This window comes from Adiantum capillus-veneris, chromosome 20, assembly GCF_014529385.1.
Source record: "Adiantum capillus-veneris isolate H3 chromosome 20, ASM1452938v2, whole genome shotgun sequence".
NCBI classification, from domain to species: domain Eukaryota; kingdom Viridiplantae; phylum Streptophyta; class Polypodiopsida; order Polypodiales; family Pteridaceae; genus Adiantum; species Adiantum capillus-veneris.
The window spans coordinates 31,821,696-31,965,874 of record NC_140950.1 but is presented as its reverse complement, the minus strand read 5'-3'; the positions used below and the strand labels follow the sequence as shown (position 1 = coordinate 31,965,874).

General features: G+C 44.0%; 3 protein-coding genes across 4 annotated transcripts; 2 read left to right on the top strand and 1 right to left on the bottom strand.

Moving 5' to 3' along the window:
- The first annotated feature begins 32,843 nt into the window (after positions 1 to 32,843).
- On the top strand, positions 32,844 to 33,481 carry LOC147432327 (uncharacterized). Its single transcript, XM_086491559.1, has one exon. The coding sequence runs from the start codon at positions 32,987 to 32,989 to the stop codon at positions 33,317 to 33,319; it is 333 nt and encodes a 110-aa protein (XP_086347685.1). The 5' UTR covers positions 32,844 to 32,986; the 3' UTR covers positions 33,320 to 33,481.
- A 9,778-nt stretch (positions 33,482 to 43,259) lies between these two features.
- LOC147432325 (uncharacterized) lies at positions 43,260 to 123,353 on the bottom strand. 2 transcript variants are annotated; one of them, XR_015185551.1, is made up of 8 exons: positions 123,025 to 123,353; positions 122,868 to 122,926; positions 87,186 to 87,245; positions 87,006 to 87,075; positions 67,685 to 67,754; positions 44,317 to 44,343; positions 43,623 to 43,779; positions 43,260 to 43,512 (listed from the first exon to the last, which is right to left on the bottom strand). XR_015185551.1 is itself a non-coding variant. In XM_086492309.1 (7 exons), the coding sequence occupies exons 1-7, from the start codon at positions 123,214 to 123,216 to the stop codon at positions 43,730 to 43,732; spliced, it is 528 nt and encodes a 175-aa protein (XP_086348435.1). In that variant the 5' UTR covers positions 123,217 to 123,353; the 3' UTR covers positions 43,260 to 43,729. The 2 variants fall into 2 exon arrangements, 1 of the variants encoding a protein (XP_086348435.1); XM_086492309.1 differs by having other exon boundaries at positions 43,260 to 43,779.
- On the top strand, positions 120,999 to 122,711 carry LOC147432326 (uncharacterized). Its single transcript, XM_086491485.1, has 2 exons — positions 120,999 to 121,818; positions 122,707 to 122,711. Exons 1-2 carry the CDS (start codon positions 120,999 to 121,001, stop codon positions 122,709 to 122,711), a joined length of 825 nt encoding a protein of 274 aa, XP_086347611.1.
- Positions 123,354 to 144,179: the final 20,826 nt, after the last annotated feature.

Sequence of the window (144,179 nt, the reverse complement as noted above, 5' to 3'; positions counted from 1 at the left end):
GGCCATCAAAAGTATTATGCTAAGCTACGGGCCATCAAAAGTATTATGCTAAGCTAGCAAAAGGATACTATGTTCCTTTCCAAATTTTGAAGCCTATCAATGAGACGGCCTACCAACTTAAGTTGCCCAACCATGGACTCATACACAATGCTTTTCATGTGAGCCTACTCAAGCCCTACAAAGGAGAGCCCCCAAGTGAACCAATTATTGAAGACCCTCCCGAAGTTGAAGACCAAGAAGAGGTGCTACAACCCGAAGCTATCCTTTGGCATGAAGACAAGGTACTACGACATGGTAAGATTATCCGGCGGTATCTTATTAAATTCAAAAATTATCCTTTTGAAGATGCTAGATGGATGCAAGGAATACAGCTTAAGGATAGTCTGAACCTTGTCAATGCTTACAATGCTACATTAGAGTAAGCAAATGTACAAATTTCTTTTCAATGACCCATGTTTTTGTCTTATAAAACTAGTTATCTTTTTAATTGAGCACAAATTTAAATAGTATGCATGCTTCGAATCATGTTTGTGATGACAACGTCTCTCAAACACCAAATAGAATTTGTCACTCTACTTTGGGAGAATGAAATGGACTAAAGAGCATACATGCTTGCGGCCCGGGGCAGTCACTTATCAAAAGACCCCTATATCACGTGCGTTCAAGAGGTAATTAATAATAACCACCCCCCAATATACATACTATACTTACACTGTGAGCCTATTTAAAAAACCCCCACCCCCCTCTGTATGTATACATTTTTATACATTTTGGTCTTTTAATAATCCTCTCCGGTTAACTCACGTGATATCATACACATTCTAAAAAGTGACCGCCCCGGGGCTTGCGGCAACTAGGTCTCCCAAGCATCAAATGGATTAGTCATCCATCTTGGAAAGATGTCGTAGACTAAAAAGGGATCCTCTACCTGCTAAGTAAGATTGACTAATGACTAAGGCTCTATCTCTTCTACCTCATAGTCGAGGACGACTATGATTTCAAGAGAGAAATAATGTCATACAATATAATATCTAACCAACCCAAATGATTTTCTCATATTAAACTGATCATTTACTGTGGGAGAATAAACGAGAAGAAGGGTTAAGATATAGACATGTGCTTATAGATATATCTCAACACGGGGCCAATGGTAAAGGGGCCCAAATGAGAAGATGGTGTATCAAAGAGCAAGGCTAACCAATGGAGCATAATACCTTAGGGTTAGCTTCATTGAAGACCCCCAATAATGAGTGTAAAAGTCCTTTGACCTTAAGTAAGCTAGGACTGAGCTTAAGGTGGGAACCCAGCCCAAGCTGTCGTGCTTGATGAATAAGGTGCTTGAGGTTCCTAATTAGTGAGGTGCTTGAGATGCTTGTCATGCTTGAGATGCTAGGGTTGTACTTGAGGTGGGAACCCAACCCAAGCTTGAGGTGCTTAAGGGCCAAGCTTGTGGTGGGAATTGGGCCTAATCTTGAGGGGCTTGAGATGTCAAAAAGTCAAGATTCAATCCCTAGAAGGAGGGGACAAGCCCTACATGAGGGGGGATGACACACAAGGCATGCCTAGTACAAAGAAAGCAAAAAGGACACTTGTCAAGTTCCTCCTCATGTTGCCCTCCTGGTGTGCATGAAGCCTATTGGTTGGCCACCCAAGGGGTCCAATGATAATTTAGGAGATTTAACTAATTAAATTTTTCATTTATTAAGTTCTCTCTCTCTCAAAGGGGAAAGGGGGACACGTGTCACAAAGCTACCCTTGTTGCTTGGTATGAATCTTGCTTATGATTGGCTAGGCCTAGAGGGGTCCAATGAGCTTCAAGCATGAGCTACAAGGGGGGGTCGACCAAAGCAAGCTAGGGGGTTTCTTAGGGGGTATACTCTCCCACACACACTCTCATTGTGCACTGTGCAAAGTGCAAGATCTCCCTCTCCTTCTCCAAGCAACTCGAGGCTGAGAGTGTGCACCAACACTCTTGCTATGGAGTGCAAATCCAACCAAGAGCCATGCTTCAATGCTTAAGCTTGTCATCTTCTCCATCTTCATTACTATGCTATTATGTATGCTAGCAAGAAGAGTGATGATAATTGAGGAACTAATTCTTTCTCCTATGAAATGTTTCTTCTTTCTCTTCCCTACCCTCATTCCCTGCTAGCTCTCTCCACCTTCGAAGGTGTTTGAGGTCTTGGGACTGAGGCTTGGGATAGTTAATTCTTTCCACAATGTTTATGTTATGCTTGTGATGCATGAAGATTTCCATCTTCATTGCATCACCTAGGTCATAAGGAACTCAGAGATTGTATTGTAACAAGTCTCTCCTGATGGGAGAAATCATAATACAAATGACTATTGGAGGGGGGACTTTCTATACATAAATCCGGTCCTCAACTATTGTCATGTTCTCTAAATTCTCTCTATTGCAAAAGTATTGTTCATTCCAAGTTAACTAAATGCTATGTTTATGTTGCAAACTTCAATTATGCTCACCCGTTATGCTCACAAAGTAACTTCTCAAAAGTACTCTCTTTAATTTCCACTACTCTCAAGATAATAGGCCAATTCCATTACATTTATGAGCTTTGGCCATTTATGACCGCCGGTCAGTTTGTACTCACTTTGACCATTCAAGAAATCTATAAAGTAAATACGTGCAAAAGGAAAATGGCCACTCTTGCACGGGGGGAGATTGCACCCAGTGTCTGCCTTATTCTTCTCTCCTCTCATCTCTTCTCTCTCGTCATGCCGACATACCACTCCGCTCTAGGAGGTGCTCCTCCACGTGTTTTCCTACTCTTTGTCGCTCTCTGCCTCTCTCCTCTTGTGTATAGCTCCGATTATGTGCAAGTACGATTATCAGGTATGCAATTTTATCAGTTTTATGGCTTGCATCATTGCAGAGGGGGAATGGGGGAACACACCCGGCACAAACACAAGGTCCCCTCTAGAGCTCAGGGTATCCACAACACCCCTATCCTCTCAGAAAACACCTTCAAAGAAACACTTTACACTAGCAGACCACCGCCTGCTCAATTCCTACTGCACACACACTCCACAAATCCACCACACCACGCACACCTACTGCCATGGCCTGTCTCCACCCTTACACACGCACACAAGCACTCAATCTCACTCTCTCACACAACACACCGTCGGTCCGGGGGGGCACACACTTTCACACAACCGGCACCGAGGGGAAACACTAGAGCAAGAGAAAGAGAAAAGGGAAGGGGAAACAACAGCCAGAGGGGCAACGGTGGCTTAATTGCACTTCAAAAAGCATATATACTGGCTTGCACTGCCATCACTATGGCCATTTTCAAGAAAAAGTTACAAAGGGGCTAGCTTGTCAGAGAACTCCACTTTGCAGGCTTCAAACAACACCAAAAAATCCAGGAAAAAAGCCCCTAATTTGATCCAATTTTGACTTTTACATGGGGGCCCTTAATTTTGGAATTTTCATTTTCATTGGTCCATCTGGCATCTTGATTTGGCATTTTTGGAGGGGGGAAACCGCTTTACTTCATCTGCTCTCTTCCTCTCTCGTTTGCACTTGGGGGGGGCATTAGCGATGTCGCTATTGCCCCTAGGTATTTTTTCTTTTTTCTTTTTTCTTTTTTATCTTTATCTTCATTTTTACACCCCTTATGGGGAGATTTGCACTGCTCTATGGCCTAACTTTGACTCTTTCTCTCTCTATCCAACTCCTCCTCCACGACTTTCTCTATTTCTCTCTCCCTCTACTTCTCTTTGGTCCAACTTTCACCTCGTCCGGCCTTGGCTTGTCCGGCCCTTGCTTTTTGCTTTGTACACTCTTGCGGCCTCCGGGCTCCTTCTCTCTCTCCCCTGCTCATTGTCCGCGGGACCCTCCCCTTTCTCTAGCAATAGCGAGGTCGCTATTGGGTGGGGGGGTTCCCTTCAAAAGCTTTGGGGCCCTATGGCCACAGGAAAAACCCCCTCGGGACCGCCACATCATCATCAATGGCTGACATCCCACTCTCCTCACGCGGGCACCACCGGCGCAAAGCCACCGCCTCTGGCCAAAATCCACCATAATGCGCCCAGGGCGCCGCTCGAGCAGGGCCCGCACTCATCCGCCATCACTCGCAGCAAGGAAGAGTTCCCTCTCTCGCTTCCATACTCTCTAATGACTCCGGCCCAACTCGTATACGCCATCTCGAACTTCTTCTTCATTGCCTATGGGTTATAGGCTTGCCATGTGGCAGCTCGTAGGGCATTTGCCTTTGAATGACCCTCCAAGCTCCTCAAAAGACCTCCCAAAAAAACCTTTTTTTTTTCCTTTTTCTCCAGGCTCCCCTTTACTGTCCCGGAGTCCGATCTTCAAGCGGTAAAGGCCTATTGAGACTCCGCATTCCAGGCTCCGTCTGCACTTGTTGTTTTGGTACTTCGGTCCCTCGGCGCCCTCGAACCAAGGCCTCCAAAACGGAAAAAAATATCTGCAGTTGCTTTTGCACTATCCACTGCCAACTTTGATCGATCTCTTTCCTGTGCTCCGACCTCGGAATAGCATGCCGTCGACTCTGAATAGCTCCACATAGCGCACCTATCACTGAGAACTCTAGCGAGACCAAAAAGATGCCAGATGGCACATCCTCCAATGCGGGCAAGTGGGCTCATAACTGGCCCCCGAAAAAATTTCAACTGACCATAACTTGCTATTCTGAGCTCCAATTCACAATCCGAGAAGACAGGCATGCTCCGTAACTTGAGCACTACACATGTATCCACTGACACCTGCCTGGGTCACCTGTCCCCAGCTGCCCTATTCGTCGGGGATCTGCTACACACTCTACCTTTAAACTTTAGTATCTTACACATCGGGGCTCCGTCTGATGAGCCGTCTGGACCAGCTTCTAGAGCACGTTGAGTACTACATTCTAGAGCATTGACTTTTCATTTCGAACACCTTCATCTTCCATTCCATCTGGACCATCCCCTAGCACTTTTGGCCTAAAAAACCGCTTTAGCCATACCTTCCCGCTACCCTATGGCTGCCTAGGGCCTTGGCACCTGCCCTAGCCTTCTGCACTACACTTTCCTGTTGCCTCTGTGTGGCATAGACCACCTCCTAGCTTCGACCAACTTTGGCTGCACCATCATTGCCTAGCCCCCTCGTCGAACATTTATGTTCGACCAAAAGCATATGTATAGAACTTTAAAACTAGCACACCAAACTGACGATTAAAAGCACTCACAAAACCATAGCTGTATGTACAAGCTATGTACAAAAGCTTCATCTCCTTTCTCTCGCACATTGCATGCTCTAGGTGGGTTGCCCACCCCCCTTGACTACAATTTGCTACACTTTAGGCATTAAATCCCTCTCGAAATACAATTTGAGCCGCACACCATGCACCCTGTTTTTGAGAAGCTTGCCATCTTCTCTTACCAGCTGATAGGTCCCATTCGGAAAGGCCTTCCGCACTTGATGTTTGATGACTAGCAACGCATCTCCTTTCACCACCAATCTTGAAATGCCGAACTCTATACACTATTTTAGCCCCAATGCAGAGTGAAATACTCCGCCTCATTATTGGTGTGGACATCCTCTAGATCATACGCCTTCGAGAACATAGTTTTATCATGTGGTTCGTGTATCACCACACCTCCTCCTGCTTTTTGTACTACCCTTCGATACACTCCATCGAACCACATTGTAAAACCATCCTCCAAGTCAAGCTCCTCCTTAGCTTCATCTCGCATCACCCTTGGATATGCCGGAAAATCAAAGGCCTTGCTGATAAGAATGTCTGTCAGGTGAGACCGACTCGTGTGATCTACCTTGAACTCGAATTCGAACTCTTGCAACTCCAACACCCACTTCATAATCCTCCTTCTTGGCTTCAAATGTAGCACTACCTCCAGCAATAGATTATTAGCTGTCAACACAAAAAACTTGCGCACAATCAAATGCACCTTGAATTTACTGCAAGCGAAGACCCGAGCCATCACCCATTGCTCCGCCTCAGTGTAGGTGGCCTCTCCTGGGCTAATCACCCTGCTCTGCAAGTATATCGGCTTGTAGCTTCTCCCTACCTTTTGCAGTAGAGCCGCTCCAATAGCAACTGTGCCCACTGTCATAGACACATAGAAGTTGTCCTCTATTGGGACGACACACCGCTAGCAACTGACACAAAATCTCCTTGACCCTATCAAAATCCTCCTGAGCGTCTCCATCCCACTCATAACCATGCACCTGTTGAGCCCTCTTTTGAAGAGGATGCACATATTGCGACAGCATCCAAAATAAACGTGATAGATACTTCAGCTTATGAAAAAATGAAGCCAAACCTTGAGCATCTGATGGTGGCTCCATCAACACCAACGCCTTTACCTTTTCGGGATCAGCCTCTATACCGTTTTGCGACACCACATGACCTAATAGCTGTGCTCGAGGTTGTGCCAGCTTGCACTTCTTGGGGTTTAACTGACCTCCTTCTTCATTTAGACTTTGAAAGCATAATTGTAGCTTCAATAGGTGCTCCAATCTTGAAATGTAGCAGCCTATATCATCCATGAAGACCCTGATAAATCGGCCCATGTATGGACCAAATACCATGTTCATCCAATCTTGGAAGGTGGCATATGCATTCACCAATCCAAATAGCATCCTGCAGTAAGCGAAACAACCCCATGGAGGTATGAATGTGGTCTTCAACTGGTCTTCAAGTGCAATCCCTATCTAAAAATACCCCGAAAATCCATCCATAATTGAGTATCTCTCATGTCCAGCCACCTCGTTTAGGATTTCGTTTTGAAATGGCAATGGATAGTGATTCCTCTTGGTCGCGGCATTCAGTGGCTTGTAGTCGACATACACTCTCCATTTCCCATTCTTCTTAGGGGTTATGACCACTTGCGAGACCCACTCTTACTCTTTCACAGGGAATATGATGCCAGCATCCAGTAACTTATTGATCTCCTGCCAAAGGGCCTCCTTTTGGATTTCCCCTAATCTTCTCAGCTTATGTTCTTTAGGCTTATGCCCTTCCTTAAGAACAATCTTGTGCTCCACCCCCTTTGCACCTCGCAAATGCTTGTACTCCGTCGCAAATAGATTGGGATAGGACTCACACAGTTGAATATAACCTTCCTTTTCACCTTTCATTAAATCTTCACTCAACATGCTTGAAACTTCCTCTATGCTTACACCATGAGCTTGAGGCTGCATACCTTCTTCTTTAGGTGGGAGTTCATCTATGGTGACCCCAAATAAGTCTGCATCTATCTTCAACATGTCGTCCTCGCTCTCCTCTTCCTCTATGCTAGTATAGCCTTCATCATAGCCCGTTTCTGTCTCGTACTTGTAGCTTGTCGTGTCACCCTCATCTTTAACTGCCATAGGACGAGAACTGCTCTCCTTGGTCTTCAAATCAAGCACAACCTGCCTTCCCCTCTTTTTGTCAGGCAAGGTAAACACTTTGCTCTCCCAATCTTGCTTTGCTCTCCCAATCCTACTTTGCTCCTATCGCTAAAATCCATGGCCTACCCAATATGATCGGATAGGAATTATCTCATGCCTTCATCACAAAGAAGTCTATTAGGCACTCTATGCCCATCACTTTGACCTTTACATCCTGAGCTACACCCAGACATCTGGCCTTAGTATGGTTAGCCATCCTCACGCGCACATTCGACTTAACTACTGCCGTGACTACCGTCTCTTTCATGGCTGCTTCCGTCATGGCATAAACCTGTGCTCCACCGTCTATGTAGGCTTGTACCTGCATCCTCTTTTCTATAATCACATCCACAAGTGGAAGAACATCCATGGGGCTACCTCCCTCAAAGCCATGTTTTGCACCGCTTGCACATTTCCCTTAGCTCTCGGTAGCCTGGTGCTACCACTTGTGGACCACTGCCTTCTTAACTTTGGATTTAAAGTTAGCAGCTGACCAAAAGTAATAATTGCTTTCTGATTTTGAACATCGCTTAACAGATTGTACTCGAGATAGCCACGTCGTCGTGTTGTGGCACGTATATAGTGGAAACGGGCATTAAACGATTTATCTTGTGACTTTTTGACGCATAAGTATACTTCATATAATACTCATATGCATAAATGAAAGTTTTCTAACATACCTTAGTATTTACCTTTGAAGTAATATAAATGTACATTACTATTAGAAAGTACTGCAAGAGAAGTATCAATGATTGTGCCTCTTTTTGTCTGGGGAAAAGCATTTGTATATTTTTTCTAATATCTAAGATATACCCTACCATATATAAATTATTTTCTTCTTTTCACATTTATTTAATAATATAACCCTTCAATAATGCATACCTTCTTGGATACATACAAGAGGGAAGGGCATACTAGAAGACTTTATGAAAAGGAACATCCTAAGCTTCTTGGACCATCCCAATTTGAAAATCCCAACCTAAGGGCATGGAGAAAAGGCCAAAAACAAGTCAAGCACTTTTAGTAGGCCAATTTTTCCTTTTGAAGCATGTCAATCCGAGTTACAGGTCAAAAGCTACAGGGAAAACAGTGAAAAATCCTCTCAGAACTACACTGCAAGAAGAGATGGTAAATAGGTGAATCAAGTGAAAAGAGGTAATCTTGGTCTTTTTTCATAAAATAATATATTTGGAGGATAAAAGACACAAGCATGTGAATATGACACATCAAAGATGCCTTGAAGGACAAGACACACAAGTTGGAACCCCCTGCTGGAGCCACACAGAAGATGCTTACGTGGGGCCCACATACATCATGCACCCACATGGAGCTTCAACGACCACAAATGCTGAATTTCATGATATTTTGAGTCCTAATATTGCCCATTTTAAGAAATATCCAAAGAACATTTGATTTGGGCTGATTCTTTAGCCTAATCAAGTGATTATGTAAAACATGGCTCCCTCACCTATAAAAAGGGCAACCTTCTCTTCATTGTGGACAAGTTACGAGTGAGTGAGAATAGCTCAATTCCACAGTGACACACTCATCTTAGTGCCACACTTTCTCTTGAAGAAAGGCTGAAGTCTTGCCTCATCTTCTCTCTCCATTAAGATGGTGGGGATTGCTCTCATGTAAGATATATGTTGCTAGTTTTTCTTTCATTTGCATATCTAGTCCAATACTTGTCTCTAACTCTATCTCCATCTCTCATTATCTATCGTTAATACCACCACCACACTTAGATCTATCTCTAATTCTATATTTACTCCTCCTTTCATCTCTCTTGTTGTGTCCTAATTGTTTCATTGGAAGGTATTCAAGCAGCAATCTTGTCAATGTAACGGGCACAACTTCTTGCGGGAAACAATTATGTGCACAAGGTTAGTAACCATATCTTCATCTTTCACAAGCATCTCTCTCTCTTAAGGTTCTCATTCTCTTCCACAAACTCTAGAATCTCCTTGCTACAGGTACTTCTCTCCCCGCAGTATCCTTATTGCCTAAGAGCAACAATAGGGCTTGGGAGAGAAACTCTCTTCTTCTTCTCCTTTCACTTCTTTCACACCTTTATCTTTGAACATACTAAGTATATCATTGATGAATAACCATAATCAACATGGAGGCAATTTCTTTCATTTCCATTCTGTGCAATATATTAGGGTCAACATTTGGATTAGTCGAAAGATTCACTTTCAGCAACGCATAGTGTTTCTATTTGGTCCTGAAAGGCTCAACGAAATACTTCTCTCACCAGATCCCATCATACTACCTATTATTGACTATAACTTCTCTTTTGATGTGAATGTGGTTATTTTATTATGAATCAAGAGGATTTGTACTCACAACTAATCCCTATCGCTAGACAAAACATATACATTATAGTAAGCACAAAGCTACAGTTTCAAAGAGAAATCCGTAGCTTATTTGGACAACAAAGATTAAATATCATTAACTCATCCATTAACCCTTTTATCCTACTCACCATACGATATGATCGTAATCTCAATGTTTTCATTTTTGTTTTGTTTTGACTATCTTTCATGAGTTCTCTCCATCACGTGTGTGTTTGTAAGGGGAAGTGAGCGGCTTCTTTGGCTACATTTCTTCTTTTAGCTCTAAAAGCTATGATTACCTACATCTTAGCTCCTTCTCATAACTCTTGAGCTTCCTCACAAAATCTCACAGCAAGAGGCCCGGTGCCTTCCTGGCAAGACCGCCAACTTCTTGACATATTTTTGGTGAACCCGACGCAAATCTGCCAGGGTGAGAGTTTTTGGGTAACCATGGGTGATCACGTTGAGCAACAGGGTATGCATTTTGACCCGACAACAATGCAAATGTTTCAAGCATTTGCAATGTTCATGCAACAACAACATGCTACTGAAAGAAGGGAGATTTCAGCAAAGAAGGCCATACAAGCGGTCGTCAACAGAATGGATCAGTTCGATGGCAAAGATGTAACCAAGTACTTACGCGAGTATGTGAAGGAGATGGAGCTGCATCGCGTGTCAGAAGGTGAGATGATTCAAAGCTTTGAGCTATTTGTTGCTCCAGAAATTAGGGAGCATGTTAGGGCAATTAAAGATGGGCATGGGAGAAATTGGGAAGAACTCAAAGTAGCTTTAAAGGAGGAATATTTCATGGAGGACTCGGAGAGAGTGACCAAAAGGACATTCTTAGAATGGGTAGTCAAGCCAAAGCAAGGACTATCAATAACAAAGATACTTAGGGAATTTGAGTGGCGCTATGCACAACTCACCAGGACAGAAAGGGCCACACTAGATGCAGAGAAGACAGATCTTTTTTTACAATCCGTAGGTAAAGAGTTTCAAGAAAATTTGGAGCTTCTTCTTGAAGATAAAGATGTTGAGCAAGGACTAAAGACCGACTGGAATGAAGTTGAAGGTGTTGTCTCATTGCTTGCCAAACGACAAAGAAGAAAGGACAAGATGAAACACTACAAGTCCTTCAATCTCAACTTCTGACAAAATGGTAAAGCCTACTTTTATCGCTCTTAAGTTTGATGAGTCCATGCTAGATGAGCTTGTGAAGGGAATGCGTGACTTGAAGGTGAAGCTTGCAAAGCTTGAAGAAAAAGGCCAACCATCAGGGCCACTTCCTAGGCAAAAACAACAGCCCAAAGAAGGGTTTGTTAATAGATGTATTTGGTGTGATAGTACAGACCATGTAAGAAGGGATTGTGATGATTTTAGTGATGCTTTGTCAAAAGATGTTGTCTTTTTTAAGGATGGTAAAATCCACTTAAGAGAGACATGTCTACCCTTGAGAACTAACTTTGGGAAGGGGGGGATGCAAACCTTAGTTGAAGATATGGAAACTAGCCGTGTTAGCTCTTCAGTTGAGGCAGCTACTTATGGGGTAAAAATTGAGCATCTTAGTGATGAAGAGGTGAATGACCATCATGGTCAAATTTGGCCAAATGTCGTGCAATTAGCTAAAAAGGGTAAGCTTACAAAAGAGATTCTACATGAATCAGGTGATTGCATACGTCTTAGAAACAGGATGGAATGATCCAGTGGACTCATTGTCAGTGCATGCCTACATTACAAAATGCCAACAAAATGAGGCTATTGTAGAAGAAAAGCGCAGGCATGAGAATGCTGATGAAGGACCATCAAAAAGAGCTTCTAGAAGTGGGGGAAGAAGTGACTCAAGGCCTTCCCAAACAACCCCGACACAAGGAGCGTCTCCACCTGAAGTACTCATGGAGGAGTCTACAAACAGGAAAGAAGAAAGAGCCAACAAAAGGTAAGACAAAAGGTCCAACTTATAAACTACAATCTGATATTGAGGTTGCTACAGATTTAAAGAAAGTCTTGGAGGAAAGGATCTTGAATAGCAAGATTGAGTTTACTCTGGGAGAAGTTCTTGGCATTGCAAAGTGTGAATTCCATGAGGAGATCATTGACATCATCAAGAGGAAGAGGCAAACTCTTGCTGAAGTTTCTCGTCCATAGGTTGAAGGGGAAACCTTGAAGACACAAGGGATACAGCTGCAAAATAAGGAGGAGGATGATGGAACTATGGTAGGATGCTATCAATCTACTGGGAGAGTGAAGCAAGTGCATTTCTCAAATGATGATGAAGAAGTTGAAGATATTCCTAGGAGTTACTATTCACGAAGTCACTAGGCAAGGGCTACTACAGAAACTTTGGTCAAGGTAGGTGATCTTGAAGAGCCATTTGTTGCCTTGATTGACCATGGTTCAGAAATAAACATAATGTCAAAGAGTCTCTACAACAAGTGCAAATGGCCGATGGACACAGATCATGGTTGGATGGTGAAAGTGGCAAACAATTCATCCGGTGAATTGTATGCAGCATGTCCAGGTGTGAAGGTGACAATAGGTGATGTAAAGATTGACCAAAACTTCTTTGTACAAGATACATCTTCATATAATCTCATCCTTGGACAACCCTACATGGTGGGAGTTCGAATGGAAACAAAGGTAATGGATGATGGTTCAGCATATGCTAGGATACGTAGCAAAGATGGTAAACGTGCTGTCCAATTTCTCACAGTTTGTGTAAACCATGAAAGAAATCGTGACAACCTCAGAGAACATCCTCTCCCAAAGGTGAGCAAAGAGTTTCATGACCATAGGGAAATGATGGGTTTTGGCCAAGTACCATTGTAAAGCGGGATTGCAGTGGTACATAAAGAAAAAGGATCTCGCCTGATCCAAAAATAGGTGAAACTTTCTCAACGGGCTCCTTGGTAACAAGGAATGGATCAGTATGTTCTACAAAACTTGAAGATTTGAAGAGATGTGAGAGGCAATATGTACATAATGTACAAATGGGCATGAAAGAAAGTGGGTTGCTAGAGCCTACTGAAAATGTTTTGGGTTTGTGTGAACAAGTTTCTTTTGTAGATACTATGGGTGAGCTTGATGCTATAATGGGGTCTAGTTTGCATCTGGAAAATGAAGTTGTGGAAGTTTGCTCTATGGAAATGTATCAAGTAATAGAAGCCTTTAAAGAAAACCAAACAGTTGGCCCAGAAGTCCATGTTGAAACTAAATACAAGAGTGTAGCAAAGAAGGTGAAACAAGTAGCTTCACCCTTACCACCCAACAATAGGGAAAAGATTGAGCAGGCTTCTTTACAACCAAGTTTGAGGAATCCTAAAAAGATTGGACATACCTTCACAAAGGAGTCTTTCCAAGAGTTGCAGATTGGTCGTTCGGAGTTTCTAACACGGGAGGAGACAAAGTGCTTCAAAGAAATGCTTTCAAAGCATGGTAAGGCTTTTGCATTTGAGTCACATGAGATAGGATGTGTTGATCCTTCTATTGTAGCTCCTATGGTAATTTTCACAATACCTCATGTACCTTGGAATTTGCGGCCTATTCCGGTTCCAAAGGCTCATTTGCCAAAGTTAGTAGAGCTAATGAATGAGAAAATCAAAATGGGAATCTTGGAGCCTTCTTGTGCTCCATACTCAAACAGGTGATTCACAGTTCCAAAGAAGAACGGTTCTCTACACTTCATCCAAGATATGCAACCAGTGAACAATTTGACAATTAGAAATGTAGGTACAGGTCCAATTGTGGATGAGTTTGCAGAGGCATTTGCAAGGAGGGGAATCTACTCAATGGGGGATCTCTACTCAGGGTATGATTAATTTCAGCTTGCAATCGAAATCAGAGACTTGACAACCATGAGGACACCTTTGGGTTTGGTAAGGATGTGTACCTTGCCGCAGGGAGCAACCAACTCGGTTGCACATATGATAAATGGAATGAATAAGGTCTTACGTGACTTTATTCCTCAAATCACAATGCCTTTCATTGATGATTTGCCTATCAAAGGATGTGAAGAAAGAGACAAAGATGAAGCTTTGGATCTCAAGGGATGTCGCAGGTTTATGGTAAATCACATAAATGATTGTGATAAATTTTTGTCTAGGTTGGAAGAAGTGAATCTTACATTGTCAGGGAAAAAGTCTATGTTTGGTGTCAATGAAGTGCTCATTGTGGGGCACATGTGCGGGCCATATGGTAGGAAACCTTGTCCAGCAAAGGTAGATGCCATCCAAAGAATGAAAGAAACATACACTAGCATCACTGAGGTTAGAAGGTTTCTGGGAGCATGTGTCTTCTATGTTATTTGGATTCCACATTATGCACATGTAGTTGATCCTCTTTATCAGTTGCTTAGAAAGAATCAAAAGTTTAAATGGGCAGAAGCACATATAAAATCAATAAAAGTCTAAAGGAGTTGCTCCAGTCAGCACCAACTTTAAGAAACATAGACTATGAGTGTCAAAGGCCAGTAATTGTGACAATAGACACCAGTCCTATAGGGATTGGATGGGCAATAGGGCAAGATGACGAAGAAGGACGCAGGTATGTGGTAAGATTTGGAGCAAAGGTACTAAGTGCTCGCCAAAGAAACTATCCACAAATAAAGAGAGAGCTATAGGGTATGGTTACAGCCTTGAAAAATGGGAAAGAGTACCTAATTGGTGCATGTGTGGTTGTAGAAACAGATTGTCTACCACTTCTTGGGATGATTACAAGCTGCTCAACACCAGACATTGCCATGTTGTGGTGGATTGCCTACATTAAGTCCTTAAATCCCAAGTTTAAGCACATTGCAGGTAAAGACAATACAGTGGCAGATATGCTATCAAGGGCAAGGTATGAAGATGAGTCACAAATTATTGATGAGGGAGATGATGTAGGCACAAAGTTCTACTCTATCTCTCATGTCAAGGGTAACAATGTCTGCATGACTAATTCACTTGAATTGTTCTTGAAAGATCTGTATGAAGGTGATTGGCTTCTTATTGGAAGCTACTTGAGTACTCTAACAAAACAGGATGATTGGTCTGAACAAGAATTCAAGAGGATACGCAGGAAAGCATATGGGTACTTTTTGAGGGATGGTTACTTGTGGAAGCATCCTAAACAAAAGGGTGCTACACCACAACGGGTTATATGTAAAAAAGAGACTCAAGTAAAGCTCATGCAAGAGTTTCATGAGAGTCTATGGGCTGGACACAGAGGTGTGTGGGAAACCTTCTCCAAGTTGAAAGAAAAATACTGGTGGAAGGGTATGTATAAAGATGTATCTCAGTTTGTAGAGTCGTGTGTAACTTGTCAAATGTATTCAAATGTCCGACACCGTGATGGATTGCACCCTACATATCCACTAGCCATGCACTATAAATGGGTTGTGGATCTAGTCACAATGCCTTTAGGACTCTGGTAGATGAGATACTTGGTTCTTGCACGAGAGGACCTAACTAACCATGTTGAAGGAAGAGCATTAAGAGCTAAAACCACAGAAGCTATGTGCAAATTCCTTCTTGATGAGGTGATTTGCCGTTATGGTTGTGTGGGAAAAATCACTGCAGATCGAGGTGAACTGGATGCCGAAGAAGCAAGGGAGTTCTTTTCTAGATTAGGAATCAAGATTTCTCTTACTACAGCTTACAACCCTGAAGGCAATGGAAAGAGTGAAAGAGGGCATCCTCCTATCATCAAAGCTTTGTCCAAGGCTTGCGAAGGAAGAGTTGGTGAGTGGCCAAAACTGTTACCATATGCTGTATGGGTTGATCGTACAACACATAGCTGAGTAACTGGCTACATGCCTACGGAGCTAATGTATGGTCAAAAGCCAGTGATGCCGATTGAAGATATAATGTCCACATGGAATGTACTATCTTGGCAAGAGGGGCTTAGCAGGGAAGATCTCCTTTCACTGTGTATAAGGCAACTAGAGAGAAGACCTGGGAACATTGAAGTTGCAAAAGAACGATCAAAAATGCAAGGTTGAAAAACAAGGATTACTTTGATAAGCGATATCAACTCTGGAGCAAACCAATTGACAAAGGTGACTGGGTTTTAGTGTATGATAGTAGCCTTGATAACCAGCACACAGTCATGCGCAAGTTCTCAAAAAGATGGTTTGGACCATATGTTGTAAAGCATGTGCATGAAAATGCTACTTACAGCTTGTCTGAACTAGATGGTACATAAGTAAAGATTCCCGTTGTAGGAAAAAGGATCAAAATGTTTAAGAGAAAAGGAGACAATGATCTAGAAGATGTTGATGAAGAAGAACAGCAAAACACAGGTGAAGATCAAAGTGAATATGAAGCTCTGGAATCATACAGTGAAGAAGAAAGCAAGGAAGATGTAAAAGACGGATGATCTTACAAAGAGACAATGTGGCACATACCGGCGGATGTGCAGGTTTAGAGGGGGTGGAAGTCAAGCAGTGGCACGTATATAGTGGGAACGGCATTAAACGATTTATCTTATGACTTTTTGACGCATAAGTATACTTCATATAATACTCATATGCATAAATGAAAGTTTTCCAACATACCTTAGTATTTACCTTTGAAGTAATATAAATGTACATTACTATTAGAAAGTACTGCAAGAGAAGTATCAATGATTGTGCCTCTTTTTGTCTGGGGAAAAGCATTTGTATATTTTTTCTAATATCTCAGATATATCCTACCATATATAAATTATTTTCTTCTTTTCACATTTATTTAATAATATAACCCTTCAATAATGCATACCTTCTTGGATACATACAAGAGGGAAGGGCCTACTAGAAGACTTTATGAAAAGGAACATCCTAAGCTTCTTGGACCATCCCAATTTGAAAATCCGAACCTAAGGGCATGGAGAAAAGGCCAAAAACAAGTCAAGCTCTTTTAGTAGGCCAATTTTTCCTTTTGAAGCATGTCAATCCGAGTTACAGGTCAAAAGCTACAGGGAAAACAGTGAAAAATCCTCTCAGAACTACACTGCAAGAAGAGATGGTAAATAGGTGAATCAAGTGAAAAGAGGTAATCTTGGTCTTTTTTCATAAAATAATATATTTGGAGGATAAAAGACACAAGCATGTGAATATGACACATCAAAGATGCCTTGAAGGACAAGACACACAAGTTGGAACCCCCTGCTGGAGCCACACAGAAGATGCTTACGTGGGGCCCACATACATCATGCACCCACATGGAGCTTCAACGACCACAAATGCTGAATTTCATGATATTTTGAGTCCTAATATTGCCCATTTTAAGAAATATCCAAAGAACATTTGATTTGGGCTGATTCTTTAGCCTAATCAAGTGATTATGTAAAACATGGCTCCCTCACCTATAAAAAGGGCAACCTTCTCTTCATTGTGGACAAGTTACGAGTGAGTGAGAATAGCTCAATTCCATAGTGACACACTCATCTTAGTGCCACACTTTCTCTTGAAGAAAGGCTGAAGTCTTGCCTCATCTTCTCTCTCCATTAAGATGGTGGGGATTGCTCTCATGTAAGATATATGTTGCTAGTTTTTCTTTCATTTGCATATCTAGTCCAATACTTGTCTCTAACTCTATCTCCATCTCTCATTATCTATCGTTAATACCACCACCACACTTAGATCTATCTCTAATTCTATATTTACTCCTCCTTTCATCTCTCTTGTTGTGTCCTAATTGTTTCATTGGAAGGTATTCAAGCAGCAATCTTGTCAATGTAACGGGCACAACTTCTTGCGGGAAACAATTATGTGCACAAGGTTAGTAACCATATCTTCATCTTTCACAAGCATCTCTCTCTCTTAAGGTTCTCATTCTCTTCCACAAACTCTAGAATCTCCTTGCTACAGGTACTTCTCTCCCCGCAGTATCCTTATTGCCTAAGAGCAACAATAGGGCTTGGGAGAGAAACTCTCTTCTTCTTCTCCTTTCACTTCTTTCACACCTTTATCTTTGAACATACTAAGTATATCATTGATGAATAACCATAATCAACATGGAGGCAATTTCTTTCATTTCCATTCTGTGCAATATATTAGGGTCAACATTTGGATTAGTCGAAAGATTCACTTTCAGCAACGCATAGTGTTTATATTTGGTCCTGAAAGGCTCAACGAAATACTTCTCTCACCAGATCCCATCATACTACCTATTATTGACTATAACTTCTCTTTTGATGTGAATGTGGTTATTTTATTATGAATCAAGAGGATTTGTACTCACAACTAATCCCTATCGCTAGACAAAACATATACATTATAGTAAGCACAAAGCTACAGTTTCAAAGAGAAATCCGTAGCTTATTTGGACAACAAAGATTAAATATCATTAACTCATCCATTAACCCTTTTATCCTACTCACCATACGATATGATCGTAATCTCAATGTTTTCATTTTTGTTTTGTTTTGACTATCTTTCATGAGTTCTCTCCATCACGTGTGTGTTTGTAAGGGGAAGTGAGCGGCTTCTTTGGTTACATTTCTTCTTTTAGCTCTAGAAGCTATGATTACCTACATCTTAGCTCCTTCTCATAACCCTTGAGCTTCCTCACAAAATCTCACAGCAAGAGGCCCGGTGCCTTCTTGGCAAGACCGCCAACTTCTTGACATATTTTTGGTGAACCCGACGCAAATCTGCCAGGGTGAGAGTTTTTGGGTAACCATGGGTGATCACGTTGAGCAACAGGGTATGCATTTTGACCCGACAACAATGCAAATGTTTCAAGCATTTGCAATGTTCATGCAAAAACAACATGCTACTGAAAGAAGGGAGATTTCAGCAACGAAGGCCATACAAGCGGTCGTCAACAGAATGGATCAGTTCGATGGCAAAGATGTAACCAAGTACTTACGCCAGTATGTGAAGGAGATGGAGCTGCATCGCGTGTCAGAAGGTGAGATGATTCAAAGCTTTGAGCTAGTTGTTGCTCCAGAAATTAGGGAGCATGTTAGGGCAATTAAAGATGGGCATGGGAGAACTTGGGAAGAACTCAAAGTAGCTTTAAAGAAGGAATATTTCATGGAGGACTCGGAGAGAGTGACCAAAAGGACATTCTTAGAATGGGTAGTCAAGCCAAAGCAAGGACTATCAATAACAAAGATACTTAGGGAATTTGAGTGGCGCTATGCACAACTCACCAGGACAGAAAGGGCCACACTAGATGCAGAGAAGACAGATCTTTTTTTACAATCCGTAGGTAAAGAGTTTCAAGAAAATTTGGAGCTTCTTCTTGAAGATAAAGATGTTGAGCAAGGACTAAAGACCGACTGGAATGAAGTTGAAGGTGTTGTCTCATTACTTGCCAAACGACAAAGAAGAAAGGACAAGATGAAACACTACAAGTCCTTCAATCTCAACTTCTGACAAAATGGTAAAGCCTACTTTTATCGCTCTTAAGTTTGATGAGTCCATGCTAGATGAGCTTGTGAAGGGAATGCGTGACTTGAAGGTGAAGCTTGCAAAGCTTGAAGAAAAAGGCCAACCATCAGGGCCACTTCCTAGGCAAAGACAACAGCCCAAAGAAGGGTTTGTTAATAGATGTATTTGGTGTGATAGTACATATCATGTAAGAAGGGATTGTGATGATTTTAGTGATGCTTTGTCAAAAGATGTTGTCTTTTTTAAGGATGGTAAAATCCACTGAATTGTCCTTGGACAATTGTCCTTGACCTCGACCTCGACCTCTACCAAAAAGCGGGTAAATGCCTCCTCTTTCTCTCTGTGGTTGAGGACAATCGGGTGCATAGTGCCCTTCTTCTCCGCAATTGTAACACCTACCTGGCAGCGGCCTTGCCCTGCCCCTTGCTCCTCTTGGCTATCCTCTATCCATGACACTGAGCCGAAGCTCCTGCATTTTCTCGAACAAATCTTGCACCGTGTGCATCCAATTTTGTGGCACAATAGCTACACCTCGATTTCCATGATTTTCTTCGTGCATAGCCTCTCTCGGACTCTGCGGTTGAACATGGGCCATGGTGTCGTAGCCTAACACGCCCTGCTCTATCTTCTTCTTTATCTTTCTGCTCTTTGATCGTGCAATGGCTACCGCACCATTCTAATTCTCTGGACTCTCAAAATCGACTTTCTCTTTCACTTGGGAAGCAGACATGCCATGAACTTATCCAGCTTGAAGTAGTCTCCATTAGCCAACTGCATGGCTGTCGCTAGCTCTGCCCAAGGCTCTTCCAAATGACCTAAAAACAGATTGAATTCTTCACTTACATTTTGCTTAAGCGCCTTGAGCTTTACATCCATCTCGACTCGGGATGCCTCCTTGCGAAAGTCGTGAAGAAACCTCGCCTGTAGATCCGGCCATGCTTGCTTCGGCTCGCCTTCCAACGCTTCGTACCATGCTTTAGCTTTACCACGCATTACCAAAGGAAAAGTCTGCATTTTTCTATTCTCATTCGGAATACACAACGATAGCATATACAGCTCGAAATCCGACATCCACTCGTCAGGGGCTCTCTTCGCCTGTGAAAATTGGCCCATGGCTTCTAGCTGCCATGACTTCCAACGCGAAAAACTGCTTCTTTTCGATTAACTAGGAGCAATCAACGTGCTCCTCCATGGGGGCACCAGAAGATGGAGAGGGCGAATGGGGGAACACGCCCGGCACAAACACAAGGGCCTCTCTATAGCTCAGGGTATCCACAGCACCCCTATCCTCTCGGAACACACTTTCAAAGAAACACTTTACACTAGCAGACCACCGCCTGCTCAATTTCCACTGCACACACACTCCACAAATCCACCACACCACGCACACCTACTGCCACGGCCTGTCTCCACCCTTACACACGTACACAGCCACTCAATCTCACTCTCTCACACAACACACTGTCAGTCCGAGGGGGCACACACTTTCACACAACCAGCATCAAGGGGAAACACTAGAGCAGGAGAAAGAGAAAAGGAAAGGGGTAACAACAGTCAGAGGGGCAACTGTGGCTTAATTGCACTTCAAAAATCATATATACTGGCTTGAACTGCCATCACTATGGCCATTTTCAAGAAAAAGTTACAAAGGGGCTAGCTTGTCAGAGAACTCCACTTTGCAGGCTTCAAACGACACCAAAAAAGCCAAGAAAAAAGCCCCTAATTTGATCCAATTTTGACTTTTATAGGGGGGCCCTTAATTTTGGAATTTGCATTTTCATTAGTCCATCTGGCATCTTGATTTGGCATTTTTGGAGGGGGGAAACCGCTTTACTTCATCTGCTCTCTTCCTCTCTCTTTTGCACTTGGGGGAGGGGGAGCATGAGCGATGTCTCTATTGCCCCATAGGCATTTTTTATTTTTTATTTTTAATCTTTATCTTCATTTATTTACCCCTTCTGGGGAGCTTTGCACTGCTCTATGGCCTAACTTTGACTCTTTCTCTCTCTATCCGACTCCTCCTCCACTTCTTTCTCTATTTCTCTCTCCCTCAGCTTCTCTTTGGTCCAACTTTCACCTCGTCCGGCCTTGGCTTGTCCGGCCCTTGCTTTTTGCTTTGTACACTCTGGCGGCCTCCAGGATCCTTCTCTCTCTCCCTTGCTCATTGTCCGCCGTAGGACCCTCCCCTTTCGCTAGCAATAGCGAGGTCGCTATTGGGTGGGGGGGTTCCCTTCGAAAGCTTTGGGGCCCTATGGCCGTGGGAACGACCCCCTCGAGACCGCCACATCATCATCAATGGGTACCGGCCCACCCTCTCACGCGGGCGCCAAAGCCGCTGCCTCTGGCCAAAATCCACCATAATGCGCCCAGGGTGCCGCTCGCGCAGGGCCCGCGCTCATCCACCATCGCTCGCAGCAAGGGAGAGTTTCCTCTCTCGCTTCCATACTCTCTAATGACTCCGGCCCAGCTCATATATGCCATCTCGGACTTCTTCTTCATTGCCTATGGGTTATAGGCTTGCCACGTGGCAGCTCGTAGGGCATTTGCCTTTGAATGACCCTCCAAGCTCCTTAAAAGTCCTCCCAAAAAAACCTTTTGTTTTTGCCTTTTTCTCCAGGCTCCCCTTTACTCTCCCAGAGTCAGATCTTCAAGCAGTAAAGGCCTATTGAGACTCCGCATTCCAGGCTCTATCTACACTTGCTGTTGCTATACTTCGGTCCCTCGGCACCCTCGAACCAAGGCCTCCAAAACGGAAAAAAATCATCTGCAGTTGCTTTTGCACTATCCACTTCCAACTTTGATCAATCTTTTTCCCGTGCTCTGACCTCGGAATGGCATGCCGTCGACTCTAACTAGCTCCACATAGCACACCCTATCATCGAGAACTCTGGCGAGACCAAAAAGATGCCAGATGGCACATCCTCCAATGCGGGCAAGTGGGCTCATAACTGGCCCCCTGAAAAATTTCAACGGACCATAACTTGCTATTCCGAGCTCCGATTCACAATCCGAGAAGACAGGCATGCTCCGTAACTCGAGCACTACACATGTATCCACTGACACTTGCCTGGGTCACCTGTCCCAAGCTGCCTTGTCCGTCGGGGATCTGCTACACACTCTACCTTTAAATTTTAGTATCTTACACACCGAGGCTCCGTCTGATGAGCCGTCTGGACCAGCTTCTAGAGCACGCTGAACACTACATTCTAGCGCATTGACTTGGCATTTCGGACACCTTCATCTGCCATCCCATCTGGACCATCCCCTAGTACTTTTGGCCTAAAAAACCGCTTTAGCCATACCTTCCCGCTACCCTCTGGCTGCCTAGGGCCTTGGCACCTGCCCTAGCCTTCTACATTGCACTTGCCTGCTGCCTCTGCCTGGCATAGACCACCTCCTAGCTTCGACCAACTTTGGCTACATCAGCGTGTTGTTTTGGTACTTTGCAAGGCCACCACGTTCTCCGTTTGTAGCAGTGATATTAGAGCAGTGGTGACGCTCCAAAAATTGAAGATTTTTCTTTTTTACAAGCAACAGCTAAGTATTTTGTTTTTTTATGCTTATAGGTGTTGTCATTTGCTTCAACTTGTAGTAATTAGTGTTGATTGTGTTTTTTTATGCTTATAGGTGTTGTCATTTGCTTCAACTTGTAGTAATTAGTGTTGATTGCACAAGTTAAAGAGAGTCTCTTTCTTGTTATAATGATATAGTGATTATTAGTATAATTATGCTAATTAATTATATTAATTGAATAGATTAAACTTAAGCTTATGGTGATACTCAGTAACGATAAAGGAATAGTATGCATCGCTAGATAGGATGTCACGAAAATCGAATCTCTTTCATGAAACTTAGAATAAAAGGTGAGAGAAGTTCAAAAATGAGCGAGCGAGATCTTAATTAGAGGATTTTGGTACAGTATTGTTAGGCTTCCATTACTTGTTACCTAATAATTAACCCACCTAAGAATTCGGCAAAGGGGGAGTAAGAAGGGGAAGAAGTTTGCTTCGAGGTGGTAGCGATTTTTTTTACACAGGAATGGGCCCATAACAACCTTTAAATAAATATATATATATGGATAGATCGATAGGTACATTCAAACACCTTAATGACTAAATTTCTGACGGGCCGCTTCGACCAAAGCAACTAGGAATTGTCGTCACAAGCCGAGGCAATAACGCTTGTACTGGATGGCAGTAGTGTCGCCCCTCAGCTACAACCAAGCGACCACTAACAACCAATTGCCTTGCCAGTGGGAATAGATTCAACAGCAATAAGGGCCATATTGCAATGAATTAGAGGCGCCACTCTAGTTCATGGCAACTTTTTGCATGCACGTTACGTTAATGCGCACTGCATACACCAACACACATACCCGTTCCCATCATCTCGCATCCTTATCGGTTGTCCATAGGCATCAACTAACCACTGTCCGTCAACTCTAGCATGCATGGTGGACGTCAGCTTCAATAGTCACGAGTAACTAACCAGTGTAGTACTCTCGACAACGCCATTCTTTGTTTTCCTTTCTCCACTGAAAGCAAGCTCTCTGCGTGTGTGCACCCACCACGTCATATCTCTCTTCCTCTCCCTCACTTCATACTGATGCCATGCAGTGGCTACAACCCCCTCCTCCCGTTCTCAATCACCCCCACTTATAGCCACCATGCAATTTCATTATAGCCAATTGCAGGTGGTTTCAACTCCCGATCCTCCGTGAACTCCTCACCTTTGCAACTCTCCCCACCCTCCTCATTGGTCGAAGTCCTCACATTCGCTTTTGTACGCAGTTGTTGGCAGACTCTCTCTCTCTCTCCCCCCCCCTCCCCCCAAATGCGTTCGCATGCAACCATCCATCTCTCTCCCTCTCGTCTTCAACCACCCCACCCCACTTCTCACCCCGTGGGCGTAGGCGACTGCTGATTTGATCTGGCTCCAACTACTGCAAGTTGCAATCCAGCAAACTCGCTCTCTCTCACCCTCACCCTCTACTCTCACTTAACAAAAGACTCCAGCTCTGCGGCCGCCAAACCAACCATGCATGCAGTGGCCTTCTGATATCTTTCTCTCTCTCACTAACCCATACACACACTCACACAGCTACCTCTCACCAGTTGGCTTTCTCTCTCTCAACTCTACCCTGCCCATGGTGGCCAACCATCGAAATTCTTCAACCTCTCCCAATTGAACTTGGCCTTTGTCCCTCTCTGCCAGTAGTCCAAGTATTCTCATGGTTTTTCTCCCTGATCATGTGCAACACAAAAACGACCTAACCAGAATCAAACTCTGATCTCTCTTACTTTCTCCTCAGCTGCCAGATAATAACTCTCTCTCTCCATTCCAGCGGAGAACTGCAGGCTCTATCCAGGAGGAGAGATCCAAGAAATCTACAAAATCGCTAGTAGTCATGCCTGTCCTGCCAAGCCCATTAGGAGAGCTCTGCCACCTCTTCTGTTGCGCGATTTTCAGCCTCACAAGGATGGCATCCGTGCCAATGAGGAGGATGGAATGTAAGAAAAAGGTCTCCCTGTCGAGCTTCATGCTCGTCATAATATGATGATGGAGCTCCTAGCACGACTATGTACATTGACAAATCCCTGCAGTGCGCTGCAATACTTTCTCAGAGAAACGACCGACGCCATATTGCATCCATGAGCATTGACGATGCTGACGATGACTTTCATTTTTTATTTTTCAATTCTTTCACGTTACTTCATTTTCCTTTGGTACCCAAACATTGTATTAGAACCATAAGGATTGTATCTGTTTGGTCCCATAGGCCTTTGGAAGACTAATAATATAGCATTTTATTTTGCTCTCTCTCTTTCTCCTCCCAATATACTACTTACAACGGTGGACATTGATGAAGCTCATCAATGACTGATGCACTACTTTTTGCAACGACGCCCAATGTTGGGCATCCACTGGATCTGGAGACAACGATGATAATTTTAATCTATTTTCGTACCTAGACATTGTATTAGATCCACAAAGATTTTCTCACTTTGTTTTCGTAGGTAATTTTTGCATTTTAAAGATAATTACTTTAACATTTCATTTCATTTCTCTCTCTCTCTTTTCACAACCCCCCGCCACCCCCTATTGTTATGTTTTGATAATCGACGTCAATCATGTTATATTTTTTACAATTATGCATGCATAATAATCCATTAATTGCATTAATATATATATATGTGTGTGTGTATATATATATATATAAGTTTAATAAATAAAAAATACATCAGAGAACACGCATCTACCTGGTACCTGAACCATGCAGTAGGCAGGGCTCGTTCTAGTTGAACATGGTCACTGAGTTGAACGCAGTTTTTTTATTGAAACTTTTAACCAAAATTAAGTGCTTCAAAACTGTTTGAGCACAAGTTGCCCTGCAACTATTCATACACTCGATAAGTTCTTGCTATTGCTATTAAAATGTTCATAATTGTGTTCTATGTTTATTTAGCATTCTTTTCAAACGAGTCTACCTAAATTTTAAATTACAAAAACTCTTTGTGCATTATATTTTCACTTTTAATGCCAATGGTAAGAAGATATATCACATATTCATGTTGACTTCTCACTATTAACATGGCATGTCCCCTATATGTTTATCACTATGATTGTTATCATTTCATACAAATTCTCTCCCGAAGTATAATTTTTAAAATCAATAGACTTAAGATAGTCCACCTTTAGATTGCTGTTGAATTTAACGCAAAGTCCTTTTCAGTGCTTTGTTTTTTAGAAAAGTTTTGCAGATAAATCTAAATACAATGTTCTCATATCAAGCTCCAGGTATGACATTTCTTAATGCATTCTGATAATACCCCTCTTGAATCATCATTTCAAGAGGGCTTAGAGGACTCCGTAAAGCCCTCATCTCCGAACGCCGCATCAAATTGTTGGATAAAGGCCAAGACTTTGTCCGTAGCACCAAAAGTGCCATCATAGGTAAGGAAAGAGATGCTCTTCCCTCCCTCTTTGAACTTCTTGAGCTTGGATGACCTCTTCCACGCGGCGTAGGATTTCCTATGGCCTCTTCTTTTTTATGGTTCAAAGGTTGCACCATCACTTTCTTCAGAAGATGAATAAATTGAGGAAGATGGAGAAGAGGGTGACCTCTTTCTCGCCTTTTTCTTGCCTTGATCTTCGTTGTCTTCCCCATCACTTTCATAAGAGGAAGAGGATGAAGAAGATGGAGAAGAGGGTATCCTCTTTCTCACCTTTTTCTTCTCTTGCTTTTTGTCATCCCTCTTTGAAGTATGTGATGGAATCTCCGTTTTGGAGGCGATGGAGAGCGTTTAGCCCGTCATCTTCGTGGAGCCATCTCCACCGAGGTGACGGGAGACTCACTTCTTTCTCGTTCCTTCGGTGGAGGCTCTTGAATTCTCCTTTGAGAAGGAGATGCATCATCAAGGAGAAAATTTCTGAGCCCTTCATAGGGATCCTCTTCTTCTTCCCGAATCGGAGAGAGACCTCTTTTGGAAGTCTCACAAGGAGGCTTCCTAGGTGTTCTCTCGTCATGGTGGGGAGCTTGAAGAATCCCATGAGCACGAAGCTGCCGTTGCACTTCACTTTGGACGGATGGATTGCCCATGGCTTGTTGAAGCGTAGAAACAAGATAGTTAACAAGCATCGGGGAATCATTAGTAGCTTGCTCATTAGCAAAATCAAAGTTATCAACATTAATTTCACTCTCTTTACTATTGTCAGCCATTCTAACAACTTTTAGGTGTAAACTTTTTAGGTGTACTTTGGCACTTCAAGCCCTAGTTGCTACTCCTCTTTACCCCTTTAGAAAAATCACTCAAGCTACTGTACCCGTGGCTCGAATACTATTAATTGCAAGGAATAGAAGAAAGGGTCATTCAACACCAAAACAGCACCGGCTCCTGTCAAGCTTCTAATAGCTCAATAGTGGTTAAGCCGTAGGCAAGCCCCGTAGGACTCCACCATTAAGACCATAGCTCTCGACGATGATGCCATGTTAACTGCACAAAGGCAGGTGCACTGCAAAGCTGAAAAATCCCTATTCTACTTACTCACATGCAATTAATAGTACCAACCGTTTATAGCTAGCTTGAGGACCTCCCTTCTTGAGAAAGAAAAGAGAAACCTTGTGCTCTGATACCAATGTCACATTCAATGGCCTAGTAACTTGTGTGTAGCTGAAAATAGCATGAACATAGTGAGCATTTCATTAGAATAGATTCCTAATGAGATTAACAAGAGTGCTTGGGTGGAGAAAGCAACAAAAAGCATAACACCTAGTTAGATAGCATGAACAATACTTCAAAAGAGAGAGAAATTAAGCAATTGACAACAGTTGAGGACCGGATTTGCATGGAGCCGGTCCCCCCTCCAAAAGGCTTTGTATTATGGTTTCTCCCATCAAGAGAGACATTTTACAATACAATTTCTTGTGTTCCTTCAATACTAGCTAGTGTAATGAAGATGGAAACTTCATGCACTATGAAAAACACTTATCAAACACAACATCAATTTCCTCACGGTCTCAGACCCAAGACCTCACACACCTTCAAAGATGGTGAGAGCTAGCGGGGTATGAGAGTAGATTGAGAGGAAGGAGTATTCTTATGAGAAAGATGTACATCTCCTCACATAATCACTTGTATTAGCATAGCTTAGCTTAGTAATTAGCATGGTAGAGGAGATGAGCATGCATTGAAGCTTGGCTCTTCGTTGGATTTGCATCACAAAGCCAAGAGTTGTTGGTGTAGGCCTCCCTTCTCACAAGTTTGGAGTAGGTGATAAGCTTTCCATTAAAGCTTGAGAAGGAGAGAGAGTCTTCTTTACTTCACACATGAGCTTGTGTGAGTGTATAAGTGATAATGCCTTTGAAAAATCAGTCCCCCCTCTCTCTTGGTCGACCCCTCTTGCTATTTGCTCTTGCTAGCATCCTATTGGACCTCCCCAGGCTTAGCCAATGGTAATTAATTAGCATAATTGATAGCCTTCTGACATGTGTCCCCCTTTCCCCTTTTGTGAGAGCTTTACATAATTATTTAATTCAAATAAACTCTCATTGGACCCCTTTGCCTCCTGGAGAATAGGAATCAGGCAAGCCATTGGGCTGTTGAATGCTCATTGGTCCCCTTGGGAGACTGTCCAATAGTCTTCTAGAGAGCTTAATTCTTATTTCTTCTTTTATTAAGTGTTTTTAAATTAATTAAACTAAATTTACTCTAGCCTAATTCTCATTGGTCCACCTCCGAGGCCATCCAATAGGAATTGGGTACACCTTGTGGGCATCTGGGCCAGGGAGCTGACATGTGTCCCTCATTCCCTTTGTGTAAAGGGAGCTTGTGTGTGTGTGTGTGTGTGTGTGTGTGTGTGTGTGTGTGTGTGTGTGTGTGTGTGTGTGTGTGTGTGTGTGTGTGTGTGTGAGTTTCTCTCGCATCCCCTACTTGCAAGGCTCGCCCCCTCCTATGTAGGGATTGCTAAAGACTTTTGGGACACACACAAAGCATCCAATTCCCCAAATGTTTGACCTTTGGACACAACCTTTGAATTTTGGAACCTTAGCATTTTGGAAGTCCTAATGGGCTGAACCTTAGGGTCTTTTAAGCCCATTGTTGCACATGGCTCTTTTATAGATGGGCCCCCCTTTGGATCCCTATTTTCCCTCTTTTGGATCCCTATTGTGGTCGGTCTGCTAGCTTAACCAATATTCTAGCTTTTTCTCCCCTGGCACTTCCCCGTATTAAATGATCAGTTTAACATGAGAAAATCATTTAGAAGAATTAGATATTGATTATTATGACATATTTAATATATATATATATATATATAAGATTAATAATTAAAAAAATACATCAGAGAACACGCATCTACCTGGTACCTGAACCATGCAGCAGGCAGGGCTCATTTTAGTTGAACATGGTCACTAAGTTGAACGCAGCTTTTTTAATGAAACTTTTAACCAAAATTAAGTGCTTCAAAACTGTTTGAGCACAAGTTGCCCTGCAACTATACACTCGATAAGTTCTTGTTATTGCTATTAAATGTTCATAATTGTGTTCTATGTTTATTTAGCATTCTTTTCAAACAAGTCTACCTAAAGTTTAAATTACACAAACTCTTTGTGCTTTATATTTCCACTTTTAATGCCAATGGTAAACAAATATATCACACATTCATGTCGACTTCTCACTATTAACATGGCATGTCCCCTGTATGCTTATCACTATGATTGTTCCCATTTCGTACAAATTCTCTCCCAAAGTATAAGTTTTAAAATCAATAGACTTAAGATATTCCGCCTTTGGCCACATAAATTTAGTGTATGATTAGATTGTTGTTGAATTTAACGCAAAGTCCTTTTTAGTGCTTTGTTTTTTAGAAAAGTTGTGCAGATAAATCTAAATACAATGTTCTCATATCAAGCTCCAGGTATGACATTTCTTAATGCATTCTGAGAATACCTCTCATGAAACATCATTTCAATTATTCATGATAAGTAAGATCTATCTATGACCTCAAAGTAACATTATTTAATTCACCACAAGTGCCTATCCCATCTCTTCTCTTATCTTGGCCCCTCCAAATTCCCCCACTCTTCACCACATCTCCTTATGCGTGAACCCTCTAGCTTAATAGTAGTATAATAATTTAATGTTTATTCTATTTGATTTCTTTTAAGTGAGTCTTTTTGCAGATATTCTCACACCCCTATAAATATCCAAGCACCTTTGCAACAGGCAAGAATTTTTCCAGATGCTTTAATACGACATAAGTTCCTTTCGTTTTTACGTTATGTTGCAAAATCGATTGTTTCTAATGTCATGACTTCTACTTTCTTTGATTGGACTCTTTCCTGAGATGACTTGTCATACCACTACTTACATGAGCTCAGTTGGTGTCCGATGATCGCTAAGAGTCGATACATGCTTCCATATTCCAGTCTATTCCAATTACATATCAAACAGGTCATTTATTTTTTCAATTTTTATGCCATGTCTAGTCCATTGGTCACATGCACACAGATTCACCGATTTAGATAGTGTGTCAAGTAGATTCACCGATTTAGGCAACACCACTTGTCAGTGCAAATTCGTCGGTTTAAACAACACATTGCTAAATAAGACATTTCCTGTTTCCAACAATTTTAAGTGCAGATCCGCCGGTTTAGGCAGCACAAGTGTCGATTTGCCGATTTAGGCGACACGTCGGGTGTAGATTCGCCGATTTAGGCAACACCAATCACAAAATCATTCTGCAGTGGTTGGCCACCACTGTAAGTGGTATGATTTTGTTAACCCAAGTATATAGTGACAGTGATGTGAATTTGGATTTGAAACGGGTATATGTTGGCTAATATTTGGATTTGGATTTAGAATTGGATTGAAATTGTTATATGATGATTTTCTGTTACGACATTATTTATGAAAGTGAACTTGAGATTGATCAGCATAGACCATTGAATGTGAACTTGAGATTGATGAGCATAGATCATTGAATGATGAGCTATGTAACCAATGATATCTTGATTCATTAGGGTATGATATATACTGCTTATTGTAGTGGTATGGGACACTAGAATAGGTAGTATATGGATGACGGCAGGCATAAACAATGTTGTTTAATTTACGAATTTCTTCCTTTAATTATGACATGTTCCTAACACAGAATACTAATCATTGTTTTAATAAGTATTGTTTGTAGATTCTTATCTTTGCAACTGAGGTCAGTTGCTTTCTAACGGAGAGGTATGTAATGGAATTGATATTTTGGGAATTTACTGTAGCTAACATGTGGAAAAGGCTTGACCGATCTAAGCCTATTATCCACATAGATATATATTTTTTATTTACATTTTATTCTAGTGCTCTTTTATGAGCTTTGGCGATTTATGACCGGCCGGTCAGTTTGTACTCACTTTGACCATTCAAGAAATCTATAAAGTAAATACGTGCAAGAGGAGAATGGTCACTCTTGCACAGGGGGAGATTGCGCCCAGTGTTTGTCTTATTCTTCTCTCCTTTCATCTCTTCTCTCTCTCTCTCTCTCTCTCTCTCTCACCGTGCCGACGTAGCACTCTGCTCTAGGAGGTGCACATGCACGTGTTTTCCTACCCTTTGTCGCTCTATACTTCTCTCCTCTTGCGTATATCTTGGATTATGTGCAAGTATGATTATCAGGTATGCAATTTTATCAATTTTATGGCTTGCAACGTGTCATTTTGGTATTTTGCAGGGCCACAGCGTTCTCCGTTTGTAGCAAAGCAAGCCCATGAATAAGAAAAGCCTAAAAAATTCTCACATCCAGATATTTGTGTGTGTGTGTGTGTGTGTGTGTGTGTGTGTGTGTGTGTGTGTGTGAGAGAGAGAGAGAGAGAGAGAGAGAGAGAGAGAGAGAGGATAATTAAGGTTCCTACAACAAGGAGGAAGGTAGAAAAGTTGTCACAAGCATGGCAACTCAACACTCAAATGGATTGTGGGTCATCTCTGAGTGGGTTTAGACTCGAAGGGTGGAAGAAAAGCACCCTTCCACCACTTCCAGGTTGAACACAGGGGAGCTCATCTCTTCTGCCTCCCCTAGTATTCACACCAGGCCTTAGCCAAGTGTGCTCCCTTTGCTTGCATGGCAATGCTCCATAGGCTTGAAAAGAAAGCTATCACGGCAGAAGTGCTGACAGGTGAGGGGGTTTTTTTTTTGGGACAGGGTGGAGGGGTTTTTTGTTTGGAGGCAGGGGGGGGGGGGGGGGGGGGGGGGGGGGGGGGGGGGGGGGGGGGGGGGGGGGGGGGGGGGTTAAACATGGCAGCGTGGAAGAGAAAAAGCTTTTCTCTTCCTTGACGTCGTTGCCTCGTTAGCAGCTTCCACCACCCTATGTGAGCAGGGCAGAGAGAGAGAGAGAGAGAGAAAGTTTTTTATTGGCTCAAAGCAAAATCTCAACTCTTTCGCCACGCGATGTGAACCCAACCCGAGTCTCGAAATAAAGCCCACGAAAAGTGGCATTGAAACAGGTTGGTGGCCTTTGAGTTAGAGGCTACTCGTCACCAATTATTTTAGGGAAACTTACCAAAATACCCATCTAATTTGAGGAAATTCCCAAAATACCCCTCAAATTTCAAAAATTCCCAAAATACCCTTGAAACTATTTTGGTTGGATTGTTCAAGATTTTCTAATCTTCATTCGTTTTTGACAATTGAGATCCGTTTTTGAGTGCTCAGCATGTAATGTGTCACCAGTTACCATCGCAAAAACGGCAATTATGTCTAAAAATAATGAAGCAATTCATCTCCAAAGCTTACATAACCAACTCAAATTGTAGTTTTAGCATCTTGTACAATAGACAATTACTCTTCTTGTGAAGACCTACAGAAAAGTTTATTTTTGGAGAAATTTACTCTAACAACCCGGGGTATTTTGGGAATTTTGGAAAGTTTGAAGGGCATTTTGAGAATTTATGGCAAAATGTCGGGGGTATGTTGGGAATTTCCACAAATTAGAGGGGTATTTTGGTAATATTTTATGGAGGGCCATCCGGAAAATGAAGGCCACCTTGTGCTCACGAAAAGGCCTGAGGAGGGGCTAAAAAGGCTTTAAAATGTGTCATTCTGTTGTGAGGATGAGCATGAGATTTTAAGGCTCAAAGGTGACACGATGCAAACAATGAAAGAAAGACATGTGGCAAGATCAGACGCCTGTACAGGTGGCTAGAAGAGAGGGGCTTTAGGGCGTCTTTAAAATTGCAGATGATCTTGCAGCGCTTCAAGCTCTCTCTCTCTCTCACACACACACACACACACACACACACACACACACACACACCACACGGCCGCACTTACAGAAGAAGACATACCTACAAGCCTTCAGTTCTTTAAGCTTTAAGCAGGGAGACAGCAGCAGCTGCAATGGCACGCCATCGGCATCACGTAGCTGCAGGCGGCCCTCTGGCAGGCCATCATCACCATCGCCCGCATCACCACAGCACCGTCGCTACCGCCGCGCCTGTTGGATATAGCCCTGGCGTCCCTCTATGTTGGCAATGCGGAACTCGACAGAATCCCTGCGGATGCAAGGTGGTCGGCCCCACCTTAGGCTTCCTCGCCTTCTGCGTTGCTGCAGCAATTGAATGGCCCATTGGTAGCGTCGTCTACTGCTTCCGCCGCATCAAAGGGCGCCGCATTCTCACCCACCCCAACCGCGTCGTCTACCCTCGCGTGCGCAGTGCCATCCCCATCTAGAGGTTGCCATAGCCCAACTATCATCTACATAAGAGCCATGCTTGTACACTTCCCCACAACACACAGCTGCCGTCAACTATAGGCCTACAAACACTTTTGTCTCATGATTTGCCCTTCAAAACTCACATTGTTCAATCAATCTCACACATTCACTTTTGTTTCTTCTCATTTTCATTTTTCTCCAGGAACAGGTCCTGAGTTCAAAACTCTTCCATGTTTTTAATGCATCTCTCTCTCTCTCTCTCTCACTCTGTCAACAATTATCTACAATTATCTGTACATGTCTTTTTGCTGAAGGGCAGAGTTTAAAATAAAAAACCTCATCAGCAAAGTTTAAAATAAAAACCCTTTCTAACAATTTATATCTCAAATTTGTGTTGCTATTTTCTTAGCGTCCATGAAGATATCTCTCAAGTGATGGTTTTGACAATTTATGTGCGAGCCACTGCTAACAACCAAACCCCCCACACTAAAAACCCAAAAAAACTTTTCAAACCGAAAAATCGTTGGCTCGGATATGCGCAAGAAGGTTCTCAAGCCGGTTTAAATTATGAAATATGTAGTTAGAATACGAGATTTTTGATGTGATTTTCCCTCTCAAATTAGAGAGAGCTTGCTCTTACACGTGTAAAAAGGTCCCCCCCCCCCCCCCCCCCCCCCCCAAAAAACCCCCTTACTAATTGACACCTTCATTTAGAGGTGGGATCAATAGCTCACGATCATCGATCGTGATCGTTTGATTGCCTACAGAATGCTAAAGATTCTCACTTTTTCGGATCCGAAACTTGAACCCACTACCCCCCCCCCTCCCTTTTTCGGGCCCCAACCAAAACCAAAAAACATAAGAAGACAAACAATCGTTTTTAACGATGAATAAAGAACGTTCTTTCTTTGTTCCTACTTTTTTATAAACCATGAAACCATGAATAAAACAATCCCTCTTTCTTCATAAAACCATCTTCTTCGAGCATTGAATTAAAAAATCATTTACAATTGTAACTTTTGTACCTAAATAAGACCTTAAAAACACACCCTCTAAAGATCTATTTGTTTTCACTAATCATGGATAGCCTTTGTACTATTTAGTAAAGTTTTGTTCAGACGAGGTGCTTTGTACACGATACCTCCATGGTAATACTAGGTCCATGGAGATATGGATGTCTCACCTTGTCATACCTTTCACATATCCACGTTTTTTGAGAGGGGGGCTTCATGGCATATTTGATTAAGAGAATATTAGCACTTTTTTCCACTAAACCTACAAGAAGACATTAAGGACGTTATATATGTGTGCGCACGTGCGTGAGAAGAAGAAGAAGAGAAAAGACGACTCATAAGAAGCTCCCTATCTCAAGTGCATTCAAGAAATTTTTAATCAAATCATTACATGCATGTTATATTTACACTTTGTGGCTAATTTTAAAGTACCCCACCCCCATATAATGTATACATAAAAGTATACCTTTTTTAGGTATACCTTAATTTTGAATATTAATAATCTTAATTGATGAATATGATCTGCTGAAAAAATGATCGTCCAAAGTATATAGCTAGATATAGATAAAGAGAAGAATAGAGGTAAAGAAAGATATAAGTGGAGGTGCAAGCGAAGAATAGAAGTTGGTAGAGGTGCAAAGGAAGAAAGATAAAAGACGTTGGTAGCCAATGTATACAAAGGTGCAAGTAGAGGAAGAAAGCTACTTGTAGCTAAGGAGGTGGAGAGGTAGATTGCTCAACACAACTTCTTACGCACAATTCGAAGAGAAAATTAGATTAAATAGATGCATCATCGATATAATTGAACAACTTGTTGCCTCTCAGATGTGTATCTAACTACTTGTTATTTATCACTTGATTAATAAACTAAGCAAAAAACTAGATTATTGGTTTTCTTTTTTAAAGAAAATAATAGGGTGGCATGATGGATGTTCTATCCGTCTTTTTTGGTTAACGCTTGTGTTTTTGGCTTACTATGAGTGATTTCCTCCCTTGTACTATAGTTTTATGCTACTCGGTGTGGTTTCTCTCTCCTATCTTCGGGTTCATCTCTAAACTGATTAAATAGTTGCATTTGTAGTTTCATGCCTATGCTGAAATGTGTAGCATTAGGCTACTGATATTGTTTCAGGCGGTTAAAAGAAAAGGGGGATTGCCTGTATTAGTTTACATTCCTCTCATAAATTAATCAACCAAAGTATATTTTACATGGGGTACATTAAACAAAAAGATTCAAATTTACAAGGTGATATACTTACCTACCAAAGCTGGTGGATCCTTGCCGTATTGGTTGATTCATATTTACAAGGTGTCATACTTACCTACCAAAGCTGGTGGATCCTTGTCATATTGGTTGTCATACTAGTCTTTTTTATCTGTAAGCAGGTACACACTACAAAGGTTGCCTAAAAGATTTTCCTAATATTACTTAGATATCTATGCGTTTTATAAGAAAATTGTTTTAGTTCCTCTGGTCCGTACCTCTCAATTGGCCATGACTTAAATTTATTGTTTTGATTTTATTTTTCTAAAAAAAACAGAGAATAAAACTATGAACTGATCGAAAATGGATTTTTGGGTGCTTTTTTAAAAGATTTGGCTTTTAAATTTTTTAGCTTTCTTAGTTTAATCAGCTCATAGCATGGGTTTTCACTTGTTGAAGGTGATAAGCACAGTTTTTGGAGTGAAAAGCTAAATACATCACTTGCTTTGGGAACTTAATACACACACACACACACACACTTGGTCACCATCTGCATGTGATTGCTTCATCTAGCTACACACACACTTACACTTGAACTATTGATATAGCTAATGGTTTTGTTGTCTTATGGGTGATTACCTTGGGTCGTTACTTTGCACTTCCCTCTATGGGTGATTCTGGCTTATGATATGCATAATGGAACTGATGAATATAGTGCTTGTGTGTGATTACCTTGGGTCCTTACTTTGCACTTCCCTCTATGGTTGATTATGTCTTATGATATGCATAATGGAGCTTATGAATATAGTGTCTTGTGTGTGTTCACGATGATTCTTTTAATCTCCTCTATGGATGTAACGGTTGGTGATTACCTTGCACTTGCCTCTATGGGAGAATTTGTCTCATTCTAAGGCTTATTGGAGTTGATTATGATAGTGTCTTGTGGATAATTACTACAAGTCTTTACCTAGCACTTCACCCTTGGGGATCCATTTCTTGGTTGTGTACAACCGAGTGGGAGTGACCCTTCTCTTGGTGGGTTTTCACATTTAATACTTAAGTATGGCTAGTTTAATATAGTGCAAACTTTATCCTCCCTTGCTCTTTGACCTGTAGTTATCGAGACTATAGCTCGTTGTATCGCGTTCCCCTCTTTGTCGGAGGATATACCGCATGGCTCTGTCCTCTTTTCCTCTCTGTGTGGTGATTCCACATCTTCATTAATGTCTCCTTTTCCTTATGATTAGCTAATGTGAAGAGTGCGTGTATGCGGTGCGGATGCGGTGTGGTATGTGTGCAAGGAAGGGAAAGGGAGAGGGAGAGAGTAGACCAATGTGTGGGTGGAGTCAACCTTAAAGTGAGGAGGTCCTTATTCTTGGTATATGTACAAGAATAAGGTCATGGTAAGTGGGCGGCCGCCCATAACCTGGGCGGTCGGGCAAAGCGTTGAGGCCCTTACCCCAACAATCTCCCACTTAAAAGACGAATTTGCCAATAAGTCGGTGCTACTAGTTAAACTACTAGCATGCATAAGAAAACTAGAGAGAAGACTTTCTCAACCTATGCCCACTGGCTCGCTCAGTCGATCTACATGCAGTTGGGTCTTTTTTTATTTCTGTCAGGTTGTGATGTTGATGCATTATGGGTTTAAGAAATATGACACTTGAATTTCTTAATGTGTTAAGATGAACCTGTGGAATGCTAATTTTGACACTCTTCTTGGGATTGAGTAAGCAATGTATGCTCATTCCCATAGGTCCTCCTCAAATTTTAGGTTGCTCATTTTCCCTCATGGATAACTGATCTCTCTTCTCAAGCGGGTCGACTGAACGAACTGTTCTATATTCATTTAAGAAAGAAATTACAAAGTCCTTCATAACACTATTAGATTACCCTGATATTGCATGAGAAACATAGCATAAATTATGATCCTGACTTGGGCATTTGTGAAATTGGCATTTAGCTTAATATAGTATGGTATCTTATTGATACAAGGAAAGGCAAGCGGTTGTTTCTGGCTTTTGGATTTTTAGTACTACTGGTTAATCTAGATTAAGCACAATGGAAAATTTTGTTGATTTTTATAGACTACTGAGTTCTTCTTTTACGGCTTGGGAGCTCCCACATTAGTAAAATCTATTGTTTTATGAAATTTGTGATGCAATAATGATATAGTAGTGATTAATTGAGAACCTCAGTTAAAGTTTTGACTTTGACCTTTACTGATCACTCGGCCAAAGTAGGTTTACAAATCATCTTGTTGGGACTATTTAGATAACATTTGATCATGCCTGTGATACATGAGTAAAATCTTAGATTTCATTCTTGTTTAAGAAAAAACCAATGAGAACCTAAAGTGGTTTTGCAAAAAGGCTTCATATCTTGAACTTCTTTGGGATTTGAAAAAAGGGTTAAAACACTTGGATCATAAGGGGTGATGGCCTTCTAATCAGAGCTTAAATCTAATTAGTAAATATGTTTAATTTTCTTAAAAATATGGAATTACTGATAACTTTAATACTTTCATCACCTAATGAATCTCACTTGGATCAGAAGAGGTGATGGCATTCTAATCACAACTTAAAATGAATTTTAAAATTTCACCCTTTTAACTTTACACTTGATCAAGAGAGGTAATGACCTTCTGATCTCAAAAACTCTGATAGCTTCATACCATTTTGTTTTGCTGAAAAAGGTTACTTGCTGCTATTTAACACTTCATGGATGGTAGATATAAGTTAAAAAGGTTTTAAGTATGACATGGTTAACAGTTGATAGGGTTCGTTGACATCTCTGAAACTTATTTAAGGCTAACTATCTTGTTTATATGGATGCAAGTGAGAACTCTATCTTTACTTAGGATCTTTTTGGCTTAGCTGTTGTCTGTCACACTGTCGGTCTCTTTCACTTTAAAATCAATTTTTCTTCGCTATCTTGCGTACCAAACACTAGAATGATACCTCATTCTCATTATGACGTTCAAAAATGAACCAAAGACCGAGTCGTTTTTGTGCTAATCCTTGTCTCTTGTCTAAAGCCAACTGTTTTTTGAATTGTTATGTTCTTTTTTGTGTAAGTATAAGTCTAAAAACAACACACACACACACACACACTTCCAACCACCTTGCAAGGTGCAAGATGGAGCAAGACAAGGCCACACGCGCATGTTGTGGATGGAAAATTTTCTGTCATAATGAGTTTTATTTAAATTGACCAAGTAGGAGATGAGTACTACGAAACAAATCCTATTTTAGAGGCCTCTTTATTTTAAAAAATCAAGATAAAGGCTAGAGGATGTGGCTCTCTTGATCAAAATAAGAAGAAGAAAATTGCATCCATGTGGCTTTGCGTCTCCCTAGTTATTGCCCATTATAAAACAGTAAGAACAACAAAAAGGCTATTATTGATTAGCTTTGTTGTTCTCACACAAATCGACGAGATATATCCAAAGGAGCACAATTCATCCCAAGAGTTGCAACACCCCCCTAAGGCTTTGTATAGGTCACAAATATGTTGTGTGTGGTCTCTTTCCAATCTAGCAGCTTGTGTGACTCTCTCTCTCTCTCTCTCTCTCTCTCTCTCTCTCTCTCTCTCTCTCTCTCTCTCTCCACTTCAAAAGTTCATGTGTGAACAAAAGGACATTGAAAAAACCCTATAAGTTCTTTTCACATGTTAAACCTACTATGCTAAAAGAAGAGTGATAGAGACTAATGTACAAGAGACATATTGTCAAAGGGATCATAATCGAACAAAAAATCTCAATCTCTACATGAGAGATGTACAATAGGGTGGGCATATAGACCATATGGGAGACCTTGGAGTATCACGAATAGTGCAAGATGCTAGCATAGAGAAAGTTCCCAATAGAGGTTCTACTAAAGGGTACAGACCAACCAACATTCCCCCTTCACCTCATACATGAAACAGACCAAGGAGATGACATCAAAACTCGTGCTAAAAGAAGAATGATAGATATTAACACAAAAGAGACACATGTTAATGATCAAACAACAACACTCAATTGCTTCAAGAGAGATCTATAAGGGATGGCAAATGGCCTCATTGCTTTGGTAATATTGTAGGATGCTAGCATAGAGAGGTTTGGCAAGAGATGTAACACCAAAGGCTAGGAACCTACCTAGCATTTCCCCCTTGAGGTCACTGGTGAAACCAACCTAGGAGATACCACAAACACTTGGAAAAGAATGCTCAAAGGATAGGAATAACTGCAATAAGCATGGTTCCTCAAAAGGTTTACAAGGGACCATCGACGTGACCACACTAGTACAGCGCATTGATCCGTAGGATCATGATGGGCTGAAGTATAATGGGCTGCCTATTGCTTCTCCAATTTCTTGAAGCATCGATCATCCAAATGATCAAGTTTCTTGCAACAATAAGACTTCTTGACTTTTGTTTCTATCTAAAAATTAGTTAGTAGTGCAATCCAAATAGAACCGGATCTGTGATATCTTTCATAAGCACATGAGCCATTCCTTTATAGACCATTTCCTACCTGTCTTTGGTGAAATAACCATCTCCTCAAATCTTTTTGCTTTAGCAAGGCATTCAAGAGTTTTTTTGTCACCATCATCAAGAGGTGCCTAGAGTGTAACAAGTTCTTGGAAAATTTTAGTGAGTATCCAAGTGTTTCTTTAAAGTATCCCTCAAGAATGAAGAACCATAATGGTGCATCATAAGTTATTTTGAAATTATTGATATTAAACCAAAAGTAGTTTCCCAGCTAGACCATACATTCCTTATTGTCTCGTTCAAATCCAAGTGATGTAGAAGATTATTGGCTAGGCCTAAGCCAATCATAGCAACATTCTTTTTGAGCTAGGTCAAATTGTGTAGCCTCATAGCGAACAAGTATGGTCTCATTAAGACTGATAGTTTTTTAAACTCCCTCTTTCATCATAAAAAGTTGTACTTTGGTTTTTCTAAAAGAAACAATTCCATAGATCTTTCCAATCGTAATGTCATACTTTGAGACTCGAATAATAGCCATAGCATGAAAATTACAAGAACGAAAATTTTTCTTTTGTCGCCATATGACTTTGTGAATAATGTGAATAGAGAGATGAACACCTAGCTAGCAATCCTACGATAACGCTTACATATGTACGTGGTAATGATGTAGCCTAAGAGCTCTAGAGTGTGGTGCCATTTATGGTGGAACTAGAGTCTTGGAGATGGCCGTAATATGGGTAGCCAAATATGGTACTCAACCATTGGGATTTTATCATGATGCTACGAGTGATATGGATGATAAACAAGGAATAGTTAACACCTATTAATAGCAAGCAATAGCGTAAGCTCACCACTAGAGAACATACAGTTTGATTTTTCACGGTTTAGATAAAACTAAGTTTTTGGATATGTTTGCAACACTAACAATAGGGTATTTAAGAAGTTTTGAATAAATTTAACTTATTTTGGGCAATTTTCCATAAAAATAAATTATGCAAGTATATATGCGTTCATGCACTTAGTATCATAACGTGACTTTTCCTTGATTTTCATGGCATCTATTGACATGTATATGACAAACATTCTTCTCCAACTATACAAAAATAGAAAAATCTCAAGATTAGGGGAAATTTTCTTGAATATGTACATATGAACGCTAAAACTATAGATCGTAATAAAGTGGCATTATGTAGATCAATTTTGAAGGGATTGTAAAGGTCGAGTTATTAAAGCCAATTGGTGAAAGTGCTCTCGTGTTCTCTATTCTCTTACTTTGGCCCTTTTTCATGCCTTTTCATCTTTCCATAGAAAGCACAAATTCTATCACTGTAAGATCTAGTTTGAGACCAACTATTGAAACATTGCTAGTCAGACCTGTATCCTTTTATACACATTGCCTCAAAGCATGGGGAAAATAAACATGATAGGAATAAATATGTAGCGTCCCCACATTAGGGGGCTTGACCTTGACAATTGCTATTTTTGAAAAACTGCACCATTTCATCAAATTTAATAGTGTACCACAGGAAAGTAATAAGAGATTTTACAAAAAATTTAATCTTAGAATACGAAGATGGCTCATAAAGATCAATGAAGAGCTCGTGGAAATGACAAGCTTACTAAGCATAAAGATCCATGAACACTAAGTGCAAATTTAGTTTCTAGTCATCATTTAATCACTCAACAAGGAATTACCTAGTAAAGATAAGAACTCATAATGCATAGTGAAACCCGAAACAACTAGTGATATTATGAGTAGGTAATCAAAAGATTGGCTCTATGATGCTAAAGAAACCCTAAATTCTACTATGGAATGCTAAAAGAAGAGTGTTAGAAGACTCGTCCCTGTAGCTAAGATGGCTACAATGTTTGCATATATAGTTGTGACCACATAAAAGTAATGGTTAGCACCAATATGCATGCAAACATGCATGGCTTGCAAAAATAACATCAACAAAACTATAAGAATACAGACACTACAGCTGTGTTCGACCTTACAAAAGCATTGTACGGATGTAACAATCACCGCAATCATTGTACAAGAGAATTACTACACAATGGTCATCAACTTGGTCTTATTTGACAAGCATTAATCACTCAATTCTTGTGCACAAAAATGACAGACATATGTCTATTGTTTAGACATGTTGACATAATAAGAGAGGTTTCAATGAGAGGTAAGTCTAAACACTCTTAGCTTGAAATGAAGTAATCCAATCAACTATAGAGTTGTCTTGACATTTGGAGTGGGTATATACTAAAGAGGGCATTTGCTGTCAAAGAGAAAATATGCTTTATGTTTCGATGTAACAAGATGTGATATGATTGATTGTAAGCTGATTGTCGTGCTCTTACATCAAGATTGGGCATAAAACGAAGATTAGTCTCTAAATAGGCCAATGCCTCTTGGCTCTGCCTCTATTGGAGATGACTTACAAGCAATGCATTCTAAGAAGTTACATTTGAGACACGACAAAGGTCTTATACATACATGCTGACCAAAGCACTGCCAACAACCAGTGACCAATGCAACTTGACCACGTTGACAACTTTGCAACCGGACTTAACTTATGTAGGTCCCCAAGAAGCCCACTATACTTGAGAGACAATTTGTTTTAGGTGAGTGCTTATGGAAAACTTGGATTCTACTCTTAGAAAACTAGTGCAGAGTTGTAGATGTTTGGAAACATAAATGTAGATTGGCGGCATTGGCCCCAATAAGTTTCCCTGTGCTCCACAATCTACCAATTATATTAGAGCACATTCACATGCAGCATTGAGCGCATGCCAGAAAATTCATCCCCTTGTCGACTGCAAAGCCTGGGCCCTCTCATTGTCTTCATCTCAAAAGCGGGGTAGCCTCCAACTCTACCAAAAACAGCAGAGTTGAGCAAGGCAAGCAACGCTGATGACGCATGTGAGGCGGGAGTAGAACCCCAGTGTGCGGATCTGCTCTTACACTATTAGGAAGACCACGCCCCAGAGGGAGCAGGAGCTAGCAGCTAAGGGGCTATATATAGGCTTGGCCTATGTACAAGAAGCAAGGTCAAACTCCCCAAGCAAGACACAACATGGTCAAGAAACCTTTGAGCAAATTTAACTGTTGACCTGTTCTCCCTCCGACAATTGCTTCTAGACTATACATAAAAGCATAAAGGGTAATCAAACAGGAGGAAACTGAAATCGGAAATGATCAATCTAAAACTTACCTTCAATAGTACTAGCCAAAAGAACAGATGAAATGCAGGGAAAAAGAAAATCATCCTCTCTACTTATGCACTTTAAGATTATTTTGATGGTTAATCACCCTTCAGAACACAAGGGACTCGAGGTTCATCTGGATAAGGTTCTTAAGAAACCAGACTTCTCATCCTCGTTTGCTACATAAACAAGCATTCTAAGCTTTTTTGAGGGCAGTTTGTCCTCAATTTTCAGTGGTGCATGTCATGCAAATGCTTCTATTAGATCATCTTCGACAAAAACAGAATCGCACTGAAGGACTAACAATTTGTTTGCAATCCTGAAAACCACAATTTACTCTCTTTATCATCCATATGCCACCTTTGCCACATAACAGGCATAAGTAATTTGAGTTCGAGATAATCAACTGAAGTCACTTCTTCTACTGACCTGTTTTCACTCGCTTATCTGAAGGGCACTGTAATTATGTTAGATCAAACCCCAACCTTACAAGGGATGACCTTTATAACGGCACCTTCACAAAAATCTTGTCAATTTTATAAAAGCTTCAGCCCACCAGTAACTTCGTCCACAATATCTGATGGCCCTGTTAAAAAGAACTCCTAAGTCAGCAAAGAAAGTCGTACCTCAACCTCGACCATAACCTTCTCCTCTACTACCAAATGAGAACACTTTGCAAGAACTTTCATAGAAGTCTCATGCTACAATTAACACCGATGTACAGGAATGCTTCCTATAACCCTTACTCCTACAAAATAATGCTTGGCAGTTTATCCAAGCTGTGCAGTGCATTCATATGCCACCACTAACTTTTGAATACAAATCCACATCTCAAAATCCGCAGATACGACAGCTTAATAATTTCTGTCAAGTTTCAGTACATAAAAAATCTTTTTTAACCCCCCAGGATGACCATGTTTGAGCAAGTCCAATCGCATAGTTGTCGTGCATCACATGCAAATATTTGTGTGTGTGCATATGCATGAGCAGGGGAGCACATGTACATTCTTTTACATCTTAAAGAATCAGACAATGTGTGCATCTCAGTTTTAACTCCCTCCCATGAGAGAGATATGCAAGTGAAAAGGGTTCAAACATATCCAGTTTCATTCATAAGACATACCTAGCAAACTCATCACTGTCCTCGAATCTGACATCAACAAGCAACCATTAGAATCTCTCTCTCTCTCTCTCTCTCTCTCTCTCTCTCTCTCTCTCTCTCTCTCTCTTTATTGGAAACATGGGAACACTATGCATGTAGAATACCACACATTGAAGGATATGTCACACACTCCCTACGGATGCCATGTACAAAAATGAGGGCACAAGGAGGAGTCGCGGTGATATACCGAGAGGAACTCAGAAAAATGATCACAATTTGCAAGACAGATGCTCATAACCGATACATATGGATCAAGTTTGACACAAAACTCATTGCCGGGTGCTACATCCCCCATAGAGAGTCACCATTCTATGGCGCCTTCAATGTAGAGAAGAATTACCCTTTTGAGGATCTGTATGCAGATACCCATGCCTATGCACAAGAAGGGATGATTATGCTTATTGGGGGTATGAATGCCCACATAGCACATGCGCAAATGCAAATGGTGGATCTCATGGCACCTCCAATGCTTGAACATAATGAGATACTAGATCCACATGGGAGAGATGTTCGAAAGATCTCATTACAAACCCGCAAGGTATTGCATTACTCAGTATGATGACATCCTTACAACTAATCGCCGTCAATGGAACAAGTTTGAAAAATCGGGAGAATGCACATGCTACACGGCCAACAAAGGCATGAGTGTTATTGATTATGTATTGATTGCATATGAGGCATCCCATATTGTAAGTAATTTTACAATTGGGAAGAGGTCACCCAATGCGGACCACACCCCAATCCATGTATGGCTACATGTTCCCACTCAAAAAGCACAAAAACAGCCCCATGCCCGATCATGCACATACAAAATGCAAGTGGACAAGAAAAGATGTATGCAGAACATCTAGACAATGCACTTGCTCATATACCCATGCCATCACACATTGAACAAGCATGGCCAATTTTCAAACAAGCTCTATGTGACGCCGTGGAACAAACAATGGGAAAAACGCATCGGCGAGGAAATCATGTTAAAGGGCTACCGCATAACCCATGGTTTGATGAAGAGTGTTAAGTATGTAAAAAAACAATTACGGGCACTGTCAACGACGAACACGGAATGGGAAACTCTATCAAAAGACTACACAAATCTCAAGAGGCGGAAAAGAAGAAACTATGAGCTACGCACGGAGACACAAGCCATAGCCAACTTCAAGAAAAATCCCAAAAAAGAATGGCTGAAAATAAAAGGACGAAGACATGATATTATGGGGGACATAAGCCCAGATGACATGTACATGTATTGGGAACAACTATATGTACATAATAATGCGGAGGAAATGCCACACATGCAAACTGATCTCCATGCCCAAGACCACTTTGATTTTGAAACGGTTAAAAAAGGCATACAGAAACTTGCAAATGGGAAAGCTCCGGACATACTACACTTGAACTCACAAATGCTTAAATAGTAAGGTATGAGAGCCAGAGAGTGTATACATAGAATGCTAAACCAAGCCATTGCTCAAGGGCTGCCCAAGGATTGGCAAAAAAACTGGATCAAAGCACTTTACAAAAAAGGGGATGTAAATCGGCCTACCAACTACCGTACCATTATGGTAGGATCTTGCATGGCAAAGCTTTTGGGAAGCATCTTAGAACAAAGCATAAGCACATGGGCGGAGACAAATGGAAAACGAGCAAAAGAACAAGCAGGTTTCCGACCAAAACATAGCACCATTGATCACCTTGTTTCACTCAGGGTATTAATGGAAGAGAGTCGGCTAAAGGGAAAAACATTATACTGTTGCTTTGTAGATTTCACCAAAGCCTTTGACACGGTCCCGAGAATGGGTATATGGAAAAGGATGGAATGCATAGAAGTACCGATGCATCTCAGGAGTGCGGTAGCACATCTCTATGACAGAGTCATATGTCAACTAAAAATGCACGAAGGGCTGTCCAAAGCTTTCTCAAGCAACATGGGGGTCAAACAAGGATGCCCTCTCTCGCCTACTCTTTTTGGACTGTGCATTGATCAAATAGAAAGCTTCCTCCCTCAACTAGAAGGGGATGAACCAGCCATCGGGATCCTTACACTTCTCATGCTCATCTATGCAGACGATGCTTTTCGCCCATGACAATACAGCTCTACAGAAATTGGTCAATGCTTTATATGATTTTTGTGAAAATGTGGGTCTATCAATCAATGTAGACAAAACAAAGTTCATGATTGTAAAAACTCGTAAGATGGATATCCACGCCCCCCTCATGTATCAAGGGAAACAAATTGAGAAAGTCGACAGTTTCAAGTACTTGGGGATTGACATTCCGTGCAACTATGCTTGGGGACAATGCGTACATTATCGAATTGACATCGGCCATGCCAAGTACTATCAATTTGAAAAGATGTGCACACAAGGGAGCATAAAATGATGGGAGATAAAAGCGACCATTTTTGAGACATGCGTGGTGCAAGCCATCCTCTACGGAGTGGAAATTTGGGGAGCAAGCATTTCAGCCCACACATGGAATGAAATTGAAAAAATTCAGAAAAAGTTTCTATGTAGACACATGGGGGTCAAAAAGACGACACCATACTCCGTGCTACTCTTGAGACAGGCAAGAGACCACTAGAAATGAAAACATTGAAAAGAATGTACACGTATATCATGAAGGTCAAAGCGATGCCTACTACTCGAATCCCCCGCATTGCATGGGAAACGGGATGTGCGCCACAAAAGACAAAGAAAAGCAAATTTCTGTCATCGAGCCTCATACATGACATTAAGAAATGGTTCGCTAAATGGAATGTAGAGGAATATGTGGGGCATGCTTATTGAGGGCAAGGAGGGAGAACACGTGCTGAATTTTGACATTGCATTACTAAATAGCCTCCACACCAAGTGGAAGACAATGCAACACTGCTCGACATTTGAATACTACTGCAAGCATGTCAATACAAAGTATTGGGCAGGCTATAGAACAAACCCAATGGAAGCCCAGGCCGACATACGAACACCCATGCCCCACATGGCTCGAAGAGCCATTTCTTTAATGTGCACAAGGTCACATATGCTCAAAATAGAAACAGAGGGCTGGCTGAAAATTGATGCTTCTAAACGGATATGCACATCATGTACAATGCAAGCTCCCGAAGATGAATCACATGTGACATTGGAATGCCCAGAATATGCTCACATCCGGGCTAATTTTCAACCACTCCTAAGCAGTTGTTCTACCTTTGCGGATCTATTATCCAAGACAGACCCCTCCCCTACAGCTCTCGGAACATACCTCACCCGCATACTTGAGCATCAAAAGACACTCATAGGAACACAAAAAGAGAACAACACACGCCATACACCCCCGTGAGGGGAGACTATGTATCACTTTTAGGTCCCATGGGTCATTTCTGGCCCCCCGCGGACATTAATACCAAATCAAATCAAATCTCTCTCTCTCTCTCTCTCTCTCTCTCTCTCTCTCTCTCTCTCTCTCTCTCTCTCTCTCTCTCTCTCTCTCTCTCTCTCTCTCTCTCTCTCTCTCTCTCTCTCGCACATCTTCACACCAGCTGCGGATCGAGACTGGGAGATACAGCGGAGTACCAGCAGAGGCCAGGACATGCCCCCTATGTGACATAGAGCCTAAGACAGAGTTGCACTACACATGCCACTGCCTCGTCTATTACGAGATACGAGGCCGCTTCCACTGCTTGTTCAAAGAGGGCTTTGGACCACTCTCCAGAGTCATGCGGTACGAGGATCAGAGATGCTTGGGTTTGTTTTTGCTCGAGTTGCGCAGACACAGAGAGAGCCTGATAAGAGGAGAGGCTAGCCAGCATCAGAGACAGATCACAGACTTCTTTAGAGCAGACACTGGACACCCGGAGGAGTTACTACCACAGCAGAGCTCGCCGCCTCACGCTAGAGGCACACTGATCGATCGGGCGACCGAGCTGGGGAGATCCAGACGCCCACGACTACGGAGGACTACACAGCACCGACGGAGGCTGCATCAAAGGATTCGGATCACTTTGGCCCGACATGCACGACACCCGGTTAGACTACTGACCATGGAGGAGATTGATGAGATCCGCCAGCGACCGATGCTGATCTCTTGTGATTTTAGCTATCCCAGCTAGCTGATTAGTTCACACCTTGGAGTTTAGGATTCCATAGTAGTCATTTAGTCATTTTGTCATTTTTGTCATATTGTCATTGTCATTTTCATTTCATTTTGTTACTTTTGTTACTCGGACTTTGTATCAGATCCACCACATTGTAACTTTTAGGTCTCATAGGTCACTTTGGCCTTTTGAAGACGTTAATATAACATTTCATTTCATTTCTCTCTCTCTCACAGATAAATCTTTAAGGTCTCTTGTCATAATTTCCTATGACGTTAAAATCTTCTTCGTCTTCTTCTTCTTCTTCTTCTTCTCTCTCTCTCTCTCTCTCTCTCTCTCTCTCTCTCTCTCTCTCTCTCTCTCTCTCTCTCTCTATATATATATATATATATATATATATATATATATATATATATATATACCTAGATGAATCCAGGATAAGCCCAGATTCACCCTTAAAGGAAAGTGCAAGGTATAGACCCATGGTAGTCATCCACAAGACAATATAACCATCAGCTCCATCATGCATAGTATTGACTAAATACCACGACATCCCCACTAACGTCGTCAGTGCCCAATAGTGGGTGTAGAACTAGGTACTAACATATGCTCCCAAACACAACACACACAACACGCACACGCACGTGAGCATACATCAACACAAAGTTCAGCGTACTGAGTTTCTGTCATGACTCCGGAGATCAAGGGCAGACTCAGCCATAATGAAGCCTAGCACTAAAAGAAGCATTAAATCGAAAAAATTAGCACACAAAATGAGGTAGTTGATAGGGTATATGCACCACAAAAGATAGAAAGAATTAGCACAATATCAACTGGTCATAACTCTCTCTCTCTCTCTCTCTCTCTCTCTCTCTCTCTCTCTCTCTCTCTCTCTCTCTCTCTATCTCTCTCTATATATATATATATATATATATATATATATATATATAGATATATGACCCTTTTGTCATACTCAACCAAGTTACAAGGAGGCCCGGAGGCATTGCATCATCCCGTAGGCATCACAATATAACCGCAACTGATAGTGAAAAAACCCCTGAGATATAACACTTGCAACAAACCATAGGGGCAAAATAACCAGAAATATGAAGTTACAAAAGATGGGCAATACGTCAAAGGTCTAGGGACTAAGGAGGAAAGGATGACTGCAGCAATGAGCTGAAGCAGAAACAGGGCACCGGAACTTGCAACGAAGAGGCCGAAAACTCCAACAGAGAATCTCCAATATCAGACCCCTAATCTCCAAGGCCAGAAGGCACAAACTAGCAGAATCGGCATCACCACCACATGTCCACTTTGCATCAAAGGTCTGGGAGAGAGACAGCCTCCAACCATCCCTTAGCCGCAGTCACTAGGGCTACGACGCTCTTCAACCTGCGAAGCACCAGCATTCAGAGGTGCAAGCCGAAGAAGACGGCAAAAACCACCTAAACCACCCCACCATGCACAACCACCCACCACAAACCACACAACCTACCACCACGTGCCCACCAAACAGGGAAAACAAACAAAAGCAACATGCAGATCAAACAAGCACGCACACACTCACCCCACTCACATGCATACACATGCAACTACACACACCGCAAGCACATGCAAAATGCACAAGCACATGTAGCACACACAAAGCAAAACGAATACAAAGCAGACAAGCAGCAAACACAAGAAATAGCCTGCGTGAAAAGAAATACAGAAGGCAGAAACTGACGCGAGCTTGCAGGCAACAAGCAGAAGGGAAAAGAACTAGCCTATCATGGGGCATCCCAGGTTGATTTTGAACAGCCACCGCCTATTGGTCCTCATGCTCTATCTCTCTGTTGAGCTGCTCTAGGACATCCTCTCGATCCTAATCTTGTAACCTCTCCTCGGGAGGTCTGTCAGGGTCTGCTCTGCCTCATCCAAGCTCTATCTCACTACCTGTCTGTAGAAAAGGATAGGCTATACATGTCCTTCTCTAGAGTCTACCTACCTATCTTTGTCTCTGTCTCTCTGTCTGATCAACATTGTGCTACTACTGAGCACCCTACTGCTGCTTACTGTAACTCCTCTGATCTAGAGTCCACGACTCTAACCGAACAATGAAAACACAAAGCTGAGCTTAGCTAACCAAATAGTGTCCGATGTTTGTTGTCATGGTCACATGAAACTAAGAGCATCAAAATAAATACATAATGAATCATGATAATCCAAGACTGAAGTCTGAAGTCCTGACTCTCATAAGTAGTAAGTACTACAAACCGCACACTGCACTCAAAGCTGGCACCTGCAAGAGAGGAGCACACACTGCACTATACCTATATCTCTGCTAACACCAGTCACTCTCAGCTGCAGCAAGGCGTTTTTCGAAAAGAGTGGCCTAATTGTGCCATAATCCTACCACAAAGTGATGACGTGGCATGTCCGTCGGACAAACTCTAATGAAACTCAAGAGACTCAAACTTATAAGTTGCAACTTATAGAGTCCCGTCAAATGGGGACCAAGGGGACACTAGAAAATTAATTATGCATGGACCTGCTCACGTGGCAGCGCTATACGGATTCCCGGAATTCACGAAAACCTGCTAAGGTGGCACAGCATACGGATCACCATGATTTGTAGCGCATTTTGCACTGGCAACCCCTAGCGCTACGCTTTGGGCCAAGATGCTTTTGAACCCAATGTTGCTTTTTGCCATCCCTTTGTATTGTTTATAAGAGCCCCTGGAGCCTCACTCTGCAGAGCATCTGGACGCAGAGTCTGAGAACAGAGGAACCTTCAGAGTTGTACCTCGTTGTGATCAATAATAAAGAAATACAGAGAGAGGCGCCAATCTTTGGGGCCACTGCTTCTGGGCGCGGAACTCCACCGTGGCGTGTCGACTCAGACCTGGTATTAGATACATCACATGTAACCTTTTGGTCTCATAGGTCATTCTGGCCTTTTGCAGAAGATAATATTACATACATCTCTCTCTCTCTCTCTCTCTCTCTCTCTCTCTCTCTCTCTCTCTCTCTCTCTCTCTCTCTCTCTCTCTCTCTCTCTCAGATTGCCTCCTTTCCAGTACTCACTGGATGCGCCCTCTCTGACTCTCACACAGTCCAAGATCACCAGGGTCATTCGCCACCACTTGACTCAGCTAGACACCAAGAGGACATGGATACAGCCAGCGCAGGAGCTGGGTACGAAGATGGCTTTCTACAGAGAGCATCTCCTCCAGCTTACGGAGGATGGTTTTGTGACGAGGCCCAAATACATGGACACCCACTTGTCTCATGGGATACGATGTGCTATTGGCCAGATACGCACATCCTCACACCAACTGCGAATCGAGATTGGGAGATACAGCGGAGTACCAGCAGAGGCCAGGACATGCCTCCTGTGTGACATCGAGCCTGAGACAGAGTTGCACTACACATGCCACTGCCCCGTCTACTATGAGATACGAGGCCGCTTCCATTGCTTGTTCAGAGAGGGCTTTGGACCATTCTCTAGAGTCATGCGGTACGAGGATCAGAGATGCCTGGGTTTGTTTTTGCTCGAGCTGCGCAGACACAGAGAGAGCCTGATGAGAGGAGAGGCCAGCCAGTCTCAGAGACACATCACACACTTCTTTAGAGCTGCCATTGGACACCCGGAGGAGTTACTACCACAGTAGAGCTCGTCGCCTCACACCAGAGGCACACTGATTGACCGAGCGACTGAGGTGGGGAGATCCAGACGCCCACGACTGAGGAGGACTACACAACATTGACGGAGGCTGCATCAGAGGATTCGGATCACTTTGGCTCGAGATGCACGACGCCCGGTCAGACTACTGACCATGGAGAAGATTGATGAGATCCACCAGCAACCGATGCTGGATCTCCTGTGATCTACCTATCCCAGCTAGCTGTTTGGCTGCTTAGTTCACACCTAGCAGTTCAGGATTCCATAGTATTTTATCTTTTCATTTTGTCATTTTTGTCGTTTTGTCATCTTGTTACTCTAACTTTGTATCAGATCCACCACATTGTAACTTTCTGGTCTCATAGGTCACTCTGGCCTTTTGAAGACGTTAATATAACATTTCATTTCATCTCTCTCTCTCTCTCTCTCTCTCTCTCTCTCTCTCTCTCTCTCTCTCTCTCTCTCTCTCTCTCTCTCTCTCTCTCTCGCCTTTCACCTTTCACACCTATCAGCTTAGTTTAGGATTCCGTAGTATTTATATTTTGTTATCCTAGTTTAATTTATTTTGTTAATCTGACTTTGTATCAGATACACCGCATTGTAACTTTTTGGTCTCATAGGTCACTTTGGCCTTTTCAAGACGTTAATATAACATTTCATTTCTCTCTCTCTCTCTCTCTCTCTCTCTCTCTCTCTCTCTCTCTCTCTCTCTCTCTCTCTCTCTCTCTCTCTCTCACACACACACACACACACTATGTTTAGGGAATTGTCGCCACTTTTTTTGATGTTTTTAGGTTTTCGGATTTGCTTTTTTGCTGTTTTTAGGATTTTGTCACTGTGTTTTTTGCTGTTTTCTAGGAGTTCGTCATTGTTTTTTGCTGTCTTTTAGGATTTCAAATATGTGTTTTGCTGTTTTTGAGGGTTTCACAATCGTTTCTTGTTGTTTTTTAAGGTTTTTTTTTTTTTTTAAGAGTCTCTCTCTCTCTCCCTAGAAATGGAGACCAAGAGCAACTCACCCGTGTGCAAGTCTCCCTCGACAGTAACGAAGGCAACATTTATGGTCACGAACAAGAGAATATCACAGGTGGAAAAAGAGATGAAAGAGTGGAAACGGAGATGGAAGCATGGTGGAAAGACAAGGCTAACCTCATCCAAATGGTCTTCAATGAGGGCAAGCAATAGAAAAAGGAGAAAGAAGACTTTCAGATGGGTCCAAGCGCTCCGGGAAGAAGTCTCAGCCCTCAAGCGAGAGCTTGTGGAAACTAGAGCAGGGAGTGGACTTGAAGAAAGAGAAATCCAGCCCTCAATGATAGAGGAACTCAAAATCATCAAAGAATAAGTGCGGAAGATCAAAGAAGAAGAGAAGTAACATGGGGCGAAGACGTCAGCGTGGGTAGATGTAATCACGAAAACACAAAAGAAGGTAGATGAGGCCAAGAAATGGATAGAAGTTGTCAAGAAAGCGAAAGCGAAAGCGAAAGAACCAACAGCCATCCCCACTCCCACAATCATCAACATGACCCTAGAGGAAGAGCAAAGGAGGAATGCTAGAGCTTTACATGTACGAGTGACCAGTCTAAGAGACCGTGATGATGTGGAGGGGGAAGTCAAAGAACTTCTAATTATGATGGGTAGTGAGGCCACTCACACGAAGGCATGGAGAGTGGGGAAGAAGTAAGAAGGAAATGGGAGACTTCCAAGGAGAGAGCATTGATCTTTCGCTTCCCCTCCATGGAAGCAAAGAAGGATTTCTTGAAGAAGCGTCCTACACTAAAGAAGACAAGGATATTCCTTGGGGACGGCCTCACACTCTCACAGCTTTCTCATATGCAAGAAGTTATGCCTGAGATAAGGACAACCAAAGAGAAGGGGAAATTGGCCTTCTATAGAGACGGACGAGTGGTTATTATGGAGAGGGGCTCCGCATGACGGCGCGAGACCTATGGGACCACACTCAAAGTTGCTACTTGGAATTGTGATGGATCTCTACGCCTTGATGTGGGTGCTTTTGAAGATAGTTTCCAGAGGGGTTATCTACATTAGTTCACTCCATTATCAAGGTGAAGCACAGCTGCCCACTCTCTCTTACTCTATTTGGTATGTATGTGGATGAGGTTTCTGACTATATTGAGAGAGACGGTGATAGAGGTGCACAGTTGGCAAGGACATGGATTCCACTATTTTTATATGCTGATGCTATTGTGTTGATCTCCGACTCTCCAAAGGGGATGCAACATCACTTGGATGCTTTGCATAGGTTTGCTCACGACAGTGGTCTGTCTGTCAACCTTGGTAAAACCAAGGTTAGGTTATGGTGTTTAACACCACCCCACAATGGACCTAGAGATCAGCACCCACATTCACATACGGCCATGAGACAGTGGAGTATACAGATGCTTACACCTACCTTGGGGTGGTCTTTAGTGGACCAGCATTTTCATTGAGGAGAGCAGTAGACACTAGACTAACTAGAGTACATGCAGCATTGGGTGGATTGGAGAGGATGTGTTCACAGATTCAGTTTCAGGAGCCTTGGACGAAGCCCTGGCTTTTTGACACTTAGGTGGCTTCCGCATTGCTCTATGGAGTTCAGATATGGGGGCCCTCATTGGACCATCACGTAAGGTCCAGTCGCACTGATGGATGGGGAGACATGCAGAAGCCTCTAGTCTCTATGATCTCGCGGCTTATTAGAGCCAAGGCTTTAGCACCACATGACATTATTCGAGCAGAGCTAGCTGCCCCCCCACTAGTGGTTGAGGCACTAACTAGATCAGTCTCCTTTTTTACACCGTTTGTGGGACCTCCCCACAGACAGATATGCCCGCCTAGCACTTGAGCCCTCTCAACAGTTAGCTTTGCAAAGAGACACAACATGCTGGTATGGGGAGATGACATCCTTCCAGTACTCATGGATGCACCCTCTCTGACTCTTACACAGTCCAGATCAACACGCTCATCTGCCAAGACTTGATTCAGCTAGGACTTGGATACAGCCGGCTCAGGAGTTGGACACGAAGATGACTTTCTGTAGAGAGCATCTTCTCCAACTTACTGAGGATGGTTTCGTGACGAGGCCCAGATACATGGGCACACACTTATCTCATGGGATACGATGTGCTATTCGCTAGATACGCACATCTTCACACCAGCTTCAGATCGAAACTCCTAGATACAGCGGAGTACCATCAGAGGCCCGGACATGTCCCCTATGTCACATGGAGCCTGAGACAAAGTTGCACTACACATGCCACTGCCCACTTTACTATGAGATACAAGGCTGATTTCATTGCCTGTTCAGAGAGGGCTCTGTACCACTCTCTAGAGTCATGGGGTATGAGGACCAGAGATGTCTGGGTCTGTTTTTGTTGGAGCTACGCAGACACACAGAGAGTGTGATGAGAGGAGAGGCTAGCCAGTCTCAGAAACGGATCACAAACTTCTTTAGAGTGGACACTGGGCAGCCAGAGGTGTGACTAACAGATCTCACATTCTCCTCACACGGGAGGCACGTTGATCGATCGAACGATCGAGCTAGGGAGATCTAGATGCCCACGACTTCAAAGGACTAAACAGCATCGACGGAGGCTACATCAGAGGATTCCAATCACTTTGGCCCGACATGCGCGACGCCCGGTCAGACTATTGACCATGGAGGAGATTGATGAGATCCACCAGCGACCGATGATGGATCTCTTATGATTTAGCTCTTATGTGCATCTTGCTCATCTTGTATCAGCCTTTGTATCAGCTCTCACCCATTATATTCCCACACGCACACCCACATTCGGTTGTATTAGCCCCCCGTCACTACTTTCACCCCCCCTACTCATATCCTACACAGTTCCAGCTAGCTGCTTAGTTCACATCTAGATTGTATCAGTTTGGTCTCATAGGTCATTTTGGCCTTGTGAAGACATTTAATATAGGATTTCATTCCATCTCTCTCTCTCTCTCTCTCTCTCTCTCTCTCTCTCTCTCTCTCTCTCTCTCTCTCTCTCTTTATATATATATATATATATATATATATATATATATATATATATATATATATATATATTAAAGTTCAGTGATTTTGAAGTTTTAGTTCGAGTGTTGCTATTGAATTCTCGCTTGGAGTGTCCAAACACACGAGAGAGTAGAGTCCCCGAGAGGCAACAGATGACGGTCTCTACTAACTCTTCCCACCTCATCCCTCTGCACCCATGAAGTGTGGGGTGTGTGTGTGTGTGTGCGCGTGCACGGTTGTGTATGCACGATAAGTGTGTGTAAGTGTGAGCTGCAACAAAGTATAAGGCCCAGAGGCTAAAGCGTCGAAGCAGCAAGAGGAAGTGGTGCGGAGAACATGCAAGCTGTCCTGAGTGGTGGCCGGAGGTGACAGGTGCAACACCCATTTCATCCTGCCCGCACCTGCGGTTCCCCCAGCTCGGCGTGCCCCATGAATGAAATATGTTTTCCAGCATGCTGCTGCCCTCATATGTCAGTTTGCTGCTTGTGATTTGCCCAACCTGCTATTGGCCAGATACGCACATCTTCACACCAGCTGTGGACCGAGACTAGGAGATACAACGGAGTACCAGCAGAGGCCAGGACATGCCCCCTGTGTGACATGGAGCCTGAGACAGAGTTACACTACACATGCCACTGCCCCGTCTACTACGAGATACGAGGCCACTTCCACTGCTTGTTCAGAGAGGGCTTTGGACCACTCTCCATAGTCATGAGGTACGAGGATCAGAGATGCCTGGGTTTGTTTCTGCTCGAGCTGCGCAGACATAGAGAGCCTGATGAGAGGAGAGGCCGGCCAGTCTCAGAGACACATAATAGACTTCTTTAAAGCAGACACTGGACACCCGGAGGAGCTACAACCACAGCAGATCCTGTCGCCTCACACCAAAGGCACATTGATCCACCAAGCGACTGAGTTAGGGAGATCCAGACGGCCACGACTGCGGAGGACTACACAGCATCGACGGAGGCTACATCAAAGGATTCGGATCACTTTGGCCCGACATGCACGACGCCTGGTCAAACTGCTGACCATGGAGGAGACTGATGAGATCCGCCATCGACCAATGCTGGATTTCTTGTGACTTGTGATTTAGCTATCCAGGCTAGCTGCTTAGTTCACACCTACTAGCTTAGGATCTCATAGTATTTATATTTTATCATTTTGTCATTTCATTTTGTTACTCTGACTTTGTATCAGATCCACCACATTGTAACGCTCTGGTCTCATATGTCACTTTGGCCTTTTGCAGATGATAATATAACATTTCATTTCATTTCATCTCTCTCTCTCTCTCTCTCTCTCTCTCTCTCTCTCTCTCTCTCTCTCTCTCTCTCTCTCTCTCTCTTTTTCAATTTTGTGACAAGTTGGTCTCATAGGTCATTTTGGCCTTTTGAAGACGTTAATATAACATTTCATTTCTCTCTCAGGAGGAGGGTTTAGACCCTTTTGTGGCTTTTTATAGAGAGCACTTTCTTCACACTTCCGAGGATGGTTTCGTTGTGCGGCCGAGATACATGGACTGACACCTCTCGCATGGGCTCTGATGTGTCATAGGTCAGCTTCGCACTTCCTCTAATCAGCTACACATAGAAATAGGTAGATATACTTGGACGCCTGCAGAGGAGCGGATATGCGAGCTATGTGACATTGAGCCAAAGACGGAGGAACACTATATCTGCCAATGTCCAGTGTATTATGAGAGTAGGGGATGTTTCCATTGTCTCTTCAGAGATGGCTTCGGGCCCTTGTCTACGGTGAAGGCTTACACCCATCAGAGATGTCATGGGCATTTCCTGCTAGAATTACCGCGACAGAAAGGACTTACTACAGAGGATGAGGTGCTCCAGGTGGGGGCCCATTCAAAGGCCAGCCACACACTACTTCCAGAGCGGCCCTCCTCACGCAGCAGACTACACGACAGCACACACACCAACCCCCCCCCCCCCCCCCCCCCCCCCCCCCAATCCGGTGGGACTCTACTAGAGAGAGCCACAGAGATCAACGGATCCCGACGCCTACAACCTCCCCACAGATTATCTGTCTACCACCAACGTATCCAAGCTATCACTGGGAGATACAGAGCGACTCCTACGACGTTCTTCATAGTGCAGGAGATTAATATCATGCTGCAGAGACCCATGAGAGAGTTCATGTGATGACAGAGGACAGGACCAGGCCGGTAGGAAACCCCCTATACCAGCAGGCTGCCCTTATACCAGCCCCCCCCCCCCCCTCCCCCCCCCCCCTCTTCTTTTTTTAGTGGTTCATTCTTTACTTCAGTACATTATTTTTGTATTGGACACTTTGACACACCTGATGAGGATGTGATGTATTGGTCTCATAGGTCTTTTAGGCCTTTTGAAAGACGATAATAAACATTTCATTCCCTATGGGACCACACTGAAGATTGCTACTTGGAATTGTAATGGGTCTATTAGGTTGGACGTTGGTGCATTTGAGGACAGTTTCAGAGACCGAGACATTGTATTCTTCTCAGAGACTCACCAGGCCCCTGGACAGGTGATGCCACGTGTGGTGGGATATAGATGGGAGACAGCCCACAGGACAGCTACGAGATCTAAACATGGGAGTAGAGGTTCAGGAGGAATAGAAGTGCTATTTAGAGAGGAGCTACAACCACTACTACATATGGTACGGAGAGATGAGCATGCTAGATACATGTGGGTGAGATTGAGAGCTGACACATGTCGATTTCTATACATTGCAATATGTTACTTTCCTCCCAGTACGTCAGTATATGCCGCATCCAAAGGGCAATCGTCTTTCTCTATACTAGACGATGGGTGGGAGACAGCCACTACGAGATTTAAACATGGGAGTAGAGGTTCAGGAGGAATAGCAGTGCTATTTAGAGAGGAGCTACAACCACTACTACATATTGTACAAAGAGATGAGCATGCTAGATACATGTGGGTGAGATTGAGAGCTGACACAGGTCGATTTCTATACACTGCAATATGTTACTTTCCTCACGGTACGTCAATATATGCCACATCCAAAGGGCAGTCGTCTTTCTCTATACTAGACGTTATGGGAGTTTTCTAGGGATGGTGATATCATTCTCCTAGGGGACATCAATGCCCGAACGGGCAACTCTCAGACAGTCTTCTACGACACTTCAGATGAGATGCTTAGAGAACTGGATGTGGGTGAGTTGGGGCTTGACGGACGCTCACATGACAGAGAGCAGACGTGGTATGGGAGATACCTCATGGAGATGAGACTACACATGGGTTAGCCATACTTAATGGCTTACAGCGATTTCCTGGAGCAGCCAGTTTCACATGCTTTCCACACAAACATGGGGGCAGTACAGTGGACTATGTTATGACACAGCCAAGCTTTGTCCCTTGCATTCATGATTTCACAGTGGGAGCCAGGCCAGTGGGCGTAGCAGTGGATCATGCTCTCTTGACACTGTCCCTTTCATTTCAATATAGTATAGCCCAGACATCAGGAGGCAGGTCACTCACGCGTTATACATTTAAACCAAAGACTGACTCTGTTTATACGGAGGAGATCTGGGACCGTCTATGGGAAGGCATAGCCAGTACAAGCCTCTCAGTGGAGGAGTGCACCACTCTATTGACTGCCTGGTGCTGCATCAGTGGCATACCCACACACTCAGCCGCGACATTCTGGGAGCATGCCCCAAAATAGTTGGTATGATGAGGAGTGCAGAGAGATCCCAGCTTCAAAGGGATTTTCTTTTAGGAGTCATCACTTCCAGACATCTCGGATTGCTTCCCGGCGCCTTGTGCGACGAAAGAAGCGAGCTAACCTGGCTCAGATGGAGCGAGGATGTAATTGAGTAGGGACTCAAGAGAGGCATGGCAACTCTTTCATGAGCAATCCCCTCCCCCAGTGATTACTTCACCTGATGTGTGGGGCCAATATGCGACATTGTTATATACGGTTCCTCGATAGGAACCCCTTCCAGACCTTATAGAGCCATGCCCAGCTACGAGCGTTGAGCACCTTCTTTACCACTCGGATGGTACAGAGGGCCATTGACAAGATGAGAACCGGGAGGACATATGATCATGACGGTCTAGTAGCGGAGCACTCTATACATGCTAGGGATATGTTGATGGAGGTTCTTGCAATGTTGTTCAATCGTGCCATGTGTGAGGGGTTACCTGAGACTTGGAGGTTCTCTACTATTGTGCCTATCTCCAAGGCAAGTGATCCTACAGAGCCTGGGAACTACCGCACTATTATGGTCGGACACACATTGGGACGGTCGTATGCATCCATTCTTGAGCAGCACTTGAGTGATTGGGCAGAGGGTGAGGGTGTACGAGCAAAGGGTCAAGCCGGTTTCAAGAGGGGTTTCTCCACTCTTGATCATATTCTGACACTCAGAGCCATCATTGAGGAGGGCAGGTCACATGGGAGGCGGATTTATTGTAGCTTTATGGATTTCCGCAAAGCATTTGACATGGTACCAAGAGCTCGATTGATGCGCAGACTGCAGGAGATGGGGGTGCCCATAGAGTTGATTTGGGGGATTATGGATTTATGCACATCGGTGATGGGACATGTACGCACTCCGGAAGGGGTATCTGATCTAGTTCACTCTACTATTGGGGTGAAACAGGGCTGCCCATTGTCTCCTACTCTATTTGGTATGTATGTTGATGAGGTGTATGATTACAATGACAGAGAGGGTGACAGAGGTGCCCAGCTGGCAGGGACGTGGATCCCATTGTTGTTATATGCTGATGATATTGTGTTGATATCTGACTCACCAGAGGGTATGCAACGACATCTCGAGGCATTACACAGTTGCAGAGGACAGTGGATTGTGTGTAAACCTTGGTAAAACCAAGGTTATGATGTTTAACACCACACCACAGTGGATCAGGAGATCAGCACCTACTTTCACGTATGGTCAGGAGATTGTGGAGTATACAGATGCATACACTTACCTGGGGGTAGTCTTTACTGGGCCGAGATTTTCTTTAAGAAGAGTAGCACAGACTAGACTGACTAGAGCTTATGCGGCTTTGGGAGGATTGGAGAGGATGTGTTCGCGGGTTCAATTCCAGGAACCCAGGACAAAGTTATGGCTCTTTGATACTTTGGTTGCCTCTACCTTGCTATATGGGGTGCAAGTTTGGGGACCTTCTGTAGGCCAGGAAGGCTGGAGACGTATGGAGAGGCCCTTGGTATCTATGATCTCTTAGCTGATTAGAGCAAAGGCCTCCGTACCGCATGATATCATTCGAGCGGAGTTAGCTTTCCCCCCTATGGAGATTGAGGCGCTTACCAGACCAGTCTCCTTTGTACACAACCTATGGGATACTACCAGAGATAGATATGCCAGGTTGGCCCTAGGGTCCTCCAAACAGTTAGCTCTACAGGGGGATACAATGTACATCATGCTGGTACGCACAGATGACATAATGGTTTCAGACACATGGCTTCACCATGGACAAGCTGCCTCCTTTTCAGTACTCTCTACAGGCACCCTTGATGTCTCTGACTCGGGTGGAGATTACTAAACTCATTCGTCAGGATTTGATCCATCTTGACACGAGGAGGACATGGATAGAGCCAATACAGGAGTTGGGCACGAAGATGGCTTTCTATAGAGAGCATCTTCTCCACCTCACAGGGGATGGGTTTGTGATTCGAGCTAGCTATATGGACACACATCTTTCTCATGGTTTGCATTGTGCCATTGGCCAGATACGCACATCCTCACATCAGCTTGAGATTGAGACTAGCAGATTCAGAGGGATTGAAACCGGCCCGTGGGGCGGTAGGCATTGACTTTCACCCGAAATTCTTTACTTGAGACACACACAGAGAGAACGTGCAAAGGAAACCTGTGACAAGAATTAACACTTAAGCGCACACACGGCTCGTAAGCTAGAATGCTCCAGCAGACGCCGACAACCTGTAGGCCCCAACAGAGGGCATACAACCTGTGATCTCCTACGAGCTGCCCCGCATAATTCAGGCTGAGAAACACCTATTCTGGCCCGATTTCGGCAACATAACTATACTAGGACGCTTCACAGTCAGTATCCCCACGCAATAGATGACTTTCCCGACGCATACGAACACTTTGCAAAACCTGGCGAGAATCTGCAGCACGCTGAATTCTCTGTTTTCTGCCCCCAAAATGCGCCAGATCACCTCTACAGCGGTCCCCTCGCGTCCCCGAACCTCCTGGGGGTATTAGGGTCTGTTTAGGGCCAAAACCCTAAACCTGCAAAAAAACACAGCAGACCGTAATTCCCTGTTTTGGGCTCCGTTTCGCGTGCCGGTCGCATCTGTATCAAGACCTCGAGCTCCCGCACTTGTAGGGCTGCTTGCCCTTTGAATCCGACGAGATTTCTCACGTGAAACCTCTCCGAATTCACTCGTACCTGCGGGGGATTAGCCACTAGCTAACCCACTACCTGTGCAAGAGGCTCTTGCCTCGGCAATCGCGCATGAACCCACACAACTGTACATCAGTCAAATGAAAATCCCTCTTGTGGTTCACATAACTGCACGTAAGGGAGAGAGAGAGAGAGCAGTGTGTAGCGTGCAGGGCATCACTCCTGGCACCACACTGTACATAGAGGGAAAGGAAGCACTCCATAGCTCTTAACTTGTAAGGTGTGGCAGGAAACTCAAAAATGAGCCTCCCAGCTATAAATTCAGCGCCACTTCTTGATGCATGAGGCAAGTGCACAGAAATGTGCCACTTGGCGCATTTACAAACATTTCCCGCTTCGGATTTGCCGCCTAAAAATCTCCTGATTGGTTGCTCAGTTGACTTCGCGGCAGAGTTGTAAATTGTTCCCCTAGTCATACTGGTGGTAATGACGCGAACACATTTCACGGCCCAAAATAGCAGTTTCCTAAATTTTAGGAAATGATTCCGTTGGGCTCCCACTGGTCATTTGACCATCTATCCTCATTGGGACCGCATTCAAAAGTGCAATGTGGCCCAACTGTCAGATACTTTCTGTTGGGAGTCACACCTTGACTTTATGCCTTTATTGAGTTCACTTCCTAGTATCCACCAACTTGCTAAGTGCGACGGGGGGACCTATATGATCTTGCTCTGAGCCTAGACATCCTCTTACCATACGAATTCCAGTGCCGACCACTATCCATCTGCAGGTGAAACTACCATTCACATTGGCCATACAATGTCCGACCGTTTGCTACTTCAAGAAGAGGGTCTCAAAAAAAAAACCCATTGGAAAGAAACCAGCAACTAAAGTTAGCAGTTGCCACATCCTCGTGACATAGTTAACAGCTGCCACGTCCCCGTGACAAGGATACCAACAGATAGCAAGATATGCCACTTATGCCATCTAGAGCCAAAGACAGAGTTACATTACATATGCCATTGCACAGTGTACGATGAGATACGAGGCTGTTTCCATTGTCTATCCAGAGAGGGTTTTGGGCCTCTATCTAGGGTCATGAGTTATGAGGATCAGAGATGTCTTGGATTGTATCTACTTGAGTTACACAGGCATAGAGACACTTTACTAAGGAGAGCTAGAGAGAGAGAGTCCCAGAGACAAACTACAGATTTCTTTACACTAGATATTGGACACCCAGAGGAATAGCCAGCATTGCAGAGCTTTGCCTGCACTCATACTACCACTACTGGCATTCTCATAGACCGAGCATTGGAGCTAGGGAGATCTAGACAACCGCGACTGAAGAGAGGAGCTACACAACATCGACGGAGATTACAGAAGAGGATTTGAGCCATACTTTCTCGACGTCCAGAGTGCGGATGATCTCCCTCCGGACATGGTATCAAATTCACTATGTTGTGACAGCTTGATCTCATAGGTCACTTGGGCCTTTTGAAGACGTTAATATACCATTTCATTTCATATCTCTCTCTCTCTCTCTCTCTCTCTCTCTCTCTCTCTCTCTCTCTCTCTCTCTCTCTCTCTCTCTCTCCCCACAGCCTCGATGGAGGCTGCATCAGAGGATTCAGATCATTTTGGCTCGACATGCATGATGCCCGGTCAGACTACTGACCATGGAGGAGATTGATGAGATCCGCCAGCGACCAATGCTGGATCTCCTGTGATCTAACTATCCCAGCTAGTTGTTTAGCTGCCTAGTTCACACCTAGCAGTTCAGGATTCCATAGTATTTTATTTTGTCATTTTGTCATTACTGTCATTTTTGTCATCTTGTTACTCTTGTTACTCTGACTTTGTATCAGATCCACCACATTGTAACTTTCTGCTCTCATAGGTCACTTTGGCCTTTTGAAGACGTTAATATAACATTTCATTTTCTCTCTCTCTCTCTTCACGCTTCGACTACATGTAGGACTTTGATAGATATTGCACGATATTTCCCACTTGAACCCTAGTTGGTCCTCGACCAAAAGGGTACAGTGGTCTCATCGAACCTCTTGTTTAGAGTATCTGATCAAGTGGAAACATAGACTAGAGTCAACTACGACTGGGAGTCAATGGGATCGTTGAAGAGTTGATTCCCTGGTATTATACCTGAAGAGATTGTTGAGGACATCAATTCAACATGGGGGGGGGGGGGGGGGGGGGGGGGGGGGGGGGGGGGGGGGGGGGGGTGAAACCGGCCCGTGGGGCGGTAGGCGTTGGCTTTCACCCGATATTCTTTACTTTAAACACACACAGAGCACTTTGCAAAGGTAACCTGTAACGGGGATTAACACCTAAGTACACACACGGCTCGGAAGCTAGAACGCTCCGAGCAAACGCCGACAACCTGTAGGCCCCAAAATTGGCGCCCCTTTCGGTATTTCTTTATTCTTTAACAGTGGGAAAAAAACCTGTGATCTCCTACAAGCTGCCCCGCACAATCTAGGCTAAGAAACACCTGTTCTTGCCCGATTTCGACAGCATAACTGCACTAGGACGCTTCACGGTTAGTATCCCCAAGCAATAGGTGACTTTCCCGACCCATACGGACACTTTGCAAAACCAGGCGAGAATCTGCAGCACGCTGAATTCTCTGTTTTCTGCCCCGAAAATGCGCCAGTTCACCCGTACAGCGGTCCCTTCGCGTCCCCGAACCTCTTGAGCGTATTAGGGTCCGTTTAGGGCCGAAACCCTAAACCTGCAAAAATACACAGCAGGCTGTAATTCCCTTTTTTGGGCTCCGTTTCGTGTGACGGTCGCATCTGTAGCAAGACCTCGAGCTCCCGCACCTGTAGGGCTACTTGCCCTTTGAATCGAACGAGATTTCTGACGTGAAACCTCTCCGAATTCACCTATACCTGCGGGGGATTAGCCGCTAGCTAATCCAGTACCTGTGCAAGAGGCTCTTGCCTTGGCAATCGCGCATGAACCCACATAACTATATATTGGTCAAATGAAAAGCCCACTAGTGGGGCATAACATATTGCTCATAAGGGAGAGGGAGAGCAGTGTGTAGCGTGCAGGGCATCACTCCTGGCACCGCAATGTACATAAGAGGGAAAGGAAGCACTCCATAGCTCTTAACCTGTGTGACAGAGAGTGAATGAGGCCTCTCCCAGCATCAAAAATCAGCGCCCTTTTTTCTGTAAGGGGAAAGTGCATGAAAATTTGACACTTGGCGCATTTACAAGCATTTTCCCGTTTCGGGTTCGCAGCTTAAAAATCTCCTGACCAGTTGCCCAGTTGACTTCGCGACAGAGTTGTGAAGTGTTCCCCTAGTCATGCCAGAAGTAATGACGCAAACACATTTCACGGCCCAAAATAGGAGTTCCCTAAATTTTAGGAAATGATTCCATTGGGCTCCCTGTGGTCATCTGACCATCTATCCTCATTGGGACCGCATCCAAAAGTGCAATGTGGCCCAACTGTCGGATACTTTCTGTTGGTAGTCCCACCTTGACTTTATGCCTTTATTGAGTTCACTTCCTAGTATCCACCAACTTGCTAAGTGCGACGGGGGGACCTATATGATCTTGCTCTGAGCCTAGACATCCTCTTACCATACGAATTCCAATGCCGACCACTATCCATCTGCAGGTGAAACTACCGTTCACATTGGCCATACAATGTCCGACCGTTTGCTACTTCAAGAAGAGGGTCTCAAAAATAGAACAAAACCCATTGGAAAGAAACCAACAACTAAAGTTAGCAGTTGCCACGTCCTCGTGACATAGTTAACAGTTGCCACGTCCCCGTGACAAGGGGGGTGTGTATATGTCGCTAGACATCAGGATGGGCGCGTGAGCCTCATCACTATATGGCCCGGGGTCCCCTTCATGAGGGATCCACGGCCCAAATTAGACGGTGCCGCACGGCTTTGATCTCCGTCATCCGATTGCCACGTTGGACTAGGGTGAACTAGGAGCCAAAAATGGCAGCCCTGATTCACTCCCAGGTCACCACACTCGAGTCACACATGGTTGAACCTGGGACCATATAGTTCCCACCGAAAAGCATTACCACCACGCTATCGTGCGTAGGTGTGTGGGCATGGCAGGTGTACACGTTCGACCAGACAGCAGAGATCTTAGTCACTCTGCACCACCTAATTTCGGCCCTAGATCCCTCCTGCTAAGGGACCCCGTGCCATATAGTGACGAGGGCGCGTGAGGAGTGCCTGATCGGTGTAGGCCCTGGAATAAAGACCCTCGGCAGAGGCTTGCGCAGACACTCAAGCTAGGGTGTGGGCTGGTCATATGGACGCTAGTGCTCTTCCCTCAACAAGGGATGAGATTCCTTTGGCCCTACATACCACTTAATATTGGGAGAATTTTCCACCTCTCAGTATACGTTGGGAATTTAGAGAGATTAAAAAGCAAGAAATAGTCTTACTATGTTTCATTGTATATTTTATGGACTTTGTGGATCACCACTCTGATGTGAACTAGTAACTTTGTGCATATTATCCTGGGATTGTGGCTTCAGGATGTCTATCTGTAGGAGATTCATTTTCTGTATTTTCTTCTTTTTTCTTAAAGATGCAACCACCCTCAGAGACTTACAACTGTATACCCATATAAAGTATCAGGGCAAAGACAACTAATACAGCTCCATATCATGATGTATTGAATAGTTGTGCGCATAAAAGGAGATTGAGGCTTTGCTGTGATGCTCTAAAAGAACCAGCTGAAGCCTCCACACACTACCAAAGTATGGAGAAGCTCTGATTTATCATAGTCAAGGTGCCACCAGTGGACAAAGGTCCCTTCGATATTGAGGGTGGGAGTAGTACAGCTCTTAAATAGGCAATGCACTTCTCCAAACTGAATCCATTTTGCTTTAGCCACCTTGACAGTTTGCTTATTGTTCTTGACATTTTGTATGCTACGGCTTGCTTTGTGCTGGGTGCTAACACTGCTAAACAGCTTTTCATGGTGAAAGATGAGAGCTTGTGTCTGCTTTTACTTTTTTAAGCTTTTGGACAACATGGCTGTATATTTCCAGTAGTGAGGTTTCCAAAGGTTGCAAACAGGCAGAACAGTGCAGACCAAAAGGTAAGTAATTCAGAGTCGCTTCTCCTTCAAGCCCTCCTTGCACAGACTAACATAAAGGATAATGTGAGACTTACGCACAGTCAACAAGGGGAAAACCATACAAAGTTAAAGATTTCTTACTTGGAGCAATCTGTGTCTTCCCTGCATCAATTGTAATATGTGATGCTATCTTCAGACTGTTTGCCTTTGCCTGTATTATTGAAAACAAAAATACATTAGTTTTCTGCAAGCAAATGCTTACAGCATTTGATTACCATTCCTCTTTATAAACAACCCCAAATCACAACAAGTTTCTGTGGATAAAGGCAAGAAATTTGCTAGCCAGCCACATCAACTCCAACACTACAAACACCAGTATGGTCAACCCCTTACACTTGTTGCATCAAAGCTCTGTTTAAAAGAAAGGGAAGAAACTGAGAAACAAAAAACAAAGCGTTAACAGATATCTTCCAAATCTAAGGGAGACCAACAACCGCTGAAGTTTCTCAGTACTTTGACAGGTGACGAGTAAAAGTCAATAGTGAAAGGGAACAGAATCTTATACATTATGGAGTTGGAGTCAACAAAATATTATCAAATTCAAGCCTAATTCATTTGTGGACACAAGGCTTGCACATGAAGTCAAGAGCGGACCACCTGGAAGACTTTTGGAAGGGAAAAGACAGACACATATTTTTGTGATATTTTTCTCTATTTTTTAAATTCCGAATTTTAAAAAGTTTTCAACAACAAAGTTGTAGGCGTTGAGATGATCTTTCGGCCCCTATTTTTTTTATAGTTTTTGGAGCTACGGTTTGGGAGATATGGACGAAATGGTGGAGCCTATCTGTCCACTTGGGAAGAAGTCATCGTTATCCAACTCCACACACACAATTTCTTATAGGTTTCTCTCCATTATTGCTATATTTTCTCTTATTTTGTCAAGATTATCTCAAATATTATAAGGAAACTCTTGGACTCAAGCTATGGAAAGTGGCATGGAGACAAAGCTCGCGCCATGATGAAGGCGATTAGGAGGAAATTGGTCATAAGCACGAACACGGAGCTCTCTCATTGGGGGAATGCCTCTAACTGAGTTTACTTTGCGATAACTCCTCTTGCTCATAATCTTTTTCCTAATCACTCTCTTGGCCTATAAAAGGAGACCTCTTTTGTAGACGGGACACACTACACACACACACACTATCCCATACCCACACACCTACACATACACACCCTTGTGCTACATGCTAGTAGCATGAACCCTAATCACATAATCACCACCATCACCATCACCCATAGTTACACATACGCAGGGGATGGGGCCTAGGGACGCCTAACGGCCGTAATCGGGCCAGGGACGGAGGGGAACGGCAGGGAACGGCCGGAAATTCATCCGACTAGCAGGGTCGGAAGCTGCCGCGGACCGAGGACGGACGGGAACCGGCAAAAATTTGAAACTTGAAAAAAATCACCGTTTTTAACAGAAAATGCAGCCAACGTCTAGTTTTTTGGGGGGACTTTGGTCCTTGGGAGGCTATAAAAGCACCCTTGGGCCTCATCTTCTCTCAAGTTCAATGAAGGCTCTCCTCTCTACCGTCTAATATATAGACTCTACGCCGTCTACGGTCTACCTACGGGCGCTCCAGGCTTGTCCAAAGTCCTTTTTGAGCCCTTGTGGCATGCACTTTTCATTTTGTATCCATCAATGTTTTATTAGCACATTTGCGCCTATATGACTCGTGCTCTTTGGTCTATTTAGTGTTTGTGGTCAAAGTGATGCTCTATATGTGTGGCATGTGTGTAGGTCAAAAATGCCAAAAAAACTCTTCTTTTTTTTTGGCGTTCTGACCCCGTCCCCGTTTCTTGACTTTTGCCGTCCCGTCCCCGTCCCCGTTCCCGACCCCGACCCGCAGTCCCATGTAACTATGCCATCACCATGCACAAAATGAGCACCATATACTTGTAATGAAGGACTGAAGGGACGATTTCAAGAAGAAGAATGATGGATACACTCATAATATTCCTCGCCATCAACGCCAATCCCTCCATTATACATCCTACGGTCTTGTCTCCTTCTCATCTTCTTGGTCTATGCTACCTATTGTATTCATCTTTTGCAAGCAATCAACACAGTCCATCTTGGTGTCGTACCTTGTGTCGTTTTGGATACACTTCATTGTGAGTATGGTTTGTGCTTGTTCTTTCCATTTTGCGTATCTTAAAGTATGCGGACTCGCCACCATACTCTCTCTCTCTCTCTCTCTCTCTCTCATATTCCTATCATCTTGCTACTTGCACCTTAAGGTGTGCGGATTCGCCACCTCTGATATGAGAAGTGAGTTTACTTACATGTTTCCCTTACCTCATTATCTTCCTTACTACATGCATGAGTAGGAAGCCCATTCTCACTCACTGTTACGAGGACGTGCCAACTACTAACCTTAGTTGTTGGTTTCTTTCCAATGATTTTTATTTAATTTTTGAGACCCTCTTTTTGAAGTTGCAAATGGTCGGACATTGTATGGCCAATGGGAACGGTAGTTTCACCCGCAAACGGGAAGTGCGTCGGCACTAGAATTTGTATAGTAAGAGGATCTCTAGGCTCAGTGCAAGATCATGTAGGTCCCCCCATCGTACTTAGCAAGTTGGTGGATACTAGGAAGTGAACTCAATAAAGGCATAAAGTCAAGGTGAGATCACCAACAGAAAGTATCCGACAATTGGGCCATATTGCACTTTTGGATGAGCTCCCAATGAGGATAGATGGTCAGATGACCAATGAGAGTCCAACGGAAGCATTCCCTAAAATTTAGGGAATTGCTATTTTGGGCCACGAAATCTATTCGCGTCATTAGCTTCAAAATGACAAGGGGAACATTTTATTACTCTGCTGCAAAGTCAACTGATGCACCAAATGAGAGATTTTTAAGCAAGAAGCCCAATGTGGCGAAATTGCATACATGAGTGCCAAGTGGCACTTTTTGGCCAATTTATCAAGTTTGGGAGAACAGAACTCGTAACTGACTTTTTGAAGCAATTTTGGAGGCTGAAAACTGTGATTTTCAGCCATTTCTCTCCATTTTTGAGCTTCCCATGACTTTATCTAGGACCAGGGAGCTCATTTTCAGCATTGGAAGGCATCAGGTGCGTGTTTACAGGGCTGTTTTGCTACATTTTCAGCAATACCCAGGTTTTGGGGCAGCCATGGAAATCTTCCCCTTTTGCATCTATTTGTTCACACATGCATTACAGGTCGAGGGCAGAAGAGGGGACGCTCGATTTATGGTGGGGGGATACTTCATTGAGAACCTATCACAGGTTGAGAGCTATGGAGTGCTTTTATTTGACTGATGTACAACTGTGTGGTTTCATGCTTTTGTGCCGAGGCAAGAGTCAACTGATGCACCAGTTAAGAGATTTTTAAGCGGGTAGCCCAATGCGGAGAAATTGCATGCATGAGTGCCAACTAGGTTTCATGCTTTTGTGCTGAGGCAAGAGCCTCCTTGAGCAGGAACATGGATAGCTAACTGCTACTCCAAAGCAAGCACCGGTGAGGGTCATAACTTCACCGTACAGGTGCATTTTCAGCGTTGTGTATGCGTTGTAAATTGATTGTCTTTCAGCCGTACGGACGCCAGAACCATTGGGAATAGTGCCCCACTGGCAGAGGACTATTAGGGGACTGTTTGGGGCTGAAAACAGGGCAAAAACCAGTAGCCACAGCGTGCTGAATTTACTGTTTTTGGGCAAGAATCAGAGGGTTTATACCAATGGAAGAGAGTTCCGGCAAGGAAATTGGTTTCCCGCAAGTTTTGGGGTTGTTATGCTGCCGAAATATGGCCAAAACACGTGGTATCTAGCGGGATACTGGTAAAGGATTCCTATAATTTACCCTCTCAAAGTATACAAAAATACTAAAAGGGAGCCAATTTTGGGGCCTACAGGTTGTCGGAGTCTACTCGGAGCATTCTAGCTTCCGAGCCGTGTGTGTGCTTAAAAGTTAATTCCCATCGCACGTTCCTTTTGCACGTTCTCTGTCTCTGTGTCTGAAGTAAACAATTTCGGGTGAAAGCCAAATCGATCGCCCCATGGGCTGGTTTCATGGTTCCATTGCCAGGATATCAATCACTTTTTCCTCAAAGAGTGAGCCTCGGTTGTTTTGAGTAGAGACACAGAGTACAGGAACGCGGGATCATACTATGGCCAACAAAGGGAAGGGCATTATGGAAGAGGGTTCCTCTTCACAGGACAATATTCCGCATGTTCGCCCTACCAAAAATTGGTCAAATTAGGGCTGATTTTCTGCTGCGTCTTTAGGGTTTGCAAGTATGAACCAAGATGAGATAGGGAGAGGTTTCACGGTGGTAGATTGGCCACTAGATCTCCTACGGGAGTGATGTGGGTCTGCCAAGTGGCACGCTGCTAGCCGATTCTCTGAGGCGATTGCTTGGATTCTTTGACGCATTGGTAAATCATCTTGAAATTTGAACTTGGTCTTAGGTAGTACGCTACAGTGTTGCGGAATTATGTTGGTTTGCAGAGGCAAGATCCTCTTGCATAGGTCAAAAGTTTAAGGGACAGGTTGCAAAATGCTATGTGGGGAAGTTCAAGAAGTATCCACCTATGGATGCAAAGTGGATGGAAGAGCATGAATTGTCAGAGTCGCCAAATGTATTGCAGCTTTACCTTGAGGCCTTTGGGTTCCAACCTATTTATGCCCCAACCCAACGTGTGCAAAGGAGGGATAATGATAGAACTAGCACATCAAATGTACATATGAATTCAGTGTAATAGATGGAAATGACAAAAGTATGACGGTCTCATTAAGTCATTTCTCTCTATGTGTTACGACCTTTCTTGCGGATACATGCGATGATAAAAGAGTGCTAACAACACAAGATCATCAGTGGCATGTATTTACGGTATGCAATCGAGGACGTTTGCGATTTCAAGAGGCGGTTATGTCACGAGGACGTGGCAACTGCTAACCTTACATGTTGGTTTCTTTCCAATGATTTTTATTTAATTTTTGAGACCCTCTTTTTGAAGTTGCAAATGGTCGAACATTGTATGGCCAATGTGAACGGTAGTTTCACCCGCAGACGGGAAGTGGGTCGGCACTAGAATTTGTATAGTAAGAGGATGTCTAGGCTCAGTGCAAGATCATGTAGGTCCCCCCGTCGACTTTAGCAAGTTGGTGGATACTAGGAAGTGAACTCAATAAAAGGCATAAAGTCAAGGTGGGATCACAAACAGAAAGTATCCGACAGTTGGGCCACATTGCACTTTTGGATGCGGTCCCAATGAGGATTGATGGTCAGATGACCAATGGGAGTCCAATGCAAGCATCCCCTAAAATTTAGGGAATTGCTATTTTGGGCCACGAAATCTATTCGCGTCATTAGCTTCATAATGACAAGGGGAACATTTTATTACTCTGCTGCAAAGTCAACTGATGCACCAAATGAGAGATTTTTAAGCAAGAAGCCCAATGTGGGAAAATTGCATGCATGAGTGCCAAGTGGCACTTTTTGGCCAATTTACCAAGTTTGGGAGAACAGAACTTGTAACTGACTTTTTGAAGCACTTTTGGAAGCTGATAACTGTGATTTTCAACCATTTCTCTCCATTTTTGAGCTTCCCATGACTTTACCTAGGACCAAGGAGCTCATTTTCAGCATTGGAAGGCATCAGATGCGTGTTTACAGGGCTGTTTTGTTGCGTTTTCAGCGATACACAGGTTTTGGGGCAACGATGGAAATCTTCCCCTTTTGCATCTATTTGTTCACACATGCATTACAGGTCGAGGGCAGAAGAGGAGGCGCTCGATTTATGGTGGGGGGATGCTTCATTGAGAACCTGTCTCACAAGTTAAGAGCTATGGAGTGCTTGCTTTCCTCTCTATGTACAGTAGTGCTAGGAGTGATGACCTCCACACATCACACTGCTCTCTCTCTCCCCTACGTGCAGTTATGTGATGCCCCACAAGAGACCTCTTCATTTGACTGATGTACAACTATGTGGTTTCATGCTTTTGTGCTGAGGCAAGAGTCAACTGATACACCAGTTAAGAGATTTTTAAGCGGGTAGCCCAATGCGGGGAAATTGTATGCATGAGTGCCAACTAGGTTTCATGCTTTTGTGCTGAGGCAAGAGCCTCCTTGAGCAGGAACAGGGGTAGCTAACTGCTACTCCAAAGCAAGCACTGGTGAGGGTCACCGTACAGGTGCGTTTTCAGCGCTGTGTATGCGCTGTAAATTGATTGCGTTTCAGCCATACGGACGCTAGAACCATTGGGAATAGTGCCCCACTGGCAGAGGACTGTTAAGGGACTGTTTGGGGTGAAAACACGGCAAAAACCAGTAACCACAGCGTGCTGAAATTTACTGTTTTTGGGCAGGAATGAGAGGGTTTATACTAGTGGAAGAGAGTTCCGACAAGGGAATTGGTTTCCCGCAAGTTTTGGGGTTGTTATGCTGCCGAAATTTGGCCAAAACAGGTGGTATCTAGCGGGATATTGGTAAAGGATTCCCAGGACTCTACTTTGTAATTCACCCTCTCAAAGTATAAAGAAATACCGGAAGGGTGCCAATTTTGGGGCCTACAGGTTGTCCGCGTCTGCTCGGACCATTCTAGCTTCCGAGCCGTCTGTGTGCTTAAAAGTTAGTTCCCGTTGGAGATTCCCTTTGCACGTTCTTTCTGTGGGTGTCTAAAGTAAAGAATTTTGGGTGCAAATCCGACCGCCCCAAGGGCCGATTTCATGGTTCCATTGCCGGGATATCAATCACTTTTTCCTCAAAGAGTGAGCCTCGGTTGTTTTGGGTAGAGACACAGAGTACAGGAACGCGGGATTATACTATGGCGGACAAAGAGAAGGGCATTATGGAAGAGGGTTCCTTTGCACATGACAAACAGGAAATTCCGCATGTTCGCCCTACCAAAAAGTGGTCAAATTAGGACTGATTTTCTACTGCATTTTTAGGGTTTGCAAGTACGAACCAAGATGAGATAGGGAGAGGTCTCAAAGTGGTAGATTGGCCACTAGATCTCCTGCGGGAGTGATGTGGGTCTGCCAGGTGGCACGCTGCTCGTCGATTCTCTGAGGCGATTGCTTTGATTCTTGGACGCATTGGTAAATCATCTTGAAATTTGAGCTTACTTGGTCGTGGATAGTACGCCACAGTGTTGCGGAATTATGCTCGTTTGCAGAGGCAAGAGCCTCTTGCACAGGTAAAAAGTTAAGGGACGGGTTGCAAAATGCTATGTGGTGAAGTTCAAGAACTATCCACCTATACATGCAAAGTGGATGGAAGAGCATAAATGTCAAACTCACCAAATGTATTGCAACTTTACCTTGAGGTCTTTGGGTTCCAACCTATTCATGCCCCAACCCAACGTGTGCAAAAGAGGGATAATGATAGAACTAGCACATCAAATGTACATATGAATTCCGTGTAATAGATGGAAATGACAAAAGTATGAAGGTCTCATTAAGTCATTTGTATCTATGTGTGACGACCTTTCTTGCGGATACATGCGATGATAAAAGAGTGCTAGCAACACAAGATCATCAGTTCAAGAGGGGGGTATGTCACGAGGATGTAGCAACTGCTAACCTTACTTGTTGGTTTCTTTCCAATGATTTTTATTTAATTTTTGAGACCCTCTTTTTGAAGTTGCAAATGGTCGGACATTGTATGGCCAATGTGAACGGTAGTTTCACCCGTAGATAGGAAGTGGGTCGGCACTGGAATTTGTACAAAGAGGTAAGGAAACTGCTAGAAGCAGGTTTCATCTATCATGTTGAAGACTCAAAGTGGGTTTCTCCAATGGTATCACACCAAAGAAGAATGGTAAGTGGAGGGTTTGTGTTGATTACAAGCCTCTTAATGCAGCCACAAAGAGGGACCATTTTCCTCTTTCTTTTCAAGACGAAATTCTTAATGAGATAGCAGGACATGAGCGCTACACGGTATGTGATGGCTACTCGGGCTACTTCCAAATTAGCATCGTTGAAGAAGATCAAAAAAAGACAACCTTCATCACACCATGGGAATGTTTTGCTTACAAAGTTATACCTTTTGGTCTCAACAATGCTCCAACCACCTTTCAACGCTATGTGACATTTGTTTTTCAACCATTCTTTGGAGAACCAATCCGTGTTTTCATTGATGACTTTTGTATCTATAGCTCCCGCTCTCTTCATTTGGAGAAAGTTTATGAAGGTCTAGCCAGGTTGCAAGCTTTGGGTGGCCAACTCAACGTGGAGAAATGCCACATTGGTAAAAGCAAGGATACTCTTCTTGGCCATGTGATCTCTGCCAAGGGCATTGAAGCGGACCCAAGTAAGGTTCAAGCCTTGGTGGCTTTGCCCTCTCCTACCACAACAAAGCAGTTGGTCTCTTTTCTTCAAAGATGAGGTATTTGAGTAGGTCCATTCACCTGCTCTCTCAAGTGGTTCTCCCTTTACAACAAGTTACCCATGAAGAGTTCTTCACTTGGAGTGAAGAAAATGAACAACAGTTCAAGGAGGTAAAACAAATTCTAGCCTCACTTCCCACCCTTGCATCTCCAAAGTGGGACGAGCCGTTTTATATAAACCCTAGTGTAGGCAATGACACACTTGGAGCGGTATTGATACAAAAGGATCCTCAAACTTCTTTCATGCGTCCTATCTACTTCTCTAGTCGCATGATGACTCCATCAGAAAAGGGATACACAGTAGTGGAGCACATGGTGCTTGCATTAATGTTTGCTACCACCAAATTTCGCTCTTATTTATTGTCTGAACCATTCATAATCTTAACAATGGAAGATTTATTTCCTTATGTAATGCAGCACATGGATGTTTCTTCTAGGATTTCCAAATGGCTCACAAGGTTGCAAGAGTTTGACTACACAATGCATGTGGGAAACTCCACAAGAGCCAGTCTAGCAGGCATTCTCACTCATCGCCACTATAAAAAAGAAGCTAAAGATCAAGACAAGTGACAGTCACTATAAAAAGAAGCTGAAGATTAAGACAAGTAACAAAGAAGTAACACCTGTGTTGGAAGCCCCTAAGCTAGAGAGGGCTCACTCTCTTTTCTTTGATGGAGCCTATAAGAGGACAGTGAACAAAGCTGCAGCGGGCATTGTCGTCTTCAACGAACAAAGGGAAAAGGTATTCTTCATTGGGCATCTCTTGGATTTCCACTTCAACAATGAAGCAGAATATGCAGCCTTAACTCTTGGGTTAGAGTGGTGTGTGACACAAGGTATTCAACAGTTAAATGTATTTGGTGATGCCATGCTTTTAATAAAACAAATACAAGAAACTTGGGCTTGTAAAAATCATAGCTTGCTAGGCCATTTGCACAAAGTTAAGGAACTTTTAGAGAAGTTTCAAGTTGTACAATTACATCATGTCCCTCGCGCAGAAAATCAAGAAGCAGATGGTCTAGCTAGAGAGAAGCTACAAGATGTTCTAGTGGTGGGTGCTATCAAGTTGAAGCTACCTCTCTTCCAAGGTAGCGATGCTATGCCTGACATTATGAGTTTCTTGGACACAGGAGAGTATCCTAAAGATCTTACTAAGGGCCAAAAGCGGTGGCTTGTGCGGAAGGCAACAAAATACCGCCTTATCAATGACGACCTCTACTGCAAGGGTAAGGATTAAATTCTTAGGTATGTACCTCTCTCTAGAGAAATCACAGAAATAATTTCAAGTTGCCATGATGGTGTTTGTGGAGGACACTTTGCACTTGACATCACCACTAGGAAGGTTCTACAAGCCGGGTTTGTGTGGCCTAGTTTACAAAGAGATATGCATCACTGGTGCAAAACATGCAAAGAGTGTCAGAAGGTATAGGAGGCTCACATATGAGCCACAGACTCTATAATCTCTTATGGACCATTTGATAAATGAAGAATTGATGCTATTGGGCCTTTGCCAAGGAGCCAATGAGGTAAATTGTATATCATCATGGGTGTGGACTACATGACCAGGTGGGTTGAAGCAACTTCTACCACCCTGATTACAGCTAAAGAAGTGGCTAAGTTTGTATTTGAAAACATTTTTTGCCGTTTTGGCACTCCTCTTGAAATAATTTCTGACAAGGGACCAGGTTTTAGAAGAGACCTCGTAGAGGAGCTAATGGAGAAGCTGGGCATCTCACAACCACACTAAACTTCCTACCACCCAAAATGCAACGGTTTGGTGAAAAAGGTAAATGGTATGATCTGTAAGATCGTCACTACACATGTAAACAATCACATAAGTGATTGGAACAAGCATCTTATGGCTACACATGCAAACAATCACATAAGTGATTGGAACAAGCATCTTATGGCTACACTTTGGGCTTATCGCACTTCATTTCGCACATCCCTTGGATTCACACCATATCACTTGGTGTATGATAAGGAGGCCATTTTACCCATTGAAGTTCAATTGGCTAGTCTCAAATTGCTAGCTAGGTAGATGGAACGCCCTGATGCTCATCTTCACAACCACATTCTTGATCTAGAGAGGCTTCAACTAAACAGAGAAGATGCTATCAACTATTATGCAGCACAGGCACAAGAACGTCGATTTACCTTCAACAAGGGACTTAGGGCAAAAGGTATCAACAAGAAAGATAAGTTGGTCCAAAGGTATGGTAACAGGTTTGACACAAGGAAGGATATAAAGTTTTCACACAGATGGGAGGGGCCATTTGTCATTAGAAAGTGCTACAACAATAGCAGTTACCGATTGATGCATGTAAATGGTAAGCTCCACAAAACACGTATCAATAGATGGAGGCTGAAGCATTACTTTATGAGGTTTGATCAAGCACCTATGATGGAAATCCCTGAGGGAGACTCCTCCACTTCAACTGAAGAAGAATCAAGTGCAGAGCTAGAGACATAAATGCCTCTAGCTTTAAGGGGAGGGCTAATAAGGGCCGTTTTTCAAATTTTGTTTCATTTCTCTCTCGGTATGCGCTTGGGTAGCAAGGCTTCAAGGACCCTAAGAGAAGGAAGGACCTAATGCATGAAAATCACCCAAAAAAAAAAAATCTATGTATTTATTTTGTACATAGCTATGGTTTTGACACATTTGGATCTCGGAAATAAGATGTAGGTAGGAACAAACCCTATGAAAAAGAAAATTTCATTGGATGCCGATTCTACCCGACGATCACTATAGGTGAAGAGTAAAATTCAATAGTGAAAGGAAGGAGAATCTTATGCATTATGGAGTTGGAGTCAACAAAATATTATCAAATTCAAGCCTAATTCACTTGTGCACACAAGGCTTGCAAATGAAGTCAAGAGGGGACCACCCGGAAGACTTTTGGAAGGGAAAAGACACACATATTTTTGTGATATTTTTTTCATTCCGAATTTTAAAAAGTTTTCAACCGCAAAGTTGTAGGCATTGAGCTGATTTTCCGGTCCCTATTTTTTTTATAGTTTTTGAAGCTACGGTTTGGGAGATACGACCGAAATGGTGGAGCCTATCTGTCCACTTGGGAAGAAGTCATGGTTATCTAACTCCACACACACACAATTTCTTATAGGTTTCTCTCCATTCTTGCTGTATTTTTTCTTATTTTTTCAAGATAATCTCAAATATTATTAGAAAACTCTTGGACTCAAGCTATGGAAGGTGGCATGGAGACAAAGCTTGCGCCACGATGAAGGCGATTAGGAGAAAATTGGTCAATAAGCACGACACACGGAGCTCTCTCATTGGGGGAATGCCTCTAACTGAGTTTACTTTGCGATAATTCCTCTTGCTCATAATCTCTTTCCTAATCACTCTCTTGGCCTATAAAAGGACGCCTCCTCTTTTGTAAACGGGACACACTACACACACACTATCCCATACCCACACACCTACACATACACACCCTTGTGCTACATGCTAGTAGCATGAACCCTAATCACATAATCACAACACCATCACCATCCATATCTCCACACACTTGTAATGAAGGACTGAAGGGACGATTTCAAGAAGAAGAATGATAAATACACTCATGATATTCCTTGCCATCAACTCCCATCCCTCCATTATGCATCCTACGGTCTCGTCCCCTTCTCATCTTCTTGCCCTATGCTACCTATTGTATTCATCTTTTGCAAGCAATCAACACACTCCATCTCGGTGCCATACCTTGTGTCGTTTGGGATACACTTCATTGTGAGTATAATTTATGCTTGTTCTTTCCATTTTGCTTATGTTGAGGTGTACGGACTAGCCACCATACTCTCTCTCTCTCTCTCTCTCTCTCTCTCTCTCTCTCTCTCTCTCATATTCCTATCATCTTGCTACTTGCACCTTAAGGTGTGCGGATTCGCCACCTCTAGTAAGAGAAGTGAGCATACTTGCATGTTTCCCTTATCTCATTATCTTCCTTACTACATGCATGAGTAGCAAGCCCATTCTCACTCACTCACCATTCCACTCATCTTGTTTTGCGACCACCCCATTCCACACCTTGGACGTTGATCTTGAAATTGTTTTCAATGGCATGTCTGATTGTGTATATGTATGCGTCCTAGCCGCATATCTTGCTAGGTGGTGTCCCTATTGTGTACCTCCCATGATGAGGCCATCGTGCATAGTCTTGGTGTAGAGGCCACCAGGTCTGTTTTGCACTTCCGCCTCTCACAAACAAGGGTTGTCTCAAACGCTCCTCCGTATAGGTGGGCTGGTGCTGCTCCAGGCCACTCCTCAGCTGCTCCCAAGACCGAAGCAGGCTCGCAGCAAACCGATCCTCCAGCCTCCTGCTCAAACTAACTTTGCGCATCTCTGTGAAGATCCACCTGATGGAAGGGCTCCAAGGGTGAAGCAACAGCTCCTTCCAGGGTTCCTTCCCTGAAAGCAATCCTCTGACAACAAACTTCCCAAGAAGGGCTCTGCTCTGCTACGTTGGGTCAATGATCCCCAACCCCCCCGAGAACATGGTAGAGTGATGACTTGCCAGGCTACTTTGGCCCGATCTAACAAGGTGCCGTGCCCTCACCAAAGAAAGTTCTTGATCAACCTCTCTAGCTGGCAGATACAGGAGCTCCAGAAAATCAATCAAGGCATAGTAGCCAACAGCACCTGGTCGGCCACTACAACTCTGCCTGCCAAAGAGAGCCGTGCCGAACTCTAATGCAACAACCTCCTCCTGATGGACAGGAGGAGGGAAGCAGTCTGCTGCTCAAGGGACAAGTCCAAGCCAACCTGTCAACCCAAGTAACGAACTCCAGTCCCTGGGAATCCATCTAAAAACCTCACCTGGAGACGAATCAGGCGTAGGAGCACTACCAACCCAGAAAGCTACAGTCTTCCTCCAGTTGATCAGTGCGCCAGATGCACCATAGAACACCTAAAGAGCCTGATCACATGTGTGCAGATTGGCCTCCTGGCCCTCCAAGTACAAGGTTGAGTTGTCGACAAACTCAGCATCGAGAAGCTCATCTGCCCTAATAGGAAGCTCAAGACCACGCAAACCAACCTGTCAAGAAGTCAAAAATCTGCTCATCGCCTCAACATAGAACAGAAAGAGAAAGGGGGCAAGAGGGCAACCCTGTCTGACAGAACGCATGAGCAAGAAGCGTTCCCCTCTTCCCCCTGCCAAGAGCACCTAACTGTGTGCACACCTGTAGAGAGCTGAAACACCTCTGATCCAAGCATTTGAGAAACCCATCCTGCGTAGAGTGCTCTCAAGGAAGTCCCACTCAACTCTGTCGTAGGCCTTCTCAAAATCGAGGAGTATCACCAGATCCTCTCCTCAGAGACGCGCGAGGGTAGACGCATCCCAAAAGTGAAGATGTTATCAAGGATACTACGCTCCTTGACAAAACCTGTCTGGGTCCCATGTATAATGCTCTCTAGGAGTGGTTGGATCCTCAAGCTCACAGCCTTTGCTAGAATTTTGTAGGATGAGTTGAGGATGGGTCGCCACTGTCGAATCTTATCCAAGGAGCCTCCCTCCTTGGGAATCAAGTAGATCAAGCCATCACTCATGCTGTCAGGCATCTCGCCAGTGTGAAAATCATACTGGAATGCACTACAAAGATCTAAACCAGGCAAGTCCCAATACTCCAAGAAAAAGCTAGGAGTAAACCCATCCTCCCCTGGACAGCTATCTCGGGGGAGTGCTCTGAGGGCCTCGTGGAGCTCCTCTAGCTGGAGGGGAAGCTCAAATCTCTATCGCATCTCCTCGGTAACAAGACAAGGCAGTTTTGCCCAAATCTGCTCTTTGCATGCATCCTGGCGCTCTAACTGAGGCTCGGCTGACAACAGATCACGATAAAAGTTAGTAGCAACTGCACGCATATCGTCAGGCTCTAAAGCAACTTATCCGTCGGGTCTCCTCAACTGACTAACACTGGTGTGCGCATGGCGTGGCCTCACTGTCTCAAAAAACTTCCCAGTAACTTTGTCACCCATTTGGGTCTACTGAGATGCCTGCCGTGAAAGGCAAACTCATGACGCCGCTCCTCAATGCTAGCCAACTCCTACCTAGACTACTGCATCTACTCCTCCAACCAAGGACTGTCTGGATGCTACTCCTACATCCTCTGCAAGGAAACAATGCCCCGTTGAAGACGCTTCTCCTCCTCCCGGGTTGTAGCCAAGCGAGCTACAGACTCCTGAAGGAAGAAACGACTAAGCTCTACTGGTCCAGAAACCACTCTACGAGCAGGGGTGCCCTGCGTATCCACGCTCTCTGTCCAAAGTGCCTCCACCCGCTCTCTAAGCTCTAAATCGAGCAAGATCCTCTTGGGGATGCGTAGCATTGCACCCCCCCTCCTTTGTCTAATTGTCACGGTGAGAATCACTCGCTTATGGTCGGAAAAAGTAGTCCTTGCTAGGATGCAAACAGATCCCACCCCTGTCACAAATGTGGTCACGAGTGTAGAAGCAATCTATCCGAGATAGATTCACTCCTCCTACCCTATTGTCTGAACGAGAGAAAGACACGCTGTCTGGGGGTCTCACAAAGCTTGAGTGCTACCAAACATCAGAAACCTTTACAGTCATACATAGCCGCTCCCAAGCTGCAACCTGAGCCCCGTGCACCGCAGCATGCCACCTTCAATCCTGTCAGAGGGGTCCTCCAACATGTTGAAGTCCCCCCCAACACACCATTGCTCTGCATGCGGCAAAGACTCAAAAACATGAGACCAAAACTCTGCTCGTGCACTTGCTACATTGGGCACATATATGTTCAGGAAACCCATAAGGCAACCCTGAACCTGCTCTACTTGGCACAATAATACCTCTGCCCACAATGGCATGCTCCCAAGTATCCGCAATAGTCATACATACCCCTCCCTCGATACCTCCAGGTCCAAATGCAGCTGACCAAAATGTCTCATAGCGACCACGCAAAATCTTACCACATCGTCTAATGCGGCTCTCACAAAGATGATGCTCTTGTAGCATAAGAATATCATCTCACCACCCACAAGGCATCGTTGAAGCTCCTGATGCAACCGACCTCTCTGACGCTGAAACGGGAGCCCTCCTTATCCGTGCACATTCCATGAAACGATCCTCATGGAGTCGGTGAGAAAAAACAGATGCTGCAGCAGCAGCCAACCTCGCTATATTTGAGGCCAATTTGGATGGGGAGTAATCCGCATCCGAGAGACCTCTAGACAAAACGCGTCTAAAGTGACTGTCCCACCCAAGCCCAAGCCCAGGCCGAGAGTGCAACTCGTAGGGCTACATCCTTTGTCCAAGAATCCTGATGTACAAATACATAGCAAGGGGGGGTCTGAGTGTCAGCAAACAAATGGACCACAAAGTGCCTCCAACCTGCTGCATCCGGTGGCGTCACACTAAACTTGGCTAGAGGCCAAAGTGCCTGTACCAGATCTGTCACCCCCAAGTCCCCTGTGTGGTGTGAGAACTAAATGGCCTGACCTGGAGCCAATCAAGAACTGTGTGCAAGGTCCACTCTATAGGATCCCTGCCGCACAACGGAAAGGAGAAACCTACCGCTGTATCCAGAGCCTCAGTGCCTCCGGCTGCTAGAAAGAGAACGTGGACTCGAAAGCAAGCATCCTCCAAGTCGGGAAAAGAGTCACCTAGAAAGCGTGTGAAGCTGTAATCGAAGAAGTCCCATCCTCTGCAAATGTCAAAGCTGGTCAAACCCCGAGGGACTGCTGCAAAAGGAGGGGTCTAAACAAGAAGTGGCGTCCTCAGGTGGGGCTATCCCTCCGAGCCATGCGACTCGTAGTGAAAGCACTACCAAGAGATCGTCTCGTTGCAGATGTGTGTCCAATCCCCTGGGTCTAAGGAGTGTGAGATGGGTTGGGTGATGAGACTGAGAGCCCCACCGTGGAGGGAGGAAGAGTGGGAGGTGGGGGTGAGGGTGGAGAAGGGAGAGGCAGAACGGAGGCGTCTGAAGGTGGAGGGGGGGGAGGCGGTGGAGGCGGCGGAGCTAAGGTGGAGGGAGCCTCCTCAAGAGGGTCCTGCTGGAGGGGGTCAAAACGGTTCCCTATCGGACCCTAATGTTGCTGAGCTGCAAGAGGTCAGCCACCAAGGGGGACAGTGTGGTGAGCCCGCCCCTGTCGACGGCGGCCAGGTGCCTGCTGCCAACCGTGCGCTATCTGATCGCTGGCCTCTGTCGAGGTACCAGCCTGTGTGTCCTGAATACCTGTCTGCTGGGCATGCTTAGCCTTGGGAGGCTGCGCATGCGCTGTGAGCCAAAATCTCTTGCGTGGATAGGCCTTTGCTAAGTGACCCATCTGCCTGCAAATGAAGCACTGGTTCAGGAGACCCGAATACTCCATACTCTGTCTGATCCAACCGCCACTCACATGAGGCAACAGTATCACCTTCGGGAGGGAGTGTCTGTCTCGAACAAGAACCCGCACAGTAGGTAAACCTGCGGCCTTACCATGAAACCGGCCTGTTCAATCCGAAAAGGGCGGTAGACTTTACTTTAAACCTTGATTTAGCTTTCACCCATTATTAGTCGTCTATTTTACCTGTACTTTCAAGACACAACAAAGGGGAGAGGGATACAGGCTGCTAGATTGCACCTGTATGAGTAGACGGACACCAGATTGGCCCCTAACTTAGGCGCCCCTTTCGGTATTTCTTTATTGTTCAAAAGAGGGAATAAACGCTGTGGTTCCCTACAAGCTGCCCCGCACAAACTCGGCTGAATTTCCACTGTTCCAGCCTGATTTCGGCAGCATAACTGTACTAGAACCCTTCACAGTCAGTATTCCCACGCATTGGCTGACTTTCCCGACGCCTACGGGCACTTTGCAAAACCTTGCGAGAATCTGTAGCACGCTGAATTCTCTGTTTTCAGCCCTGAAAATGCGCCAGATCACCTGTACAGCGGTCCCCTTGCGTCCCCGAACCTCCTGGGGGTATTAGGGTCCGTTTAGGGCCAAAACCCTAAACCTGCAAAAATACACAGCAGGCTGTAATTCACTGTTTCGGGCTCCGTTTCGCGTGCCGGTCGCATCCCTAGCAAGTCCTCGAGCTCCCGCACCTGTAGGGCTACTTGCCCTTTGAATCGGACGAGATTTCTGGCGTGAAACCTCTCCGAATTCACCTGTACCTGCGGGGGGATTAGCCGCTAGCTAATCCAGTACCTGTGCAAGAGGCTCTTGCCTCGGCAATCGCGCATGAACCCACACAAATGTACATTGGTCAAATGAAGAGCCCACTAGAGGGGCATAACATACTGCCAAAGGGGAGAGAGAGGGCAGTGCGTAGCGTGCAGGGCATCACTCCTGGCACCGCACTGTGCATAAGAGGGAAAGCAAGCACTCCATAGCTCTTAACCTGTGACAGACACTTGCAAAATGAGCCTCCCAGCTATAAATCACGTTTTTGCCTTCTCTATAAGTAGTAAACTGGCCTCAGAGTGCCAAGTGTCACTCATTTGTGCATTTTCCCGCTTTAGACCCTCGGGTCTAAAAATATCTCACCTGCAGCCTCTGTTGACTTGGCCACAGAGTAACAAAATGATCCCCATGTCAAACTGCACGTAATGACGCGAAGACATTTTCAGGTCCCAAAATAGCAGTTCCCTAAATTTTAGGAGATGCTGCCATTATATCTTTCTAGGTCATCCGACCCTCTTTGTACACTGTGGCCACATCCAAAACTGAAATGTAGCCTCTGTAGCAAAGGATTCCACTTTGGCTAGTCAATGACCCCACTTGGCTAACCATAGTCCTTGTCCAACCTTAGTGCTCTCTTGCCCTCAGGCCTGGACTCCCTCTGGACAGTTCCACACTAGCTATGCAATGCAGGGCAGTTAGATTTCCCGAGGGGTGTTTCCAAAAAGTGAAAGTAAATAGATAATAAGAAAGAAATCAACAAAAAGGATAGATAGTAGTCACACGCTGGTGACAGCCTTGGCCACAACTGAAGTTGCAGTGCACAAGTTCCAGGATTGTCCTGAACATGGATCCAATCCTGGGAAGTAGAGGGAGGTACTCTCTCCTCAGGACCGAAATAGGCAAGTCTACCTCCTCCCCAAGCACATTTGAATTTTGTACTAGGGTCCAAACCATGATGCCATCATCTGAAGTAAGCTCGAGTTGCTCGGATACCGAGCAAGCTCATCGATATCACCTTGGCCGAGAGGAACGCAAGGCGGGAAAGGGGGCTGGCAGGTTGCTGCGGGCAGCGCGAGGCGGGAAAGGGGAGCTGGCAGGCTGCCGAGGGCAGCGCGAGGGGGGGGGGGGGGGGGGGGGGGGGGGGGGCCGCGGGGGCTGCTGATAGCAGCGCGAGGAGGGGAGGGGGGGCTGGCGGGCAGGTGGAGGTAGCGATGGCGAGCAGGAGGGTCAGCAGCAGCGAGCGCGATCTAGGGATTAATATTTTTCTGGTGCATCAACTTAATGAAGTAGCTATTTGAAACTCCATTTTTGACTGAGCTGAATTCCCAGGCAAATACATTAGCTGACTGTGTGTGATCACTAAAAGAGACAGGCAATCACGGGAAACGAATTACTGTCCAAACCTTGTGCTAAATCAGAAGTTCCCTTAATGTCACAAGGTTACTGTCGTGCAAAGGCAACAACTTACTAACATTTTCACAGCCTGAGACTGTTTGCTTTTGGATGTTCAGAAACTTTGACACACCAACCCAGTCCAAATGCGAACACATTCAAAAGAACAAAACACAGCAAAGTCAGAAAAACCTTAAGCTACTTAGTGCCTGCAACACGCATAAGTTAGCCTCTTCTTGGCACAAATTTGAATATAGTAGACTTCCATCATCATTGATACAAGGCTACTATAATACAACCTGCTTAAAAATCACAGAAGAACAACATACAAATAACAAGCACAAGAGTGGCTTGCGCATTAACGGTCCAAGCATCACATTGTGCCAATTCTATAGCAAGATTGACACCTGTGGTGAATGCGCACACTACATACCAACTTCTACGAATAACCAGATGCAGGTGTAACGACTGTGGTGAAATAAAATCAATCATGTCCTTGTACCTGAAGCAAAAGAAGCTCCTCTTCACTCTCAACCTTTGTCACAACCTTCACTTGGCCACAGTTTTCCCACCTTATCAATCCACGTCAAAGCCATTAGCAAACCACGCTTAAACTAACCAGAAAAATTATAAACAGCAAATACGCCATTGACATCCAAAGACAAAAAGTGATTCTTGATACCTCCGAAGAGCCTTTGGCGCTCTGAAGAAGACTTTTTTGTATAGGCCTAATGTGGCATGACTGCATATTCAATTTCACCAATTTTAGTGAGCTCAACAGCAATCTCACAGCTTTACAGTTCCTTTTATGTCCAACAAAACAAGTAATCTGCAGAGACCTCATGTACAACGGTCTGCACCTTATATATAATCGAGATGAAGAAAAGGTCTCACTATAATTGAGATGAAAAAAAGGTCTCACTATAAATGATCAGTGCCCGCATGATAGCTAACAAATGTCGCATCATCTAAGCCTGTGGCCACGCATCCTAGCTCTATATGTGTAATGTGAACACTAGCTCGGTATGCCATGTGGACATGCTACTATGACCCCAAAGCCCCCACTTATCATAGGATGGCCTTCAGTATCTTAGTGTTGCACCTTTGAGAGCATGTTTGCACGACCTGCATGCCTAGAGAGATCCATTTGGCTTGTGTCACGTCATGTGTGCACGGTGGATCCTTAGGCAGCATTAATACTTCTTCGCTCCATGTGTGAGAATACGAGAGGTATGGACGACTTTTATTAGAAAATGGCTAGGTTCAGTGTCACATGCATGATGCACATCTAACCCTATGTACACGTGCACAAGCTAACTCCTACTACTAGGGTTTAGGATAGCTTAGGAAGTCATCTGGCACCCTTGTGAGCCTATACACAAGACGGTGGTGCGACCAAACTTGGTCGGTTCATGGACATGTGAGAAGTGTTGGGTTTAATGGCCATGTGGCCTACCGCCCATCACTAACTGCTACTAAGCCTAAGTGTATAGCTATACACTTGTGTGAGCCACTAACACAAAAGCAGAGTGTGTATTGTGCCTAAGTGCATTAGATAGAGAAGAAAGAAAGGAGACACAGTGTGTATCGGCTCTCCCCCTCCAACCTGTGTGTGTGGCTATGGTGGTGTGTGTGTGAGTGCGCGCGTATTCATCTTCCTCTTCCGCTGTGCTCCCGGCTCCTCTCCTTCATCTAGTATCAGAGTTGTTTCATTCCCGAAATCGCTTCCGCATGCCTGCACTTTCAAGAGTGCAAATCAAGAGTGCAAACAAAGTTCTGACTTCGGCATTGGCAAATTCAACATTCCAAGAGCGTTTTCAGTAAGCGTCCTAGCGTCCTACCCCCCTTCCGGAGCCATTCGTGCCATAAGAAACCTCGTTCGAGTTACAGTTTAGGAGCTCCATTTTTCAACTCTCTTTTGGTAGTTTGTGCTGCAGAGCTTCCATAGCCATTATAGGTACCATTGTTGCAGTCTCTTCCATCTACGAAAGCCCACGGCTCATTTGGGAGTGTGTAGCCTCTTTCGGAGTGGCCTCATATACACACATAGAGTGGGAGTTTGACGGCATTGTCTTCTTCGACTACAGGTACAGATACAGATACATAGAGCGGCTTGTTTAGCTTCCTTTGTTCTTCTCGACCTCGATTTCGGCTTCGGCTATGGCATCGGCATCGATTCACACGCTACAGGTTTCATTGCTTGCGATATTCTGGTTCCAATGGGAGCAGTTTTTTATGCGTATATGCATATGTTGGTACTTTTAACAGTGTTTGAGCTCTTTTGAGAGCAGTTTGACTCCCCGTAGGGATATTTCTTTGCATGCACATACTTTTGGAGCCTGTTTGAGCGTCGTGACAAACTTGTACATCATTGTGGATACTATCATTGTTCGCTTTTGTGGAGCCATCTTTTGGCTAGTACGGTAGTCCCTACCATTTTTGAGAGTTGGTCCGGATGATAGCCATTTCTGAGACTTGGCTATACGGTTTGCTGCATAACCTACATTGTTGAGGGTCGATAGCGTGAGGTTTGCATTGAGTTGGGGTATTCTCAAATGTGGAGATACCTTCGGTGATACACGTAGCTGAAGCATCCCTTACCAGGCCTCGCCATAGGACATGTATAGAGTGGTATAGGTGCTTTTGACGCCAAGTTGACGGTCTATGGTCAATTTGACAGTTTATGTGCCTCAGTTGGTCTCTATACTGTGTTCTTTTGAGAGGCGTTGTCCTCTTTTATGCTTTGTGAGTGACATACTTGGTCATTTTGTCTCGTGTTTTGGTTGACATAGTCCCAAATACAAAAGAGATTCTGCCGAAATTTTCCCAGAATCTTTTGGTAGTTTTGTCACCATGTCTACTAGCAAAGACCGTGAAATTTATGACGTAAAGAAGTTTGATGGCACTAATTTTCAGCTTTGAACCAAATGCATGATGTGCTTGTCCAAAAGAAGCAAAAGTTGCATATTGCCTATGCGGCTAGAACTGAAGATATGCACATGACTCGGTTTCAGTGGGAGGAGCTTGATGAGCTATACAAGTCTACGATTAGACTGCACCTTGGTGAGTCGGTATACTTTTCAGTGTTAGAATGTGAGACTGCACGTGCTTTATGAAAAAAATTATGCGACACTTACAAAAAGGATACGGCTAGCAATAAGGTTTTCATGATGCGAAAACTTTTCAACGTTCGTATGAAGGAGTCAGCTAGCATTGCCAGTCGTATCAATGATTTTGATTCTCTTTTTACCCAGAATCGTGCATAGCGCATGACTATTGATGATGAGATAAAAGTAATCTTTTTGCTTTGTTCCTTACCACCCTCTTGGGATATCTTTTGCACATCTGTTAGTAACTCTGCTCCTAATAATACACTAAAATACGATGATGTTACTAGTGCACTTTTGTCAGAGAATGCATCGGAAGACCATGACTAGTTCGCATTATGGCGAAGCTCATTATGTGCAAAGGGATAATAAGCAACGTAAGGGCCGTTTTTCGCAACGTGAATCCAAGAAAGAGGGCAATAGAGATGCATCGAAGGGTAGATCAAAGTCTCGTGGTCTCCGCAATGTTCAATGCCATTATTGTGATAAGTTCGGTCACATAAAGAAGGATTATTATGCTTGGAAGCGTGACCAAGAGAAGAGCAAAGGTAAAGGCAAAGATCGTGATGATAAAGAGGAGAAACCAAAGAGCTCGAATAAGATTGAAGAACTGAACATAGTTCAAGATGATAGTAAGGCGTAATGTCTTGCGGATCACTTTTATCTTGAACTATGTTCAGTTCTTCAATCGTAACTGAACTCTTTGGTTTCTCCTCTTTATCATCATGGTCTTTGTCTTTACCTTTGCCCTTCTCTTTATCACGCTTCCAAACATAATAATCTTTCTTTATGTGACCAAACTTATCACAATAATGGCATTGAACATTGCGACGACCACGAGACTTTGATCTACCCTTTGATGCATCTCTATTGCCCTCTTTCTTGGACTCATGTTGCGAAGAACGGCCCTTACAGTGCTTATCATCCCTTTGCACATAATAAGCTTCGCCATAATGCGAACTAGTCATGGTCTTCCGACGCATCTCCTCTGACAAAAGTACACTAGTAACATCATCGTATTTTAGCGTACCATTAGGAGCAAAGTTACTAACGAATGTGCAAAAGATATTCCAAGAGCGTGGCAACGAACAAAGCAAAAAGATTGCTTTCCTCTCATCATCAATGGTCTGCGCTGTGCACGAATCTGGGCAAAAAGAGAATCAAAACCATTGATATGGATAGCAACGCTAGTTGACTTCATACGAACGTTGAAAAGTTTTTGCATCATGAAAACCTTATTGCTAGCCGTATCCTTTTTGTAAGTGTCGCATAATTTTTGCCATAAAGCATATGCAGTCTCGCATTCTAACACTGAAAAGTACACCGACTCACCAAGGTGCAGTCTAATCGTAGACCTACATAGCTCATCAAGCTCCTCCCACTGAAACCGAGTCATGTGTATATCTTCCGTTCTAACCGCATAGACAATATGCAACGTTTGCTTCTTTTGCACAAGCACATCATGCATTTGGTTTTTCCAAAGCTAAAAATTAGTGCCATCAAACTTCTTTACGTCATAAATTTCACGGTCTTTACTAGTAGACATGGTGACAAAACTACCAAAAGATTCTCGAAAAATTTCGGTAGTGTCTCTTTTGTATTTGGGACTATGTCAATCAAAATACGAGACAAAATGACCAAGTATGTCACTCACAAAGCATAAAAGAGGGCAATGCATCTCAAAAGCACATTGTATAGAGACCAACTGAGGCGCATAAACTGTCAAACTGACCATAGACCGCCCACTTGGCGTCAAAAGCAGCTATACCACTCTATACATGTCCTATGGCGAGGCATCGTAAGGGATGCTCCAGCTGTCTGTATCACCGAAAGTATCTCCACATTTGAGAATACCCCAGCTCAATGAAAACCTCACGCTATCAACCCTCAACAACGTAGGTTATATAGCAAAACGTATAGCCAAGTCTCAGAAATAGCTATCATCCGGACCAAGTCTCATAAATGGCCGGGACTACCGTGCTAGCCAAAAGATGGCTCCACAAAAGCATACAATGGCAGTATCCACAAAGACGTACAAGTCTGCCACGACGCTCAAACAGGCGCCAAAAGCATGTGCATGGAAAGAAATATCCCTGCGGGGAGGCAAACTGCTCTCAAAAGAGCTCAAACATTGTCAAAAGTGTCAACATATGCCTGTACGCATAAAAAACTACTCCCACTGGAACCAGAATATCGCAAGCACTGAAACTTGTAGCCTGTGAGTCGATGCCGAAGCCAAAATCGAGGCCGAGAAGCACAGAGGAAGCTAACCAAGCCGCTCTATGTACCTATACCTGTAACTGTATCTGTACCTATAGTCGAAGAAGACAATGCCGTCAAACTCCCACTCTGTGTGTATGAGGCCAGTCTGAAAGAGGCTATACACTCCCGAATGAGCCGTGGGCTCTCGTAGATGGAAGAGACTGCAACAATGGTACCTGTAATGGCTATGGAAGCTCTGCAGCACAAACTACCAAAAGAGAGCTGAAAAATGCATCTCCTAAACCGTAGCTCGAATGAGGTTTCTGATGGCACGAATGGCTCCGAAAGGAAGGTAAAACCCTTAAACGCCTGCTGGAAACGCTTTCGGAATGCTGAATTTGCCGATGCCGAAGTCAGAACCTTGTTTGCACTCTTGAAAGTGCACATACGCGGAAGCGATTTTGGGAATGAAACAGCTCTGATACCAGATGAAGGAGTGGAGCCGAGAGCACAACGGAAGAGGAAGATGAATACGCACACACAATCAACACATACACCATCATAGCCACACATACAGGTTGGAGAGGAGGAGCCAAGACACTGTGTGCCCCCTTTCTTTCTTCTCTATCTTATGCACTTAGGCACAATACACACTCTACTTTGTGTTAGTAGCTCACACCAATGTATAGCTGTACACTTAGGGTTAGTAGCAATTAATGATGGGCGGTCGGCCACATAGCCATTAAACCTAACATAAAGAGGATAAAGATGAGACCTTTTCTTGCTTCAAAAAGTTCTTATCTAGTGTTGAAACTCAATCTGAACATAAGTTAGTTGAAACTCAGTTAGTGATGGGCGCTTTGCCACATGGCCATTAAACCTAACATAAAGAGGATAAAGATGAGACCTTTTCTGGCTTCAAGAAGTTCTTATCTAGTGTTGAAACTCGCTCTGAACATAAGTTGAAAGCTTTGCGCTCAGACAATGGTGGAGAATATCTCTCCAAAGAGTTTACAGACTTCTGTTCAAGTTGGGGAATTAAGCGTTAGTTTACAGCTCCTTATACCCCTGCACAAAATGGTGTTGCGGAACAAATGAATAGGACCATCCAAGGGCGGATAAGGTCTATGTTATCACAGGCTAATTTACCGCAAGCGTTTTGAGCTGAAGCATTATACACAGCCGTGTACTTGATCAATAGATCACTGTAACAGACTTGGACACTCTAAGTCAGAATCTACCGCAACAGCATCAAATAACCACTTCAAAACAATTCACAGTTCACAGTTCACAATTTATTCGACACTAGCCCGGCGGAGTTCCGTGCCTAGAGATATTGGCCCCAAAGACTGGCGCCCCTTTCGATATTTCTTTTTGTATTAATCTATGTTTGAAGTACAAGAGTGCAGGCAGGCGCTCACACTCAGACTCTGCGTCCAAATTCTCTGAGTTGTGAGTGGCCTACCCACATATTTATAGAGTTTGCAAGGATGCTAAAAGCAGAGCCCAAAAGCTGGAAATCAAAAGCCCAAAAATAAAGCAAAGGCTCTTTCTCTCTCTTGCTTATAAAATAAAGCAAATTCCAAAAAGCTGTCCAATCAAAAGCTTTTAAGATAAAGCAGAAGAGCTCTCTCTCTCTCTCTCTCTCTCTCTCTCTCTCTCTCTCTCTCTCTCTCTCTCTCTCTCTCTCTCTCTCTCTCCAATTTGCATAGCCTAAAAAGCATGGCCAAAAAGTTGCCAAAAAGCATAAATTGCCGCAGCCTGTTGCTTCCGCAAATTCCGCCGCGTTTCGCAGGCGGCCACATCAGTAGGCGTACGGATTTCCTGCAGCTAGGCTGCCAACCAACCACGTCACCATCTGTTTGCTGGGCAGTCACGTCAACAATCGGCCAACAGAGAGTGTGTATGTGTGTTAGGGTTTGCCACGTCACCATTTTGTGACAATCACCACATGCTTCATTACAGTTTTGTGTGCCTTTGGAGTTATGGTCAGGACATAAATTGTCTTATGAAAACTCCGCACATTCGGCAGTGAAGCTTATGCACATGTATCCAAGGAGTTGCGTGCTAAGCTAGATCCTGAGTCCAGGAAATTGGCTATGTTGTAGATGGTAAATTTGGCTATCGTTTATGGGATCCGGAAAGTCAATCAGTGATCCGTAGCAGTGATGTTGTCCTTAATCAGACTAAGATGCATAAACAGCTAGTGAAAGAGGTTGAATTCCGGAAATTGACATTTTTCGATGTATCACCTCCTGTCCAGACAGCTCCCGAGCCACTTACTACACAGGCTAGTACGAATTCTGATTAACCGCGGAGATCTCAAAGAGTCTCACATCCGCCAGAAAGTTTTGTTCCACTGTTTTGCTGACAGATAGTGGTGAGCCTTCTTGTTACAAAGAGGCTATGCTAGCCAATGATAAGATTCAATGGGAACATGCTATGAAGAGGGAGTTGTCCAGTATTGCGAAGAACAACACATGGAAACTTGTTCTGTTGCCAAAAGGTAGGAAAGCATTGCCTTGTAAATGGGTTTACAAGAAGAAGATTGACAATTACAAAGCTTGTTTAGTGGCCAAAGGTTTCAAGCAAGAATATGGTGTCGATTTCCAGGAAATCTTTTCTCCAGTGGTCAAGATGACCACACTGAGAATGTTGCTTGCTTTGGTTGCCACTGAAAATATGAAGCTTGATCAAATGGCTGTCATTACAGCTTTCTTACATGGTGATCTCGAGGAAGAGATTTATATGCAGCAATCTTAAGGGTTTGTGCTAAATGGCAAGGAACATTTGGTCTGTAAGCTTCTGAAAAGTCTCTATGGCTTGAAGCAATCATCCAAACAATGCTATCAAAAGTTTGATGCATTCATGCGTTCCCTAGGCTATAAGCGCAATAATGAGGATCCATGTCTTTACTTGAAAAGACAACCCAATGGACAGCTTATTATGCTTATCCTTTATGTAGATGACATGCTTATTGCTAGTCATTCCAAGAAGGACATTGTTGACTTGAAAACCAAGCTGAAAAGTCAATTTGACATGAAAGATTTGGGTGAAGCCAATCACAATTTGGGTATGTGCATTACTTGTGACCGTAAGAAGAACTGGTTGTACCTTTCTCAAAAAGAGTATGTACACAAGGTTCTTGACTGTTTCAACATGCAGAAGGGGAAGGCTTTGAGAACTCCATTGCCTGCATATTTGAAACTTAGCAAGAACGACCGTCTCAAATCCGCTGAGGAAAAAGCTGCGATGGCTAAGGTTCCTTATGCTTCAGCTTGTGGTAGTCTCATGTATGCCATGGTGGCTACAAGACCTAACATTGCACATGCAGTGGAAGTTGTCAGCAGGTTTATGTCTAACCCTGATAAAAAGCATTGGGATGTTGTCAAGTCGATTCTCAGATAATTAAGTAGCACTGCAGATAGACATTTATTCTATGGTCATGGAGAGTCATCTATTCAGGGATTTGTAGACAGTGATTATGCAGGCTGTGTTGGCAGTCGTAAATCAACAAGAAGTTGGATCTACACATTTGCTGGTTCTGCTATTTCTTGGAGATCCGTTCTTCAAGACTTTACATCCATTTCTTCCACAGAGGCATAGTATGTTGCATTGAGTGAGACATGCAAAGAAAGCTATTTGGCTTGCTCGCCTAGTAAAAGATCTTAGATTGGAGCAGTGTACACAAATTCTTCATTGTGACAGTCAGAGTGCTATTGCGTTGGCTATCCAGTGTTTCATTCCAAAACGAAACACATTGATGTGCGTTATCACTTCAGTCGTGAATGCCTCGCAAACAAGAGCCTTGATTTAGTGAAGATTCCTACGTCAGAGAACACAGCGGATGCACTCACTAAAAGTCTCTCCAGCCATCAGTTTCAGCACTGTCGTGAGTTAATGGGCATTGGGTGAAGCGTGGTTCTCTTCCATTCTTATGGTCTCCCACATTGGCCATCAAGTGGGAGAATGTTAGGTTTAATCGCCATGTGGCCGACCGCCCATCACTAATTGCTACTAACCCTAAGTGTACAGCTATACACTTGTGTGAGCCACTAATACAAAAGCAGAGTGTGTATTGTGCCTAAGTGTATAAGATAGAGAAGAAAGAAAGAGGGCACACAATGTGTCTCGACTCTCCCCCTCCAACCTGTGTGTGTGGCTATGGTGGTGTCTGTGTGAGTGTGCGCGTATTCATCTTCCTCTTCTGTTGTGCTCCTGGCTCCTCTCCTTCAAGAAGCAAGTACATGGGCCCGCATAGTTACCGGGGAACGCGTTCTCGAGGCCCTGGAACGCCGGAACGTCCCCCCCCCCCCCCCGAAGGCCGGAACGTCCCGAAACGTTTTGTCGTTCCGGGTGACCACTTGATACCGAAACGGCTCGGAACGGCCTCTGAACAGCCAACTCTCAAATTGGGGAGAAATGGGCAGTTTTTTGCAAATTTATAGTGAACATTAGGTGTTTTTAAAAGTGTGCAAGGACTCAAAATACCCCCTCACACCCATTCCCTTCTCGAGCAAATCCACATGCCCTCAAGGTCTAAGGCTTAAGCCTTGAGCTCTCACGACTCTCAAGTCTCAAGCTCTCCCCCTCTCACTCTCTCAAGCTCTCTCCCTCTCTTGAGTCTCTCCCGCTCACGCTTAAGCTCTCTCTCTCTCTCTCTCTCTCTCTCTCTCAAGCTCTATCCCTCTCCCTCTCCCTCCCTCTCTCGTCTCTCCCTCTCCCTCTCGCATCATCCATGGTCTAGGGGTCTTCAAATCGAGTTTTTTGTGAGTATTAGAGTCAAAGGACTCTAATACTACTTGTATTCAAATTTCAAACATGTAGAGCTAATTACATTATTTGGGTGTTTTTTATGCCTCCCGTTCCGCGTCGTTCCCGTTCCAGACCCCTGGCCGTTCCCCCGTTCTGCAGGGGTTCCTGTCAACGTTCCCGTTCCGCGCTCCGGGTAACTATGACATGGGGGCAAGCATATGGATGGTTTAGTGCTTGGACGCTTGATACAGGGAACAACAGGGATCATCAAGGGTATGTATGCCAAATGTGTCTTTCGGAAGGTCAAGGACGGATTTCAGCTCTACCAATCGGGGAAGCTTAGAAGTACTTGAGGAGTATCTTTCTTCAAGCAGATTATGTCCGGTTTGCCGCCGTGAGCCGTCGGCAATACAAGAGGAGGTTTTCTATGAGCATTATATGATGCAGAGCACAAGGAGAACAATTGATGCCATGCCGTGCCGTGCCATGTAGAATGGAGTGAAGGTGGTTTTTTTAAGGCGAGCTCAAGCTGCCAATTGTGAACATGGGACAGGTGGCCAAGCAAAAAGCTTTTCTAAGGTAAGCTAGAAATAGCTTTGAGCTAAAAAAAACCACGTCGAGCCTAGCTCTGCATGTGATGGCGGTGCCACTAGAGTGGACAGCGATGGGCCCCAGTTTGCATGGAGGGGAGAGCCACTAGGACAAGAGAAAGGAGCAATACCAGGAGAAAAGGCGGGAGTTGAACAAGGGCAACCATGCAGGTTAAAAGGGCGCTACTATAGAGCATTGACGGCACCCGAAACTGAAGGATCCAATGCCATAGGAAGAAGGACAAGCAGGACCTACAGGGGCTGGCAAAAGGGAGCGCTGCAGAGGAGGTACACCGTTTGTAGGGTGTGGAAGGGCTACGAGCACGGCATAAGGGGCTACAAATCAGAGGGACTGCACAGCTTCCAAGTCGGAGCACTCAACACCTTAAAGGGAGAGCGAGCTCTGGATTGTATGGGTCGCCTTGTCAGAGAAGGCCGCCAGCTACAATATAGGAGGGGCTGGCCGAGGTATTGAAGATCGGAGGCCGCCAAGAGCTGCCAGCGCTACAAAGTGGAGGGCGCTTCGGGACCTCCTGAGAGGGGAGCACGAGCTCTTGGAGAGAGGAAGTCATCAGTGGAATGGTGTGGCCACCACTTGCATAAAGAAGGGGGGCCGGCTTGCTCGAGTTGTGGGGCATGAGGCCGTGAGCAGAAGCAAGGATACATAGGGAAGGTGGTGTTGCTTGAGAGTGCCACAAGGGGCAGCTTTGGATAGAAACTGGTTTCAGGGATTGAAGGGTGCTGTGAGTAGGAGAAGAAGGCCACCAAGGAGTTGAGGCGGGGAGTCCAAAGTAGTGAAAAAGGGAGTTACAGATATTTGTCAAGAAACCTTCGGATTGTTCGACCTGTCAAAGCATGAGGATACCAGCTTGATCATGAAGCAAAAGGAAGACACTTTTTTCCATGAACCCCACCATTGTACATCCTTATCTTGCCTTAATATTTGGCCACTACTCTCAAATTCTTGTCAAACTCTCTACCTTGCTCGTGTCTAATTGTGGGTCAACTACATATGTGTGTAGCTGAGAAGTTGTGTGTGAAGCTCATAGGTTGACAAGTGTAAACCAGAGGTCTCGAGAGCATTTGTGTGTGTTTGTCGATATTAAATTGCATAATATTTGGGTAAGAGTGTCCTGAAAGGTTGAGGCTTGGTGCTATGATGCATGCTAGGTGGTTGGGTGTGGGCAGTCAGGGATGTTCGGGGGTCTCAGCGAGTGCAGACATTGATTTGCAATTTGGGTTCGGGTGAGTGTGTTTAATAGGCGATAGGGGTGTTGTGAAAACCCCGGGCTATAGAGAGGCATTCAGATTGCATGATGGGTGTATTCAGAAGTCCCCCTTTCCAACGTGCATGTCCAGGCACTTTAGATTAGTTGCATACCTTATGATTGCACACGAGCACAACCACTGCCTCTAGGTGTAGGCTCTACACCTACGGAGTTCTCTCATACAGCACCATTAGTAATAATTGCATACAAAGCACCTCTTAATAATAGGTTTCCAACTTATTGAATTAACTCAATAAGTTGGGATTGGCCAGATACATGCTCAACCTAGCAACATTTACCTATTTAAGGGGGGGTCACCTCTTCAAGCAAGTCAAGTACCTACAGTACAAGCACCGCAACACCAGCACCCCTTGGCGTTTTTACCCTTGCACGTTTCTTTAGCATCCCTTCCATCTAGCGTTTTTTGTATCCAACCTCAGCCCTTAGCGTTTTGGGAGCAAAACGCAACAATGTTGCAAATCAGCCCTAGCGCTACCATTCCCCATCACAGAACCAGCATATTCAGCTTCGGCCAGCAAATCAGGCTTCATTTTCAGTTTTCATCCCATCCTCGACATAAGCAATTTAAACCAACATATGGACGCTCAAAGGTGGCTGGCTGAACTGGTATAGCCTGAGGAATCGGCATCCTCGCCACTTGTTCATGCACAGAAAGGGTTTGCCTTGGAACCTCCTGCGACTCCACAACATGAGAATGCTCTCTCTCCCGCTGGGACACATTTAGGACCTACCCATGAGCCTCAACACGCTCTACTCGATGAGAATGTTGCCTTGCCTGTTGTGACATTGGTGGAACTTGCAAAAACTCCATAAATTTGGGATTCTACATCAACCGGGTAAAGACATTCACAGCAGTAACCAACCATGTTCATGAACACATCCTCATCTAGTTGCCCAGTCATTATCCCTTGAGCTTGCGGCGCATTCACATCAATAAAAGGTATAGACAGCGATGGCCATGAACTTTCATCAACCTCATACACTGTAGGAATAGCCTGTCTGTCTTGTGAAGAGGAACCCTCTTCTCTGCGTCATCTGTCCTGTCAGCCAAAGTGAAATTTCAAGTACGTGTACTTTGTGTCTTCGTCCGAAACAAACCAAGACTCACTTCTTGAGGAAAAATTGATGCACTTCCGGCAACAAGCAACTGAACCAAGAAACCGACATGTAGCCTTACTAAAGGGCAGTACACTTTCGCTTTCACCCGTAAATAAATCGTCTAACTTTCCCTGCACTTTAGATCATAAACAGACTTTACAATTGAACAGGTAACTGGAAATTCACCACTTGAAACAATCCATGACTTGGTAGCTAGAGTGCTCTCAAGTAGACAAAGACACCCTATTGGCCCCAAAAGTTCGCGCCCCTTTTCGGTATTTCTATATTCTTATTGCACTTGAGAATACATGTAAACTTCTACAAGCTATCCCACTTTTATTGGGCTGAAATTTCCCTACTCTAGCCCAATTTTGGTAGCATAACAGCAGTAGAAGTCATCACACTCAAGAACCCAAGCAGATGGTGACTTCCGACACACTTTAGAGCACTTTTATAAACCTGGCGAGAAATTACAGATTTGTGCTCTCTTGTGTGTTCCAATTCGCGTGCCGATCGCTCTTGTGGGTATCCTTCAAGCTCCCACACCTGTAGGGTTACTTGCACTTTGATTTAGGCAAAATTTCTCGCAAGAAATCTCTCTCGATCGTCCAATTAGCGCATGTACCTGCTTTGAATCAGTGATTAGCTGATTCGGTACTTGTGCAAGAGGCTCTTGCCTCGGCAATCAAGCATAGAATCCCCGCAACTGTACATAACAGATCAATAGCCCTTGAGCTGGGCATCATGAATATGTATTCAAAAAGGGAGAGAGATGCACGAGAGCGAAATCATTGTGCTACACAAGACAGAGGAGAAGCCAAGCTTTCCATTAAAGCTATGATCACCAACACCCACAACTCGCACACACAATAGTCACTTAATGAGCTAAAATCAGTCCTCTTTCTCATCTTGATTTTGGGCACCCCCTCTTGCTGCTTTGTCCTACAAGTGCTTCTCCCTCTGTCCTACAGGTGCTTCTCCAACTGCCAAGTGTCCACTTTGCCCATTTGGTTTGATTTCCTAGTACCCACCAACTTATGAAGTATCATCGAGGGGCCTAAATGACTTTAATTGAGCCTAGTCACTCCTTGCCAATCAACCCAACCATCTCGTGGTTGGCAGGCCTTCACTTCTGCAGGTGAAACTCTTGACCCAACGGCCATTTCACACTGGCCATGCAATGTCCAAGCATTTGTCATTTCAAAAAAAAGGTCCCAAAAATTAAACAAAAAACAAGGAAAGGAAACCAACAAATAAAGTCAGTGTTTGTCACAATCTCGTGACACCCTAGCGGGGGTGGGGCTGCGAGAAAGCACTACCAAGGGTCTATAGTCGAAGTGTGGTGATCATACAAGATAGTTCACAAAATGAGCCAAGGGTCCTACTTATAGAACTCCATGACCACCTAACCCAATGTTAGGTGCGCAATGTCCGGGCATTTGTGATTTCAAAAAGAGGGTCCCAAAAATTAAACAAAACAATGTCTTGAACCGCCTTTGTCCTGACAAAGACCTCCTCCAATGCAAGGTTAGGGAACAACTCTCTCGACCCATAAAAGGGGGGCTCCTATGGTTCTCTAGATGCACCATTGGATTGCACCATGATTGCGGTAGCGAAACGGTGGGATGACTATGGATCAAATGGGCTGAATTGCAGCACTTTGCTATTGGTGTTAGTGGTTAGGCTGTGAGCTCTAGTTGCTTGGAGCAACTTTACAGCGTATACAACCACATTGCCTCTAGGAAGAGGAACCATCTTCGGGTTCAAAAGGCCCATGATTTGATGTTTGTGAGTGCTAACTTGCGCACGCTTTGCAAGGGACAGACAAAGAAGATAGATCCCTTCACTAACTGGGAGATGGCACAAGACGAGGCCACTTTTGCCAATGAGCATTAAGAGGATGAGGCAGAGGGGGTGATGCATTCTTATCTCAGCCTTGATGACTTCAACTTTCAGGACATAGAGATTCATATTCCTCCTCCTGAGGCAAGCACTTCCGGAGCTTGATGTTCAATTGTGGTAGAGTGCCCCCCACACCCTCCTTTGTTAGATTTTAGCTTTTTATTGCCTCGTTGTCATTTGGACCCCTTGAGGCATGTACTCTATCTACTTGTATTCACCACCGCGCCATAGATGTTTTATTTGCCTATTTTGCTATTACGAGCAGAGTTACCGGGGAACACGGACACAGGGGTCTGAAACACCGAAACGACGTTCCGAAACTTGGGTTTCACGTGGAACGTCCTGGAAAGGGCAGGCGTTCCGACAAGCACAGGGTCAAACCGGAACGGACCGGCTGGAACGGGCAGGAACGGGCGGGCAGACTGGACAGATGGCCAGATTCAGGTCAACGGCCATATTTCCGGACAACACTCAAAACATGGGCAGATTTTTTGAAGGTTGGTTTTTTTTTTAAGTGAGCAAAGCCCTATATAATGCAACCCCCCTCACCCCTTCCCTTCACAACTTACAAGTGAATGACTTGTTCTAGCCTCTACCCTATCAAGCTCTAGCCTCTACCCTTTCTCTCGAGTCTCTCTCCCTCCCTCTCTTTCTCTCTCTCTCTCTCTCAATGCTCAAGCTCTCCCTCTCTCCCCCTCTGAAGTCTTCCTAGCTAGCTCTCAGCCTACATGACGCACATTCGCCATTGAAGATTCAAGAAGCTCTCAAGTCTCAAGTCTCTCTCTCTCTCTCTCTCTCTCTCTCTCTCTCTCTCTCTCTCTCTCTCTCTCTCTCTCTCTCTCTCTCTCTCTCTCTCTCTCTCTCGCACGCGCGCACATCATCCATGGCCTCTTCTTCTCGTACAACCCCCTCCGACCATGCGAGCAACACTCAAAAGCCGAAGGAATGGTCGTGGTGGGATGAAGTGACTTCGGAGGGCACCTTGTCGACAGCGGGAATGGCTCGAGCATAGGCATGCAAGCTATGCTCTTACCATCGGAAAGGGAGCCATGACAAGGTGAGGGCACACTTTCGTCGAGTTCCAAGACATTTTTGCACCAACGAAAGCGCCGAGAAGAGGAAGGAGCTTGAGGAAAAGGATTGGCAATTCAACACTAAATCCAAGCCTGCACGCAAAGCTATCGACCCAAAGACCCTCATTTTTCCTTCTTTGACTCCACCCGGTGGGTCTTCATCCGGCCCAATTTGTCGCCAAAGGACCCTTGCCACCTCTTGGGACCCAGAGAAGAAGGAAGAGGTGGATGCCGCCGTTGCCCGCTTCTTGTTTTTTTTCTTCGAGAAAAGATCCTTCTATTAGATAATGAAACTGCCCATAGGGCTACAACCACCTCTGCTAGAGAGGGCTACAACGATCATGATGGGGAGACTCTCCCAATGAAAAAACAGCATATGTACAATGAGACTAAATCAAGAGATGGGAGGAGGGAAAAGCCACACAGGTGGATGGTAGTGCCATTTGAGCACACCCTGGACCATGGTGAAAAAAGGCCAAGGACGCCAGAGTCCAAGGAAAGCCTCTTTGCGCTCCCGCATGCAGTCGGAGCTGCCCTAGAGTCTCTCGAACTGTTCCCTGAGAGTATGGATCAGCTCCAGCCAAAGATCCCGAGCAGTCTCTGCTAGTGGTACAGGGCGAGCCTCGAAGATGCGGAAGCAACGGGGCCCCCAGATGAACCAGAGTGTCAGGCCGCTGATGAGCTCCCAACACTCCTCTCTCACTCTGCACCACTCCTGTGGAGTAAGCTCTATAGCAGGCTGGAGTGTAGGTCGACCACCCTGCATCACTATCATCCTGCTAGTGGAGGATAGTTCAAACTGAAGTGCCAGGCCCGTGAGAGTAGACCAAGCAGCTGCCCCCCAAGTGTACTGTCGAGCCGTGGAAAGAGCTGGCATCAGTCGAAGAACACGAAGCCACACCTGTTGTGCCAAAGGACAATCCAAAGACAATGACGCTGACTCTTCACAAGATGGTCACAAGCTGCACATGCGGCCGAGAGACCACTATGTACAAGCCAGCTCCCAACTACTGTAGCTCAGTGTGCAACCAGCCGCTGGAACAAAGTGACTCGCCTCCGGCTGTCTAGAGTCCCACAACCTCTCCCAAAAAGCTGCCAAGAACTCAGCTGTGAGACACTCCTCCTGGCAATGAGGTGTTGCACTAGGATGAGCCTCTCTTTGCACTGCCAGTATGTGACGTCCCAAACGAACAGTGTGCTGAAAGAAAGGAACACCTAGATGGTCTGCTGAGGAGAAAGGGTCCCTCCAAAGCCACTCTCCACGATCCCACTGTACTCGTGCCAGTGGACAGCTCTCCCAAGCCCACAGTCTCCAGTGGCCAATCTCAAGAGCTGCTGGATCAGGATCTATGACACAAGTCCTCCCCCTGATGCCCACCACTCGGATCCTCTGAAAACAGCACTCTGCCACCTGTGAAACCTCTACTGCAGCTCGGTATAAGCGTTCCTCGCCCTATAGCTCGAAAAGCAGAGAGGCTACAGTCTCTGAGCAAGCCCGAACTGAGATGAGAACCTCCAGTCGCGTGAAGGCTCCCATCCATCTGGGCATTGCTGACTCGAGAGGTGTGAGCCACTCAGCTGGTATTACCTCAGAGATGTCCTGACACATGCTCTGCACCCCTCTCATGCCCTGTAGCAAAATGCCCTTAAGCTCCTCTGGCAAGCCTGAAAACTGTAGCCAGTCACCTAAAGAGCGTGTTGGACCCTCTACCATGGGACCCCAAGAAACATGAGGCCGACAACCAACCAAGTGGCCTCTCTGAGTGCTAACCATGCGGTGAGCCGTGCGAGGGCAGAAGCCTACCAAAAAGTAAAGATGTTGTCAAGGATACTACGCTCCTTGACAAAACCTGTCTGTGTCCCATGTATAATGCTCTCTAGAAGTGGCTGAATCCTCAAACTCAGAGCCTTGGCAAGAATTTTGTAGGCTAACTTGAGGAAGGTGATGGGGCGCCACTGTCGAATCTCATCCAAGGAGCCACCCTCCTTGGAAATGAGGTAAATCAGGCCCTCACTCATGCTGTCAGGAATCTCTCCTGTGTGCAGGATGAACTGAAAAGCATTGCAGAGATCTGAGCCAAGCAAGTCCAAGTACTCCAAGAAAAAGCTGGGAGTCAAGCCATCCTCACCTGGAAAGCTACCACGAGGGAGTGCTCTAAGCGTTGTGTGTAGCTTCTCTCGCTGAAGAGGCAGCTCAAGCCTCTGGCGCATCTCCTCAATCACAAGACAAGGCATCCGTGCCCACACCTGCTTTCTGCATGCATCCTGACGCTCTGACTGAGGCTCTGCAGACAGTAGATCACTGTAGAAGTCAGTAGCAACTACACACATGTCCTTTGGTTCTAAAGCAACTGACCCATCGGGCCTCCTCAACTGGCTGACCTTGGCATGCATACGCCGGGGTCCCACTGCCTCAAAGAAAGCGCCTATCACTCTGTCACCCACCTGGGTCCAATGAGATGCCAGTCGATGGAAAGCAAACTCATGTCGCCTCTCCTTTGTGCTAACGAGCTCCTCGCGAGCATGCTGTAACTACTCCTCTAACCAAGGACTGTCTGGATGCTGCTCTTGCATCCTCTGCAAGGAAGCAACGCCCCGTCGGAGACGCTACTCCTCCTCTCTCGCTGCAGCCAGGCGAGCCGAAGACTCCTGAAGAAAGAGTCGACTAAGCTAAGTAAGTCCTGAGGCCACTCTATCAGCAAGAGAATCCTGCATGTCTAAGCTCTCTATCCTAAGAGCCTCCACTCGCTCTCTAAGCGCCGAGTCCAGCAAGACTCTCTCTGGGATGCCTAGCATGCTCCCCCTCCTCTGCCTATCAATCACTGTAAGAATCACTGGTGCATAGTCCGAAAAGGAAGTCCCTACCAGAATGCCAAATGTCCCACCCAAGTCACAGAAGTGGTCACTAGTGTAGAAGCGATCTATCCAAGATAGATTCACGCCTCCCACTCTGCGGTCCAAACTAGAGAAGGCCAGGCTGTCTGGGGGCCTCACAAAGCTAGAATGCTGCCACACATCTGAAATCCAGTCATACAAAACCTCTCCCAAGCTGCCAACTCAACTCCATGCACAGTAGTATGGCTACCACCAATCCTATCAGAGAGTTCCTCCAACATGTTGAAGTCACCCCCTATGCACCATTGCTATGCCTGCGGCAGAGACTCAACAATCTGAGACCAAAACTCTGCACGTGCACTCGCCACATTGGGTGCATAGATGTTCATGAAGCCCACGAGACAACCCTAAACTTGCATAGTGATTCACTGAGCCTTGCCTGGCACAATAATCCCTCTGCCCACAATGGCATGCTGCAAAGAATCCGCAATAGTCATACATACCCCGCCCTGGATGCCTCCCGGTCCAAATGTAGCTGACCAAAAAGTCTAATACCGTCCACGCAAAAGCTGACCACAACGTCCAATGCAGCTCTCACACAGACGATGCTCCTGTAGCATAAGAAGATCGATCTCTCCTCCCACAAAGCATCGCTGAAGCTCCTGACGCAGTCGGCCCCTCTAGCGCTGAAACTGGGACCCACCTAATCCCTTGTACGTTCCATGAGATGATCCTCACGGGGAGCGAACTGATGTTGCCGCAGCAGCTAACCGTGCTATCTTCGAGGCAGGCTTGGATGGGGAGTAATCCGCATCCGAGCATCCTCGAGATAGGCATGACTGCAAAGAGTGTCTAGCCCAAGCCCAAGTAGAGCGAGCAGTGCGTAAAGCAACCTCCTCTACCCAGGAGTCCTCATGTATATGTACATAGCATGGCGGGCTCTGCGTGTCAGCAAAAAAGTGAACCACAATGTGTCTACATCTTGCTGCATCCGGAGGTGTCACAACAAACTCGGCCAATGGCCAAAGAGTCTGAAGCAAGTCTGTAACCCCTATAACAATGAGTCTATAGTCCACTCAGCCTAGTCCCTGCAGCATAGGGGAAAAGAGAAGCCAACCGCCGAGTCCAAGGCCTCTATCCCCCTAGCTGCAAGGAACAGTACATGAACTCTGAAGCAGGCTGCCTCAACGTCTTGTGAGGGGTCGCCGAGAAACCGTATAAAGTCGTAGGCAAAGAAATCCCAACGACGACGAATGTCGAAGCTCGTCAGACCACGAGTAACTGCTACAAAAGGAGACGTTTGCACCAGAAGAGGAGGTCGCAAGAAAGGTTGTCCCTCTCTCGCCAAGCGACTCATGGCAAAGGCGCTGCCAAGAGATCTCCTAGCAGCCAAGGAAGGCCCTGCCCCCTGGAACGGCTGCAGGACTCGAGCGGGAGGGGGGGGGGGGGGGGAGGGGAAGAAGGGGGAGAGGGGGGGCGAGGGGGATCGGCAAAGGTAGGAGGGCGAGTAGGAAAGGCGGGGGGGGGGGGGGGGGGGGGGGGGGAAGAGGGGGGGAACTCGGGGGGAGGAGGGGCTGTCGAGGGTAAGGCTGAGGTGGAGGCTAGAGTAGGGGCCTCGTCCTGCTGAAGAGGGTCGAAATGGTTCCCGTGGAACCCACTGCTGCTGGACAGAAGCCTCAGGACCACTCTAAGTGCCAGGCTAGCGCGGTGGCCCCTGCCGACGTCGACCATGAACCTGCTACCAGCCCTCCTCTGCTTGAGCCCCAGGCTCGGAGGGTGGCTCTACCTGCATACTCTGTGACTCTGCCTGTTGCTGCTGGCCAGCCTTTGAGGGTTGGGGTTGAGCTTGTGGAGTAGGTCGGGGTCTCATCCGTGGACAAGCCTTCCCAAGATGGCCCATCTGTCGACAAATGAAACACTGATTCGAGAGGCCCGAATACTCCACCCTCTGTCGAAACCACCCACCGCTCACCCGAGGTAGTAGGATGATCTTCGGGAGAGTGTGGGTGTCCCGAACCAGAACACGTACTATGGGGATGCTGACTGCCGTGCGTCGTGTCTCCAGGACAGTCCCAATCGCTAAGCCTATCCTGGAAAGGAGCGGAAGGTACTCCCACCTCAGGCCGGGGAAGCAGACTGAGATGGGTAGGTCTGCCTCGTCGACAAGAACGTCCGTAGCTGGGTCGAAACCGTGGCGCCACTGTCAAAAATGTGCTCTAACTGCACGGATGGCCAAGGGGCTCATCGCAATGACCTTGGACGCCATCTTGGGAGTCTCAAACAATAGCCACGTCCGAGAAGCTGAACATCGAGAATCTTGTCCACCTCTGCGAGAAGGCAGGCCTGAAGGAGATCGCGCACTTCCCCTCTGCTGGGTCTAGTGGCGAGAATTTTGCAAATAACAGAGGTGGCCTAGAGGCGTGCCACCTCTGCCTCTAGACTCGCTTGCTCTGTCGACAAAAGAGCAAGTCGGATGGTGGGTTCTGCGGGGTCAGGCGAGGGGGCTTCAGTGGAGTCCCTCTGAGATGGAGCAGAAGCCGCCATTCTGTGTCTACTGCTACGAGGCGAACGAGGGGGAGTCGAAGGCATCGAGGCGAACAAAGCGAGTCGGAGTCGCTGTGAACCAACGAACGAAGAGGGAGTGGGGGAATCATAGTGACATAAAAACCTGTTTCAGCCCTTTGAAACCCCGAAACCGCGAAACGGCCGAAACGTTTCAACGAAACGTGCGAAACGAGTTGATTTTTTTGTTTTTTGCCCCCTTTTGACCAGTTAACCTCAAACCACCCATTCAGAGATTTTTAAAGCTATGCACAAAGGCAACCTCAAAAAATCTATAGATTTTTTGACCCTCACGCACATCGAATAATCTCTCTCTCTCTCTCTCTCTCTCTCTCTCTCTCTCTCTCTCTCTCTTTGAACCTTACACGTCAGCATGGCCCCCTCATCTTTACCTCCATGTTGTTGCAGAGCTGGCTGTCGATTTACCTTGTTCACTCATGACTCAAGTCTCGCATCTAGATTTTGGTATTTCATGTCTTTACAGATGAATTTGTATGTATATTCAATGTATAATTATACGAAAATACATATAAAACGAAACCCGTGTTTCGCTTTCTTTGAACTCCGAAACGAAACGTTTCAGAAACCTTGAAACCCCGAAACGTTTCATGTCACACTGGCAGTTGGGGATACGGGCAGGCTGCGGGCGAATTTTCCATTTAACTGCACAATGGGCCGCGGGGGGAGGGGGGGGGGGGGGGGGGGGGGGATTCACTGTGCAGCAAACCAGCGGGGGCGGGAAACGCTGCTCAGGAAAGAACAGCAAGGGCGGGCAAGGGGCAGCGGGTAAAGGTGCAAGGGCGGTAGCGGGCGACTGTGCAGGAGGCAACGAGGGCGAGAATGCAAGGGGGCAGCGCGTGCGGCGGACTGTGCAGGCGCAGCGGCGGGGGGGGGGGGGAGGGGCAAACGATGGCGAGGGAAGGGGAGAGGGGAGGGTGCACTGCAGCAGCGAGTCAATCCTAAGACTTGATGTTTGCGTGGACAAATAAAAAAATGAAAAATTTCTTGGAAAAGGGTCTTATCCAACCGAGACCGTTGCCCGCTTCTTTTATCATGATTATACCCCATTTGTCACGGTTAGGTAAGCTTTATCGATCTTCTCTCTCGTTTATTCCGTTCTCTTCGTTTCTGCCACTATGATCTCTAGAGTCTAAAGCCTAATCTATGACTAACCTCTTCCATGTGTGATCAAAATAGATCGGAGTATTGGAAAGCTATGGTGCAGCGGACAAAGGAGTATGGCACAGGCTATGTGCCTCCATCTTCGGAAGCTCTTCGAACCACTTTGCTCGATTGTGAGAAGGCGGTCATGGAGCAAGCAACGCTCAATATTCAACAGCTTTGGGCAAACCATGGTGTTTCCCTCATTGCCAACAGGTGGAGCGATACGAAGAAGGGGTCCATTCATAGCCTTGTCGCATACCCGAGTGGAGAGATGTACTTTGTGCACTCTCATGATGCCACCGAGAGCGGCAAGTCCACCGATGTCCTCGCCGCAAAGTGGACAACAGTCATAGAGTCAATCAGGTCGCAGCATCTGATGGCTTTTGTCACAGATGGGGAGGCATCAAACAGGCAACAGCAACTATTGTTGAGGGCCACTATCCGCACGTCACAGTGTGCTTTTTCATGGCACATTGCTTGAACAACCTTTTAAAAGATATCGGCAAGCTAGAATGGATCGCACTAGTCATTGCAGATGTAGTGAAGATTGTGAATTTCATCAACATTCACAATTTCATTCAGTGCGAGTACCTCAAGAGGTCGGGCGGCAAAGTGCTCCTCAAATATTCAGACACCCGCTTTGCATTCAACTTTCTCCTTGTGCATAGGTTGTCTGAATGTCAAAATGCAGTCCAACAGATTTCCATCAGTGATGAGTTCACCACCCCCCCCCCCCCCCGATGCAACGACTGTTGCAGGGATTGTGTGCATGGAGAAGGCAGAGGATCTTGGGTTCTGGAAGGAACTCAAGAGTCCAGACACACAAGTCAAACCGGTGATTCATTTGCTTCAGGTTTTGGATGGCATGGACCTTGCATTGGCAAGGTTTATGAGGCAATGGACCGCATGATTGAGCATCTTGCACACCTTGAGCTCGATGTAGAGCGATATGCAGAGATCCATGCACTTTGCAACTCGAGGTGGAATTGCCTCTCCTTTACACGGGGCAGCATACATAATGGATCCAGAGTTCCAAGGTGCAGGGCAAGAGACAAATAAAGAAGTCATGAATCAATTTATTAACAAGATGGTTCTAAACAGAGATGGGCGACACATTGTCAGAATCAATTGAGTCAGTACAGAGAGATGCAGGGTCATTTGGCAGTCCCGATGCTCAGATTGATCGCAAGAAGATAGTTCAATGCTATGATGGGAGGACTATGGCTATGATGGCCCTGAGCTTCAGAAACTGGCAATCCGTATCCTCAGCCAGTCAGTTAGTACCTCATGCTTGGAGCAATTGTGGAGTACCTTTAGCCACATTGCTTCCAAGAAGAGGAATCGGCTTGGAGTAGAGAAGGCAATTGATCTTGTCTTTGTTAGCGCATATTTGAAAATGCTTTGCAAGAGTACAACTAAACAGACAGATCCTTTTACACAATGGGAGATGGAGCAAGAGGCTCCTCAGGAAGGTGGAGATACAGAGGCACCGACACAAGGTACTTCCTCCATGGCCGAGGTCGAACGGGGTCTAGAGCTTGATAATAAGGCATGGGAGGATGTGCATGACATACAGCCAACTACTACTAATTGCGAGGCTTCTCAGGCTAGTGGTTCCTGAGTCTTGACTCTTGACTCTTGAGACTTTAGGACTTCCATTATCCATACCTTTTTATATTGCGGCTTGCCCCCTTTGTGGCCTCTTTATGATATATGTCACCTTTGGTTTTTTCGTATTGTGGATTGCCCCCTTCATAGTCTCTTTATGGTATGTCACCTTTCGTTTTTTTGTAGTGCCTTGGCGGGCTTTGTTAGCCAAAATTAAGTGAAAACTAAATTTTGCTCAATGTTATGGCTCAACTTTCAAGTCTTATCTCTTAACTTCTACTCTTACAATTATTTGAGAGCTTTAATCTATAATTGCATGTGTTAGTGTATGGGCATTATGTATGTTGAGTATGTACTATGACCGCGGCGCAGCACATCACAATCAAGTCATAATAAGGTTAAATGGTCTTCAACTCGTGTTTTTTGTGAGTATTAAGAGTCAAAAGACTCTAATACTACTTGTATTCAAACACATAACGCTAAAAATTGCATTATTTAGATGTTTTTTATGCCTCCCGTTCCGCAGCGTTCTTGTTCCGCACCCTTCGCCGTTCCCCCGTTCCGCAGGGAGACCGGTCGCCATTCGCGTTCCGGATTATGAGTCTTTTTTTTTGTCTATTTTGGTGCAATTCGCTCTATGTGACGTATACGTAGTTCAAAAGATTCAAAAAAATGGTTTTTATGTTTCCCGTGTCGTGCATCGATCCAATTTCCTAACTTTTTCCGTCTTTGTTATAGTTTTGGCAACTCAAGTGAACTGCCCAATGTGATCCCATTATTCATTTTGGTTTTTAGGTATTTATTTTACTGATTTGTCAAAGTCTAGGTAGGGCAATTTACTGACGTTGCTATATAAGCAACCCCTTGCCTCCATTGTACACGCATTCAGTTATTCATTGCCAAGGTTGATTGGTTCAAGAGACTCTCTCTCGCGCTCGTGCTCACTCTCCTTGGTCTCTACGCTTTGGCATTGTCAACTTTGACATAGTATCAGAGCCCTTGGTGGACCTCCGTGCTTGAAGACCCTTGGCAGAGAAAGAGCTGCATCGTGGAGGAGAAGAACTTCGTTGCCAGCATCCCCCCCCCTTCCCCCCTTTTTGTCACTGCCCATCGCTACCTAGCCACCATCGCTAGTGTTTGCTAGCTAGTATTAGCAGGCGAAGTACCCTTGACAGCGCCAGTGAAAGCTCCCCCAACCCCTAGTGTTTTAAAATGCTGCCCGACGGCACACCTGGAGACAACACTCGATCTCCCATGCGCAGTCAGCGTTTCGAAACCCTGCCTTCTCCCCCATCCTTGTCAACAGTGTTTGTCTCATGTAATCAGCCTTTCAAAACGCTAGGTATTAACGACCAGCTGCTTTCCCTCTCTACCGGCAGCATTTTAAAACACTGCCCCATGGCGGTGCTCCTTGACAACGGCGACAAGCCCCTCCTTTGGCAATGACAAGTACCCATCACACTATGACCCAATGTTTTGAAACGTTGTGAGCCAGGAGTGTTGGGCAGCAGTGTTGGGTGGCATTTGTTTGCTGAGAGGATTAAAATCGGCCACCTTAGAGATAAAGATAGTGCAAGCCAAAGTTTTTATGCCGTGCAATGCTTTGGAGGAGTGGCTTGGGAGTCGAAGAAGAGGGAATGGCTCAAGAGAGGACAAATCGACTCGTTTGGAAGGAGGGAATTTGGAAAGAAAGGGACAGCGGATTGTGCGGAGCCGTTTGGGAGTAGCAAAGGAGTGGAACAACTTGGAGTTTTTGGCGGCTTGGGATTTGTGCGGCCACCCTCGGAGTGCGAGAAGGCTTCATGGATTACCAGATCTGGCAACTTCAACATGGCCCCCCCTTGCTCGAGCACCTGCGCCATTAATAACCAAAACCAACAAATGGCTATGGATAGCGGATTAACCATCCAATTAGCGGCCTATGCACCGGCACAGTTCTCAAAGAAACCGGCAAATTGTTTGGCTCAACATTGTGAAGCCAAAAGCAAATGGACGAGTTCGCTAGAGGACAAAGGCAAAGGCAAGCTTGACAAGGATGGAGGTACGATTACTCAGTTAGCTGCCTTGGTACCCACGAGGTCCGACCACGGTTATTATAAATGTGATAAGATGCCTTGTTTGGCTCGGGAGTTTGAAGCCAAAGACAAAAGAAGGAACACAAAGGCACAGGCAAGCTGGACAGAGATTATGGTAATAAAGATTTTGACAGAGGAGATCTGCATGGCACACATGGTGGCGACCACAGTGGCCATGACACCAGATTTCTAGTGAAAGGGCAGTTGCCACCACTAGCTTCAGCCAGAGAGAGGCTTGTGAGTGGCAAAGGGGGGCAAACAGTGCTCCGTATAATAAATTTAAACCATTGTGTTGGAGTTCAAGTTATCGGTGTTTGAATCCGTAGGTCGGAGTTCAAGGCACATGCATCTGGCAGGGAACCAATCAGACGTATCTAAAACACTATGGATGAGTGCACCAATCTATTGTTGTTGGTCGGATCATGGACACGATGTGTTCCATAGTTCATTATCTTAGAGTATTATAATTTGGACATGATATGTTCACAGTTCACGAATGGGGATTCTTGGACATGGTGTGGTCTACAGTTCAAACTTTCAAAAGAGGCAACTGATGCTCAAGATGGCATTCTTCTAAGGTACAAAGTTGAGGGAAGCAAAACCGAGGTGTATCTAGTAGTCCAAGGCCTCCTACTGGGGTGTCCATGGTAGCTTCTTCATCGACTTGGTCTCACTATTGATGTCCACTATGAGTGAGAGTGCACGTGTGGCAGCGTGTGAGAGGAGAGGGGAGAGAGAGAGAGAGACAAAGAACACAAACACTAGAGATGGTGAAGAGGGGGCGATTAGTCCCCCCATGACTACCACGAGTAGAAGACCCAATACACAATAACCAGATAGTGTGGAAGTGGATACCCCTCGGCCCCATAAATAGGTGCCCAAGGGGAGGTAGGGCAAGGCCTGATAAAAATCCCCATGACCCAACAGAAAAATGATATATGGAAATATATGAGGCCGCCCGAACAATGTGGGCGGCTGTCACAAGACGGGCACCACGTGCCAATAGAAAAGAACAGATTGAACAGACTTTTAGCACTTCAATAACAACTGAACCGAGAGAGAGAGAGAGAGACGCGACACGAAGTGGCAGAATTCAACCCCAGAGAGTATTGGCCCCAAACCTTGGCACCCATTTCGGTAATTCTTTATATTGCATCAACACAGTACAAGCAGGTACTCCACGCTCTACACCTTCTCCAGCAAGCATGCCAGAGAATGAGCCCATGGCCTCATATTTAAAGGCCCTAGGCCCAAAAGCACTTTACATGAAAAACCTTCAAACTCAAAAGCATTTGGTCCAAACCAATGCCCAAAAGCTACCAGCGTGATTTATAGAAATTCGTAAAACTGCCATGGAAATCCGTACAGGCTACCATGTCAGCATGCCAGCGCGAAATCTGGAAATCCGTACATGCAGGCCAGCATGAATTGCGAAAACTACTGCTTCTGCTTCTTCACTTAGGGTTTAGGCCCCTTGGCCGGTGGCTCTGTTCTTCAGTGACTTGACACGTCAGCAATTTGTGACATCCCCCCTTCGTAAAAGAAAGTAATCGCGGGCGATTACAACATATCTGTAAAACAGCTCAAGTTAGCTCAAAAATTTCTGAGGGTCATTCTGAGGGACAATCAGTCTGCTGGTGATGGTAGTTCCAAGACATAGTAATTACACCGGACCTCCAAGGTTATCAGCTCGAGATGAGACATCTACTGAGTGATGTCAAGAAATTTCAAGATATAATCTGCTAGGGTTTCCATGGCAAGCATTTCAAGATACCCACTCTGCCAGAAGTTGCACTCCGAAGGAAGATGTCAAAAACCATATAACTTCGGGCGAAAATTAGAAAAACAGCGACTCGAAACAAATCTGGATCCTTCTCTTGTAAGTGATCTTTATGGCTTATGCCCTGTAAGACATGAGCAGTGAAGACGGGAGCACACCCGATGCGCGATGTATGAAGGGTGGGAGTGGCTAATAAGTCAGGGGTCAGGAACCAAAGATGCTTCAAATAAGATTCTAATCAACTCTAGTTTACTCTGTCTGCTCTTTTGTAGGACCGGTGTGCTTTTAGAAAAGCACACGCCTGATGCTTTGATACCACTATCACAAGACGGGGAGTTGGGACCATGTGCCAATAGAAAAGAACAGACTTTTAGCACTCCAATAACTGAATTAAGAGAGAGAGAGAGAGAGAGAGAGACGACACGCAACACGGAGTGGCAAAATTCCACCCCAGAGAGTATTGGCTCCAAACCTTGGCGCCCCTTTCGGTATTTCTTTATATTGCATCAACACAATACAAGTCAGTACTCCACGCTTTGCACCTTCTCCAGGAAGCATGCCAGAGAATGAGCCCATGGCCTCATATTTAAAGACCCTAGGCCCAAAAGCAATTTACATGAAAAACCTTCAAACTCAAAAGCAATGCCCAAAAGCTGCCACCGTGATTCAAAGAAATATGTACACCTGCCACATCAGCAGCGCAAATCGCGGATATCCGAACAGGCTACCACGTCAGCATGCAGTGCGAAATCTAAAAATTCGTACAATCTGCCATGTCAGCAGGCCAGCGTGAATTGCGAAAATCTGCTACTTCTACTTCTTCACTTAGGGTTTAGGCTCCTCGGCCGGTGGCTCCGTTCTTCAGTGACTTGACACGTCAACGATTTGTGACAGCGGCCGGCCCCAAACTCAGGCGGTCAGACCAAGAGCACCCTAGACTACGGATGGCCAGCCCAGAGACCTACTAGCCGTACAAGCATGCCCTAGACCTGTGAAACACAAAGTGGTGTAAGTCTAACACCCCCTCTCATCACTTGATGTTGAACAAACCGTATGAAGCCAAAGATGTGAGGCAAAGGATGAAGACGTCTGCTGCAATGTCCACTGAAGGACAATACTCCGACGAGCTCCGCAAGTGCAGCAACAGTCTGGGGAGTCCCGGCCGCCCAGGGATCTCCATGGTAAAATGCCGTCACGAGCAGTGTATCAAACTGTTGTACTCCGCCGATACATGGTGAAGATACTGCGTGAAGGTCCCGAACTGAGTGTGAAAACAACTCCTTGTTATGAAAGAAGTGTCAATAGACCAAAAAGTGTCCTGCCCAATAGGATCTGTGGTGTCTGTAGTCAAACCGTATGGAGAAAATGGGGAAGCCCAAGAACCGTCATGAGAATGACCGAAAGCTTGTCAGTGCTCGAACCTATAACCCAATGTGGCCAGGTGGCTAAGCTGTGTAAAACTTCAGGAAGGCCATATGTAGAAATCTGTGTCGTAAACATCTCCGAATCAGGAAAGCCAGACCAAACAGTCTACACTGTAGAAGCTATCATAAGCTACAGCAGTCACCGATAGACCGCACGGACCACCACCCGATGGTGTCCTATCAGTAGGTAGGGTAATCCAAGATGAGGGGAAAGCTAGACTCATCAGTCTGCGCTATGAAGGGCCTCTGAAAAGAGGTGTGGTCAGACCAAGCTGTCTGCACCGTAATCATCCTGTATAAAGTAGAGAAGCCAGACTGAGCAATCTGCACTCAGAAGATCCACTGAGAAGAGGAAAGGCAAGACCAATCTGTTTGCGTCGTCTTGCCTGTATCTCCTGCCTCCAATCCTCCAGTGTCAAAACAAAACAGAATCCGTGCCAACAACACCACCAAACCGCAACTCGGTGTGGCTCTCAATGTGAATGAGCTCGGAGTGGCCTACTGCCCAGGTCGAGGGATAAGTCTGCTATAAGGTTACGGAGGGTGAGTGTAAGTAACTCTTAAGGTAGCAATCCAAATGATCAGGAGTGTAGAAGAGCAAATGCACTACCATCCAAGCTAAGCTCCGGGTGACTCCGAATGTAGTCACGAGATGCCTGATCTCCCGCATCTCGCGGGTAAACTCTCCAAGAGAGTCCAAGGCACTGAAGTCCCACTCCAGTCGGTAGATCCAAGCAATGAACTTGTCCAAGAAGAGATTCAAGATCCTCTCCCTTAGTCTATGTAGATGCTCCTGTGTAAGCAAGTGATATGACGTGTCGAGGTCAAGTGGTAAGTGTCTGTCCACCCAATATAGTCATGTCTTCTCTGGGAATGTTGGAATCCCATATGCCATGAGTATGGCCATATCTCGTGTGAACTCCTCTGATGAGTGCATAGGTGTGTCCATAGCAAACCACAAGTCACCACACCCTCTGGAGTGCGCAACCGCCGAATGATGGCTGGAATGAATGAATCTCCCAAAGATTGTACGCCCGTAGATGATCAAGCCGATGTCAAAGATACCATGTACTGCAACAGTCATTGAGAGACCGCACGGACCACCATTGGATGGTGTCCTGGCAGGAGGTAACTTCATCCTCTGTGAAAAAACACAAGCCAAGAGGCTGCTGTCCACCCAAAAACGCAATTGCGAGGTGATGAAAACGCTGCTGTCCAGCGATTTTCAGCGAGCTCGTACGCTCCCGGCATGGTGCGGAGCGGTGCAGAGGGTCTATGGAGGATGGTGAATCTTGGCATAACCTCACGTGGGCCGAAAACAGCAGGGGGTAATGGCTGAAATCTGATGAAGACAGAGAGGATACTCGAAGGCAATGCACCGATGCAAAGCCGGGTAGGTGGTGGCGAGATCCGGGGTCCAAAAGCTGAGTGTTTGCCTCCTGCTGCAAAAACGCAGGTCAATTTGCAGCCCACTTTTGCACTCATGTCCCAGATTAAGCCTTCACCGATTGAGCCTCTCGGTGGAGGAAGTACTCTAGCATGATTGTTGGAAGCGTGCCATGCAGACAGAGATGGATGCTATCAAGTGGAATAAAACCTGGACTTTGGTTCCCAGGCCCAACAAGCGAAAGGTGGTTTCTACGAAATGGATTTTCAAGACAAAGTACAAGGCCAATGATTCCCTCGACAAACACAAGGCGAGACTTGTTGCTCGGGGTTTCACATAGCGACCAGGCGTGGACTTTCACAAGACCTTTGCTCCCACCGCTCGCATGACTACCATACGCACAATGTTTGCTCTCGCAGCCAACTTTGGTTGGCCTATCTTCCAGATGGATGTCAAAAGTACGTTTCTGAATGAATATTTGGATAAAGATGTTTATGTGGAGCAACCACCTGGATTTCGTATACCAGGCAAGGAGGATTGGGTCTATCAGTTGTAGAAAGCATTGTATGGGCTGAAGCACGTTGGACGACAGTGGTACCTCACACTTAACCAGTTTCTTGTGAAGCTGGGGTTACGGCGTACCTCATCAGATTCCAACTGTTATGTTGTCTTTGATGACTCTTTTGTTGCGATAGTGATTGTCTATGCGGATGATATCATTTTCACAGGCTCATGGACCAGTAGGATCAAGTCAATCATGAAAGCTACGGAGACACATTTCGAGATAACTGATCTTGGGCTTCTTCACTATTTTCTTGGACTCGAGATTTTCCAGACACCATACGGCATCTTCTTTTCTCAACAAAAGTATGCGAAGGCTATCCTAGAGACGCTGGCTGATCTGCAAGCTTGAGGCTAGCGCAAGGGCTTGCAGATCAGCCCTAGCCTCAGGCTTGCAGATCAGCCAACGTTTCAGTTTTCAGCCCCTTCCCTCGCCGGATCGGGTTGGATCTGACCTCGTTGTCCTCCCCGTTGCAGTCTGGTACTTCGGCAGCCCATCGAGCCTCACCTCGGCAATTCCCTCGCCGGCATCGAGCGCTCACATTGCTGCCATCATCGCCGTCATCGAGATCTGCGTTTTCAGCCCTGCTTTACATGAGAGATCTGCTGCTTTTTCATCGTAGAACTACGTTTTTGCAGAAGAGCATCCAGCGTTTTTGCAAAGTTCAATCAGCAGTCAGCGTTTCCAGAATTCAGCCCATCGCCGCTCCATTTTTCAGTTTTCAGCCCATCCCTCGCCGGGTGTGCAAGAGATCTGCAGCGGTTCCCATTGACAGATGCGGTCCGGTACTTCAGCGGTAAATTGAGCCCTCCCCTCAGCCGTTCCCTTGCCGAAATTGAGTGCTCCATCATCTAACCCGTCGAGATCTGCGTTTTCAGCCCTTCATTCCTCTCACATCGGGTGCGCATCTCAACCCCAAATCTTCTCCTTGGTGGCCATCGGCAATCCCACATTGAGACAGTTTCAAAGGTGCATCAAATCAGCCCCGGAGGTGCCTCATCTTGAGGAGTTACCGCAGCGACATTCCCTAATCGAGTCGGTAGAGTCTGCATTGAGGTAGTGCATGTGTGTACTTTCCATTTATGCAATCAAAAGCAAATACCACATCGGTAACGGTGTGGGGGGCCCTTGAGAGGGTTGGTTGGGACCCCGTCAGGTGTCCCTCTTCTGTTCTCTCTCTCTCTCTAGTGCGCGTGTGCAGAAGCGTGAGAGGAGGGGAGAGGAAGAGAGGGGGGGGGGGGGGGGGGGGGGGGGGGGGGGGGGAGAGATAGAGAGAGACCACAAACGCTAGAGATGGTGAAGAGGGGGCGATCAACCCCCCATGACTACCACGAGTAGAAGACCCAATACACAATAACCAGAGTGTGAAAGTGGGTCCCCCCAGCCCCATAAATAGGTGCCCAAGGGGAGGTAGGGCAAGGCTTGATAAAAAATCCCCACGACCCAACAGAAAAATGATGTATGGAAATATATGAGGGCGCCCGAACAATGTGGGCGGCCGGCCCCAAACTCGAGCGGCCGGACTAAGAGCAACCTAGACTATGGGTGGCCAGCCCGAAGACATACTAGCCATACAAGTATGCCCTAGACTTGTGAAGCAGCAGAGTGGTGTAAGTCTTAACAGTTTTGGCAACAAGTGAACTGCCCAATGTGATCCCACTATTCATTTTGGAGTTTAGGTATTTATTTTACTTAATTGCCAAACTCTAGGTAGGGCGATTTACTGAGGTTGCTATATAAGCAACCCCTTGCCTCCATTGTATACACATTTAGTTATTCATTGCCAAGGTTGATTGGTTCAAGACGTTCTCTGTACGCGCTACCATGACCTGCTGCGCACTGCTTGCCGCCGTGACCTGCTACGCACAGCCTGCCTTAACATGTTGCATGCCTAGCTACTGGCCATGTTGATGCACTGTTGTCGACGGCCCTGCCCTGCTGCAAACTATTGGTGCAACCCCGCCCCGCCCCGCCCCCCCCCTGTTCGCCCCCCCCCCCCCCCCCCCCCCCCCCCCCCCCCCCCCCCGCAGGTACAACAATAAATGGCAGAACTAGCAGAAATTGGTGAAATTGGCCCGCTGTAGCAACTGCGCCAGATACTCTGCAGACAGTAACAGTAAACAGCGTTCCAGGCAATGACAGTACATAGTTTTCTAGACAGTATTCACTCGAGCAGGTGGAGGTTTTGGAGAGCTGTGGAAGAGCAAGTTGCAGGCAGACCGAGGGGTGCCTATTTACATATTCTCTCCTTGATTCGTATCGCCCATAAGGGGCTGTGATGTGGATGCCGCTTGGTCTCAGCTGCGCCAGCGCTGGCTGTGGTTCTTGGTTTCCGAATGTATGCAGCAGGTTTTCTGATCCGGGTTGACACTACCCGAGGTATGTATGTTGTTGAGGGGGTCACGAGCTAAAGGCTCCCGAATATCATAGTTACATGGGATGGCGGGTCGAGGTCGGGAACGGGGACGGGACGGCAAAAGTCAGGAAACGGGGACGAGGTCGGGACGGCAAAAAAAAAAAAAGAGGAGTTTTTTTGGCATTTTTTGACCTATACACATGCCACATACATAGAGCATCACTTTGACCACAAATTTACACTAAATAGACCAAAGAACATGAGTCATATAGACGCAAATGTGCTAATAAAACATCGAACAATGAGGACCCAAAGGGTGGCTTTTATAGCCATTGGGGTGCTTTGAAGTTCAAACATATGGCGATTGGAGAGAAACTAGCCTCTAGAAATGATCAGGTTTTCAAATTTTAAAAAAAGTCCCCTCCCATCCCCTGTCATTCCTTGCCGTCCCCGGGACGTTTTGTCTGCGTTCCCACTTGGCAGCTCTTTTCCCGTCCGTCCCCACCCGTACCCGTCCCGGAAATGGGCGTCCCTCGTCCCTAGGGTCCGTCCCCTCCGTCCCCTGTTACTATGCCGAATATATCTCCTTTTGGTTGCGCAGTCATACCCGCCAACAGGTGTCTAGATAAGGCCACCTGGTCTCAACCGAGCCAGAGTGAGCTAGTGCTTCACATTGCTTTTGTTGCCGAGTATTGGCCTTGTGGGCTGGAGTTCTGCCCTATCCGCATGGACTCAACAAAGCAAGAGCATCGAGCTATACCCACATCGCCAATGGAGGCCATGAGCGCTTCGCTAGTGGAGGCCATGATCATTTCGCCAATATGTAAGCCCCATATAAAGGCAACCTTTGTGCTTACAAACAAGCGGATAACACAAATGGAAAGGGAGATAAAAGAATGGAAAGCAGAGACGGAGGGATGGTGGAAAGAGAAGGCCAACCTTCTTCAAATGTTTCTCGATGAAGGCGCGCAATGGAAGAAGGAGAAAGAGGACTTGCACGCAGAGCTACAAGCATTTAAGGCGGATTCACAAGCACTTAGAGAAGAGGTCACAGCCCTCAAGCGAGAGCTTGCGGATAGAGTAAGTAGTGGACTGGGAGAAGGGGAATTTCAGCCCTCGGTGATAGACGAGATCAAGGTCATCAAGAAGCAGGTACGAATGATCACAGAGGAGGAGAAACATAAGGTGATAAAGACGTCTTCGTGGATGGATGTGATCACGAAGACGCAGAAGAAGACGGATGAGGCCGAGAAATGGATAGAAGTCGCTAAGAAAGAGAAAGGGAAAGAAACCACATCCGTCCCCACTCCTACAATCATCAACATGACTCTAGAAGAAGAGCAACGAAGGAAAACTAGAGCCTTGCATATAAGAGTAGCCGGTCAAGGGAAAGAAACCACATCCGTCCCCACTCCTACAATCATCAACATGACTCTAGAGGAAGAGCAACGAAGGAAAACTAGAGCCTTGCATATAAGAGTAACCGATCTAAAAGACCGAGATGATGTGGAAGGGGAAGTCGAAGAACTTCTCCGCATGATGGATAGTGAGGCTACTCATACAAAGGCATGGAGGGTAGGGAAGAAGACACAAGGCAATGGGGAGACTTCAAAAGGAAGAGCTTTAATCATCCGTTTCCCATCCATGGAGGCAAAGAAGGACTTCTTGAAGAAGCGCCCTACACTAAAGAAAACGGGCATATTCCTTGGAGATGACCTCACTCTCACACAGTTTGCGCATATGAGAGAGGTAATGCCAGAGATTCAAGCGGCAAGGGAAAAAAGAAAGACAGCCTTCTACAGAGATGGCCGGGTGGTGATTGTAGAGCGGCGCTCCACATGACGGTGCGAGACCTATGGGACCACACTCAAAGTTGCCACTTGGAATTGTAATGGATTTATGCACCTTGATGTGGGTGCTTTTGAGAATAGTTTTACGGGAAGAGACATCATCTTCTACTCTGAGACACATCAGGCCCCGAGGCAATCTATGCCTCACATTAGTGGATATAGATGGGAGACCGCTTGTAGACAGGAGACACGATCAGAGCACAGAGGGCGGGGCCCTCAAGAGGAGTGGCAGTGAGTAAATAATAGCATATCATCACACACACCCATACATGACTAAATGTGTCTAATGGTAGCAGCATATTGACCAACACAAACAGTTTTCTCTTGCAAGAACTTGTAGACCAAAGGAAACACTTATTAAAACTCAATGATTCCACTTTGCAGACCTAATTTGGATCAATTTCAAATTGAAAAAGCTCCTCATATCATGTGTTTACTGTAAGAAGTAATGCCAACATGATTAAAATCCAATTAATTTTGACATTACAACCACCAATTAGCACGAAGTTTGATTAATCATAGTTCTTTGTCAATTCTACAACACCTTAAAGGATAGGCTTTGAGACGTATAAACTGGTGTACAGAATAGCAAGAGAAAGCTTGGCCCAAAAGCATAGTTTGATGCTAGTCATTACTATGCAGACGAAGCTTCTCTTGTACATCCAAAAGATTCATGACAAGGTTTCTAATAACAATTTTCACATCAAACAGAAGGATGACAGAATGGAAGGACAAAGCAGCTTGCCTGCATTGCGCAGCTATTTTTCCTTTCCCCATTTTCAGGTCATTTCGCACAACAAGGACCTATCAGCGATCAAACGCATTCAAGAAATCAGAATCACCTTTGAAGCTCTCTCTCTCTCTCTCTCTCTCTCTCTCTCTCTCTCTCTCTCTCTCTCTACCATTTTGAAGTCGTCCATTATTTCAGCCATTTGATCGACTTCGTGGCGATCCTTCTTGCCCTCGTAAGAATGGAGCTGCTGAGAAGAAGGCGGAAATGCATTGGCGGCTGCAACTCGCTTACCCACAAAGTAGCCAGCAGCTGCACACCCAGCTCCCACCATGACGAGCTGGAACGCATAGGAGAGGTCCATCTCCGCGCGCTCTTGCTCGCTAGCTCTACATGGACTTCTCGGCTCCGTCAGCGAGTCGCCGGGAGTTCGAATTCGCGACTCCGTTCAGCGTCGAGGGACAGCAAAGGGATCCGCGTCGCACAGATCTCTGAAGAGCCCCCGACCGTTGGATGTGTCTAAATCCTAACACAAAATCGTCCATCCATGATCCATGATTACTATAAGACTGGGTTCAGGCCGCTGGACGAAGGGTGTTTGCAGGGGTGTGCGTGTGTTGCGTGTGTCATCGCTAGAGCAGCCATGTAGTTTCCTTTCTGGACCCACCACACACTAGTCCCCGCTCCCTCGCCCCCCCTCTCTCTCAAAAACAAAGGCTTCCACATTCACTTGTGGCACCTACAGCTAATGGTGAATGGTTTTATAACACAACTTTCAAGCTCTTCAATTGATTGGTCGCATTGAATGTTTGTCATCTTTTCCACTCTTCGACCTTCTCTTTGTGTGAATGGGAAGGCTGGAACTGCCTACGAGCTCACAAATTGTAAGGTCCCCATCCTAAAAGATCGGGGCGATTTGAAAGATAGCCTTCTTTATCCTCTAAATCCGTTAACGACACCCTACTTCGATAATGCGAAGCAAGGATACGAGCAACGAAAGAGAAGAAGACTTCCACCTATTGTGTTCGTAGTTGCAAGACCTTACGCCACAAGCCAGGTCGATAAGGTTAAAGGTTCTATGGACTTTAGATCCTACATTATAAGAGAAGAAATCCCTTTCACATATTAAGGATCCAAAAACGCCTTTTTCTTTCGCATTTAGAAGGCACGACCGCCATCTTTAAATCCGAAATATGACATGAGATAAATCTCTAACTAACTAAGACAAAGTGAAAAGTACTCGACTAATCGAATCCACCCATCCTTAACCGGCAACTTGAGCCGGTCTCCACTTTCCACACCGCACTTACCCTTTTTACCACACTGTTTAATATATACAAACAGTGTTCCTTAATTAGTTCCAAACACAGGTTCTTTTATACAGCCCTTCAAACAATACCAAAACAATTCGAACAAGGTCTAATGTAATAGCCCTATTATTCAACAAAAATAACTTTTCCAATTTCTCATGAGTTTGCCGCTACCCGCGGACTTCCTATGTCTAACCAACAGAGCCTTTGCAAAGGATTTATTCGCTAGCCGCGAATTGCACAACTTTCCCATCTCGCTAACCGCGAGGAACAAAAGAGAGCCGATAACCTCAGCTTAATTTTCACTAACCGCGGAATCATCTCGCTACCCACGAGAACAAAATATATTCGTTCAACAATTCTTCTCATTAAATGATTCATCAAACATGATCAACCAATTCTGCATATCAATCAAAAACCATTTATCAAACAATAATAATTTATTGAACAATAACAATCCAACAATAGTGACAATTTATCAAACAGTTCTTTCACTAATCTATGAAAACATATATTTGTTTCATGTGATTGAACAATCACATTTCCGGTCGGTTTAAAATAAGGTCTAAGTTCATCTTACTGGTCAACTATGCATAAGTTTAAATTTGTCTTACCAGATTTGGAGCGCGTGCGGCTAACTCCTGTGCTAGAGGTTGGACGGCTTCGACTTCTTCTTCGGTTGATGCTTCCACATGAGATACGTTTGGGGTTGACACGTTTCTTCCCACCTTCCTTGGTGGTGCAACGGCATGGGCTTCTTTAGAACTTCGTGTTACACGCTTCGGAGTCATAGCTTCGGAATGGAGAAAAGAAAAGCGAGTCGTTGGAGAGAGAGAGAGAGAGAGAGAGAGAGAGAGAGTGTGTGTGTTCACAAATCGGGTGACGGTACGTCGACGATTGGAGAAGGAGATGGCTTGAAGGTGAGAGGTTTAGGGAGAGAGGCTTCCTCCGACACGTCATTGCAAGAGAGCTTCCGCTTCTGTAGATGTGTGTGTTCAAAGTAAGAGGAGAAGGGTCCTTTAAATAGGCCTTAGGGGGGTGCTAAGAATACTGAGAGGTTTCAAGAATAGGAGAAGAAAAAGCTCGCGCGTCGTTGCGGCTCTATTATATATATATATATATATATATATATATATATATATATTATATTATTATTTAATTTAATTTTTTTTCACGAATCGTATGCGCGATTTTTAAAAAGCTCTATACTTACAAGTTCCCATTCTATCTTGAGAGAGAGAAAGCAAGAAGTATCTTAATTTTGATTCACATCTCTTTCTTTCCTAAAAATACTATCTCTAAGCTTTTTCTTCACACATAGATTAGGTTCCCACATAAACCTATTGTTCCACATAAAGAAAGATCATAAATAAATAGATTATGAACCCGTTTTTCGATCCGATTGCTCTAATAAACTCACGATCACTCACAAAATTGAGAATCTCGATTACTTTGCAAAATATATGAAATGATTTATATGGATAAATGTTGGGTACATTACAGAGATGTCCATTACACAACTAAACCCTCCCTAAGAAGCAATAGACTCACCATATTGGCATTGGGTAACGATCCATGGGGTGAGGGGGTTAGCGCACTTGTCTTGGATGAGGCAAGACGAGGGTTAAGCAAGAGGGTCCGCTTCAAGAACCCTGCACATGCTCCTTGTTCATTGATCCCATTGTCCCCTTCATTAAATGCACGATGTCACTCGGTATTAGGGGAACCATATACTTTCATAAGATTGCTTCCACATTTCACATTGAAGGAACTAATATGTTCATGGGCATTGTCTTAGAATCACCATGGAGCATATTCCTAGTCTAATGTGCATCTTAAGTCGCATACCCCTTTCCTACCAATTCAAATGCATGGGTGTTGCTTAGTGTGTTAAGGGAGCCCTATACTTTTATAAGTTTGGTTCTGCACGGCAACGAAGTCCCTATGGGAAGAACCAATAAGGTCTTGCAAAATTGTTATTTATAAGAGTTCAACTTCAAGCAAGACAGTATAGGTAATGCAAACCACCAGGATATCCATGCTTGATTTGTACAAAGAAATAAAATATCTCCTGCATGATCCCAAGGGAAGGCTGTTAGCAGCAAGCTAACCCATGTAACATTTTTCGGGAGCTTTATTGTAAAAACACATATTCTTTTTATAAATCGAGAATATTGTAACTCCTATTGAACGAGTGAATATTGTAATCCATGAGCCGGAGCTATAAGCTTCCAGATTGTATCAATTTATCCTTAGTTAAAGCTCCCAAATGATTACTTTTTTACCAAAGAAACCTTGGCTAAGATATAAAAGCCAATTTTGTAACGTTATTATCAAGTTTTTGGATAAGAAATACACAGTGTGATCTTACGACGCTCACTTCTCTCCTTTTCATGCTTCTATCTCCCATATCAGTTGTCACATTGCAATGTCGTCTGTTGCATTGCAACCACAGGTAAGAGCTCTACGCATTGACGTAAACATATCATGATAAATCGTAGCTTTTGACGTCGTCGATCCGTGACCTAATTTCATCATAAGTAGGAATTCAAGTTAGAAACTCGCAAAATAAGTATAGGCAGGGTATTGGGGCATCATTGCTAAAGATTTAGATACATTCGGGATCAAAAACGATTAGGTCAAAATCTCACTATTGTTAATAATCGCATTTTTTGCACTTCATCGGAAGTGAGATTTGAGACCATAAGCATGTGTGATTAGGTCTTATATACTTGTCATAGAAGTTTCATAGCATTCACATGTCGTTTGAAGTTGTAACAATCATGGTTCGCTTGTCGATTAACGACTAGCTTTTGATGATGTAGGTCATTTGAGTGTAGCTTATATTAGATGCGAGTTGTCTGTTGTTTTCCAAGAGATTGACACCCTCTTGTAGTCTCCATGCACTAGTCGAGTCAACTTCGTCCCATGGATTGGCAATTATGTTCGTGGTTCTCGTTATGTCTGCAATACGATAAGAGTGAGGTTAGGAAACCCATTCACATTTGGCACCGTTGTCGGGGACGAATAGACCCAAACTAAGGAAAATAAGAGCGTCGAGTGTAGTCGTCCTTTAACTTCCTGTAGGATCACCTAAAGTTAAACTCTCTCTTTAAAATCGCATAGCATAAGAGTGTCGTCTTTTGCTGTGTAGAGGTAGCTTGGGAGTAGATTGTACTTTCTAAGTACCTCGTAAGATTGTAGGATTATGTTAGGATTTTGAGAATGATTGATGGACAAAACGAGTCTTAAGATCAAAGCTCAGCAAACCATAAAAAACAAGAAAACAAGTGTTTGTAGACACCTTCCACAACCCAATTGCAACAGAACCTAGGTGGGATCTCATTGCTCACTTCGAAAGAATCATCTGTGAGTTGTTTATGTGAAGTTGCAAAATTTTAGATCTACGGTTTGGAACAGCATCAAAAGACTGTCAACCATTGCGCAGCTGGAGATTATGCTCATAAAAGTTGTATGAAGCAGTGGGTGAGCATAAGGATGCATTTGAGGTAAATTTTCAAGAGTTTATAAAACTCAAATTATGTATATTTTTTAATAATGTAGGCCAAATTAAGTTTTAACTTGACTCAAAGGCTTAAAACATGTCACAAAAAGATTGACCATTGAAAAAATTGTTCATTTTAGGCCAAAAGTAAATACACACGATTATTTACTTTTATCTCAAAATCGATCAAGGTTGATATCAGAGACTCTATGCATGATTACAAACATCTTTTGTGGAGGCTCATAGAGTTTGGATCACAAAACAGATAAAAAACTTGATAAAAATTGAAATCTGTGATTGTCGAGAAATTGTATTTGACTTGATAAATCTTGCTCAAATTTTGTGAAACTTGACTCAGAGGCTTAGTTTAAAGTGTTTAACATGTGTGTATGCTCAGATGATAAAAAAAATATGCTATAATTTGATAGAAGTAAAATAATCGTGATTATTTTACTTTTGTCCAATTTTCAAATATTTTTGGCCAACCAAGCATACCACAGGTTCCATCATGCTATAGTGAACATTCATATCAAATTTGGTAAGATTTGGATCTTTAAAGTGAAAATTGTGGCCAATTTTGTAAAGACAGTCTGCAAACCCGAATTGTTGACAAATTGAGCAGGGTTTATCCAAACTTGGTGAAACTTTGCTAGGGAGCTTAAGTTGAGTTTGTTTACCTACTTATATCAACATCTTGGCAACAAAAATTCTTTTAAAAAAACCCAAAAGTAAATAATTGGGATTATTTACATTTGCCCCAGATTTGAGAATTCTTTCACAATTGAGCATACCACAAGGTCAAGCATATGAAGTAGACTACTCCTATCAAATTTAGTGAAATTTGGATCACAAATGTGATATTTAAGCCAGATTCTTGAAAATTGAGTCTGCGGACACTAAACACTTGATAACTTGGACAAATCTTGTTCAAACTCAATGAAACTTGACCAGAGATTACGCCCTAAAGACAAGATTTTGGACTTTTGAGCTTGTACAGTGTTAGAACAACATAATACAAGGCCACTGGTTAAGTTTGGGTTCCATCAAATCCAAATTAGTATATGTTAACTCAGTTTTCAGGTTGCAGATTAGTCCTTTAGCTCTTTGCAAGGGTGGAAGCTCGAAGTCTCATTTGTTGACTTACTTAGCTCAGATTGAAGTGATATACACAAACCAACGGACCAATCACAATAGCTAGCAAAAATTGTACAGTCCTTGAGAGAAAATTGCTAGCTCTATTAAAACTAACACAAGAACCGGGTTGTAGGCAAAGAGCTAGGAGCTTGACACGAGTTGAATTCAAGTCAAGTGAAAGACGGATAACAATCTAATCCGCCGATAAGTACTCTATCCAGGGCTTTAAAAATCTATATGAACCTTAGATCTGGTCGTATAATAGCAAATCAAGGCATACTTGAAGAGACCGTTGTCGTGATGTGACACGTACATAATGGGAACGAATGCTACAAGATCTATCTTGTGACTTTTAAGATACATAAGTATATATTCTATAATATACATATGCATATCTAAGTATAATAATAAGCTTTCTATCTCATCCTATTATTTATCTCAAAGGTAACATATTTTTTCTTTACCTTCAAAAAGTACTATGGGGAAAAGCGTCAATAGCTCCGCCTCTTTAACTAGGGACAAAAAGCATTGGTTCTTTCTTTCTACTATCTCATTTTTATCTTACACCCTAGCTAAATCCTATATTTAGGGTAACTTTCAATATATATATATTCTATGTATTTTCATATTTTTCTTATATTTCTTTTTAATAGCTACTAGGAAGAAATCAAATCCTGGTGGGACACTAGCTTGCATGATTCTAAAAGATACACCTATTTTAATGCATTAGTGCAAGCATGATTACAAAACTCTGTCAAGGAGCAATGTCATGCTTTCATATTACATGAGGTGTCCATTGGAATCAAATGAAAGTCTAAGCTAAGGGGACCACAAGAAGACTCTTGCTGCCAAAACTATACTCTAATTTGATGATTTTTTAACACAAGGTTCCAATCCAAATTGGAAAAAGTACATAAATTGGGAGTCATAGCTTATGAGATGAATTTTTTGCCTCTATTTTTATTTTTTTATTTGGAGCCACGGTTGAGGAGATATGATCAAAATACTGGACCCCAGTCTGCCCACATCATGCAGGGACAGCCCATTTCAAACTTTTCCAGTTTCTATTCACACTGGCTCTTCTCTTCTTGTGTAAACCCTTCGGGGTTCCCTTCACTTGTAAAAGGGGACCTCTTCTTCTTTGAAAACCATTCATGAGATGAATTCATGAGGGAGTGAGAGAAGCAATGCCTAATTGTACTTAGCCGTAAATATAAGTCTAAGCCTACACTTACTCCTAGTGAAAGACTAGCCAATCTTGTAAGCTATCCTTAGAATATAAGCTCTAATAAAAAAAGGACTTGAACTTGGTTTATCAATCAAGGTTTGAAGTCTTCCCTCTTCTTCTCTCTCCATAAATGGTGAATAGCTCCCAAAAGGTTTGACAAGTAAGATGTGTTCTACTTTAATATTTTGTTGATTTTTTGTTGTTTTCTTTTTCATCTCTAATCCAACATATATCTCTAATTTCATCTCCCTCTCTAACCAAACCTATCTCTCTCGCTCTAGGAATTCGTTCTCTCTACAAATTCTAGGTTCTCCTTGCTACTACAGGTGCATCTCTCCCGCAATATCCTTATTGCCTACTGACAAGAATAGGGCTTGAGAGGGAAACTTCTCATCGCTTCACTTCTCTCATATGTACATTTCTCACATACTATCCTAGATGAATAATCCAAACAATGTGAATTTCTATCGCTTCCAGTCTATGCAATCTATTAGAATTAACGTATGGATTAATCGTAAAATACACTTTCAACAAAAAATAGTGTTTCTCTTTGGCCCAGAAGGGCTCAATGAAATACTTATTTCATCGAATCCCATCATACTACCCCTTATAGAATATAACTTTTCTTTTGATGTAAGTGTAGTTATCTTGCTATGAACCAAGAGGATTTGTACACACAATTAATCCCAATCACTAGACAAAACATATATATCATGGTAAGCACAAAATTACAATTCCAAAGAACAATTTGTAGCATGTTTGGTCAGCAAATATTGAACGCTATTAACTCATCTATTAACCCTTTCATATTACCCATGATACGATATTTTCTTTTGTGTTCTTTCTTTATGTATGTGAGTGCAAGAGAGAAAGACTTCTTTGATTGTACGTCCTTCAAAACCCTATACTTCATGGCATCTATGTTTTAACTCTTTCATATAGTTTTTGGAGTTCTCTCACAAACTATCACAATCAAAATCCCGGTGCTTTCCTGAAAAGACCGTAAATTTATCGACACTGTTAGTAGGGTAGCCACCGAAGAGAGTGAATCAAGGTAATCAATTGGACACTATCTTTGAAGAAGTCTCACATACTTATTCCGACTCAACATCTGAAATGTTTTCCTATTCGACTCAATCAAGAGCCGGAACAACATTGCGATATAATCACATACTCACCTTTTATAAGACTAATGACCATGGAGCTCAGGTTTACCTGGATCCTAATGAAGAGTATGCCATTCGCATTGATGACCATGACATATAGTTTGAAGAGGAAATCATGGCAAACAAACAAGGAAAATAAGGGCAGTTAACACCCATGAAGATCATCTATATCTTCAAGATCAAAGACAAGGGTTCAACAGATCTACCATCTTACCAATTTAGAGATTGCTGTAACAATAGATTTGTTGAGTCCTGAGGAGGTAGAACATACCAGATACCAAGGGTACTCTATAAGAGATTGGATTTTGGGGCAAGGACCTGATCCTATTCCAAAAGAGAAACTCTGCGAGAGATCTTTTGGGAGCAATGTTAAAAAACCCAAACCTACCTCATCACAAAGAAAACTGAGTGACATTAGAGTCAGTGCAGGGCTACATGAGTCACTATTTCCAACAGATTGGTTTGAAGGACTCGAGACAAGACCAACTGTCAAAAAAGTTGGAGATGAGCCAAATAGACATGTCAGACTAGCTGATTTTCAAAACTGGATCAAAAAATACAATGGATATGGGGATCCATATGACTACTTAGCTAGTTTCAAGAAAGTGCTAAGAGCAGAATGCATATTTGATTTCCACACTCAATTTGAGAGATTTGGAATGACTTTAGAGGGAAAGCTTTGACATGGTTCCAAAACATTTCACCAAAGGTGATCATGGATTTAAATACATTAGCTTAGGGATTTGTAGTTACATGTTCCAAAATTGGGATCGAACATAATACGGTAGCTCAAATCTATAGCTTCAAACAAAAACAAGGTGAATCTATTAGGGATTGTGCAACTATGATGAAGCAATACATTGCAAGATGCCCAAAATTAGAAATACCAGCAAAAGAAAGATTAGTGTCATTGTGTCTAGAAGGATTGCTAAACAAAGAACTTCATGCTATATTGTATAGCAAGAAGCATACGACCCTAGAAGAGTGTGTATCAGATGTTATTGACATGAGAGACAATTGTGATATTTTCAATGAAGAAGATGTCCCTAATGAAACTAAGAGTGAGAAAACAACATCCACAAAACCAACACAAGTGGGAACCTCTGCTGCAGCACCACTCATAGCCGTAGAAGACATGCTCAAAAGGATGAATGAAATGATGAATAATATGCAGAAAGCTCCTATAAGAGGACCTGGGCAAGGGATACCTCAACAGGGACAACCAATTAGGCCTCAAAAATGGTGTGCTATCGAGGGTAAATGGACAAACCATGAGACCACCGAGTGTTATTATCGACCAAAGTACAATGGAAATGTTCATTATGTGCTTATGAGACCACAAGGACAACCCATGTACAGGTATCAACCTAATATGGCCCCAACACAAAGACCACCAATGGGTATGGAAAGACCACAACCAGTGTTGGGTCAACAACCTCCATTTCCTGGACATCATGCAATGCCTATCAAGTATATGCATTCAGAAGGAATCATAGATGAACAAGCACTAGTGCCTATTACACCTTATGTTAAGCCTAGTCTATCTACGCTAATGGTAGAAGGAGAGTGGTATAATTCATATCCACCATCAATGGGAGAACCTATGACTTATGATACACCAGAGCTTACACCCATGTACTTTGTAGCTAATCAAGGTGTTAGATCTCCAATGGTAAGAACCATGATTAAGCCAAAGACTGGAAACTGCCATAATTGTGGTGCAGATGATCATTGGAAAAATGAATGTCCAGAACCTGACAAGAACATTAAGCCAGTTGAAGATTTTTGTACACAATGCTGCAAAAAAGGACACTTTTCTGAAGACTGTCCAAAAAATTCGTTAAACAAAGGAAAAGTTGTGGTGAATGTAGTCCAAGTGATACCTAATAGCTCTTCAAAAAGTGAACCTATTATTCCAATCAAGGTGATCACTAGAGCCCAAGCTAAGAAAAAGAAACATAACTCCTCTGATGAATTAGAGAAACATTCCTCTCAAAAGACCAAAAAAAGAAGACGTCAAAGATATGAGATGAGAAAACAGAAATAAAAGGAGGAAATTGAGGAAAAAGCCAAAAAACTATTCCAGAAAAAAGTGAAAGAAATTGGGAGTGAAATCAAGGAAACCACAATAAAATTGGGAGTGAAATCAAGGAAACCACAATTGGGAGTGAAATCAAGGAAACCACAATAAAATTGGGAGGATCAATTTTGGTAGACAAAATTTTTGAGCTAATCAATGCATCCTTGGAAGCTTTCCAAGCGGGACTTAAAGCATGCCAAAATATGAAAAACAAATGGAAAAACTATCTATCTCCATATATGAAAGCAGCTAAGCTTGAAGCTTATCAAAATTTGGTAAGAATTACTCAAGAAATGTTGAAAAAACAAAAACCAAAGCTTGAGGGTATAGCAAAACCCGAGGAGCTTGTGGGTAGAAACCAATAAAGAGACATCCAAAGTGGTGGTAGAACCCACCTTGAAACTAAAGAGTCAAAACTCATAGTGCCTGACAGTGAAGATGCTTTAGGTAGAATTCCGTTTCTCGAAGAAGACTGGCCAGGACATTTATGGAAAAAAGTGAGAGAGATCAATGATGGGAGCATAACTTTGAAATCAGCTCCTATAGAGGAAGTTTGGTTAGACAATTTACCTCGTGATATGGACATTGATATAAAATCCTTGTATGGGGATTGCCACTGTGAAGCATCAAGAATTTCTAAACCATTGACTCTAAAAACACTACCCTCTTACTTAGGAGACAACGAAGATGAGTCCATAGCATGCAAAACCACTCATGTAAAGAGCAGAACATACCCTAGAGGTAGAGAACATCCATTCAATCATGTTAACACCCATTCATTGTACTCTTACCTTGGGAGAACTGTTAAAAATCAGACCATATTTATGGAATGATTTATAGAAAACTCTAGAGAAGGTGGGGATAACGGGGCTAATCGCAAAAAAATTGGGTAAATTGAAATAGGAATTGGATAACAAGGAGATTAGATCCGTCTCTATGAACAAAGTTGGAGAATACTACGAGGGGGAAGAAGGAAACACAATCCTTTCGGTGAGATATAATGATGTAGAAACCATGGCAATACTGGACAGTGGGGCTGGCATAGCCATAGTCACAAAAGAAGTATGGGAATCATGGGGAAAACTGACAATTGGACAAACTCGAATGAAATTACAATTGGTGGATGGACACATAGAAAAGCCCCCAAGACTGCTTGAAAAAGTGATAGTTAGTTCCTGTGGAATTGATTATCAACATACTTTTGTGATACTGGACCTTGGAAAGAAACTTAAGTAAGAAATCATATTGAGAAGGCCATTCATGCGGCAAGTACAGCTCATTCAAGATTGAGAAAATAATTACTTGTACTTGAAGCAAGTGGGATCATTCACAAGGGTTAATTTGAAAGATCACACTTATAGAGTTGTAATGAAAACATCCATCCAAGAATTTGACTCAGTCTCTTCAGCTTAATCAAAGCTTCCATTTTGGTTAAACAAAGACACACCTATTTGGATGTGTGGAGCCTCAGAAAACAGGAGTTTAAAACAAAAAGAATATATCTTAAAAAGGGATTGCACAGATGAAGCATATATATATGAATCCTTTTCGGAGCATTTGTTTGAGCCATTTGAATGGACTTAAATTTTGGCAACAATGGATGTGTGTGTAAATACGTCTATGCCTACTCAATTTTGCAATGAGGATGGTTATGACATAATTCCTATAAAAATGATCTCAACCCTTCACATTGAAGATGAAGTTAAGGAACCCAAGGACTTACTGAAAGCTCAACAAGTCTTTTCATACCTCTATTATGATGCTACTGACGAGTTTGAAGAACATTCAGCCACATCCAAAGATTTTGGATCAGAAAAAGAACATATGAGAGCCAAACTACTCCTAAAAGGAGAAGAAAAAACTATTTTGACTTTCCAAACCAGAAACCAAGAAGACAAGAATGATATAGAAGAAAAAGAGGAACAAAAAACTTCAAATCTAGACCTATGCCATCAGTTTCTAGCAGAACACAATTTTTGATGCAGATAGATGCACATTTGTGTCAAAGACAAAATCACGGGTAGATATCCTTCAAACAACAAACAAGAAACATCAAAAACATCAATAAAAATGAGAAAGGAAACTCAGTCAAAACCTAAGCACCAGGATGATAAATCATCCATGACACGAGTTGAATGAAATAAAAAATATCAAGAGTTGAAGAAAACTCTAAAGGAGGTGTATACTACCGAAATGGAAACAACCGAGGAAGAGAGTAAAGATGTAATGAGTGTTCCATCCCATTACAAGAAATATACTCTCCAAAACCAAAGATCATAGTGGAACAACCTATAAGGGAACTAAGAAAGCATGGTGAGTTATATGAAGGACCTGAAAATGCAAAGAAAATAGATTTAGCCGAATTAGGAGAAGAGCCCAAAACCTGCCTACATTACGAACGACTTGACTAAAGAAGAAGAAGAGATTTTGTTAAGCTTACTGAAAGAATACCAAGATATCTTTGCTTGGTCTTATAGAGATCTCAAGGGTGTTGATCCAAAAATTTGTTAACATACAATAGCTATGAGAGATGATGCAAAATCAAGTAGACAACGATCATATACTTATAATGAAACATTTTTCAAAAAGATCAAAGAAGAGATATAAAAGCTCAAGGAAGCCGAATTCATCTATGAAATTGAACACACAAATTGGGTGTCTCCAATTGTGGTGGTACCCAAGAAAAATGAAAAATTAAGAGTATGTGTCAATCTCAAAAAAGTGAATGCAGCCACTATTAGAGATATCTACCCTCTTCCAATCACCGAGCAGAATGAGTTGCAGGAAAAGAAGCTTATAGCTTTTTAGATGGCTTTTCAGGGTACAATCAACTACCCCAAATCATGATGTCGCAACCATCTTCACACACGTATTGAAGTCAACAACAAGATAATCAATAGATCATGCTCAATATGTGCTTACAACACTCAAGAGCATAAAGAAGGAAGGAAGAGTAACATACTTTGGAGCTCCAGAGGTTTTGACCCAAATTGCATACCATGCTATTGGGATGGACGATAACTTTCCGCCAGCCGCAGATCAAAACACGTGGATAATCACAGCTTAGCCCTCTCCACAAGCAACTAGATCAAAGAAGAAAGGGATTTATAAATCAAATGAAGAGTCAACAGAAAGCTCGCCTGAAGTCCATATCAGTGAAGAGAGTTCGGACAATAAGGAAAAAATGGCAAGGAGAGAAGAGATGAAAAGAAAGGCAGTGGCCGCCCATCAGGAAGAACCTTAACAGGAGAAGGCAAAGTTCAAAAGAGAAAAAGAAGCATACGAACGAAGTCGACAAGCTGTAGGAAAAAATCAAGATTTATAGAGTCCACGGGAAGTCAAGGGTCTTAGAACCAAAAACCCTGAGAAGAAGATCCGAAGGACCTGCTAGAAAGGGTGTATGTGGAAGCCGAAGCCCTGAAGATACAAGAGGCTTTAGAAGCTCAAAGAAAAGCCAAAGAGGGTTAACTGCTCAACAACCACATCAAGCAGAAGTTGGGAAACCAACTGAAACACAACAGGAACAGGGAGAGATGTCTCCATGAACACCCTCACCCAATACGGAGCAAGAAGATCAACTTTTTTCTAGTCCAAGCCTTTCATCAACTAACCAATCAGATGAAGGCAGAGAAATAAAAGGGGATGAGTAAAAAGAGGAGGAAGCCAACAAAGAATAGCCCAAGGAAAGAACCAAAGAAGAGGCTGGACCTTCTAAAGAACCTCAAGCAGAATCAGCTAGACCTTCTAAAGAGCCTCAAGTAGAATACAAAGAGTGGGAAACAATGGATGAAGTTATCATCCAAGTTAATGAATATGCAAAGCAGATGCAGCTGATTACGAAGAAAATTTGGACAACAGCTCTTAGCCGCAGTGCTAAAGCTCGAGAACTTGAACAAGTGATTGACGCTCTCCAAGGTGAGCTTGAAGACAGGATGAATATCATTGAAAATCTTCAAGGCCAAATCAAAGAGCTCAAGAACGAAGCAAAACAACACCAAAGCAGCAAAAGGAAATGAAAGAATTAGGAAGCTCATCACAAAGTTATCATATGCCTATAAAAGCAAGGACCAACAATTGACTAAAGTAACAAATGAACTTATGAGCACTACTTAGTCAGTACAAAAGCTCCAGGTACAGTTGCACGTAGAAAATGCCTCTTTGCAATAATCAAAACAGAGAATCAATGACCAAACGACAATTTTAAAGCAAATCAGGGCAAACCCAGCAGTAGCTTCACTCAAGGGGACTGATGAAGTTTACAAGACTTTAGAAAAGAGGAACAAATACTTGGAACTTGAGTTGAAGCTGGAACAAGCACAAAGAAGGGACCTCACCCTAATGCGTATGCAAAGAGAAGAGCAGTTGCTTAAAGAGATAGGAGGAGGCAGGTACATCTGATCTAGAGATACCATCAATCTCCTTTACAAAAATGGAAACACAACCAAGTGAAGGGCAGATAGGAAGTTTTGAATTCCATGTATCAAGCACAAATGAGGAACAAGTGCCAATGGTCTAGCTCTTTAAAGCTGAAGAAGATGCACTTAAAGAGCAAATTGTTCAAGGAGTGGATGCTAAATAGAAAGCGGGTATGGATTGGGAGTTGAGGGTTCTTCACTCTATCAATGTAGCTTAGCTCAGTCCCAATCAAATTGATTCTTAGTGGCATCAACAGTCGTCGCCTTATCCTTTGATAAAGGTGAAGCTATTACAAGTAAAACAAAGACTCTACAAGGATATGCAAGAAGAGAGGTCAGATGCTCTCCACCCGACATGGAGGAAAAATTGACTCAATAAAATTTCAAGGTATCTCATCTTGTTTACAAGGGCACCGGAATCATGCAAAAAGACCCAACATTATGTCATGTACCAAGGGTAAGGACATGGCAAGCACATGAAGCACTAAAGAAGGAAACGCCGACTTGGTTTAACGACCCAAAACTGCCAACTCCAAAGCAAGGACCAACAAATGAGGAATACATGGTGAAAATCCTAACGGGTGCCATGAACTTCTTCAAGAGCCTCCCCGACCTCTTGTGTGCAATGCTATTTAAAATCTGCAAAATGCTGCTCACATGTATCCAAGTTTTTAATGAGCTTGAACAAGCAGGAGCCCCATGGATGTCCTTTTTAGAAGGCAACCAAGCCTTATGCTATGATTTGAGTGGACAACCTTCAGAAGAAGTCCTTTACGGCTTCTATGCCAGATGCATGTTCTTGCCATTGAGCAATATGTTGGCATTCGAAGAAGCTTTTTGCACCGGGTTCTTCACATGGCGTATAAAGATTTTTCGACCAGTGATCATCAATCTAACAGCAAGGTTCATCGGATATTCAACCACGGAACTCAAAAATAAATTTACTATTTAGTTTCTGCAAGTCCCTGAGAAAGAACGACGCATCAGATATCAAAAAGCGCTTCAAGCACTTAAAGATTGCCTCGCCATCCGTCAACCCGAAGACTATTTTATTTCCATGAAACTATGTCAAGGAATGACATAGTTGAGGAGGGGGGAATGTTAGCAGCAAGCTAACCATGTAACATTTTTCGGGAGCTTTATTGTAATAACACTTATACTTTTGATAAATCGGGAACATTATAACTCCTATTGAACAAGAGAATATTGTAATCCGTGAGCCGGAGCTATAAGCTTCCGGATTGTATCATTTAACCTTAGTTAGAGCTCCCACATCATAAGTTTTTTACCAAAGAAACCTTGGCTAAGGTATAAAAGCTAAATTTGTAACGTTATTATCAAGTTTTTGGATAAGAAATACACAATGTGAGCTTATGACGCTCACTTCTCTCCTTTTCATGCTTCTATCTCCCTTATTAGTTGTCACATTGCAGTGTCGTCCTTTGCATTGCAACCACAAGTAAGAGCTCTACGCATTGACGTAAACATATCATGATAAATCGTAGCTTTTGACGTCGTCGACCCGCGACCCAATTTCATCATAAGGGAATTCAAGTTAGAAAATTGTAAATAAGTATAGGTAGGGTATTGGGGCATCATTGCTAAGCATTTAGATACATTCGGGTTAGAAACAATTAAGTCAAAATCTCACTACTGTTAATATTCACATTTTTTGCACTTCATCGAAAGTGAGATTTGAGACCATAAACATGTATGCTTAGGTCTTGTATACTTGTCCTAAAAGTTTCATAACATTTGGATGTCGTTTGATGTTGTAATGATCATGGTTTGCTTGTCGATTTGCAAAGCTACAAGTTTGATAGTGATAGCCATTTTCCGGCTATTCCAAATTACCATAGTGAGCTACCTCACCCTATCAAATCACTCAAACACTCTGGTTATCCTCACCCTTTCACTGTACATAGGCGTATGAGTTAGGGGACTTTTTCCATATCTCATTAAAAACCCTCAATTAGCTATCATTGGGCTAGTTGAGCCAAAAAAATAAATAAAATAAAAAAGAAAAGTATATTATGGCCTTTTTGTGTGTAAAAATTTCATTGTATATATGGCCTACATATAGGGATTTTTTATAATTATTTTGGTATTTTATTTAAATATTTATACCTAGGTGTGTGTTTTATTAGGCTATGTATGTCTTCTTTTATCCTCTTGCACCGCAAATATTTTTTTTTTGCCAATGTATACATACTTTAACCTCATATTTTTCTTTTATACAAATCACCTCCACATTTTCACCCTCACCCTCGTGAAAACAAAAAATCGATTTCTACTCCCTTAGTCATGTTTACCCTTTTCCTCTTTCACCCAAAATAATGAAAAAGAGGGACCATATCATATAATTCCAATATCTTTTTCCATATCCATAATTCTTTCATATTTTTACTCATTTCTCATTGAGCTAAAATCCATGGATAGTCTATACACTAGTCCCACCATGTATATATTTCTTTATTCACCAATAATCCTCCTCCATGCATGTGTAAAGGTAGCTTGGATGCTTTGTATCATGATATAACAAAGGAGGGACTCACTCTTGGATGCATTGTGCAAATTCAACAAAGGAGGGGGCCACTAAAAGAGTTTTGCAAACATTAAAAGTAGGTTTTTTGGTGATATTTTTGGCGCCTATCTCCGCTCGAAATTTGAAGAAGTAATCAATAGAGAAAATGTAGCCAACAACCTGAATGATCACCTCAAATTTGTTCATGATTTTTGGAGCTACCACCGGTGAGATATGATTTTTTGAGTGGACCCCAGTATGCCCACTTTTCTCACAAAGTAACCCATACTCTTCTCTCACCTCCTTTCCCACTTCCACACACACACACACACACTCATTCCTCTCCATCCCTCATTCAAACCTGCAACTTTTATGGCTTCTTTCATCTTCTTCACCATTCCCATCTCTCCCTTACTCCATAGCTCAAAAATTATCATCTCTACACACATATAGCTCAATTTCTCTCTCTAGAATCAAATTCATATCACCATAAACTATTCATGCTTTCACAAAAAGAGAAAAAATAAAAAAGTAACCAAGTTCAAGCTTTGCAAAAGGAGGAGTTTGATAATGGAAAATTCAACTTTTCCATGGTCACAAAAACTACACCAACAAAGTTCTACAACCGCTTCATTCACTAGAAGAGATAGCTGGAAAATTCCCTTTCCATCTTGTGGTTTCCATCAAATTGTGCATATTCTCATTCTTCTTTTAGTTTTTATCATTGTATAAATCATACAGTGCACCTTGAGTGTATATGCCATGTAATTTTACCCCATCCTACTAACTACAAACTACTAACACTAATGACTAACCCTTCTTGTAAATTGCACCCTTTACGATCTACTAAAGTAGGCACCTCCAAGTTACTCATCTCTCTCTCCTTTTACTCTCAATAATTCTCCCCCTTGAACCTACATCCATGTGACTCAAGGGATAAGGAAGACCCACTCCCATTTTGAAAATAAAAAATATTTCATAATCTTTTGTATTGACAATAAAATTGATTCTAATCCTAATCAAGACTCCCAAAAACCTATAAATAGAGGCCATTCCTCTTTGTGAAAAGCATGATCTCTACACTATTGCTCACTACTTTGAGCATACCATTCTCCATCTTAGTTGTAGGGAGAGAGAGTGAGCTCTCTATACACCATTACTTGTGGCGTATATGAAAGCTTCTTGAGCTAGTTGTAGCATTACAAGGGAGTGAGTGATTCATAACTTCCAATCAAAGTTGTACATACTCTTACACATCAATTGAATCAATAATTTGGATGAAACTGCGGTTCAAAACTCTCTTGCGTCACTCCAATTCACGCTTGGCATCCTCATCTCGTTTGGTTTAAGGTGACGCGTTTTCATTTTGAGATTCTTTTGTAGTATTTGCTTGTATGTAACTCAAGAGATTTTGTGTTTGTTTTGTTGCTTGAGGAAACATTATAAGAGGGTTGTATGGTGAGAGGGCTCCCACAACCCTAAGATAATGTGTAGATTGCAACATCATCAAACTTAATTGTGTCTCTTGACTCTCCTTTAAGTTGTTTACACATTCTTGCACAAAACTATATATATATATATATATATATGTCTCTCTATTTATTTCTCTGTGGTTGGTGTGTGTATTTGTAGCATTGATATGAGTGAGACTGTACTTTTTCTTCTCACTTGTATTGCTCAGGGATTCTCCTATGTTGCGTCCTAGTTCGCTCTATAACTAGGTGGTGCCCCTTCATTTGTTTGGTTGTGGGTTTGTTGTTGTTGTTTCTTGCTTCAGGTTGCCCCAGCCCCGATTGAGCAGCACGGGAGCCTTGAGGGGTGTTTAGAGATCGCCTCTCTTGTTGCCCCTCCCCGGACCGCCTCAATTTTGGTGCGCCCACGGAGGAGGGCTTGTGTATTTTTGTGTAGGATCAACCTTTATAAGAGTCAAGTAGTTTGCATGAATCATGAGAAACTGTATGATCATTTCATTCCCGTTGCAAGGCAAAAGGTGTACATAGTACTAAGTTTCAATTTCAATGAGTAATTCGTAGAATTTTGGGCCCTCTTAGGTTGGCCGAGATAAACGCTTCAGTAAATCCTTTTACTTTGCCTCTCATTAGGTACGACCTTAGTTTGGACATCTATATTTTTGTTTTGTTTTAAGCATTAGGTGATGCATAAACGATGGATAATGGCCCAAGAATAGAGGTTTTCCTCTTCTATTTCACTCCACACATTAGAATAAATGTTGCAATTAGTAGAAAGATCCGTTTTCAACAACGTATGGTGTTCATGTTTGGTGCCTAAAGGGTAGGAGAAATTCTTGCATCACCAAACCCTGTCATCCTACCTCTTCTTGATTATCATAGATCATTTGATGTGCATATTTTTATTTTGTTATAGAACAGATTGCAATTTAGAAAACATTATTGTGTAAATCTTTTTAAGAAAAAAATTTGCACGTCACTTTGAAATCAATTCAATGGAAAGCCAACGCCAAACGTTTGGATATCCTCTTTTTTTTGGAGAGTTTGGAGAGGATACAGAATTATTTTTAGCAAATTTCAAGATGTCTTGCCGTATCAAGAGGATAGTAACTGATCAAGAACGTGTAGAAATGTTTGAGGTGGTCCTTAGGAAAGATGCTAGCACTTGGTTTGACTCTTTGCATGAGGAAGTTAAGGGGAATTACACATAAGTTTTGAATCATTTCAAGAGATACGTTTTTGATCCCCAAAACACTCAAAACCTATGGCAAGACATTGTTTCTCATAAGTAGAAAGACTTAGATGATTACTACTTGTACAAGCAAGAGTTTCTACGTCTTTGGGCTCTATGGATACTAAATGTTGCTAACCCTCGTGATGGTGTAAAATTTCTAAAGAAAGAGAGGTTCATAGCCGGAGTCTTTCCTAATCTTAAGCTAAAGGTGGAGGCAGATGCACCGCCACCTATGATGCAACTGAAATTAGAGCTTTCAAAAAGTATAGAAAACTCAAGTGCTTAAGGGGAGAGGTTCCAATACAAGGTCTTAGACCCAAAGGTAAGTCATAAGCATCGACATCTAGGGAGCTTCCTGAGGTAATGGTTGAAGTGATCGAGAAGTTAAATGAATCTTTAAGCAACCTATCAATTTACCTTGCACAACCTGTAGGTTCAAAGGGACAAGCAAAGAAGTCTGAAGAGCGAGATCCACGACCTAGGAGAGTTTTGCAATGTTGGAATTGCGGAGAGTTTGGACATGGGATGTATAATTGTACTTGACCCCATGGGGAGCTAGGGAGACCTAACTTGAATTACCCAGTTATGAATGCAGGGGAAGGAATGGGTCAACAACCAAAGCTTCTACAAAGGCCAAATGGAGCAAGACCGCCTCCACAAGGGGTAGAAGGAGTTTCACCTTTGCCAAATCCAAATGTGCATGTGGTAGAGGTGACAAATTCAAATGAGGTTAACATGGAAGCAAATGGCATTAAGCGTGGCTGTGGGAAAGGTAAGGAGAAAGAAGGAGTTACGTCACAAAGTGACCATGGATGAGAAAAGAAGGCGAAGGAGACCAAGGAAGCTAAGAGGACTCGACGTCGTATCAACCTCCAAGACTTCCCACTTGGACATGGTATGGCTCCATACAACCTATTGGAAGACATGAGAGGTAAGGGTCCTGACATCTCATGGCCTCAGTTTCTTGCATTATGCCCACAAGTTAGGAGGGGTTTAACGAAGGAAGTTAGCACTAGGAAAAAGGTAAAGGAGAGTGTGTCTATTGTAAAATTTTCACAAGCTAAAAAATGAATGAGGACATTACATCGGTGCTAGACTGTTACATCAAAGGAAGATTGGTTAGGAAAGGTCTAAAATTGGGGGTGCACAAATTAGCATTATGATAGAGGGACTCATGCAAAGATTAGACATGCACATCCATGAGACACCTGAAATCAAAGTGAAGATGGTAATCAATAGCAAAGCTAGGTATTTGTAAAAAT

Bases quoted from the DNA above. Each gene is read 5' to 3' on its own strand.
- LOC147432325 (XM_086492309.1), bottom strand. From the start codon at position 123,216: ATGGACCTCTCCTATGCGTTCCAGCTCGTCATGGTGGGAGCTGGGTGT. The intron at 87,076-87,185 runs GTATCAAGAATC...TGGATTGATAAG, and splicing joins GCGCCAAAGGCTCTTCGGAG to GTGGGAAAACTGTGGCCAAG. The intron at 43,780-44,316 runs GTATGTCTTATG...TCTTTTTAACAG, and splicing joins GACAGTGATGAGTTTGCTAG to GGCCATCAGATATTGTGGAC.
- LOC147432327 (XM_086491559.1), top strand. From the start codon at position 32,987: ATGGCACGCCATCGGCATCACGTAGCTGCAGGCGGCCCTCTGGCAGGC.
- LOC147432326 (XM_086491485.1), top strand. From the start codon at position 120,999: ATGGACTCAACAAAGCAAGAGCATCGAGCTATACCCACATCGCCAATG.